Source organism: Balaenoptera borealis (assembly GCF_965194805.1).
Source record: "Balaenoptera borealis genome assembly, chromosome: 4".
Taxonomy (NCBI): domain Eukaryota; kingdom Metazoa; phylum Chordata; class Mammalia; order Artiodactyla; family Balaenopteridae; genus Balaenoptera; species Balaenoptera borealis.
Genome location: NC_138861.1, coordinates 31,057,769 through 31,201,947, shown reverse-complemented (window position 1 = coordinate 31,201,947; position 144,179 = coordinate 31,057,769). Strand labels below are relative to the sequence as shown.

The 144,179-nt window shown below is 41.9% G+C and overlaps 5 protein-coding genes and 1 long non-coding RNA gene across 16 annotated transcripts in view; 3 read left to right on the top strand and 3 right to left on the bottom strand.

Moving 5' to 3' along the window:
• The window catches only part of PPP2R2C (protein phosphatase 2 regulatory subunit Bgamma), a 164,978-nt gene extending 160,983 nt beyond the window's left edge, over nucleotides 1-3,995 (top strand). Inside the window, exons 10-11 of one of the 3 annotated variants that reach the window (XR_014243926.1) lie at nucleotides 3,330-3,399; nucleotides 3,882-3,948. The gene's annotated coding sequence lies outside the window, so the exon portion shown is untranslated. Of the gene's footprint in view, nucleotides 1-1,586; nucleotides 1,911-3,329; nucleotides 3,400-3,881 lie in introns of those variants that run through there. The other 2 variants (XM_082389870.1, XM_082389871.1) reach the window with 2 other exon arrangements.
• WFS1 (wolframin ER transmembrane glycoprotein) overlaps nucleotides 1-20,654 on the bottom strand; it is a 28,522-nt gene extending 7,868 nt beyond the window's left edge. For 2 of the 3 annotated variants that reach the window (XM_082389860.1, XM_082389861.1), the window contains exons 1-6: nucleotides 20,496-20,654; nucleotides 13,780-14,012; nucleotides 4,485-4,567; nucleotides 3,866-4,010; nucleotides 1,917-2,087; nucleotides 401-481 (exon numbers count right to left, since the gene is read on the bottom strand). In XM_082389860.1, the coding sequence (XP_082245986.1) occupies nucleotides 401-481; nucleotides 1,917-2,087; nucleotides 3,866-4,010; nucleotides 4,485-4,567; nucleotides 13,780-14,011 (712 nt within the window). In that variant the 5' untranslated portion in view covers nucleotide 14,012; nucleotides 20,496-20,654. Of the gene's footprint in view, nucleotides 1-400; nucleotides 482-1,916; nucleotides 2,088-2,645; nucleotides 3,376-3,865; nucleotides 4,011-4,484; nucleotides 4,568-13,779; nucleotides 14,013-20,495 lie in introns of those variants that run through there. The other variant, XM_082389862.1, reaches the window with a different exon arrangement.
• A 38,908-nt stretch (nucleotides 20,655-59,562) lies between these two features.
• CISD2 (CDGSH iron sulfur domain 2) lies at nucleotides 59,563-70,294 on the bottom strand. The gene is made up of 3 exons (XM_082391481.1): nucleotides 70,062-70,294; nucleotides 61,682-61,896; nucleotides 59,563-60,051 (listed from the first exon to the last, which is right to left on the bottom strand). Exons 1-3 carry the CDS (start codon nucleotides 70,162-70,164, stop codon nucleotides 59,962-59,964), a joined length of 408 nt encoding a protein of 135 aa, XP_082247607.1. The 5' UTR covers nucleotides 70,165-70,294; the 3' UTR covers nucleotides 59,563-59,961.
• An 84-nt stretch (nucleotides 70,295-70,378) lies between these two features.
• On the top strand, nucleotides 70,379-90,906 carry LOC309628428. Its single transcript, XR_014244517.1, has 2 exons — nucleotides 70,379-70,548; nucleotides 89,423-90,906. It is a non-coding gene; the product is annotated as an uncharacterized lncRNA (long non-coding RNA).
• A 16,603-nt stretch (nucleotides 90,907-107,509) lies between these two features.
• LOC309628516 (uncharacterized protein) lies at nucleotides 107,510-113,038 on the bottom strand (the record flags this gene model as incomplete). Its single annotated transcript, XM_082391608.1, has 6 exons — nucleotides 107,510-109,852; nucleotides 110,996-111,118; nucleotides 111,623-111,760; nucleotides 111,931-112,075; nucleotides 112,571-112,644; nucleotides 112,940-113,038. 6 exons carry the CDS (start codon nucleotides 113,036-113,038, stop codon nucleotides 109,769-109,771), a joined length of 663 nt encoding a protein of 220 aa, XP_082247734.1. The 3' UTR covers nucleotides 107,510-109,768.
• UBE2D3 (ubiquitin conjugating enzyme E2 D3) lies at nucleotides 111,754-141,266 on the top strand. 7 transcript variants are annotated; one of them, XM_082391475.1, is made up of 9 exons: nucleotides 112,225-112,382; nucleotides 113,162-113,316; nucleotides 126,632-126,695; nucleotides 126,784-126,815; nucleotides 134,063-134,140; nucleotides 135,315-135,420; nucleotides 137,681-137,774; nucleotides 138,195-138,244; nucleotides 139,763-141,266. In XM_082391475.1, exons 2-8 carry the CDS (start codon nucleotides 113,293-113,295, stop codon nucleotides 138,241-138,243), a joined length of 447 nt encoding a protein of 148 aa, XP_082247601.1. In that variant the 5' UTR covers nucleotides 112,225-112,382; nucleotides 113,162-113,292; the 3' UTR covers nucleotide 138,244; nucleotides 139,763-141,266. The 7 variants fall into 7 exon arrangements, with proteins under 7 accessions (XP_082247604.1, XP_082247605.1, XP_082247603.1 ...); XM_082391478.1 differs by lacking the exons at nucleotides 112,225-112,382; nucleotides 138,195-138,244 and adding an exon at nucleotides 111,754-111,862; XM_082391479.1 differs by lacking the exons at nucleotides 112,225-112,382; nucleotides 138,195-138,244 and adding an exon at nucleotides 111,943-112,072.
• The last annotated feature ends 2,913 nt before the right edge of the window (nucleotides 141,267-144,179 follow it).

Here is a 144,179-nt window from a genome sequence, read left to right as displayed (position 1 = left end):
CCACAGCCCATGCTGGGTGCCCCCAGGCCTCTGCCTGTGGCGTCTGCTTGGCCTGGAGCACCCCCCCGGTGCCCTCCGAGGGCTAGCTGCTTCCTCACCCTCGCTGGCTCGGGCGTCCGGCGTGCTCACAGCCCCCGGCAGCTCTCTGTCCTGCAGGGACTGTCATGCTGCCCTCCCTGTCCCTCCAGAGTGCATGCTCCCAGTGGCAGGGTCCAGATCCCAGAGCCCACAACACTGACACCCAATCAACAGCCCCAAAGGGACTGAAAATCCATCACGCCTCCAAGACCCTGGAGGCCAGGCCTGGACTGGCAGGAGGGAGCAGACACGGCGCGCGGGGCGGTGGGAGAAACAGCACGGCGAGAGGCATCGCAAGCGCAGTACCAGCGGCCATACTCACATTCGCTGCTGACCAAGCGCTCTAGCACCCGCCTCTGCTTCTGCAGCGACTTGGGGACGGGGCCAGGCTGCACCCCTCCGTCTGCAGGGGACAGAGCGGACTGAGAATCGGGGCAGGCTGACCGCCCCATTCCCTGCAGCCCCCCGGAAACCTGCCAGTGTGTCCCGGGGACTGCAGGGCCTGGTGCCTCCACGCAGCCCTGGAGGGCAGTGCAAGGGCCACCCCTCAGGACCGTCACCTCTCAGCTTCCGCCCCCAAGAGTGACTCAGGCCCTACAGGGCACAGCCCATCCCCTGTACGGGCGCGGCCTTGGCACTGGACACACCACACCCTCCGGTCAGCCGAGCCTGTCCCCATACACCTGTGCTGCTAGCGTCGTCACTTGGCGTGATGCTCCCTGGAGGAGGAAGTGCCCGCCCCTACCGCCACACCCCCAACCTGGCAGGCATTCACCCAGCTCCCCCGTGCCGGGCTCCGAGGTGCACCTCTGCAGGGGCGGGGCGGGCAGGAGTGGGACCAGAGCGCAGACAGTGACAACGGGAGAGGAGGGGCACTGGGACTGAGAGAGGCCACGGGAGCCCCGAGCGGAAGTGGCCAGTGGGGGTGGGGCAGCACGTGCGGGTGGCCCTGAGGCCTCATGGGATCTCGGGCTCCACACGGGGCAGCCGAGCCTGTCCAGTCAAGCACGCCTCTCGGGGGTGCTGCCACCCGGCCACCTCTGCTCATCAGAGGGGCAGGTCAGACAGGAGTCCTGCCCTGAGCTCCCCGGAGAAGGGGCGGCGGTGCCCACCCAGCAGTCCTCTCTGATGGGTCGGCAGGTAGCTCTAGCCCCCAGCATCTACCCCTCGGGGCCGGAGAAGGTTGGGCGAAGCCCTGGGCAGAGAGTCATTTTCTGAACAGCGGGAGGCAGGGGCTCCCCGAGGTAACGAAGTCACAAGAGTCAGATGCCCCCGGCGCCACCAACCCAGGGAAATGGAGAGGCCACACCCAGCCAGGGACGCCCGTTCTCCTGCCCCATCTGTCCTTCCGGCTGCTGCCCGTGCCCTTTGTGGAAAGCCGAGTTAGAAGGAGGTGGGGAGGACTGCAGAGGCTGGCGATGAGGTCTGCCCTGGAGAGCCTCTTGGGGGTTCGGGGACCTAGGTCCCTGCCCGCACCTCTCACCCTCCCCGCACTCCCTGTCCCCCAGGAAGAGCAGGACACCGTTGGAACGACAAGGCCTGTGGCTCTGCCTGTGGGCAGGAGGGGAGGAAACCCCAAGGCGCAGAGCAAATCACGGGAGCACCAGGGGAAGGGCCTGCTGGGCGCCCAGACCTAGGACTGAGCCAGAGCTCAGGGCACAGCTCAGGGCGGGGACCCCGGGAACAGGAGGATGCCCAGGAAGGACGCTCCCCGGCTCTACAGGACACCTGTGAGGTCCCCACAAGAAGGTGCCTGGAGCCCGCGCTTCGGCTCCCATCGGGAAGCCCCCAGGACTCCAACACAAAGGCCCAGGAGGCCGCACGGCAAGGCCGCGTACCGTGCTCGTTGACCTGGCCCACGTTCTCCAGCAGCTCCGACACGGCCACCTGCTTCTTCTTCTTGGGGTTGAGCTTCCAGTACATGACGAGGGCCGCCTTGCGCACGGCCCGCTCCAGGTCGGTCTCGGAGGAAAGTTGCCTCACCTCCTGCTCGTTCTCGGAGGTGATGCCTGAGAGAGGGGAGGCATCAGAGCCCTCGCCTCACCTGCCCAGAAGCCGTCAGCGACGCCGCGGCCCTGGCCACCCCGCCTGAGGGGGTTGGGAAGGGATTCCTGCAAGGGGCTTTGCAGGCACCTTTGTCACCAGGGCTGAAACGAACATCTGACCAAAAGGGCGTCTGGCCAAAGTCCCGGCCGGTGGGCGGCTCGGCCTGGCCTTTCAGCAGACACTCACCCAGCGGCCACGGTGGCCTGGTGCTGGGCGAGGACACCCCATCTTCCTGGCTTGCTCCCCTCCCCATGGCACCCTCACAAGGACCCTCTGGTGGGGTGCTGCTGTCCCCGCCTTACAGATGGAGAAACCAAGGCACACAGGGGCGGCCTGGATTGCCAAGGCCACCGAGTCGGAGAGGCAGAGCCGGTCTCAGACCCCAGTCAGTCTCACTGCAGTGAGCGGCCCGCGTGCAAGAGCGGGGCATTCCTGCGTCCACAGCGCCGGCCCCTCCTAGGGCAGCCAGGAGCAACTGTGTCCCTGCACAGACGGCCCTTTCCCAGGTAGGCACGACTCACCCACGGAGAGGCCGGGAGCAGGTCTCATGGGCTGTCAGGAGCTGCCTTTCGCCCTGCTCCCCAGCCACCTGGACGTCAGCATGGCCCTTCCAGAGGGCAGCGAGGCTAGGGATGGAGGATTGGGTTTTTTCTCCTTTGAAACATCTCCGCAACTTTCCACCAAGCCGTTTCCTTTATGATCGGTAAGCACTCAACTGTGAGAACGTGGAGGGTGTGGGTCGCACGAGGCCTGGCCCCCTCCCTCACACGCCCTCTGGTCCTGGGGCCTGCATTGGCTCCCTCAAGGCCTCTGGGAACCACTGGCTCCAACAGTGAGCTGTGCGGGCCGCACCTACTCGATCAGCCAGTGCGAGGCCATCCTGCCTGCCCTGGAACGGGGAAGCTGGCTTGGTGAGAAATTGTGGCTAGCAAAATATGACCATTCCAAGTTGTCAAAGGCATCAGCCTAAGGTCCAGAGAGAGTAGATTCTATATAATAAATGTTACTTTAAAACATTACAATGCAAAACCAGAAGAAAAAAATACCAAACCACAGAGCACTTCTCTCTGGGTTTCAACGTGATGGGTAATTTCTATCTTTATGTTTTCTATACAGTTCAAGTTTTCTTTGATAACAATAAACACTTCTACAATCTGAGGGAAAAAAGGCCCCTTTCTGACGCACACTTTCATCTTTCTTCTGAGGTTTGAACCTTCAGGAAACACTCTTCCCTGACACCAGGAACGAGCCATTTCCCTTGGGCAGGATAACCTAGTAAGTGTCCACACGTGGCCAGGCTACACATCACTGCCCCCCCCAACACCCAGACCGGTCCTGGCGGTGAGTGCCAGCCTGAGTGGGTCTTCACTGGCCCACGGTCCCCAGCTTCTCGGCTCAGACTGGATGCAAAGTCAGTTCAGAAAGTGCCACTCTGACCTCAGGCCCCCGTCATGTTCTCCAACTTGGCTCCAGGATCTACTCCTCAATTTGGAGTAGAACCCAGAGGGTATCTCCTTGTAGACACCACCACAAGTTAAAGAGGATGAAAATGGCTTCACTCCCTAAATATCCCATGTTATACTCCAAAAATGTCTAAATGGCAAAGCCACTGGCATAACAGAAACCACACTCATTGCTCAACGGCACTGCCAGCACCAAGTTTTCCTGTTGCTATTTTAGCTGTTAATTTAGCAAAGCAGCACGGCATACCTCATGCATCCCCCCAGGCCTCTTGACCCACCTTTTCTGTCCGCCAGGCACCGGCGGAGAAGCTTGACGGCCTCGCGCCGGCCCTGCTTGGCGGCGAGGGTCAGCCAGTCGACGGCAGTGCAGTTGTTGACCTCTTCATCCCCGTCGCCGGCAAGCTGCAGGTAGCGTTTCCCCACCTGCAAGCAGGACCCCGTCACGCCACGTGCCGCAGCGGCCTCCACGCACAGCGCCCGGGCTCCCACTCCACGTCCTGCCCTGACCTGCTCCCCGCAGCTGGGCAACCTCGGGCTCCCCGTCCCTCTCCGCCCGGTGCTCCCAGCCAGAGGGGGGTGTCGGGACCCCTCCCCCACTGATGAGATGAGAGAGGGGGTGGGGGCATGAGGACAGGCAGGAAGCAGAGATGGTATCAGAGGAGGTGATGCCCAAGATCAGGTGGGAGCTGGACAGAGGAGGTGAACACGTAGTGCTCCCCAGAGGGTGGAGGGAAGAAACAAACACACCATGAACACGGAAACACAACAAACGGGGGCCTGGCACACGGCGGGCACAGTCAGGCCGGCTCCCAGCTTCCAGCTTGCAGGCACCAGCTTCTCCCAGACCCACCATGCTGCAGGCCGCGGCCTGAGTCTCCCACGGACAGCAGGGCTCACCTCTGTCTGTGCCTTGGGGTCCCCAGCCTTGGCCTTCTCCAGGACCTCTTCAAAGGGGGTGTCCACATCTCCCTTCGCAGGTCCTTTAACACAGGAAAACAAGCAGATGGACTGTCACCAAGCTGGTCCTTGTCACTTGTCTGAGGAGGCGAGGGGACGGTAGGAACAGACTTCAGCCCCAGGTCAAGAGGGTGACAGCAGATGCAGAGAGAACGCGCCAGGAAGCTGCTTTCCTGGGAGCAAGGACCACAAAGCTGCCAGGGGGCGGTTCCAGTAGCTGCTCGGAGCTCGTGGTGGGAGACAAGGGACAGAGGAGGGCACCAGTAACCACCGTCGCCCCCTCAGCTCACTGCAGCCAGAGTGGCTGAGCTCAGGCTTGAACGGAGTTCTAGAAAGATCCGAGCACTCAAGTTCAAAAGCTCCTGACCTGAAGAACCTGCACCCCAATGCCCAGCACCCCAATAAACAAACCAAAATCATGTTTTCCAAGACTGTCGTCTATACACATGAATGATTTTTGGAGGTCATAATCACAGTACATACATTTTGGGGTATATATATATATATATATATATAAAGTAGTGAATCACAACCAATTTCCCATGTTGCTCTGCAGTGAAATGTACCATTTCAGTGGCTCAGAAATCCCATCAGGGTTCTGGGCCTCTCCTCTCCATCGGACCTTTAGGTTATTCCCATACTCCCTAATTTTATAAAACGGTGCCAACAAACCATTCCGTGGGTGTATTTTTTATTGGGGGGGGTCATTCTCCCAGCATAGGTTCTTCAGGTGAATTACTAGGTCCAAGGGTCCAAACACCATACAGCTCGTGCTATATTTTCTTTGTAAAAAGCTATCCTAAGTTACAAAAGCATCACATAACTTCATCGATTTCACTACAACCTCTCCTGCAGCAGGTAGCATAACAAAAAGTTTTTTTTAAAAGATCACTTTTTACCAGTCCCTTTCTTTGATTTAAGCAACCAATACCCAGGGCCTATGCCTGACACCACACTTTGCCTCAGCCATTGCCACACCCCACCTTAGCAGGTGCCTATTTGGGACTAACAGACTCTTTTTTTTTTTTTTTTTTTTTTTTTTAAATAAATTTATTTTATTTAGTATTTTATTTTTGGCTGCGTTGGGTCTTTGTTGCTGGGTCTTCGCTGCTGCGCGTGGGCTTTCTCTTGTTGCGGCGAGCGGGGGCTACTCTTCGTTGTGGTGCGCGGGCTTCTCATGGCGGTGGCCTCTCTTGTTGCAGAGCACGGGCTCTAGGCACGCGGGCTTCAGTAGTTGTGGCTCGCAGGCTCAGTAGTTGTGGCTTGCGGGCTCTAGAGCACAGGCTCAGTAGCTGTGGCGCATGGGCTTAGTTGCTCCGCGGCATGTGGGATCTTCCCGGACCAGGGCTCGAACCCGTGTCCCCTGCATTGGCAGGCGGATTCTCAACCACTGCGCCACCAGGGAAGCCCACTAACAGACTCTTGCTCTCTAGACATTTCTGGAAACAGAAGGCAGAATTCAGGGAAACATGAACAGTCCCCAGGAACACCCACCGGATGACCAGCTTTCCCTACCCCTTCATCCAGGCCTTTCCCAGAACCAGGTCCGCCAGGCTCAGAGCCGGCCCCTGTGTGCAGGGTGCCCAAGTCTACGGCACCCAGGAGCCCAGGGGGAGACAGCAGGGCAGGGGCCTAAAGCGACGTAGCCTAGGAGGCTCAAAGGCAGAGAGGTCACACCCAGTTTGGAGAGGACACGGGGGCCGGGCGGGGGTGTCTGGGGACGGCTCAGAAGGAGGATTCTTAACGAGACCCACGGGTCAGGCACCTGTACTGAGACCCTCTTGGTGGACAGCTTGCGAACATGATGATACCTCTCCCTGCGGAGTTCAGGCTGGGTTTCCTTGCCCAGGTCCCAGGGACCTAACCCAGCAATGGCTTCAGGGCCCAGGACGTCCACCCCATCCCGTGGCCCCAGACCTTGGTGCTTCCCGAGTCATCAAGGTCAGTTCTCCCTTTGGCTGCTGTCACCCCCTTCAGCAAGGGCGGGAATGAACTTTCTGGCCAAGGGCTCAGACTAAAGAGAACAAATGGGAAGGGTGGGCTCGCAGGGAAGGAGGGTGTGTGTGTAGAGAAATCTGACCTGCGTGTGAATCTACCCTTAGCGTCAAAGTGCCGCATGACCAAGCGAGAGTCATTTTCAATCCCATCGTCAATATCCATCCAGTAGGACGGTTTATGAAGAATGAGACACTTCGTATTAACTGCCTGGTCCAGAGTTGGCGTTCCCAGTGTGCGTTCCTTTCCCCTCCCCACGTCCCACCTCTTGGCTGACCCCAGGGCCTTCCTGGCTCACTGAGGCCACACTTCCCAGCCCAACACCAGGCACCTCTCAGAGTTCACAGCTCTTTTCTTGACTAACTAAATTCACAAGTCCAAGGTCCTTTTTATTATATCAGAATATGGAAGCTTCAAGCACAGATCTGTTGACTAAAAAGATTATTCTGTTCGTGATTAATTTTTCGCAGACATTGTCCATAGCCTGACATCTCAAGAAGTCTCCTCAATATACAGAATCTCTTTGAAACATGCACCCCCCCTCCCTCATTACTCTGCTTTCCATTTGGCACTGGCAGAAATAGGTCTACAACCACTCAAATGTTGGGCTCATGCTGCAGACCAATCGGGGGGTTCTGGCTTTTTCCATCTAAGGAGGAACACGCACATAAAGAACACCGCCAGAAGCTGGCTGCGTCAGCGGGGACACCGAGGGCCACTGAACACACGAGCTCTCTGCAGGCTTGACTCTCATTCCTGGCCCCTTCCTAACCCTAACCTGATGTCCCCTTTGGGGACCCACCCTCCTCCACTCTCACAGGGTGGGTGCAGCAAGCCTACCCGGCCCATCCATCTCCCTGAGCACAGCGGCAGGTTCAGGGAGGGACACAGGCCCAAGCCAGGACGGTGGGGTCTGGGCTGCCTGCTGGGCGGTGTCTCTTCCTTCTGCTGGATCTCAGCTGACAGACACCAGCTTGGAGCCCGAGGGCTGCCCCGGGGGAAGCCCACCTGAGAGTGAGGGCACGCAGGAAAGCAGAGCTGGGGGCAGATTCCCAATCACGTCATCTGAGTCCCTGGCTACGCTACACTGTGCAGACATATGGAACTAACAAATCCCCTGCACCCTGTTTTGTTTTGTTTTTTTTAATAAATTTATTTTATTGATTGATTGATTGATTGATTTTGGCTGCTTTTGTTCTTTGTTGCTGTGCGTGGCTTTCTCTAGTTGTGGCGAGCGGGGGCTACTCTTCGTTGCGGTGCACGGGCTTCTCACTGAACTGGCTTCTCTTGTTGCGGAGCACGGGCTCTAGGCACGCGGGCTTCAGTAGTTGCAGCACGCGGACTCAGTAGTTGTGGCTCGCGGGCTCTAGAGCGCAGGCTCAGTAGTTGTGGCACACAGGCCTAGTTGCTCCGCGGCACGTGGGATCCTCCCGGACCAGGGCTCGAACCCGTGTCCCCTGCATTGGCAGGCGGATTCTTAACCACTGCGCCACCAGGGAAGCCCCACACCATGTTTTTGTTTTTTTGTTTTTGTTTTTTTGCTTATGTTAATTTACATCGGGTTTCAACATCACCGGCAACCGAGAGTGTCCCAACTCTAGCTCATTTTTGAAAGTCTTTCTATCAGTCACAAAACAATAGCAGAGCTGCATGGCCCTGAGTAGTCTCCTCACATCTGCGAGGATCCACAGAGGACCAGCACACCCCCTCCTTTATACTATTTATCTCCTGCAGATCCCACGCATTTGAGAGACTTGTATCCACCACACCGCATTAGTAAATGATGCTCATTTTGTCATGAAATGGGAGGAGAGTCCCCAGGATGCTGTCCCCTCCCCCCAGCACAGCCCATCTCCATTTTCCTGCGTCTCTCACGGTCCCACTAGCCTTTACGGAGATGATCTGTGTCCCGCAGGTCTGACCCATCTCCGTCCCCCAGTGTCAGAAACAGCTCAGCAAATGCTGAACAGATGGAGGGATGGACAGGGGACCGACAAGTTGAGTCTCAAGCTTTCATCTCTGTCTCCCCAAATCCTTGCACAGGGCCTGGAACACAGCACACGCCTGGCCTGGAGACTGAACTGCCAAGCTCACCTCCCTGATCTGAGCAGGTTCTGAGTAGAAACAGACGAAGGTGGGGGGTGAGCAAGTCATGCTCCCACTCCTCACCCACCCCAGGGCCGTGGGCTGGGGAGCCTCAGGCGTCCCTTCCCAGAAGTCCCGAGGGCTCTGTCAGCTCCCCAGAGACGGCTGAGAGCAAGAGAGAAGCCGGCTTCCATTTTCCACAACTGCTGAGATCTAGAGTTGCTGGAGCACATTGTTTAAATCGTTGAACGCACGCCAAAGGCTCTTAAAAGAAGAGCACGATCTGAAACACACAGGAACTGTGACGCCGTACCCCTGTCTCTAGGGGCTGCTGCCCTTCCGCTGCCTCACTCGCTGGCCCTGGACAAGGCCTTAGGCTCCCTAAGGCCTTGGACCTTAGAGTCCCTGGTCCTCTCCCGACACCCACCACATGGGCTGCGGTGAAGGGAAAGGTGATAAGAACCCAAGGGCATCCCACGTGTCCTCCTCATCGCTGTGGGCGGCTGGGTCACCTTGCACCAGGGGGTGTCCCAGCAGCCTTCGTGATGCTGACTCTGGTTCTCATGAACACACAGGAAGGACAATCCCTGCGACCCCCTCTTTTCCAGGGGCTGGCTAAGCTCCAAGGCGGGGCTCCCGGGCGGGAGGTCTGAGCTTCCCACAGGCCCAAGCAGGGGTCATGGACCTCGCCCCTCATCACTCACCCAGCAGACGTTTACTGAGCATTGGCCCCAGGCCAGTCTGAGCTCCAGGAGCCAAGGGCACTGAGCTGAAGGAGGCAGGACCCCCGCCCTCCCTACCCAGCCAGGGGCCAGACGAGGACAACCACATTCCAACAGCGCAGGCTCAGGGGGGCGGTGGAGGTGCCAGGCATCATCAATCCTGATGGCAGGGACTTCCTGGAAGAGGCGACACTCAAGACTTGGAACGCAAAGGGGAGGTTAAAGGTAAGGGATGAGGGCATGCTGCCAAGTTTCCAAGGGTCCCAGGAAGCCACCAGGCCGGAGACAGCCTCACCGCCCCTGCCATCTGTCCTCACGACAGGTCATCCTAGAGTGAGGGGGTCAGAGTGATGGCCTGGCAACCAGACAGACCAGGACTCCAGTCAGGGTCAGGATAAAATAACGCAGGTACAAAACTCCCTAAATCATCAATAGCCAGCACCTTGACCGGACAAGGAGAAAGCGAGTCGTTTGTGGCTGTGGCTTGTCCCCAGGACAGCAGGGGCTTGGAGCTCCACGTCCGCTCCCGCACCACATCGTCTCCTGACCTTCCCATCCCACCGTCCCGCCCTGAACCCCGCTGGGACACTGCCCCGCCCACGCCCTGCACCCACCTGGCAGCTCCAGCCAGAGACCTGGAGTCAGCCCAGCTTCCTGGGGCCTCTCCACCTGCCACGTGCCTCCCTGCCGGCCTCGGCTCCCACGGGTCATCTCCACGTAACAGAGGTCATGCCGCTCCTCTGGTTTAAACCCTCTAACGTTCCCCAGAACACCCATTCTCCTTATCCCGACCATTTGAGACCCCGCTCAACTGGCCGACCTCTTGACCCTGCATCCAACCCCTGCCCAGAGCCATCAGCCTGGGAGCCCTTTGTGCCCTGCACGCCCCTCTTCACTTACCCTCCCTCCTGGCGGCGGGCCCTGCCTGCCTTGCCCACTGTCTCCTGCACCCGCTGAGCAAGCCCCTGGTCAACACTGGGGTGAGCGCTTCCTGCTGTGTCCAATTCAGTGACAGTGACGCCACAGAGAAAAGTGACGCAGCAGGGCCCAGATGTGGTGGGCCGGGACCCCGAGGGTGCCAACTGGCCCAGCACTTGCTCAGTACTCCCCGCCCCTCCCTTCGGGGTCAGAAGCCACACAGAGACCACATCTGTTTCCTGACTCTTCTTATCTGAAACTGGCAGTCTTGACTTGGTCCATCCTCTGAGGCTGTTTTGCTTCACCCAGATTGAAACCAAGCGCGTTCCCAGCCACGGTCTCCTGGCCCCGCAGCCGTGGGGTGTTTGTGGCTGGACTGAGATTCCGGATCAGGCCCTGGCCTGCCCAGAGGCCTTGGAGACGAAGCAGAGAACGCAGTGATCTGTGAAGGAGATGTGGAGATCAGAAGAGCCCAGTGGGGCGCGTTTCTGGGGACAATCAGGCACTAGTCCAGCGTGATGGAGCCGCAGAGCTCAGGCCCTCTGCACCCAGAGCTCGGAGGTCCCTGCAGCTCCGCTGGGCATGGGGGCAGCGTGGGACAGGAGACTGGGATCACCCCTGTACCCATCACTCAGCACTGGCCACTTTGGCAAGTTGATGGCTCAGTTTCCTCATCTCTAGATGGGGACAAGAACGGAGCCTCCCTCTCGAGCTACCGTAAGGGGTCACCTAAAGCCCTCAGGTCTGCGGTGCACATGGCAGATGCTCCCCACCACGGGTCTGGGGCCCCTGCATGGGGCGGGGGCAGTGCTGAGCTGGGGGTGCTCACCTCAGGCAGCTGGCTTCTCAAGGGGGAAAACGAAACAGCAAGGCTGGGCGAGCTGGAGAAGGGCGGGGCGGGGCCTGGGACTTCCCTAACTCATACAGGGCACCTGGAGCAGCGGGGGCCGAGAGAGTCACGGCGTCCTGCCTCGTGCAGGACACAAGGAAGCATGTGCGCACACATGCACACGCACGCACACGCACGCACGCACAGCTTGCAGCACAACAGCCTCCTGGGGGAGAGAAGAATCCAACGCACGCGTGAAGCCCCTACACCCAGACACACAGAGCCTGGAGCTGACATTGAGACCGGTCGCCGAAGAGGGACTGAGTGGGGCCGTGAAACTGGAAGGCTGCCCCGACATGCGAGGCAACACCCCAGGAGAAGCCTGAATAGGAAGTGGGACGGGCTCGGGGGGCAGGAGGCTTGATGACATCCACGAAGCACATCGAGCTCCAGGCACGGACCCTCTCCGCGCCACCAGGCAGGCACCTAAGGGACGAGGGGCCTTGACTCAGCACCTCGTCCCGTGCGCCACGCTCAGAGCACAGGGTCCCAGCACGTGGACTCCACATGGCCGGTATGACTGCGCCCACTTTACAGATACAGAGACAGGCTCAGCGAGGCCTCCCAGCTCCCTCAAGGGCACACAGCTCAAGGCCACCAGCCTAGCCAAGCGTCCCTCCTCAGCCATCTCGGCCCTTCCTGCACCACCTCACGGCCCCGACACTCAGTAAATAAACAGCTCACGTGGACAGACGTACTCCAGAGTCCCGGCTGGGGTGCACGGGAGACTAGCACTGGCACCAAACCACAGAGCGTTTTTCAAACTACAGACTTCAGCCCAGAAGGTCACGGAACCAATTTAACTGCCCACAAGCAGCATTTGTTTTTAAATAAAAGCAACAGAATGGAGACTATCAGACAGCAACACACACACTAAGGACAAGCATGGTTTTGGAAATTTCCGTTCCCACTAGACGTGTGCGTGTGTGCGTGCAGGCACACGGGTGTGTGAGTCCGGTTACGACAGCACGCGTCTTTCTTGCTGTGGGAGGAGGTCAGAAAGTCTAAGAGGCGACAGTGCCTTGAGAGCTGGGTAGGATTTCAACAGGTGGAGATGGCGATGGCATATTCTGGGCAGAGGCTCCCATGTGGCAAAGGGGAGGTGGGGAAACAGGGAAGGCGGAGGCAGATTTGGAGAACGTGGGATGGTCTCGGTAAGCAGGGAGGAGAGGGCGGTGATCCACGGAAAGAAGTCACAGGGCTTTCACCACCCACAAGGCTTTTAGACCCGATGTCCCCAGCGGGCTCCGTTCTGATCGCCGCCCCTGTAATCGGAGCCAAGGTCCCTACTTCGCAGGGTTGGTCGCTGTGAGAATAAGACAGACGCACTGAGAAGCACCGGGTGGATTATTAGAAAAAGTGACACCGACACCAACTACGTTTTCCCCAAATATCACCGCCAGAGGCCCAGGGATCCTCCCTTTCTTGGAACTCACAGTAGACTTGGGGGTTTTTCCCTACAACAGCCCCGAAAGCACAGAGGAGCCTCTCACACAAGGCTCCTGTTACAGCCCGTTGCCTGGTCCTGCCCCCCGCTCACTCCTGGTGTAGCTCAAATCGCAGGCCAGACGCGAGGGCATCACCAATCTGAGCCTTCCTTCCTTGCTGCCACCCCGTCACCTGGGAGGTCCGGGGCTCTCTCTACCCCAAGCCCAGCCCAGGCGAGGCCTTTTCTTCCCTCTGGCCCTTGCCCGTGCTGTGCCCGCTCTCCCCAGGCTCACTCTTGCTCGGGCGTCATCTCTTCCCACAGAGCAGGTCCCCACCTCCCCAGCGCCAGGGCCAGGGCCACCTCTATGCTCCCCACGAGACCGTGGACTCCTCGGAGGCAGGGGGCAGGCCTGACTCACCTGTGCTGCCGATGGCCACTCAGGGCCAGCAAAGGGCCGTGCTCAGCGAGCAGCAGGTGGACAGAGGACGGACCAAACCCTGGTGTCCCTCTCCCAGTGGCAGCTAGGCTGCCAGCACCACAACCAGCTGTCCCGTCGCAGCCGGGTCCCCACGCTGTCTCATCTCTTCCCCTGGGACAGAGTGGAAGCCTGAGGAGGCCCAGGAGTGGACTGGGGGGGAGGGGCAGCCCTTGGCAGCCTGGCCTGGGGATGGAGGATGGTGGTCCAGAGGGCAGCGGGGACCTGGGCCTGGGCCCAGGCATATTCCAGGCTGGCAGCCGTCCCCAAGGGGAGTGGCCACATGGGGCCCGCAGCCCAGGCAGAGCTGCCTGAGTGCATGGCCCCTGAGCAGTGGCCACGGTGGAGAGGGAACAACGCGGGCTGCTGCGAGCGCTGGGCGGGACCAGCTGGGTGGGGAAGACTTCCTCCTCCCACCTCCCCCCGTACCGTGCCTGGTGGGGGCCCTGAGCAGGTGGGAGCTGGTGCATTTGATTATAAATAAACTAAGGGAATGTGAAGTCTGCTGCAGCCCAAGTGTGTGAACTTAGGAGCAAAGCCCGCTGCGAGGTGAGAGTCGAGGGGCCCTGGGCAGAGCAGGCGGGCCCCCGGCCACAGGAGATGCCCCGCAGGAGGCACCTCGCAGGGGGGTCTGGACCACATGCCAGGACCCGGGTGCTCGCCCTGCTTCCAGAACAGCCCCAGGGGAGGACAGTCCCGCTTCCCAGGCCCCACCCCCTTACCTGTTCCATCCACCCTTTCTTGGCTCCTGGCATGCGAGGCCTGGGGCCCAGCCGGGGTAGCAGTGTCTCTCACATCTGGTCCAGGTCCAACCTGGGGTCCGGGAGCTCGGGGCGCCCCGCTCTTCTCCTGCTCCACCGAGGTGGTGGCATTGAGCCGTGAGCGGGCCTGGGGCTGTGGCAGCGGTGGAGACTGTGGGCCAGAGGGGCTCGGAGGACGGGCACCGGAGGCCATTCTGCAGCGAGAAAAGCGGAGGGTCAGACACATGAGGCCAGCCAAGCCCAGTCTGCTCTGGCCTCTAGTTTCTGGTAAAGAGAGGGCGCGGAAAAGGGAAACAGGTTGGGGGCTTCCCAGCATTCTGGGTGACCTCATTCAACCTCACAACAGCCCCCGTAAGACACTCCCGTCTTACAGGGCAGGAAATCGAGGGAGAAACACTCAAGGCCGGCTGGCTTGGCAAGTCCCACAGCAGGCATGAGCCGGGCCCTAAGTCTCAAGGCCTTGAGTCCCTGCCTCACCAGGCATGAGCCACGGGACCTCGGGTGTGCCCATCTGAGAAGTGGGGATGTAGAATGTCGTGAGGGTTCAGTGAGATGGTCCACACGGAGCCCCAGGCACAGTGCCTGGCTGTGCTGGGATGAAAGCTGGCCTCCAAGTACGTCCACCCAAAATCTGTGAAGGAGACCTTGTTTGGAAGAAGGAGTCCTTGCAGATGCAATCACGGACCTTGACGTGAGATCATCCTGACTTAGGGTGGGCCCTAATCCAGTGACTGGTATCCTTATAAGAAGAGGGAAACACACAGACACAGAGAGGAGGGCACCACGTGAAGGAGGAGGCGGAGATCAGACAGATGCAGCTGCACGCCCAGGGACGCCAAGGATCGCCAGCAACACCCGAAGCCAGGAGAGGCGAGGAGGACTCTCCCTCAGAGCCCCCAGGAGCAACCAACCCTGCCGACATCCTGATCGCGGACTTCTGCCTCCAGAACTATGAGACAATAAATTTCTATTGTTTAAAGCCACCAAGTTTCTGTAAATTTCTTACATGAGCCCTAGGAAATGAATACACTGGCACAGAGTGAAAGTTAAATAAATGTGAGGAGAGGGGAAGGGGAAGAGGAGGGATAGGGAGGGCGAGGGGAGGAGGGAAGGGAGGCGAGGGGGGGAGCGAAATGGGGAGGGGAAGGGAAGGGGGGAACACAGCCCCTGGAGCCAGGATGTAGTCAGACCTGCCCGACTCCCAAGCCCTCCACGCTAGGCCTGAACCACAGAACAAATATCAGGGAACTTGAATGCACCAGATATGAACACAGACTAGATGTGGAGTGACGGAAACCATGAAGCTGGTGTGTCAGAACACATGACTGGAACAGACTGGCGAGCACAGAGAGTCTACAACAGGGGAAAGGGCTCCATTAGTCAATAATGCCATTTAGCAAAACAGCAAAAACCACCACTGACACAATTAAGGGCAACCATGAGCCCCAGACGGTGGGGCTGAGAGCTCTAGGAGTTCCCCAGCCAGGGAACCAGGATCAGACACAGACCCTGAAGAGGTTGGGACCACGTGCACTGTGCGGGGGATCCCCAAGGATCCCATGACCCTCACCACAGCCTCAAGGCCACATCCATCCTCTTCACTGAGATGAGGAACTGAGCACAGAGCAGGGAAAGCCCGGCAATGAGGAATCTGGCCCCCAAACTAACCCGTCGTAGCTGTCGCGCCCTCGGCTGTGTCCACCAGCTCTGTGGTCCTGAGCAGGCCACGTCCCTCTCTGCACCTCAGCTTCCTCAACTGTAAATGGGGACAATCGTCTTACACTTGGGGACACTGTGAGGACTACATGAGACCAGAGACCACAAGGGGCCAGGTTCCCAGGCATCCCCAGTGCCCAGCTCCAAGCTCTGAGGCTGCCCCGAGCCTGCCAGAGTGGGTGCCTGGCACGTGTCTGCAGACTGCTGACACAGCAAGAGTCGGAGGGGGCCCCAGGCGCCACACGCCACTTCCCCGGGGCTACACAACCATGTCTGCTCCATTCCTACTAGAGATGGGTCCCAGAGATCAGATCTCTGTCTGCCAAAGAACCCTGGAGATTTCAATCTGGACATTCCTCCCTCAGAGGGACTGAGCCCTTATTTTAAAACATCCCCCTGGCTGCAAACCAAAAGCATGTCAAGCCACATGGATCTGCTTGGAAACCAACACAGTGCTTGGTGCTATTTCCAAACACCAGGCTTCCCGGAACCAAACAAAGAGGCAACTTTTGTGAAATTCATCATCTGGCTGCACAAGCAGACCCATTGGGCACGTGGCCAGCTATGGGCGGGGAAAGTCAGCCGGTGATTTAGCAGACAGAACCCAGTTGCACAGGTCACTGGCTGACCCGAGACAAACCACATGGGGCCACATCCGACCTGGAATTTCAGGAAAACACAGGTTCTGGCTGGCCTGTTGGGCTAAGTAGTATGCATGTCACATTACAATCAAAATAATACTGTTTAAAGTAAAATCTCTGGTTAGTGAGAATGGATGAATAAAGGAGGATTAATTTTCAGGTTCCCTGAGAGTTGGCCAAACCCTTTTTGAATCAAAGACCTCGTTATTTTAAAACAAACGAAATGATCCATCGCCATGAATGGGTCACAGGGAGGATCACAGGTGATCTCCCGGTGGAGGGACCCGCGTGGTGTCTGGTGCTTTCTTTTCTGTCTTCTTTGCTGTGACACTGGGGGCCCTGAAGGCAGGGGCTACATCTCATTCACTCAGAATACCCGCCTGCTTGCCTTGCAAGGTACACCCGAGGCAGCCTGGCCTGGGGGAAGGAGCCCGGCTGGGGAAGAGCCTGCCCCATCTCACTGTGTGATCGCAAGCAGGTCCCTCCCTCCAGCCTGGCCCCAGAATCCTGAATCCAGACTCCTGAATCCAGACTCCTGACTGCGGACTGAGAGCACCAGCGTGCCGCTCCACCCCAGCTCCACGACTCCTCCGATGCCTACGAGTGGGGCGGTCAACCCACACTGCCGCCCCATGACCGGAGCAATGGCTTGGAACCTGTCACTGTGTAAGATCCAGAAAACTAGAGTGGCCGGCATTCTTTCCACATGAGCACCCAGGCGTATTTTTATCCCATCAAAACACAAAATGCCAGCAACACGGAGCTCGGCTGAGGGGCTGCCACCCCCTGCGAGGGCTGCTAGGATCGTGCATCTACTGACACGTGGAGAATGATCTCACGTGGACTTCAGCCCAAGCTCTCTAACCCTTGCTCAGGCCGGCCCCACTCTGCTCTCCCCCCAGGGGGGCCACCCCGACCTCTGAAACAAGCCCCCATGGGAAGCCTTAAAGATGTTCACACACCCTCTGAGCAGAGCCTCCACCATCAGGATCCCAGACCAGGGGAAAAACCAGGGATGCCCACGGTTTCACATTCACCCCACTTGCTGCTCCTCCACATCCACGTGCCACTGTGGACCTCCACGCCTTTGCTCTTACAGGGCACCTCTCTGGTGTCCATCACAGCTGTACTTTCCAGCACTGTCCAGAGAGGGCAGGTGTGAAACTCACAGCCCCTCCAGATGGTGCTACACTATATAGCTGTTAACCACAACCTGTATAAAAATGTTTAAAGATAAGGAAATGTTTGTATGATGCTGTTAAGCAGGATTTAAAGCAGCATGAGCTACTGCCCTGAGTCTATTTAGGATGAAAACAAACTTCATCTGCACAAAAAGATGCAAGAAAATGCCCCCAAAATGGTTATACTATGTCTGGGTGAAGAGACTACAGGTAGTTTTATTTTATTCTTTTTCTAAATTTACTTCCCTAATTTTCTATAATGAACGTGCAAGGTTTTTGGAATTACCACAAAATGTTATTCTAAAACCCGTCTGTGACTGAGCCTGAAGGGAGAGGGCCCAGGGGTTCCCAGGGTCTGGGATGTCTGCTCTGGCCTGGATAGCCCAGCAGCCTGGCACAGGGCTGCTCCTCAAGACAAGGGCACATAGCCCTTGGAGGTACCTATTTTTGCCCCAGAGTATTAAGGGCCAAACCAAGGAACATTCCGGCTCTACCCAATGTGCCAATTCCCAGGACTAAGGGGGAATCAAGCTGGAAATGCTCCTCGCCTGGCCGGGGTGGGTCAGCGGGCAGGGACTGTGGGCCGATCCTGTGCCAGGCCCCAACTTGGGCCTCCCGGGCCCCAGAGAGGATCCTATAGGGCCTGCCTTGGAGAACCCAGTCCAGATGGGAAGGATGACACCCAAACTGACAACCACAAGGAGGGAGCTCTTGGGGGCTGCAAGCACAGAAGGGGGCCACACCCAGCGGTGGAAAAGGGGCAGGATGAGTGGCCTTGACTAAAGCTTTAGGACAAGCAGACATGAGCCAGGCAAGGGTGAAGGGAGGGAGGAATGGAGGTGTGTGGGCGTTCCAGAGGGGGACTGCCCAGGAGAAAAGGCAGCGGACATGGCTTAAAGGCAACATGGCTGGGAAGGTGCGGAAGTGACTCTGGGGAGGGCGCACAGGAAGGAGAAAAGAGGCTGAGCGGGCAGCCAGGAACCTGGGGCAGGTCCCGAGGGCCTGAACAGTGCCAGGCTTAGTGTGGGTTGAGCCTAGGGCAGAAGGAAATGCAGGCTGGTGCTGCAGGGCAGTGGCAGTTAAAGAACCATCAGGGCTGTATGGGGACTGGCCAGGGAGACCAGGGAGGGAGCTGGGTGGTCTTCCAGGGAAAGTGAGCAGGCCTGGCCTAGGGCAGGCATCTGAGTGCGCTCCTGGGCCAGGAGAAACAGAAGCACCACCAACTGAACGTGGGCAGGGGGGAGCAGAATGGGGCCTGATTTGTGCCCTGGGGCCATGGTGTTGGTGCCACTTGCTGAGGAGGGGACCTGGGAGAGGGGAGGGAGCCATACGAAGCATAGAGCAAGCTCGCTATCATAATTCTTACCACCACAATCGTGGACCAGGATTTGGTCTCTGTCCCACAGCACAGGCATTTTGGGGGTCAGGGACTGAACTAGGTTCCCCTCTGTGACCAGCCCCAAAGGCCTGTCCAGCCCTGGCCTGGGAAGGGCAGGGGAGGCCTGAGTGGGGAGTCCTCCACATACCCTTCCATCCTGGGAAAGAAGATGAGATGTGGTCTCCCAGCAACCTTTCCTGTGTCCAGTCAAAGGTCCATTTGCTGGGGGAGCAAGTATATAAAGGAACGTTCTTCTGAAACCCTGGTCAGATGCCAAGGGGCTCCAGTGAGAATCACAGCCCCCTGGAGACAGAGCGGACAGGACGGGCAGTGGAGAGTACGGCCTCTGGGTTTCTGTTGGCGTGGCTTCCTCGCTGAGGCTGCAGTGAGGGCGGGCAGCCAGCGCACTGGGTACCCAGGGCATCGTTCCCTCAGTGATGCATCCCAGCGGAAGGGAAAGCCCTTTACAAATGGGCCAAGTGCCAGGGGCCACTGCCCAAGGTGAGGAGAGGCAGGCACGGTTCTCAGCGCCTGCCCAGGGGCAGAGGTCTCCCACCAGGCTCTGCGTGAGCAGCTGTGGGGTCTTAACTTCCTCATGGGTCAAATAGGGATATATAATTCCTACCCCTAAGACTACTGGGAGGGCCAAATACTGTACAAAGGTTAGTTCCTCAGAATTTCTTAACATCAACTACAACAAATGGTGTGAGAGGGCCCAGCTCCACCACACCCAAAAGTCAGATTCCCCAGAAAGTTTCCATCTATCAAAACAGAAATTGATGTTCCTGAGGGCCAGGTTCACACCAGCCAGGGCCCAGGGGCTGCCACTGCCCCTCACCATGCCTTACTGAGGAGGAGCCCGAGGGGGAGAGTAACTGCCACACAGATTCTAAGTGGGCAGTGGGGGCTTCAGCCTCAGAATCTGCCCCCACAGGAGGGCACGTGGCCACTTGGGGAGTGAACCCCCAGAGCGCGCACGCGCACACACACACACACACACACACACACACACACACTCAGCAGCCCCTAAGGTGCCCGCTTGGGGAATGAACCGCCAGCGTGGGCACACACACACACACACACACACACACACACTCAGCAGCCCCTAAGGTGCCCGCTTGGGGAATGAACCCCCAGCGCGGGCGCGCGCACACACACACACACACACACACACACACACACACACACACACCCAGCAGCCCCTATGAGGAGGCCCAGTATGAGGAGGCCCAGGCGCCTTCCAGCGGCCCCGGGGGCACTGAGGGCGGCCCGGGGTCCCAGAAAGCCCGCCGACGGTCGCGGAGGAAGGGCCATGACTGGGCAACTCGGCACAGGTGCTGTGGGACGCAGGGCAGGCGCGCCCCCTTCCACTCACCGGGTCCCCAGCGCCACGAGCCGCCTGCCTCTGAGGCTGGTTTTCCCGCCGGCAGTGGGGTTTCTAAGCCAGGCTCGCGGGCGTGACGGTGCTCGGAGCGCGCGGTGCCCCGCGATGCCCGGGGTGCCCGGACCCCGGACCGGGGACGAGGGGGCGTGCACCCCGGAAGGAAGACGCGATCGAGGCCCGGGCAGGGGTTGCCGTGAGCGTCGCGGAGAAGGCGGGACCCCGGCCCTCCAACTTCTGGGGAGCTTGCAGGGGACACTAGTACCAGCCGCCCGTCCGCTCAGATGGGGAAACTGAGGCCGAGGCGGGCTGCAACTCCGGGTGCTCCCGGTTCTCTTACCAGCCCCCCCTGCGACCGCCCCTAGCCGTGAAGTACTTACCGGCCCGCGAGTAGGCCTCACGCGGCGCCGCGACGCCCTTGGGCTTCAGAGCTCGCTGTAAAGTTGCTCGAGAGGAGCTGGACGGACCGGGTCCAAAGGGAAGCAACCGCGACCGAGCGGGCGGCGCCGGTTACAGTGGCAGCGGGAGAGCTCTGCCCACAGCGAGGGGAGGGGCGGGGCCGGGGGCGGGGCCGCAGGCTGTCCTCCACTCTCGACGCGGCCAGGAGGACGCGGCGCCGACTCGGCCCGCTGAGCGGCCGCCGTGCCTGCCAATCACTGCTCGCCTACGCCAATCACAGAGCGCCTCGCCTGACAGCTGCCCACTGGCCCACAGGGCCTCCAGAGACGAGGTCGCCGGGTGGGCGGGTCGGACCCGCCCACAGCGAAAGTTTCCGAGTGGACTCGGGCCCTGGCCCAGCCCCGGCCCCGCCACTCCACGCCCACAGACCGTCAGGTCACTGGGAAGGAAGGGCACTCGGTGCGTAACAGGTGGTTGGACCCTCGGACGAGACTCGGACCACCTTTCACTCACTACCCTGGCCCCAGCGTCCCCAACTTCAGATTCATTATCATTGTTATTGCAATATTAACTAACACGTTGAGCGCCTACTATGCACCAGACGCCTTAATTTCGGCCTCACCAAAGATGGAGAGGGCTCCCCTAACAGAGGAACAGGGATAGGAAGATGTGGCCCATTTAAATGTGTACATGTAACCAAGGGCTGCTTTAAATGCATGAAATGCAACGTGGCTTGCTTTCACAAGGTAAATGTGTGGCGCGAGGCTGAGGCAGTTTGGAAACCCTCCTTTCGGTCCTGCCCTGGGGTCTGAGAGGTGTGGTCTGCAGATAGGGGCAAAGGTCTATACTTGAGACAGGCCTTGGGGCTGTGAAACACCGGTTGGCGGCGCGGGGCGCCTCCTGGGCTGTGTCTGCTCTGTCTGGTCCTCACAGCCAACCTGAGATGCCTGTCCTGGGTTATCACTGCAGAAACTGCGGCTCAGAATGGCTGCTGCGAATATGTGACCAACATTTCGGGAGCAAAGTTTCCAGGTGGTTTGGGAGATGAGTTCTAGCCACTGAACACACTACCTCGGGGACTTTTGTTAAAGCCACGAGACTCACATCAGGCACCTCACTTTATCCTCCAGCTGCCCACTCCATCCGATCCCCATCTTCGTGTCTGACCTGGTGAGGCTCACAGAGGAAGGAAGGAAACAGGCGTGGAGCAGCACCCACTCTGCCCCAGGCTCAGTTTGGGGGTTTTCACACCTCAAGGTTTTTCATTTCATCCCCAATATCACTGTGAGGCAGGTGACATTGGGCTCATTTCTATCGATGAGAAGATTGGGGCTCAGACATGGATGGGTATTTGTCCAAAATCACACAGAACTCTTTCCCCCTTACAGTATACTAGTTACAGAAAATTTGGAGAATTAACACAAAGTAGAAAGAAGAAAAAATATCACTCAAAGGCAATTACTGTTCACATTTTGGGGGTTATGCATATTTAAGAAAGGGTTTCCAGAAGTCACTGTGATCACACTGCGTGTGTTGGTACATGTGTGTGTGCATTAGAGCAAAGTCCTAGAAGCAGAATCACTGGATCCTGATAGGCTTCTTCAGACCTATAGATACATTTTACCAAAACAAGTTTCTCAAAGTTGCCTCCAGTTTAGTTCCGAGGGGTACACACTGGCTTGGAGAATTACTTTATTTTTTAGCCTTGCCTACTATGGTAAATGAAAAATGGTCCCTTTGCAATTGCAATTTGCATTTCCATGGTAATTAAGAGGCTGGACATTTCATATTTCTTAATTTTGAGAAGCATTCTCTTTCGCATTTGTCTATTGGGAGCTTAGAGGCTCTTTGAAAACTAATCAGATGAGTTTCTTTTCTTTCTAACCCACCCATCTTTACTGCCCATCCTCTCCTTCAGCATGGAGGGCTGGAGGCTGACCTGAATGACTCCTGCAGCCCACCCTTGGGATCAACAGCCCTCCTCGCACCTGCAAGGCTGGGAGCAGAGACACATCCTCCAGCGTCTTGGCAGGACTTTTCCAACTCATTTGTCACTGTCTACAAGAACATAAGCAGCTTGTCATCCACCCCCACTGGCTGGTCACTGCCCAGGAGACCACCATCAAGTAGAGGACATAACCTTTGAAGGGACCCAATAAACAGAGGGAAGGGGACAGATTGAACAATTCCTCCTGGGGAGGCAAGAGAGAAAATGAACCTCAGGCAGAGCACAGAAACATTTAACATATGCCATGGAATAAAAAAACTTTAAAAGCTGTAGGTAAATTCAGAAAGAGAATAGTCGCGGTGAGAAAAATTAGCACTGGAAGATAATGTGGAGTAAATGCCTTAAAATGTAGAGGAACAATACATGAAAATCGTCAGGGAGAAAATGAGAGGCTTGCTGGTAGTTCCAGGCGGTACAGAATGTAAAGAACAGGCACTCCAAAAGGAGCTGGAGGGGAAACAAATGAAAGAAATGCTAGAAGAAAATGTCTCTGGGCTGAAGATATGCCATAAAGTCTCCAACTCCAAGGATAAGTTATGAGAAAGTCTTGCAGAATTCCAGAAAAAAGCAGGCACATCCAAAAGAAGGAGAATCAGAGTGGTGCCAGATTCCTAGGCAATTTTGGGACAATGTCCAGGGATTCTGATTGTCTGATCAACAAGCCTTTCCCCTGCTATGATGGAATTCATGTGTCAGGGCAGAAGAAAGAAAATATCTAACATGGCAAGACACAGAGAAGGCCCCTTTTACCCACGGAAGTTTCCCTCTCACCGACATAGTTCAATCACAGCAGAAATCTCGAGATAAAACACAGAAAATAGTGGTGAGCAATGACCCTTGCAAAATATGTGGTTTAATCTAAATATGCCTGGGATTCTGTACAATAATTGCTAAATAGGGATTCTTGAAACATAAGCCACATACTGTAAGGGAAACCTGTATTAGCCTGAAAGTAAAAAATAGAATCGATCTCCAGGAGTTGAGCAAGGAGTGAAGTGGAGAAGTACAAGGGTCTGATTTGGTGCCAGGGAAGATGGGGAGGAAAATCTCATTGGGGAAGGGGACATTGTTACCATTTACTTTTTATACATCAAGAGGGAAGTATCAGTTTAATTATGACTATCAGGAATTGTAAAGCACCAACCGGTGAAAAAGAAGCTGAGTAGAACTTCTGAATTAACGGGCGGAGGTAGGGAGGGTGGAGAGAATGAGTAAAGAGACAAAATTAAGAAAGGGGGGAGACAGGGGAAATAACAGCAATAACAACAAAATCTAATAAAAGAGGAAAAATTTAAAACAATGGATATCAACTTTCATAAGAAATGTGAATGGGCTGAATTTCCTATCAAAAGCCCGTAAGACTGGGATAAAATCCAAATCTAGTTTAAGTGCTGTTTACAAAGGTATGCACCAAAAATGCTGACGAATAGAGGTCCAAAATAGTCTACATTTGAAAACTGAAATTTAAAAGATAACAAGAATGACAAATTAATGTTGTTTAAATAATTCAAGGCAGAAAGCATTCACAGGAACAAAGAGGGATATTATGTAATTGTGCAAGGTACAATCCACAGAGATTCAACAGTCATAAATCTTAATGCATCAGAAAACACAGCAGCTGTGATGGTTACTTTTATGTGTCAATTTGTCAAGGCCAAGATTTGGTCAAACACCAGTCTAGATGTTGCTGTGAAGATATTTTTTTAGACAAGAGTAACATTTATACCAGTAGACTTTGAGTAAAGCAGATGACCCTCTATAACGTGGGTGGGTCTCACCCAATCAGATGAAGGCCTTAAGAGGTGATGACTGAGGTCCTCTGAGGAAGAGGGAACTCTGCCAGCAGACGAACTTCAGATTTAAGTTGCAACATCAACCTTTCCCTGGGTTTCAAGCCCGCCCTGCAGATTTTGGACTTGCCAACCCCCATGATCACATGAGCCAGTTCCTTAAAATAAATCTCTCTCTAGATATAGGTATAGCTATATAGACAGAGATAGAGATAGAGATAGAGTTATCCCCTATTGGTTCTGTTTCTCTAGAGAACCCTGACTGATATGGCACCCAAACTCATAGGGCAATAACTTGGAAATACTAAGAGAACTTATTAAAACACAGTTCTTGGGCTTCCCTGGTGGCGCAGTGGTTGAGAATCTGCCTGCCAATGCAGGGGACGCGGGTTCAAGCCCTGGTCTGGGAAGATCCCACATGCCGCAGAGCAACTAGGCCCGTGAGCCACAACTACTGAGCCTGCGCGTCTGGAGCCTGTGCTCTGCAACAAGAGAGGCCGCGATAGTGAGAGGCCCGCGCACCGCGATGAAGAGTGGCCCGCCACTTGCCACAACTAGAGAAAGCCCTCGCACAGAAACGAAGACCCAACACAGCCAAAAATAAATAAATTAATTAATTAATTAATTAAAAATGCAACTGCGGAAAAAAAAAAAACACAGCTCTTGTCCTAATTCAATGCCATCTCTCTAGGAGGCCTGTCTTCACTCCCCCACGAAGTCGAACCCTGTGCTTTGCTGTTGAGTACTGAATGAATGAATGGATGAAGGAATGAATGGCTTCAGAAGGACAGTGTCCAGACCCTTTAATAAGATATCTAAAAATGCCTCCCACACTTCAGTCCTATTGTGCCATCTGCAGTCCTCTGATGCCTCCCTGTTCTCAGATTCTGCATTCATGTACTTGCCCACTTCTTTCCTATTTAAAGTCCATTTCAATTTACTCAGCAAACATCCTTCCTCACTTTTCTCTGCACGCTTGGCCTGTAGACCAATGCCTACCAGTTTCAGGCATTGGGCTACATGCCAAGCATACAGAGAAAAGTGAGGAAGGACGTTCGTGAGTTTTCATCTGAAGGACAGCAGAGTTGGGGCCTTTTTCAGACCATCAGTGTATTAGGCCAAAAATGGTTCCCTGGATATCAGGTCCTACCTCCCGGACCCTGTGAATGTTACCTTATTTGGAAAAAAATGTCTTTGCAGTTGTGACTAAATGACATGTGATGTAATTACATGAAATGGGGCGATTACCCTGGATTTTCCAGGTGGACCCTAAAGACTGTCACAAGTATCCTTAAAGGAGGGAGGCAGATGGAGGTTCGACACACACATAGAGAAGGTTATGTGAAGGTGGAGCAAAGAGAGACCGGAAGATGCTGGCCTTGAAGATCGGAGTGATGCAGCCACAAGCCAAGGAATGCCAGCAGCCACTGATGCTGGAAGAGGGCAGGAAATGGATTCTTCTTGATTTCAGCCCAGTGATACTGATTTCAGACTTCTGGCTCCAGAACTGTTGTTTTAAGCCACTGAGTTTGTAGCAATTTTTTACAGCAGCCACAGGAGATTAATATAATCCTAATGTTGTGTTGGGACTGCAGTCTTGCGGTCATCTGGTGTCCACTGGGGTCCTGCAGATGAGCTTAGGTGAGGCATGGAAATACCAACCCTTGCAAGGGCAGCCTTGGGATAAACATAACCAGAGGACTGAACCAACCCCTTGGCATTCAAACATATACTCATCAAAATCAAGGAGTCAAGGGGCCAAATCACCCTCTTGTGGGTCCCAGGATGATAAACAAGCAGTATTGAGAGTTGGGAAATTGCCCTTGAAAGACCAGGCCGAGTGTTCCGCAGACTCAGCGACCTAGGTCCTGAGTGTGTAACCCACTGAGCTAGTGAGATCAGAACAGCACGTGGGGTATGTCAGCCACACATCGGACATCTAGGACTCTGAGACCCCAGGACCACCCATGTATCCACATTTTAACAGGTTCCCCGGGGATTCTGATGCACAGGGAAATTTAAGACCCATGACTGTAAAAGCGAGTGATTGCAAGTGTGATCTTCATCCTTCACCTGGGTGACTGTTAGAGAGGCAGAAACCCATCCCACCTCAGACCTCCTGAGTTAAGAGTCTTCATTTCAAAGAGATACTCCTGTGATTCATGTAGATAGTAAAGTCAGAGGAGCCCTGCTCTGGGCTGCAGGTTCCCAACCCAGGCTGCACGAGTATTAGAACCACCTGGAGAACCTGTCCTGCCCAGGCCAACAGAGCCAGAAGTTTGGATTTATGGAGAGTCCTGGATAGCTGGGAGCAGAAGAGCTGCATTCAGCATTTAGCAAGGTCTGGAGCACGTTCCGGCCGTGCTCCCACGGACCCCTTCCCAGCCTCCCTGCTGGAGGCTATCCCACCTGCCCTTGACCATGTCTAAGACAGGAAACTCTCTTTGGTGTTACATCTCAATGGGTCTTCCTGACACCATGACAAACCAGGTGGCCTCCCTCCGTCTCCAAGGAGTTGGTGGCTCCCCAAGATCACACATCACAGAGCTGGTCGGTGGCAGAGCCTCTGGGCTCCCAAACCCTGCTCTCTCTATCCCCCATTTCTCTGACCATCCCCCCCTCCCCCTCCCTCCTTTCCTATGTTCCTTTATACACCTGAGCTCACAGCCCACTCTACAGAATGCTTAAAATTGCAGCAGAAGCGGCCAGAGCTGCGACAGAGGGCTTGGCACTGGTCACATGGCTCTGTGTCACCAGGGCTGGGTGCTACATCAGGGCCCCCGCAGCCCCAGCTACCCACGCCGGCCTGAACCTCCACCCACCCCGCATGCACACCCCACACACACTGCATTGTTGCCGGGTAGTTCTGAGCCCCCAGGAGTCTGAGTCGTGAGTTACTCATCTCTGAAAGCAGAGTGACTGCCACTTAGGGGCCTTCTGATGAGTCACCAAGTACATGGAGAAAGTTTCATACTGGATAAAAGAGCTTGAGGATGCCAAGGCAACTTTAAAGCAGAAGAAGGACAAATGCCCTCACAGAGGAGAAGCACATCCCAGAACCCCCAACTCCGTGTCCCCATCACCCCACTATGTCAATAGGCGGGTTCTCCAGAAGAACAGAACCAAGAGGACATATATGGATATATAGAAAGGAACGTATTACAAGGTATTCTCACGCAATTACAGAGGCTGAGAAGTCCCACAATCTGCCGTCTGTAAAGCTGGAGGCCCAGGAAGGCTGGTGGTACTTCCAGTCCAAGTCAGAAGGCCTGAGTCGATGCCGAGGGCAGGAGAAGAGGGACGGCCCAGATGAAGCTGCGTGGATTCACCCTTCTTCCGCCTTTTTGTTCTATTCAGGCCCCGAACAGATTGAGGATGCCCGCCCACACTGGGGAGGGTGACCTGCCTTACTCAGTCCTAACTCAAGCGCTCTCACACACACACTCAGAAATGAGGCTTTACCAGCTATCTGCACACCCCTTGATCCAGTCAAGTCGGCACATAAACTTAACCATCACAGTCACTGCAGCACCAGGTGAGGTGCACCTCCTCCCCCAGCCTCGGGTCCCTCACCTAAGAAATGGGCTCAGCCTGCTGCCCTGGGATGGGTGGAGAGGAGTGACCATGAAAGCCACCAAAATGGGGGCCTGGCCATGGCGTCGCTGAGGGCAGCTCAGAGGCTGCTGATGGTTTGGTCAACAAACCACAGGGCTCTGTGTCACCAGGTCTGGACCCCGCAGCAGCTGCCACATTTGCCGGGAACCTACTACACGTTTCCTCCCTGGGTTCTTTGGCAAGAGATGGAAGGTTCTAAGGCACATCCCCCGTCCCTGCCCTGGAGGGCCTTATGGGCTGGTTTGGTTCAGATGTTGGAAACACCAGCCACCTGTTAGAGAACAGGAATGAGATAACTGGGGAGAAGCTGTGCTGGCCTGCAGATTCCCAGCATGGGAAGAAATCGCCACCAGCTACAGTAGTCAGGGAAGTCTCCCTGGAGGAGGTGCCGACTTTACTTTTTTTTTTTTTTTTAGTTCTTCTTCTTTCTAAAAAGTAGACTTTATCTCTTAAAGCAGTTTTAGGTTCATAGTAAAATTGAGCAGAAAGTACAGATATTTCTAATATATACCCCCTACTCCCCAACACCCAGAGCCTCTTCCACTACCAACGTCCCCCACCAGAGTGGTACACTTGTTATAATCAATGAACCTGCATTATCACATCATTATCACTTAAAGTCCATAGTTTACATGAGGGTTCACTCTCGGTGTTGTACATTTTATGGGGGTTGACAAATGCATGATGACATGTATCTACCATTATAGTATCGTACAGAAGAGTTTCACTCCCTTAAAAATCCTATTCATCCCTCCCCCCCACCAGCCCCAGAAACTACTGATCTTTTTACTGTCTCCAAAGTTTTGCCTTTTCCAGAATGCCATATAATTGGAATCACGTGGTATGGAGCCTTTATCAGATTGGCTTTGTTCACTTAGTAGTATGCATTTAAGTTCCTTCCATGTCTTTTCATGCCTTGATAGCTCACCTCTTTTCAGCACTGAATAGTATTCCATGGTGAGGATGTACCAGCTTATCCGTCCATCACCTACTGAAGGACGTCGTGGCTGCTCCCAAGAGGTACTGACCTTACATCAGAGAACCGAGCATGGAGGGTCATTAGGTAAGTCTGGCACAGGAGACTCACAGACCTCTCTGAGCATCAACTCAGGATACCCCTGTACCCCACGGGTTGTTGGGAAGGTCTGTGAACTAACCTGTGGGGAAGTGGCAGCACACAGCCAGTGCACAGTGGGACCAGTGGATCCTGGTTCCCTCACATCACCCCCAAAATCATCATCCCTCCTTACAAATGGTCACTACACCTGGTGGTTCATTAAATCCACACAAGGACCCTGGGAGGTAGCTCTTGTCACCAGGTTATGGACAGGGAGTCAGAGGCTCTGGGAAGTTGAGGGACCTGCCCAAGGTCATGCTGTGACACCTCTTTGGTCCGATTGTCCCCAATCCCTGCTACAATGCCACACGACCCACAGCCCCCATGTCTGAAACCCAACAAGCTCACCTGGGCAGGGGTTCAGGTGGCTCTAAGGAAGATAAAACTTGTGTCACTAAAGGCCCCTTTTAAACAAACACCCCCAGGCTGTGGGCTCCCAACTTCCTCCTGTGCCTTCACGTGGGGCTGCGGCTTTTCCTCCCTCCCTTCTGAAGTGACAAGCTTTCAGTCCCAAGTCCCCGCTGTCATCTTGACAAAAGCCAGAGCTGGTGGGAGACAACTTCTCGCTCATTTTAGCAGGAAACAATAGAAGAAAACTTAGGCATACAGCACGTAGGTAATGTCAAGAGGAGCGGAACATTACCCAGTTCAAAATCGTCCCCAAAACTTTCCAGACACCCACTTAGCAGCCGCGATCAGAATACCATAGATAGGTGTCGACGTGGAGACTGGCAGGGAAAGCTGGGGGCAAAAAGTACTTTTGATATTTGTGGGAGCAATTTGGACAGTTTAGCAAAAGAGATATTGTTTTTGATAATCATTAGAAGTATAAATTACCCAGAAGGCTTACTGTGATCACAGATAATTGTTTTCCCTAAGTTTTTGATACAATGGAAACTGTCAGACTGTGGTTGCAACTTGCTCTGTGACTTGCGAAAGAACTTCTGGAACAAGAAAAGAGAAGGAGCCTGGGTACAAGGGATTCTCTTGGCTCTTGCCTTGAGACTGTTACTTCGTGGTACATGAAATGCTGCACGAATTCACTGAATTGAAATTTTTTTCCTGGAGAAAATATGGTATCAGTTGTTATCCACAGTTCAGGTTGCCTCTGTGCTGCCCCAATGCAGGGACCACAAGCTGCCATCCTCGAGTACATACACCTTGGTCCCTGAGCCGAGGGGAGGATGGTCTGGCCGGATGTCAGCATGTGCATTCTGCCTGGAGAGACGCTGGGGCCAGGATGTGCTCTACCAAGGGCAGCAGAGTTATTTTCAGAATAAGGCTCAGACATCTTCGTGAGGGCCTGTAGAGTCCAGAGGTAGCCTGGGGGCAGCTGGAGAAAGGGTAACGTTTGAGCTAGATCCCAAAGAAGGAACAGAGGTTTGCTGTAGGAAGAGGAGGGAAAGGGCCTTCCGGGAAGAAGGCAGGCTGAATGCAAAGGCCTGGAGAAGTGACACAGCAGGTGGGTCCAGGCAGAAGTTTGGGCTGATGAGAGCAAAGGTGGTGGGGAACAGCTACCAGGGAGGCTGGAGAGGGCTGGATCGTGAAGGACCTGGGAAGAGTTTGGAGATTACCCAATTGACAAAGGAAGAGCAACCCCTCCCTCACACCTGTTGTCCCTAAGTGGTCCCCTGGGGAGGAAGAAGGCATAGTCCATGAGAATCAGTTATCTATTGCTAGGTAAGAAACTATGCCCAAACCCAGTGGCTTAAAACAACCACTTTACTTGCCCTTGATTCTGGACCAGGAATTTGGGCAGGAGTCAGCTGGGTGGTTCTTTTGCTGCAGGTGGCATCAGCTGGGGTCCTTCATTTGGTGGCATTCTGCTGGTGGCTGAGCAGGGCTGGAAGGTCCAAGAAGGCTTCACTCACATCAAGTGGACGTTGGGCTCCTCCACACGGCCTGTGTCTCTCCATGTGGCTGCTTGGGCTTCCTCCTGGCATGGTGGTTGAGGGCAGTCAGACTCATACATGGCAGCTGGCTTACACGAGGGAGGCTCCAAGGTGGGGGCAAAAGCAGAAGCTGCACATCCCTGAAGACCCAGCCCCAGAAATTCACATCCATTTCCACCAGAAGTTCACAAGCTGTCGTTCAAAATAAGTCACAGGGAAGCCAGCCCACATTCAACATGATGGGTGATGAAGAATTTGCAGCCATTTTTAATCTACCGCAGCATGGGAACCCCCCAGGAAGTTAAGTGACCAGCCCAATGTCACAGGCTGAGGTAGTGGCAGAATCAGAACTCAGTTTCAAGTCCTTGGCTCCCAGCCAGGGCTCTTTCCTCATCACACAGTCCTCAAAGGCACTTGTCAAAATGGGAAAATATTTCCTCTAAGGAGACAAGTAGTTAGGATCGAGGCTCTGATCTTCTCCTTCACCAACTGTCCGGGGACCTTTTAAAAGAATCTGTTGAACTGAATGAAAAGGGCAAGTGGGAAGACTTTGTCTTTAGAGGAAAAAAAAAACAGGAAGAAGAGGGAGTCAGTGTTACTAAGCAACAAATAGAAGGCAGAATGATATGAACAGCAACAAATTAAATAGGGCTTCTCAGCCTTTGTCAAGTCACAGCTCACAGAGAAAATGGCACTTGTGCAGATTAGAGCAAGGCTGCTCCTGTGGGGGCTCACTGGCCCCCAGAGGCTCCAGGCATCGCCGGCAACAATAGATCCTAGCGCCGAGGAAATAACTATTCCAGCACACACTAACCCATTTGCTGTCACCACCACCACTACCATCACCACCATCATCATCCCACCACCACCACCACCACCATCATCACCACCACCACCACCATCATCATCCCACCACCACCACCATCTCCACCATCACCACCACCACCACCATCTCCACCATCACCACCACCACCACCATCATCATCCCACCACCACCACCATCATCATCCCACCACCACCACCATCATCATCCCACCACCACCACCATCATCATCCCACCACCACCACCATCTCCACCATCACCACCACCACCACCATCTCCACCATCACCACCACCACCACCATCTCCACCATCACCACCACCACCACCATCATCATCCCACCACCACCACGATCTCCATCATCACCACCACCACCACCACCACCATCATCATCCCACCACCACCATCTCCATCATCACCACCACCACCACCATCTCCACCATCACCACCACCACCACCACCACCACCATCTCCATCATCATCACCACCACCACCATCATCATGATTACCACCACCACTTTCATCACCATCATCATCAACAAGGAAATACAGCAGGAAAACACCTGAGTAACGTTTGGGGACTTTACCCCTCTTCCTCATCTCTAAGCCAGGATGGTGCTAGTTAGCCTTCACTGAGCACTACTATGTATTATCTCATTTGATCCTCTCAACAACCATGTGAGGCGGATGCTATCTTTCCCCCCATTTTATGGTTAGGGAAACAGAGTCCTTAAGTAACATGTCCAGGGTCATGCAGGTCCTGGTGGCAGAGGCAGGACTTACACCCAGCAGCCTGACTCACTCTCAAGCACTCAGAGCTTTCCTCTTGGGCCTCTTGTGAGACTCAAACGACATCCTTCTTTTGTAGCTGAGGCTCAGAAAGCTTAAGAGACTTGCTCAAGGCCACCGAGCTGGGGGACCAAATCTTGTCTTTCCCTCCTGGCTGGGGCCTCTGTACCCAAGTCCACATTGCCAGAGCCAGCTCTTTACCAGCCTGCCAGATTTTATGGTCTTCAAAAGACCACCGCCTCCCTGGTATATCTGGCTGTTATCACTCAGTGACGATTGAACCGTCACATTATTGCCCCTGGGTGTGTGTCTTTATCTACGCCTGTCTCTGGAGCTTGCAGGCGATTATCCTGCATGACCGGATGGAATTAGACCTCTCTGGAGGTGAAATAAGATCTATCTGAACATCTGCCTTCTCCCCACACCTTGGGCCATGGCAGGGTGTGTTGAACAGAACTGCAGAAGGGCTCTGCGAATTATAAAGTGTTTATAAAACCTTGTGATGATAAACATGATTGGTGAGGCCTGCAGAACAACAGAGCTCTTGGATAGCAAGCTGAGAGCATCATTATCAGGGACTTATTACAACATTTAAAGGGTATTATGAGAAAAATTGCAGGAACATCACATCCAGCCTGGTGAAGATACAGCTTGTGGAAGCAAGAGGGTGTTGTGGAGCTTTGCGCTGCTGTGTCCGCTGCTGGGGGCACCATCCCCTACCCCTCTCCTGGCTCAGCGGGTCTCTGCTTGAAGCTCGTCTTACCAGTGTGGGATCCTCCGACCACCTTGACCACCCCAGGGCACTCTCTTGGCCATTGCATTCCATCTGCAAGCCTGGCCATGGCTCTGGGTTGTTTACTTGTATTATTAGTCATTGAATGAATGAATGAGTGAGTGAGTGAATGTTTTCAAATCCTCCACACAGCAGTCAAAATGACATCAATCTGATCATATCATTCTCCTGCTTAAAAACCCTCCAAAGATGTCCCGATGCACTCAGAAGAAAAAACTCGCTCCTTTCCCTGGCCTCCCTAAGTGGTGCTGCCCTACTGAGTTCACAGCTGTCTCCCCTGTTCCCACCTATTCAGCCACACTGGCCTCCCTTCTGTTCTTAGAGGGTACCAAGCTCTCCCCACCTCAGGGCCTTTGCCCATGCTATTCCTTCCACCCACAATCGCTCCCTGACCCACTCTTCATGCAGCTGCCCCGTGCCCTCCTTCCTCCCAGACCACGCTACCCACAGCATGCTTGTCCCGCCAACCCCACGCATTACTGACCCTGCTGCAGGCCCTTCTAAGTGTCCCCTATTTGTTTGTGAACTGTATTTTTTAATCTCTCTTCTTCACTAGCCTGTAAGTAGATTGACAGTAGGAGCCATGCTTGTTTCAGTCACTCGACTGTATCTGCCCTAACAAAGTGCCTCAAAGTGGGTGGGGGGCACTTAAAACACAGAAGTTTCTTCTCTCGCAGTTCTGGAGGCCAGAAGTCCAAAATCAAGGTGTCAGCTGGGGTGGTTACTTCATGGGGGCTCAGTGGGAGGATCCGTTCCAGGCCGCCACCTCAGCTTCTGGTGCCCGTGACTTGTGGTGGCATCACCCAGTCCCTGCCTCTGTCGCCACGTGGCCTTCTCCCTGGGTGTCTGTGTCTTCACATGGTGTTTTTCTCTCTGTGTCTGTGCCCAAATGTCTCCTTTCTTCTAAGAGATTATAAATCATTGGATTAGGGCCCATCGTCTTCCAGGATGACCTCAACTTAATTTGATTACATCTGCAAAGACCCTATTTCCAAATAAGGTCTCATTCTGAGGTTCCAAGTGGGCATAAATTCGGGGATGATGCTATTCAACCCAGTACACCCATCATCCCTGGCAACCAGTTCATGGTATTTGTTGAATGAATGAACCAGTCAATCAATTAATTAACCAGATGACCACTGTCTCCTGAGGGAGAGTGAGCATATATGTTCTGGAATATTCCAGAGGGCAGGACATGGGGGAAGAGACAGGGAGGAAGATTTCAGCTCAAAAGGAGGAAGGACTAGGCGTGACTGAGACGGGCCAGCACGCCCCTATATTTCCTTACTTCACTGACCCACTGGGCTTGACAGTCAGGCCTCAGGTCAGCCTGAGGGGAGAGGTCAGCACCATCCCAGGAACGTTGGTTACGGGCAGCTGTCTCATCAGCAGGTGAGCTCCGGCTCACTGGGTATTTGTGCCATGCCCAGCAAAGGCTGCATCACTGTCTTGCCATGGACTTTGTTAAGGGGCTTCAGAGAGACGAGCAGAATCTAAGAGCCTTGGCAATTCCCTGGTGGTCCAGTGGTTAGGACGCCGCACTCTCACTGCCGAGGGCCTGGGTTCAATCCCTGCTCGGGGAACTAAAATCCCACAAGATGCACAGCAGAGCCAAAAAAAAAAAAAAAGACTCTAGGAGCCTTTCTAATCCCAATGCTGCAGGATTTATTATCACAACCAAGACCGCAGTGCTGGTCACACCCAGAGGGTGGTGCCTACCCATGCTCCTTCACTCCAATGCATGGATGCATGGTGCCCTGGGTGAGGGGGCATGGCCTCTGGTGTCACACTGTGGCAGAGACAATGAACTGTCTTCCAAAACTGTGTACCCCTCTTTCCATAGTGCAGCTACTCAGCTGGGGACTACATTTCCCAGCACCCCTTGCTCTGTATGTGGCCATGTGACTACTTCTCACCAATGGAATGCATGAGAAATGATGTCCCTTCTGGGCTGTGGATGTAAAGAAGCATGTGCCTTCTCTACACACTCATCCTCCAACTGCCAGCCCGGAGGGAGGTCTGTGAGGCCCTGGAAAGACTGCAGCCACAGGCTGGGTCCCTAAGTCACCATGTGGAGGAAGGCAGCCCACCAACCAGGATCACCAGATTGCACTGTTGGAGAACAAAAACTACCTTCTACTGGTTAAGCTACCGAGATCTGGGGATTATTTGTTACAGCAACTAACATCTTAACCAACACACTGATGAACCTCAGTTCAAACCTTGGCTAGCCGTCTGGCCTTGGGCAAGTATCTTTCCTTCTCCTAGCCTCAGTTTCCCCATCTGTAACATGGGCGTAATACCTGCCTTCAAAGGTTTTTGTGAGTAGTGCACAAGGTCACTAACCCCATGTAAAGTGATTTGCACAAAACTTGGCACCCAGTAAGTAGCCTTAACTGTAGTTAACTCCCTTTCCTGCCAAACCCAATGCCTTTCTTAGGTCACCTAAAAAATCTTTGTCACCTTCCTGCTGTGGGCCAGACAGGACTACACACACCCTCGTAGGGGTTTTCCTGGGTGGACTAGGACATATTTGAGTAACTAAACATCTGAAAATAAACCAAAAGAAGTACTTACAGTTATGGAGAGGAGACCAGAAAGACAGAAGCGCTTGCTGGCCTCTCTCTAGGCCGTGCTGAGCCACGAAAAGAAGCATCCTCCACTGTCCTCTCCACCAGCAATTCCTGAATTCCAGTCCCATCTCCGTCACTGACTCAGGGCCCTAGGGACCTGGGATAGAGTCACATACTTCGCTGGACCTCAGTTTCCCCATCTGTGAAATGGTTGGATTGGGGCCTCCAGCTCTGTCCCTCCATCATCTTACACGTCTCTCCCCACGCTCAGAACCCACTCTACCACACAGAGACAAATGTACCTTTGCCTCTGGGTGCCTTAAAACTCCAGGCCTGTCAGACACCCTGAATTCCAGTCCCAGTGCCTGGTCTCCCACGGCCTTGACAGCCAGGAAGACAACTTATGGGTGGAGACAGGAGCTTGGAGATTGGTTCTATTTCCTTGGCAAATTTTGGGGCACAAGACAGAAAGCTGCAACAGGAAGAGACCCACAGCATCCAAGCTCAGGGGACCCTGGGAATCTCATGGTCCGACTGCCTACCCTTTATGGGTGGAGACGTGGGCTGAGAGGAGAAGCCACTTGCCTGAGGTCACCCCGTAGCAGTGGTGGCAGCACAAGCACTCAGCACCCCACCCTTGGCTCCCCCATGATGTGAGGCTGGCCCCTACTGCACGGATTTCGCCTGAAGATCAGTGCTCTGACCTCTGATGGCGCACCTTTTGCAAATGCAGATTTCTGATTAAACTTGCCTTTGAGGAGGTGGGCAGAAAGTTCCTGTTTTGGGGGAGATGGGGGTGCAGGAGGATTTGACTCCTTGAGGTAACTCCCAGCCCTGGTCCTGACATTTTTTTCTGTTTCCAAGCAAATGGGTGGCAAATCAATTAATCACTTGAGTCTGGTGACCTCTAGTGGACATGTTTTTAATAGCAATATTTAGGACTAAATTGAAGGGACAAAGAACTCAGACAACTTCCCCCAAGCAGTTTATCTAGGGTTGTGACTCTAAGACTCTCGCATGCCTACACATCATCTTGGAATGTTATGAAAATGCACAGTCTGCCTTAGTGAGTCTGGGGGGAGTTGAGATTCTGTATATGTGATGAGCTCCCGGGTGACGTGGATGTTGCTGGTACCTAAGGCAAAAGTTTGAGGAGGGAGGAGATGGGGAACTTAGATTCACCCACCTCTGAGCACAGAGGTGCTTCCATGTGCTACCTCACCACCCTGATGTCAGGGAAAAGGCGGAGATATGACTCCCCTGAAGACACACAGCTGGCGAGGGTGGGACTTTCACTGAGGACCTTGGAAAGCCAGCAGCCCAACAAACAGAGTAACATGTTGGAAAGTACTCTGGACAGCACACTACAGTGACTATCTGAATTAATAATACATTAAGTAAAAGAACCAAATTTAGACTTATATTTCTTCTGCAATACCCTTAACATGACAGTCTGCTTTAATAGTTTTTAAATGAAACATTGGTTGTACTATTTATTTACAGACATAAAACTAAATCATAAATGGAAATAAACTATGATTTTTCGATTAGTATAAAACAATGTAGAAACTGAAGTCGGCCTGCAGAAATGAAAGATTAGTAGACTATTGTCCACATGAGATTTTCTTTTCCTTAGTAAATCAGAATCACCTTTCAATTCTGGCTGATGAAATCTGCTATATATAGAGCCCATCACAAACAAAATGCAGTTTCAGTTGACTTTCAAGTTTCTTTATTTTAAAGTTAGAAGGGTCATGTAAAATCTTCTTAAATAGCCTCAGTGAATGGCCTCTTAGAAATTGTTCAGATTTCTTTGGCAAAAGCCAAATACAGGGACTAAACATTACTTTGGTCTCTCTCCTCCCTCACCTATATAAGCAAGGTACTAAAACAGGACAGAATATGAAATTTATGCATAAATTTACAAAGTGAAGCAACTGTAATTTAAGGCAACCAAAACTATGTATCTATTCCTACTGAGACTGAGACCTTGCACAAAATATATCACTAAAACTGCCAAAAGTTGAAACACACCCAGATAATTTTGGGAGAAGATAAAATAGCTACTGTTCTAGTAGCATCTTCTATACTTTTACAACTTAGCACACTTATGACCCCTATGCCTCATTTTCAACTATTTTAATTCTAGTACTAAAATTTTAAAAGTTTAAACTGCACCAGTGTTTTGACTAATGTTTAAATCATGAGGACATATCATTTTTACAAATAAGGAAGTAAAAATATATTTATATTCATAAGACAGTAATTTATATTTACAAGAAAATTAGATTTTAAAATAGAAATTTGGTCGTAATAAAAGATAAAGACACAATAAATCATTTTCAGAATGAGGACATGTTTTTAATTAAGGGGAAAACTGTCATTTTTTTATTAACTGTGTTTTATATGTTCATTAGACCAAAACATTTTACTTTTTAAGATAGTCTTGCAGGTGTCCATACATAATTTGAATTTAAAATTTTCTATTTAGAAAAACTTTTTATGAAAATTAGCTTTATTAAAGTCATTTAAAAATTGCATCCAATTAACCATGTGTACAATATTCAAGTGTTCATAGTATTTAAGCAAATAAATACAAGAATATTGTTCCTTATAAATTTATAAAGTGTATCTTTGTTTATTCATTAATTTTTTTGCTGTTTAAGGAATTTTTATTAAAGCAAGAATTTTTTAATCCAAATTGCATTTCCTTGCTCCATTATCGATTCTGTTATTTAAAACAGAAGTGACATTCTGAGCTATTTCACAGTAAAGAATTATAAAATTAAAGGAATGTTTAAAATTTTTGTACTTTGCTGAAAATTATTTTCCCCAGGGTCTATAAAACATTCATTTGTTTTTATATTTTGCTAATTTCTTTCCCTTTTTTTGCGTGTGTTCGTAAACCAGTAAGTAATCTAGGACTACCACTATGTTTGTTAGACCTGGCATTGGCTCAGTACATAAGGTTCAAAGTTCTCTTTCCTTTTAAAATTTGTTTTATATTTTGCAATTTTTTCTATATTATTTAAGTTTTTGATGTTTAGACATTTTTCTGCGGTGAAGCACAGTATCTTTTCACGGTCCCTGATCAATTTCAAACAGTTGGAACCCCGGTGGCACGGTTAACTGCTTCCTGGGCAGCCTCTTTAACGCGGTGGTTTGTAGTACAGCGACAGCTTCATCAACCTTAGCGCAGAGGGAGACTCTGGAGATGCAAGCATATGAGGAAGTTCTGAATTATCAGCTTCCAACAACATCCCAGTGATTTTTACCAGCAAGACTAGGGTGCATGTCTTAAATAAGGAAAGACGGGTTCGCCCAAATTTGATTTTGCACTTGGGGAGGGGCAAAGGCCAACGTGGAAGCAGTCAAAGGCTCCTGACCTTGTACGTGAACAGCAGGCTGCTGCATAGTAACTTGCGGCTGTGCATAAAGATGTTGAGGACTGCAAACTCTCACAGCATATTTGTACTTTGGAAGAATACGGACAGCAGGAATAGCTACAGCAGCAGCTGCTGCAGTTGTGGACCCCACTGTGTGTCGATGTGTTGGCAACACTCTGTTGACATGGCCTGTGGGACCATAATACTAAATGGGAGCAACCAGACAGATAACACCGGACGTATTTTGGAATGGATGAGGTCTGGCACCCCGAGCAGTCTAGCAACGACTTGGTCTTAGTTGAGCAATCTGGCTAAGGGGATGTATGGTTCTAAGTCTGTGGGATAGCTGCCAGCAAGTAACCTGAAGGATGTATGCCCAGGCTTTAGGATTGTTTGTGGCTGATGATTGTTTGATACTAGCTGCTATATCATCATCACCAGAGCCAGAAGTCTCCTGTATTCTTTTCATGTCAATTCATGACTTTTTAATATGCAGTGTGTTTCAGCCCATCATTATTTATTTTTTGATTTTCAAATTGTCCCACATTTGGCCCTTGGGTCCCTTCACACTTGTTTCTGCACTCTTTGGACATGGTGCCATAATGTTTGAATGCTTTCTTCCTCTCAGGCATAACAAGCTGTCCAGATTCATATTGCATTTTCCCTACTCCAGACTTGGAATCAAGTATTCTCCAAAAGACACTGGTACCTTTCCATGAGGATGGGTATGTTTGAAACCAAAATCTGGAGGCCAAAGATGTTCACTATTACTGGAGTATCATTACATCTAGACCTCTGCAGTAAACATTGCTAAGGAATGCATGTTTTAGAAATCATTATACTTTCAATAGGTGGTGTAGAATAAAAACAGTGCTGTTTTTAGTATTATCAATGATTTTAGAATATAGTTCATGCACTGATTATATTTAGTCAAAATCCCTTCAGTGACAATTAATAAGGAGAAAAAGTGAATGTTATATAAAAGAATGCAATTATAGGACATAGGTTCCATAAGATAACTAGACATGTTAAATAAATAAAGTTTTTAAGTCATCATAGTTTTTCATCATAAAAAAATAAAGCTATAAAAGATATGAGGTCAAATTGATAATTCTAATTCAAATGTTTCTTTATAGGGCTTTTGCCTAACTTATCTTTTTTCTCTTACACTGAATATCTTGATTCCTAATAATATTAACATCATATTAATTAACTTTATCTTATGTTAAAATTTTTCAAAATAACAATAGCAGTATTATTACTTACAATAAACTACTGAATTAAGTTTAAGATATTTTGCAGTTCTTTTTGATCTTGGACTATATCTCGCCAAAGATATTCACTAAGAGTACTAAATTTTAAAATCACTTGATGTAATTCTTGATGTAATTACTAAAATATATATGTACTGATATACAGTTAGATTCATTTATTTCCATTTGCTTCCCATTCTAAGATTTCCTTTTAAACAAAATTTAAGTATAATTTTGGAATATGTGAAACATTTATATGATTTAAAAGTCAAGACTGTATGAAAGGCATTTCTGGAGAACTCTTGCTTCTTTTCCTGTCCCTTAAGAATTCCACCCCACTTCATTTCTTTAGTTTTTGGTTTCTTCTTCCAGTATTTCTTTTAGCAAATATAAACAAATAGGTATTTATCTTTGAAATATATCCCCCTCTAATTACACAAATGGCAGCATACTATATACACTTTTCTGTCCCATGTCAGTACGTCGAAATTATCCTCATTTCTATTTACCACTGAATAGTGCTTCATTGTGGCTCTGTCATAATTAGTTTAAGCAGTCCTCTACTGATGCAAATTCTTTCCAGTCTTTTGCTGTTATAAATAATCCCACAATGAATGAAAACAAGCGCTTGTTGGGGGGAGGGGGTCGATGTGCACGTGCGCACTTGGGCATTCTTTTCTAGGGTCACACCAAGAGCATTTATTGTCAAACTTTGGGATTTTTGCCAATCCGATAAATGACAGATGGTATTTCAGTGTAACTTGAAGTTTCTCTGATTATGAGTGGGCATCTTTCCATAGGTTTAAAGGCTGTTTGCCTTTCTTTTTCAGTAAACTATCTGTTCATGTCCTATGTCCATTCATCAGATTTTGGGTATTTCTCTTTTCTATTTTATTCTACTTTTTAAAGTTTTTTTGATGTGGACCCCATTTTTGGAGTCTTTATTGAATTTGTTACAATATTGCTTCTGGGTTTTTTGTGTTTTTTTTTAATGTTTTGGTTTTTTGGCCGAGAGGCATGTGGGATCTTAGCTCCCCGATCAGGGATCGAACCTGCACCCCCTGCATTGGAAGGCAAAGTCCTAACCACTGGACCGCCAGGGAAGTCCCTCTCTTTTCTATTTTAAAAAGATCTTTATATAGGAGAGAATAGCCAATTGTCTGTGATATAAATTACAAATATTTTCTCCAGTTTTTCTTTGGTTTGCTAGCAGTGCTTTTTCTGTTAAGCAAAAGAGTTTTCTTTTCATACCGTTGAATATATGAATCTTTTCCTTCATGCATATCGATTCATAGTTAGAAAGGACTTCACTCATTTTCTCCCCAGCACTTGTATAGTTTTACTTTTGCCTTTTACTTCTCTGATGCATTTCTCTTTTTTTATATATATAAATTTATTTTATTTTTGGCTGCATTGAATCTTCGTTGCTGCACGCGGGCTTTCTCTAGTGGCAGCGAGCAGGGGCTACTCTTCTTCGTTGCAGTGCGCGGGCTTCTCATTGCGGTGTCTTCTCTTGTTGCGGAGCATGGGCTCTAGGTGTGCGGGCTTCAGTAGTTGTGGCACGCGGGTTCAGTAGTTGTGGCGCACGGGCTTAGTTGCTCCGTGGCATGTGGGATCTTCTCGGACCAGGGCTTGAACCCGTGTCCCCTGCATTGGCAGACAAATTCTTAACAACTGCGCCACGAGGGAAGCCCATCTGATGCATTTCTAATTTATCCTGATATACGAGGTGAGGTATGAATTCAATGTTAAATTTTTGCAAATGGTTATCTAGTTATCTGATACTGTACTAGTTTGGTAGAGCTGCCAAAACAAAGTACCACAAACTGGGTGGCTTGCAACAACAGAAACTTATTCTCTCACAGTTCTGGAGACTAGAAGTCCAAAATCAAGGTGTCAACAGAGTCCTGTTGCCTCCAAAGCCTCCAGGGGAGAATCCTTCCTTGCCTCTTCCAGCTCTCTGTAGTCCCAGATGTTCCTTGGCTTATAGGTACATCATTCCAATCTCTGCCTCTGTCTTCATATGGCATTCTCCCCGTATGTCTTTGTATCATCCTCCCTGTGTGTGTGTCTCTGTGTCCAAATTTCCCCCTCTTATCAGGACGCTAGTCATATTGGATGAGGGGCGCAGCCTACTCCAGTATGGCCTCACCTTAACTAATTACATCTGCCATAACCCTATTTCCAAATAAGGTCACATTCTGAGGTATTGAGGGTTAGGATTTAACATATCTTTTTGGGGGGACACAATTCACCCATAATAAGTACCATTTATTAAAATAGCCTTTTCTCCCTGTGACTTGAGGTATCTTTTGTTTATCATATGTTAAATTTCCATATATACTTGAGTCTATTTCTGGAGTTTTATTCTATTCCACTGATTTATTTGTTTATCTGCTAATACCAGAATATTTTAATTTTAGCAGCTTTATAGTATTTTTTTTTGCAAAAATGTCCTCTTTATGATTGTGCTATGAAAGTCAAAAGTGAAATCAAGGATGTTATATCACACTATTAGACAATCTATTCAGAAAATTATGCCTGCTAAATCAACATTTGATTTATTCTTTGTTCAAAGAATTTAAAAAGAGTTGCCTTCACAGCCTATTCTAAACATAAGCTAAAACAAACTATTTCATAATTTGTCATTTCTTTTTAAATATAAAGTCACGAACATTCATTTCTTTCCATCTTTTTAAATGGCTTCACTTCATAAATTTTTTTTTTAATCTCAATTTTGCTTGAGTAATGAAGACCTTCGATATCGCAATTTGGTTTCTTTTGTAACAAAGATGTCTGCTTCCCTCTGTCCCCAGTTCAAGGCACTGTAGAATGCCGCAGTCCAGTCCCAAAGCTCCAGTGCAGGGGTCTTCTCTCAGTCAATCCCTCTGGTGCCTGGTGGTCTCCTTAGGGCACATATGGGACCCAGGACATGAAAGCATTTTTCCTAGAGGCCAGACAGTTTGACATGTGAGGGCTCAGAGCACTGGCCGTGCAGGCTCCCATAAGTACGATGCTTGGATACCTGGTGGGCAAGGCTCTGAGACAAAAGACAGGGCTGTTCCTACTTGCGCGCAGGCCTGTGGGGGAAACGGTTCTTTGTCAAACAGCTCCTGGAGGGGTGAGCAGTGTCCTTGCTGTAGTTCTGAGCTGGGACTGCATAGCACATTGAATGAATTATACTAACCTTGCATGAAGCATTCTTTCCTCCTTTCTCTCCTTGGGGGCTCTGCTCTATGCCTTCTTGACCCTAGAAGCTGCTTTTTCTTCTCCTGACATCCCGATGGCTGTCTGAAATATTCTCCCACCATTCTGCCAAGGGTAGCTACCCTAAATTCCTACACACAGCCCTTGGATAGGGTGTTAGCTTTAGTGTCTTAAAGAAATGGAACAAAAATTGAATTGAGTTTTTAGCAGACATTACATTTTCTTTTCTTTGGAGTATAGTTTTTCCAGAAATTCTTATTTTTTTTTTACTTGATGCATAGTTGAATTACAATATTATATTAGTTTCAGGTATACAACATAGCGATTTAAAATTTTATAGATCATACTTCATTTATACTTATTATAAAATATTGGCTATATTCCCTGTGCTGTACAATATATCCTTGTAGCTCATTTATTTTATATATAGTAGTTTATACCTCTTAATCCTACACCCCTATCTTGTTCCTCCCTTCTTCCCTCTCCCCACTGGTAACCACTAGTTTGTGCTCTATGTGTGTGAGTCTGTTACTTTTTTGTTATACTCACTACTTTGTTTTACTTTTTAAATTTCACATATGAGTGATACTATACAGTATTTGTCTTTCTCTGTCTGGTTTATTTCACTAAGCATAATACCATCCAGGTCCATCCATGTTGTTGCAAATGGCAAATTTTCATTCTTTTTCATGGTTGAGTAATATTCCAGTGTGTATATGTACCACATCTTCTTGACCCATTCATCTGTTGATGGGCACTTAGGTTGTTTCCATGTCCTGGCTATTGTAAATAATGTGCTATGAACATTGGCATGCATGTATCTTTTCAAATTAGTGTTTTCATTTTCTTCAGGTATATACCCAGGAGTAGAATTGCTGGGTCATATGGTAGTTCTAGTTTTAGGTTTTTGAGGAGCCTTCACAGTGTCTGCACTAATTTACATCCCCACCAACAGTGTACATGTATTCTCTTTTCTCCACATCCTAGTCAACGTTTGTTCTTTGTGGTCTTTTTGATGATAGCCATTCTGACAGGTGTGAGGTAATATCTCATTGCGGTTTTGATTTGCTTTTCTCTGATGATTAGTGATGTTGAGCATCTTTTCATGTGCCTGTTGGCCATCTGCATTTCCTCTTTGGAAAAATGTCTATTTAGGTCTCCTGCCCATTTTTTAATTGGGTTGTTTGGGTTTTTGGCATTGAGTTGCATGACTTGTTTATATATTTTTAATATTAAACCCTTATCAGTCATATCATTTGCAAACATTTTCTCCCATTCAGTAGGCTGTATTTTCATTTTGTCAGTGGTTTCCTTTGCTGTTCAAAAGCTTTTAAGTTTAATTAGGTCCCATTTATTTATTTTTGCTTTTGTTTCCTTTGCCTTCGGAGACAGATCCAAAAAAATATTGCTACAGTTTATGTCACAGAGTGTTCTGCCTATGTTTTCCTCTAGGGGTTTTACAGTTTCTGGTCTTACATTTAGGTCTTTAATCAATTTTGAGTTTATTTTGTATATGGTGTGAGAAAATGTTCTAATTTCATTCTTTTACATGTAACTGTCCAGTTTTCCTAGCACCACTTTTTTTTTAATCCAAGTATAGTTGATTTACAATATTGCGTTAGCTTCAAGTGTACAGCAAAGTGATTCTGATATATATATTCTTTTCCATTATACGTTATTATAAAATATTGAATATAGTTCCCTGTGCTATACATTAAGTCCTTGTTGTTTATCTATTTTTATATATAGTAGTGTGTATATGCTAATCCCAAACTCTTAATTTATCCCTCCCTCCCCCCTTCCTTTGGTAACCATAAGTTTGTTTTCTACATCTGTGAGTCTATTTCTGTTTGGTAAATAAGTTCATTTGTATTATTGTTTTAGATTTTACAGATAAGTGATATCATATGATATTTCTCTTTCTCTGTCTGACTTACTTCACTTCATATGATAATCTCTAGGTCCATCCATGTTGCAGCAGATGACATTATTTTGTTCTTTTTTATGGCTGAGTAGTATTCCGTTGCATATATGTACCACATCTTCTTTATCTGTTCATCTGTCTATGGACATTTAGGTTGCTTCCATGTCTTGGCTATTGTAAATAGTACTGTAATGAACATTGGGGTGCATGTATCTTTCTGAATTATAGTTTTTTTCTTGATATATGCCCAGGAGTGGGATTGCTGGATCATATGGTAACTCTATTTTTTAGCTTTTTAAGGAACCTGCATACTGTTCTCCATAGCCAGCACCACTTATTGAAGAGACTGTCTTTCCTCCATTGAATATTCTTGCCTCCTTTGTCATAGATTAATTGACCATAAGTGTGTGGGTTTATTTCTGCACCCTCTATTCTGTTTCATTGATCTATATATCTGTTTCTGTGCCAGTATGGAGCATGAAGTCAGGGAGCATGATACCTCCAGCTCTGTTTGTCTTTCTGAAGATTGTTTTGGCTATTTGGAATCTTTTGTGTTTCCATACAAATTTTCAAGTTATTTGTTCTAGTTCTGTGAAAAATGCCATTAGTATTTTGATAGGGATTGCACTGAATCTGTAGATTGCCTTTAGTATGGTCATTTTAACAATATTAATTCTTCCAATCCATGAACACGGTATATCTCTTCATCTATTTGTGTCATCTTCAGTTTCTTTCATCAGTGTCTTATAGTTTTCTAAGTATAGGTCTTTTACCTCCTTAGGTAGGTTTATCCCTAGGTATTGTATTCTTTTTGATGTGATTGTAAATGAGATTGTTTCTTTAATTTCTATTTCTGATATTTTGTTGTTAGTGTATAGAAATGCAGCAGATTTCTGTATATTAATTTTGTATCCTGCAACTTTACCGATTTTATTGATGAGCTCTAGTAGTTTTTTGGTGGCATATTTAGGATTTTCTATGTGTAGTATCATGTCATCTGCAAACAGTGACAGTTTTACTTTTTCTTTCTATATTGCTTCCTTTTAATTTTTTTCCTTTTCTGATTGCTGTGGCTAGGACTTCCAACACTATGTTGAATAAAAGTGGCAAGAGTGGGCATTCTGATCTTCGAAGAAATGCTTTCAGCTTTTTACTGTTAAGAATGATGTTAGCTGTGGACTTATCATATATGGCCTTTATTATGTTGAGGTATGTTCCCTCTATACCCACTTTCTGGAAAGTTTTTATCTTAAATGGATATTGAATTTTGTCAAAAACTTCTTCTGCATACATTGAGATGACCATATAATTTTTATTCTTTAGTTTGTTAATGTTGTGTATCACACTGATTGATTTTCAAATATTGAACCATCTTTGCATCCCTGGAATAAATTCCACTTGATCATGGTGTATGTCCTTTTAATGTATTGTTGGATTCTGTGTGTATAGTTTTTTTTTATAGTATATTTTAATATCTGGTAGAGCTAGCTACCCTCAGTGCTTTTTTTCCCCTAGGACTTTACTTGATTATTTATTTTCCTTATGAACTTTGAGATGAACTGTTTAGATCCAGAACATAACTTTGACATGCTACTCTGCTTGCATCTTGAGAATAGTATAGCAACGTGCAATACCATATTCAATCCAACATCCACTGCACAAGGAGAGTCATATGGAAGGAGTGTGTAGATCAGGGAACATAAATGCTTTTGATGAAAGAATGAATAAACTAGGTGATTTTAACTTGTCTCAGGGAAGGAATGACTGTTGCATTTAACACTCTTGCTACTGCATTAATTTACACATTATACTTCACTGGCAAGAGCATTGTTGTTAAGGCCATATTATTTTTAATAAAAACTGAGTATTTTGCTGTGCTTCTTTTTATTTATTTATTTATTTATTTATTTATTTATTTATTTATTTATGGCTGTGTTGGGTCTTCGTTTCTGTGTGAGGGCTTTCTCTAGTTGCGGCAAGCGGGGGCCACTCTTCATCGCGGTGCGCGGCCCTCTCACTATCGCGGCCCCTCTTGTTGCGGAGCACAGGCTCCAGACGCGCAGGCTCAGTAGTTGTGGCTCACGGGCCCAGTTGCTCCGCGGCATGTGGGATCTTCCCAGACCAGGGCTCGAACCCGTGTCCTCTGCATTGGCAGGCAGATGCTCAACCACTGCGCCACCAGGGAAGCCCTGCTGTGCTTCTTCATATGAGTTATTGCCAATTGAAATTTACAGATAGGAATTATTCATCAAGTAGGAATCTCTAGGTTATGGATAACCATCTGTATTATTGTGTTAAAGAATAATTTTCCATTAGTAAGCCAGTCACAGATTTAAAGTATTGTCCCTCAGTGCTGTTTGTATGTTCTGTAGAGGACTTTAGAATTACAGAATACGGGAGCTGGAAGACACTTGATGACAATGTAGTCTAACTAACTCCTTCCTCTTCTAGATGAGAAAACTGAAGCCCATATACTTTGTTACTGCCCAGTGCCCCAGTCTGGACCTCATATCAATCTCTCTCAGTTGCCTTCTGCCCAAATAACACTCTGAATTTCAATGGCCCTCACGGACCACATCATCATGATGTCCTCTCACCAACAGCCTCCATTCTCAAGCTCACATCAGCTCATCTCAAGTTTTATTTTTCTTTCACTAACAGCATATCACTTAAAATTCTGTTGGCAACAATTAATATGAATCCCAATCAAGTAGTCATTGGATATGTACTGCCCTCAGGGAGGGAGTGTAATTTGGACTACATAGTTTCTTTTATCTGAGGGCACTCTCTACAGAGGGCTTTGGTTGTAAACCGCCAACAGACAACACTCAGAGCTCTCAGGGGAATGACTGCCTCAGTCCTGAAAGAGGAATACTGGCTACACACCACAGAACATACTACTGTCCACCCCCTGTATCATTTGAATCTGTTGCTTTACATAATTTCACTCTATCTAGGAAAAGCTCCTCCAGAAATCTGTTCGGTTCTTCTGCTGGGGAAATTTGTAAAAGAGATGTTCACTGAATGAACTATATAACCCCTAGTTCTGCAGCTGGTCCTGCACCCTCAATTGATCATCTCTCTTCTCTGCTATCCAGGTAACTTACTCTCTCTTCTACATTCCTCTCACCCTTAGCTAGCACCTCGGCTGGTCCCGGGCACTACCTGGTAGAGCAACCCAGATCATCACCCCTGAGTTGTCTGAGCCCAGGTCTCCATTCCTTTTCAACTGAATGTAGAATGCCATGCTCAGCCATGGCTACTACACTTGTCTACTTAAATCGAACCATTAAAATGGAACACGATTTTACCTAGAGATCTCCCAGTGGATCACTTGGGTGTCAAGCATATTCCTCTCTGCTTCCATTTTATAACAGCATTGACGTGCAGAGATAAGAAGCAAAAATTTCCAAGAAGATCACTGGAACTGATGGTAAATATGTCACTGATTCTTCCTCCATTGATCCTTTTTCTACTGGAGATATGGGACTATATGCTGGTAACCCACCCTTGTATCTTCGAAGGGCTTCTAAAGGCTTTTTCACTCTGTTTGGCAGCTTCTAGTTGTTATGATGTTTGTGATTTATGATGAGATCACTGAATCACATTGTCACATGTCCACTGCTGCAACTGCTGTGCTGTAAAGAGCCTTTCTTGATCCAATGCAGTGATGTACAGGATTCCATGTTGGTGGATCAAACATTCTGTAAGCCCTTGAGTAGTGGTGCAGGTTGAGGCCATGTGAGAAGGAAAGACAAATCCATATTCAGAATGAGTGTCAGTTCCAGTCAAGATTAATTGTTCTCCTTCCTGTATGGAAGGGATCTGATGTATTCAACTTGTCACTGTATGACTATATGATCTCCTTGAAGGATGGTGCCATATTGAGGTACCAGTGTTGTTTTCTGTTGCTGGCAGTTTGGGCATTCAGCAGCAGCATGGCTAGATCAGCCTTGTGCAGGGGGAACTTCTGCTGTTTGGACCTCTGTATAGCCTCCATCCCTGTCATATTTATGCACCAATTGTACCAGTACTAAGGTTGGAAGAAGCTGGCTCACATCAACTGGCTGAATCATTTCCTCTACTTGATTGTTGGTAGATACCCTCTGTGGGAGTTAACATGTGATATAAAATCTTCATATTTTTTTGTCTACTGTATTCCCATAGGTCCTTCCCTATGCCTCTTTCCCAGCTGTCTTTGTCTCCAATCTTCCGAACTTTTTCCTTCCAACCTCTAACCTACCAGCCAAGTCATTTGACCATGAATCTGGATACATTCTTACCTTGGGCCACTTCTCTTTCCATGCAAAATGAATGACAAGGTGGACAGTCCAAAGTTCTGCATCCTAGGAGAATTTCGTCTTATTGCTAGATTTCCAGCGCTAAAGTAGGCGGTGATCCATTTTTGGCTTGCATCCGCATCCTGAGATGACCTCTCAATGGACCAAATTTAGCCTTTTTCGTCCTTAAGCAACTTGGGAATGCCTATACAACCACAGTTGCAAGCTGATGGAGAGAAAATATTGCAACAGTTTTGGATGAAACGGGGTCCTGGGCCACATACTCATACTGCTTGCTTGTGCCCTGTAGTGCTTTTCACACCCGATTCTTGATGTGCTGCTTTTAGCTTATGGATTGCTACTAGGTCAGCTTGTCCTTGTGCCTTGATAGGTCTAACAAAGCCAAGCTCATGATGGGACGCTCTAGCCACATGGTTACTTAATGCCCATTGTCAGGTGGATCCAGTAGCATGCCTGGAACTATTAGAGTATATCATTATCAGCAGATAGCATGGCCTTGCCAGAGAACCCCATAGATCTATGTTGTAATTTTCCCAATGAGGTTTGCCGTAAACTCCACATGGTCTCTTTTCTCACTGCAAACACTTCCAATATCAGAGAGTCTGCTGGACTGTATAGCCCAAATGGTAGGGCTGCTTGTATTGCAGCCTGAACCCATTGCAGAGTACTTTCCTGCTCTAAGCTCCTGTCAAAGCTGGCAGCCTCTGTGTCACTCAGCGTACGTGTCAGAGCAGTATTCCTAACTATGGAATATGCTGCCTCCAAAGCCCAAAGAGGCCTGTGAAGTATTGTACTTCCTTCTTCATGGTGGGAATGTGAGATGCAATAATTTGTCCTTTATTTTAAACCTACCCCAGACTACTGGACCCCTCTAAAACCTTCACTGATGTGGTAGGTCCCTTAATCTTCAAAGAGTTTTCTCTTATTCTCGGGGATGCCTGTGTCCCAGATGTCCAACACACTTACTACTTCTTAGTCTGTTTTTACTGATCAATATAACAAACATATGTGATGTTCTACAGAATGTCCAGACGGTCCAGGTTTCTTTGGACTATATTATGACATAGAGTAGAAGAGCCAATATAGACTTTGGATAGACTGTAAGTGTAGACTGTTGTCCTTCCCATGAATGTGAATTGCTTCTGGTAAGTTTCCCTCTAGGTACTGCTTCAGCTATTACATATCTATTGGTCTGTAACCTTTTCATCTTCATCCAATTTTAAATATGTTCTAATTTTTATTATAATTACTTCTTGGTTTCATGAATTATTTGGAAGTATGTTTTTAATTTCTAAAATTTAAAAATCTCTTTTGGATAACCTTTTGTTATTGATTTGTAATAGTAGTACTTTGTAGTCTCTATATCAGTTTAAAAGTTTGATACTTTTAGGCCTAAAATTTGGTCGATTTTTGTAAATATTTCAAGTATGCTTGAAAAGAATAGAAATTCTTTAATTGTTGATTATAGTTCTATACAATTTATATAGCCTTACTAATTTTATGTCCATTTAGTCAGTTACTGAAAATGATGTGTTAACATCTCTCACTGTGTTTGTGCATTTGTCAATTACTCTTCGTAATCCTATTCATTTTGGCTTTATTTATTTTGAGGATATATTAGGTATCTACAACTTTACCACTGGTGTATCTTCCTGGTGAATTTTTACTTTATTTTTTTTTTTCAACTTTTTGGGTTTATTTATTTATTTATGGCTGTGTTGGGTCTTCGTTTCTGTGCGAGGGCTTTCTCTAGTTGTGGCAAGTGGGGGCCACTCTTGATCGCGGTGCGCGGGCCTCTCATTATCGCGGCCTCTCTTGCTGCGGAGCACAGGCTCCAGATGCGCAGGCTCAATAATTGTGGCTCACGGGCCTAGTTGCTCTGCGGCATGTGGGATCTTCCCGGACCAGGGCTCGAACCTGTGTTCCCTGCATTGGCAGGCAGATTCTCAACCACTGCGCCACCAGGGAAGCCCAGGGAAGCCAAGGGAAGCCCTGAATTTTTACTTTTATTATTATGTAGTATAAGTGGGGTGAGTTTGAGCATTTCAGGGCTGATCAAAGAAAAATTTATGGCCATGAGGTGGCAGCAGAGCACACAAGCTCTATTTTGGTTCTACTTTTAAAGGTTTGCAAGTTGGGAAAGGCCCTAGCACCACACAGAGGCTTAAGGCATGAGGCCACCATCGAGAAGGAGAGGAGGGCAAGGGTACCGGTGGAAAGAGACATCAGAGACAGAGGTTTTATGTCTAGGGGGCTTATGTATGATGTCACTCAGCAGCATGGCAGAAGTCTCTGGGTTAGAGAATTCCAAAGGGCAGCAGCATAGAGTCTTTATAGCCCAAGGCTTATTTTACCTGTGGCAAGCAGATTTTGGGCACAGTTTCACAGGCTATATAAAGCAGACAAGCTCTAAATTTCTAAAACTCTGTTTGTTTGGACTATGTTTAAAACAAGTAGATGGGTAAGTTTTGGTTTGGTGTCAGTGGGCTTTTGCACTAATGGGTCTCAGCCCGCTGTAAAGAGATAAACAACCCATAGGCCAATATACAGAGGCCACCTTTGCCTCATATACATAACATATAGTCACTTTCTTTACCCCTTTTTTTGCTCATCATTTATTATATTTTACTTTTTTATTGGTATTATTTGGTAAAGTTTCAGTTTATAGTAGTCTGCTATCTTACTATTTATTTATTATTCAAACTGTTCTAATAAGAATTTTACTTTATTCTTTGCTTCCACTTATCTAAAAATGCTCTGGGTAAGGTCATCAAATGACCGTCATGATATCAAATCCATTTAATGCTTTAAACTTTCTTCTTGTGTGTACAAATGTTTAATTTATATAATTTGAAAATGGGATGCCATACGTGGAATTTAGTATTTTTTTCTGTTTGCTTACTCTTTTCTCTTTCCTCTTCCTCTTCCCACCCAAATTCCCATCTTTACTCTACCTACTCTCTCTAGACAAATGATGTCATCCCCATTAGAATATATCATTCCCATTTTTCTTCATGCTCATAAAATCATATGCAAACATATATACATACACACACAATACTCAAAATAAGAGTATATATATCCCATCACTATGGCATAGAAATAGAGTCAACTAATACAGCTTTAATGTGTATTTTCCATTAAGATCAATGTTGCAATAAAAAAATACATGTATACGTGGACATACATACATACATGTATACGTGGACATACATACGTGGACATGATTTTATATCTATAGGATTACTATGACAAAGAATATATTTTTTCCCGAAAGACTGTAACAATCTGTATTTTTTACCACCAATGTATGGGAGTACCTTGTCCCTCCTGCAAAATTCCCACCAGTGATAAGTATTGCTCTTCTTTATATGTGACCATCTATCTAATGGGGTATAAATTGACAATCTTCAAAGCTTTATTTGTATTGCCCTGATTACTAGTGAGTTTGAGCATAATTTTCTACATCTTGGTCGTTTGGATTTACTCTTCTATGTTTATGTCTTTATATTTGCCCATTTGTAAGTGCTCTATAGTAAATGTTATCATTTCATATTATATAATACACAGTAGTATAGATATTAACTCTTTGTCTGTAACCTACATTGCAATTTCCTCCATATTTATTACGTATAATTGATATTTGACTTTAACTCTTTTGTCACAAAAAATTGTTAATACAGGTTTTCCCTGGATTTAGTCTCTTCTTTTCTTATCCCCCACCCCCCAACTCTCTCTTTCTAAAGTAAAAAAAAAATAATTTTTTTTTTGGCTGTGCCGTGCAGCTTGTGGGATCTTAGTTCCCTGACCAGGGATTTAACCCAGGGCCCCGGCAGTGAGAGCCTTGAGTCCTAACCACTAGACAGCCAGGGAATTCCTAATAATCATTTAAAAAATAATTTTATGCCACATCAAAGCCCTTAGTGAAAATTGGGAGTCCAATTTTGTTTTCTCTTTGAACTAAAACAAACACCATATTTGTCATACATTAAACTTTCATCTCAATTCTTTTCTATCAGTCTTGTTTATTCTTATTTAATGCAGTTGTTTTTCTTATCTTATTAACTGACTTGATTCCAATGACTATAGTATATGCTGATATCTGGTGAGTAAAGTTCCGTTCTTTTTTTGTGTGTTTTTGTAGAATTTTCTGACTCTAAATGAATCTTAATATAGTTTAATCCAATTTTAAAATACTCTTGTGGTTCTAATGTGACTTTTATTGAATTTATTAATTTTAAGAGATTTATATTTTTACAATAGTATTTTTTCATATGTTTAAATTTTGTTCAATTGTTTTTAGTAACATTTTTATAGGTTTTTTTTGTTCTTATAGGTCTTATACCTTTCTGTGTAAATTTATTCCACTTTTTTTTTTTTTGCTATTGTGAATGAAATATTTCTTCCATTAGCATTTCAAAGTGTTTATTGCCATTAAATTTTGTATATTCATCTTGTTTCCAAATACCTTACTAAAAATTCCTCTTTAATTCTGTTTTTCCTAATCTCCGTGGTTTCCTAGGCATATAATCATATCAACAGTCACTGCATCTTCCAAGATAATCTTTAATGACAGTAGCCATTCCTGTTAGTTCCTGATTTTAATTGAAACAGCTTATGATTTTTAAATACCTATAGGCTTTTCATAAATAATCTTCATTGTGTTTGTTTCCTTCAATTTCTGTCTTACTCAAGGATCTTCATTAGGAATAGCTACTGAATCTTAGTAATATGCCTTTTAGCATCTATTGATATGATCATGTTTTCTCTTCTTTAATTCATTTAGGTAATTGATTGTGTTAATAGATTTACTGAAATCAAAACACTCTTGAATTCCTGGAATACAATTCTTTTTGCCATAGTTATTAACCATTTAAAAAAATTTTTTATCTGTATGTATAGATGAGATTGGTCTATGGTTTTTCCTTTTTTTTTTTTTGTCTTGTGTTTCTTTATCAGGTTTTTTGGGTTTTTGTGGTTTTTTTTGACTGTGTTGGGTCTTCGTTGCTGCGTGCCGGCTTTCTCTAGTTGCGGCGAGCGGGGGCTACTCTTCGTTGTAGTGCTCGGGCTTCTCATTGCAGTGGCTTCTCCTGCTGCAGAGCACGGGCTCTAGGCGCATGGGCTTCAGTAGTTGTGGCTCTCTAGGTGCGCAGACTTCAGTAGTTGTGGCTCTCAGGCTCTACAGCTCAGGCTCAGTAGTTGTGGCGCACGGGCTTAGTTACTCCATGGCATGGGTGATCTTCCCCGGACCTGGGGTCAAACCCGTGTCCCCTGCACTGGCAGGCGGATTCTTTTATTTTTTAATAAATGCTCCATTATTTTATTTATTTATTTATTTATTTATTTATTTATTTATTTATTTATTTAGGCTGCACCACGTGGCATGTGGGATCTTAGTTCCCCAACCAGGGATCGAACCCACGCCCCCTGCAGTGGGAGTGCAGAGTCTTAACTGCTGGACCGCCAGGGAAGTCCCTGGCAGGCGGATTCTTAACCACTGCGCCACCAGGGAAGTCCCCTTTATCAGGTCTTTATATTAATGTTATACTAGCTATATGAAACGAGTTGGGGAGTTTTTCCCTTTTAAAAAAATTTGGGATACTTTAAATTACATTAGAATCATCTCTCTCACAACCCTAGTACTTTTAAAAATATGGATTAAAAAAATCACTTTTTCCATTCTTATCTGATAATTGGTCTATTAACATTTAAAATTTTGTCTTGGATTACTTTTGATCTTTCATGCTTTTCTAGGAAATTATCCATTACCTCTAGATTTTCCAGTGTGCTGCTACACGGTTGCATGCAGAATTTTAAAGTGAACATCTTTCTAGTTCATCTTACTTCATTCATTTTCATGAATGCTGCTTCTTGGCAGCATTCAACATAGTTGAAGACTCTGTACTTCTATCTTAAATTTATTGAATGGATGTTATTGACTCATGTCTTTAGTATGATAATGCAGAGGAATTTATGATGGATACTAACGGGAAATTACAGGAAATTTGAAAATTTAGTGAATTGTTTGCTGACATTTTTATTTTCTATTACAGGGTTCATCTCTGTAATTATGCAATTTACTACCTTTTTCCCCTTTCTATATTACTTTGGAAAATTACAGCCTTATAACAGACATCAGTAATTTGTACATATTGTGGCTGATTTTTCTGAGAACAGTGTCCTAAGAGAATGGAGTCACAGATATACTTTTTGTAAGCAAAGAATCGAGCATTAAAACCAAAGGAAACTTAGAAAGTGATGTCATCTCTGACCGAATGACACAGATTTGCCTCTCTGAACAGATTTGCAGTGTCCTTCAAGACCATATATGGAATTCCCTGGCAGGCAAGTGGTTAGGACTCCACGCTTCCACTGCAGGGGCATGGGTTCAATCCCTGGTTGAACCAAGATCCTGCATGCCATGTGGCCAAAAAAACCCAAAAAACAAACAAAAAAACCCCACCATAACTAATAGAAAATTGCACAATGCAATTGCTAATAATTAATATGAAGTCTACTTTTTATATAAAAATAATGCTTGCTACATGACTTTACTAAACTGGATTCCTGCAAAAGATAATAGATGACTCTCTGAACGTGAGCTTCCAGTAAAAGATTACTATGACAAACTAAAGGATATCAGGTGATGCAGCACAGCTAAAACAAAACAACAGCTCTGAGAGTCTTTTACAATCCCACCTCTGGTGCAAAGGGACTGCACGGCCAGCAAGACAGTGGGGCAGTCACGGAACTGGGGCTGAATGATTTTTACACACGATTTGTAATCCTCCCTAAGGTGGAGGAGGTCATCTATCTTGATTTACGTGGTTTAAATCACTGTTCCTTTAGTTTTCCTCATACTTTAACAAATTAAACTAGGTAGTGAGTTACAGTCATTAAACTTGAAAAATGTTTCAACTGAATGAAAAACTTCCTATGATAAAGCCTCCAAATAATCAAGGAACGATTCAAGGTATTTTCTGCGTAAACTTTCCACCTGGATAAACCACTTTAAGCACTCAGCTTTTAACTATTTGAAGAGGAAATTGGTATCACCAAATGCAACACATAGTTCTGCCTTCTTACATACCATAAACTACTTGATTCAAATTCATCATTAAACGTCACTTGTATAATTTGCTGACAGCGATGCTCTCAGGGACTGTGGTGTGCAGGACCCTATGTAAAGTTGTCTCAAGCTGCTATCCTTTTAATGTTCACATTAAATTTATTTTTTGTTTCCCTCCCCTGCTGTCAGCTGTCACATTTTATTGTTTACCTGCTTCCAGCAGGACCCTGTCAACACTTATGATCTGTTCAGGAGCAGAAGTCAGATAACCAAACTTATTAGAATCAGGTGTGAAGTAAGAACAAGCAGACACTGAAGATGGGGACCTGAGTGCCCTCACTTCTCAGTAAAGTACGTGTTAGTAACAGGTCTCCTGGTCTTCTCCAGATTGGTGATGCTCCACAACGGAATTCTAAACATGTAAATTGCAACTAGATGTTTCTGGTAAGTGGCAAATGAAATATCCATCATAATTTAAGAACCCTGTTAAAAATTTTAAAACTCTCTTTGCAGAGGAGGAGTCTAATAGCACGTTTCTAATGGAAGACTGTGGGATCACAGTAAGGAAGACAGAACTATATAGACCAGCAGCTGGCTTACTTAGCTTCCCATAAACTTATTAACAAATTAGATTACAAAATACAAATGTAATTTAATGAATCATCATATGAGGCACCGAACTCAAAGCTGAATTGTAACATGCTTACCATAATACGACTTGCTTAATTACCGATATGAATGAATCACTAATACCTCAAGCCTGCTCAACAGTTCTGAAAACCTACTTATGTAATGGTGGTGCTCACCTCTGAGTAAAGCAATGAGTAGTTCCCTGAGTCAGGTGTAGCAGTCCTCAAAATGATCATGTGACAATGTAACAATACAGCTGTTTCTTAAAGGTTCTGGAGACCCAAGATATGTATTTCTAGAGCTAAGTTATCTTCTGTTGTATCAATTCAGATGCAGTTAGATTTCAATTAGATGTCAATTTTTTAAGGCACATGTGATGGAATTCTGTGAATTCACAAGAGAAAGTGAGGGCAACTGGTAATAATGGTTACGTAAAGGGGTAGTTAAAATAACAGCTTGCTACCAGCCCCACGCTTCTGAAGAAGTTGCACATGTGGGAAAATATTTGGGTACAACTCTTTAACAAATTTTAACAATTGAAAATGTGGGGAGAAAAAAACCTTATTCGAGAGTATAACCTTCTTACCTTTGGGATGTTAAAATTACCTTTTATCAGATAGTTTTCAACTTTTTAAATGTTCTTACTTAATTATTTTAACATTGATAATGTCACTTTAGTCTCCACATTTGGGGAAAATTTTACCTTCTGTAAAATCTAAGAATGGGAACCACTAGAACATGTACAATGCCATGTTGCTCTGATTTGCAGTGAATACTTTTTAAGAAAAGCATTTCATGACCACAGACCAGGATATCCAAACTTCTGGTGAGGAGGATTTTTTCCAAGTCTTGTGATCAACTGTGGAAAAATAATTGGTTAATCTGACAGTGAAGGCCCTTAAGGGTGTTGAAGAAAAGGTCCTAGGGAAAAAATACCCAGAGCCAAAGTGGGAGAAATGTTATATTTCTCCCTACTCGCAGGTGAGGAGGAAAGAGCAACAATTTTGTACATGCACCTTGCAAAACTTCTCAAAACCACACCTACATTTCTAACCCTACCTTTAAAATTCCTGCTGTTGTTCTCAAGAAAATCAGGATCACACAATAGAAGCTTTGATACATGTAATAAACCAAACATCCACGTACCATGCTTAGAGCAGTGTCTGTTCCATGTAAGTGCTCAGCAACTATTAGCTTTGATATCATTGGAAGAATTAAATACGGCTGCCTTCCAAACCTTCTTCATATATAAAGAAAGCACAGTGAACTGACCGGACTGTAGCTTTAATAGACAGACTTAAGGATAGATATTAATATAAGAATTGCAATATGAAATTAAATAGACTCTTAGGCTAAAAAATTACAAGTTTTAAAAATTCTCCAGTAAGTTTATTTTGCAAGCCTTTTCTATTTTATGTTTGATTGGTATACACTGGAATAAAGAGAAAAATGTTCATATAGACTGTTTGAACACTGAACTGTTATCATCTTAAGATAAATTCAGGTTTACTTTATTTTTAATTGACCTTCAAATTGCAGCAGCTTACGAGGTTTAGCTGTAAGTGTTCTTGCCACCCCAACTTGTCACTGAGTCAGACATACACACAACACATGTAAACAGACACAAACAAGTCTTTTATAAAGTAAACAAGTCTTTTATAATGTAAATAATCGTTCCTTGTTGAAACTTTTTATACCCAGTTCCTGTCTTTTCTGAAATTGGGATATTCATATTTATAGAGAACAATATTTACAAAGTAAAGAGTTTCTCTTTGAAAACTCAAGCAATTCTTGACAGCAATATTTTTCTTATTGATCTAAAAAGCATGGAATATGGAAGGCCAAAAGGGGAAAAATCACTTCAAATGATCAAAACAAAAGAGCACTAAAAAATAATATATTTAATAATGTAGAGAGAAATTTTTAAAGTACAGTTTCTTTTGAAAATATTGACATTCAAACAAACAGCTTCGGACTCATTGCCAAAAGCTTTCTCAATTAAAATTAAAAAATGTTGGTTTTATTGTAGGAAGATACATTAATTCTTTGAAGTCAGAATGAAAGGGTTGCACAATTTAATTTTTATATAAATGACTGAATATACAAAGTATCAAATATAAACAGTAGTGTAACAAGAAAATAAATTGGCAGAAATAATTATTCAACGAGTAGCAATAATTAAGACCACCATTTGAAAGATCTTCTATAAACAAAGAATGGAAAAATATTGTTATAAGTTTTTACAGCACACAATTGAATTCCATTCTAATTCATTACTATTATACTTCCTTCTTCTTCAGTATTAGTGGACCCACATTATCTCCTGTCAATTCATTGTGTTTATTATGTGAACCATCACAGGCAGGAAACTAAAAAGGAAAAAAATTACAAGTGTTATTCTTTAAATGATTCAGTAAATAGAAATATTTGTGACATGCTCTTATAAAGAAAAGGCCATTACGTTGGGGGGAGAAACACATCAGATAGCTTTCCTGAGTAACAGATATATTCTCTATCTAACCTAACTACATTCCAATACTACAGCAAATCTAACAAATTTAAGTATTTAATTATTTGGTAGATTTTAAATAAAAAGCTTTAGATGATTCCAAACAAGTCAATACAATAGTTATAAAAGGGCATCAAAATAAGCTCTTATTTTCTATAAAGCTCTAAATCTGAGCTCACCTCATCACTTATTTTAAATTTTAAAAGGATGTAATTTAAATTCAAAATAAATTATTTCATAACGTTTTCTTACTATAAAATTCATGCACACTGTAACACTTAAAAAATACTTTAAAAATATTTTTAAAAACTTACTCATAGGTAACAATAATTAACATTTTGGTATATTTTTTCCTCTGTATTTACTGTGTACTCATTTTTTTTTAAGCAAAATTGAGATCATACTGTAATATGCTTTTCTAGCTTATATCATGCTCCCATGTTATTCTTTAAAAAACATGGTTTTTCATAGCTTCCTAATATCCCATCACTTGTATTATACCATACTTTAATCATTCCTCTATTATCAGATATCTAGACTGTTTCTAGGATTTTGTTATTACAAAGGATGCGATATGAACATTATTGTATTTAAAGCCTCAAATAGCCTATGATCAAACTAGATCTCATCAACTACTTATAATTTATCACTCCAAACTCCTCCTTTTTTTGGTTTATTATTTTAATTGAAATATAGTTGATTTACAATGTTGTGTTAATTACTACTGTACAGCAAAGTGATTCAGTTATACACATACCTACATTCTTTTCTTAAAAAATATCCTTTTCCATTATGGTTTACCATAGGATACTGAATAGTTCTCTGTGCTGTACAGTAGGACCTTGTTGTTTAGCCATCCTATATATACTAGTTTGTATCTGCTGACCCCAACCTCCCACTCCACCCCTCCCCCAATCCCTTCCCCACTGGCAACCCCCAGCCTGTTCTCTATGTCTGTGATTCTGTTTCTGCTTCACTGATAGGTTCATTTGTGTCATACTTTAGATTCCACATATAAGTAATATCATACGGTACCAATATCTGTATTTCTCTTTCTGACTTACTTCACTTAGTAAGATAATCTCTAGTTGCATCCATCAAACTCATTTTTAATTTCCACATTAAAAATCATCCATAATTATACTTACCATTTACTAACTCATACTACATACAAGGCACTGTACATACATCATCTCACTAAATCCTCAAAAATTTCTGTGATATTGGTATATTATCAGATTTTAAAACACCTGACGATCAGAGTAATAAAGATTAAGTAATTTGCCCAACCAAGTTTCTGTGCTGGTCTAACTTTTCTAATGTAGGAAATATAGCGATCATAAGAGGCGACCTTTAATTTAGAGTAGACTTTCAGTGCTGAATACTATGGAAAAATCTCTAATCTCACAGAACCGCAAAACTGGGGATTTAAGAAGCAAAACCATTTTAACTGCACAGAATTTTAGTGGACATGTAAATGGACATCTTACCGTCTTAGAACGCCAACATCTACAATAAGCTGCTTTAGTAAGACACAGATCTTCAATGTTTATCTCATTCACCACTTTGGGATTTTCCTTTTGTATTTTAAGATTAATCAAGCTATCCTTCTGTTGCTTTTTCTTCGGGAGAAATGGACGAACTGCAAGGTAGCCAAGTAGTGCAAGTACACCAAGGAAAGGCAATAACCGAAGCCATTCTGAAACTAAACATGTACAGATCTGTTAAAGTCTGCGTGCTCCTGTAATAGAACTCAAATAGGGATGGATTGGGAAATTGGGATTGACATGTACACACTGCCATGTTTAAAATAGATGACCAACAAGGACCTACTGTAAACACAAATTAAAAAAAAAAAATTAAAAAAAAAAAAAGAACTCAAATAGCATGTCTCATCTTTGAGCTTATTCTTTATCTATTCTTCACTTCTCACTTTAATTTCTTAACTATCTAACTTATCTGTAAAACTGTGAATAAGGCACCTATACCTAGGACCCCCTTATTTTATTTGTTGGTTGACTTCAGACTTTTGAAACTGGAAAACAGAATTTTCAGAAATGGGTCCTCTACCAAATATCCTATCTCATTATCCTCACTAAGTATATTTGTGTTTAGTTTTATTTCAGGAATTATGATCACCATAATTATAAACAAAATTCAATGTGATATATTTTATAGGTTTAGAAAACATTTCCACCATGTCTAAAATCATACAACAGAATATCCCGTAATAGCTTATCACTGATTTATAATTTCAGACAGAACACGTCTTCAATGCTTTAATTTACGTTTTTTGGTAAGGCATAGTGATTCCTAAAGAAACACCTAAATGTTGTGTAAAAGCTATTTTAAGGAGCTAGTCGAAATTTTCACATCCTGAATATTCTCATTATTAGATACATCTTATTCCGTAAGTGTTCATGAAAGCCTTCTGTAGTACTCAGCACTGTCTTAGGGGGATAGGGAATGTAAGTGATATAAATGAAATTTATATCACTTATAAATGATATAAGTTTCTCCTATGCCCGTGGAGACAAACACACCAGGAAGCCAAGATAACTGTCTCAGCATGCATTTATCAATGTTGGCTAGTACCCTGCCTCTGCTGGGCTCTGCAGGGAATCCTTTGCCTTTAAAGAGTTATCACTTGTCATGCTTCACGGAGCGCTAACCTGATATCTTGCTAATAAGCACTATGTAGAAATAGCTTAGTGGAGAAAAAGAAAAATTGAAGGTCATGTGCTAAGGCATACGAATAAATGTTAATGATAAATGAACAGACTATGCTAAGAGTGCAACTGTATTACCTCATTTAACACTGTGTTAGTTTAAACAACTGTATTTGGTAGGCACCATTATTATTCCCATTTTTCATGTGGGTAAACTGTAGCTTAAGCAGGTTTAGTCCAGGACAGTAAGTGCAAAGCCTGTTCTCAATCACTATGGATGAAATTCAACAGATCTAAACTTTTATCTGTTCTTCTCTCAGTAAAACTACTCAAAGACTGGCTTAACATTAACTCTTCCAAAATGAAATTATTTTTGATACAACACCACGCCAAAGGTTTGTTATGAGTTGTGGACGAATCAACCTATTTATGTATGAATAGCACCTATAGGAGTGCCTGGCACAGAGAGGATACACAATAAATGGTAGTTTTTATTAAGATTATGGAGATTGGAGCAACTCCTCTGAAAAAATATTTTGCTAACTAAACCTGACAATGTTATATAGTAGAAATCTTTGGGGATATAATCTTTTAGTCACCAGAATGAAATTCTGTAACGAGAAGGTTTTTGCCAGTCAAGCTGGCTGTTCTATTCTCACAACAAAAGTGGAAAGACTCCACATAAATCTTTTGAATGAATTAAAGTTCTGGAAATGACAAAGAACTGTTTCTTGGGGGGGAGGGGTCTATCTACAGATCTGTGCTGTCCAATACAGTAACCACTAGCCAAGCTGTTTTGATCTGTACCCAGGATTTTGTTTTAATCAGGTATGGTAAGATGACAGACATGGAGACAACTGCCTTGAAAGAAAAGTTTACTTACAATTCCCAAGAGGAGGGGGCACACCGTGCCACCCAGGACCACATGGGGAAGTACCAGGCTTGGTCAGGCAGAAGGTGAAAGGGCACAAGCTTTTATTGTGGTTTGTACAGAAAAGGCAACGTAGGGCAGAGTAAACATTTAGGATTGGCTGGCTTGAATAATTTCAGTGGGCTCTGGGCTATAGGGGTGGTCCCTAGTTGTCTCATGTCTGGCCCTGGGTGATTTAGGGCAGGGGAAATACTGGCTTGGTAAGTGAGAGTTAGATAAAGGAAGTGGTTGGAGTGTAGGCTTTGGATTGGTTGGTTTGCATATGAAAAGTATGCTCACAGGCAAGTAGTTTACTATCTCCTGGCATTAGCTAGTCCTTGGAGGGGGCAAGTTCTCCCTAGCCAGCAAGGCCCCCAAGATGTCCGAGTATCATAAAATATAGAAAATAAAAAACACAATTAATACACATGTGGCTATTTAAATAAAGTAAAATTCAGAAGTCAGTTTCTAAGACACACCAGTCACATTTCAGCAGCTCAAGAACTACATGTGGCTAGAGGTTACCATATTTGACAGCACAGAGAACATTTCTATCATCACAGAAAGGCTTTTGGATAGTGCTGCTACAGACCACTGTTTCTATAAAGTACCATCTCTATAACATGGCAAGGCTACTTTGACAGTTTCAACTCCCACAAATATCCCATCCCTCATGTACTTGAAGCCAGCCAAAGCTACTTATTACCTAACGACAGGCTTCCTGTGTCCTTTGCATAAGGAATTCCTTCTGTCTGCCATGCCTTTCTATCTGTGGCCTATCTGACTCATTACGTGGACCATTTAAAACTAGGGTCAAATATGCCTCCTCCAGAAATCTTTCTTCATTTCCCAAAGCAAAATTAATCACTCCCTCCTTTGCTTCCAAGCCCCTTTACCGCAGTTTCTTTTATCATACTACTGTTATCTGTTTATAAAGTTGATTCTTCCATGAGCCTGTAGGAAAAGGAGCTGTGTACTACTCTTCGTGGCGCGAAGTAGATACCTCATAAATGTTAAATGAGTGACTTAATGAATGAATGAATGTAGAGCATAAATGTCAGTCCCCTTCTCACTCACCATACTGTACTGTAATTATTTATTTATACTTATTTTCTAGATCAGGCAATAAATATCTTAGATTGTTATTGGCCCCAACATCCAGTATAGTATCTTGAAACAGTAATTATTCAATACATGTTTTTTGAATGTAGAATAACATTAAGTATTATTATGTATACTACAAAATTAAAAAGTCACGAGAGGTTAAGTGACTCAAAGTAAAAAAGTAAATGAATGAGAATGTAAAGATGAAAACATTAACTTAGATTCTTAAGTTTAGCATTTCCTAGCTTAATCCACAAATCTCAGGGAATAAATGGTATTAATACTGTTTTAAAATCTACTTCAGAAAACGTCCTTCGACACTTAATTCCTTGGTAAAACACTACTCTATAGTAATACAGTGATTAAAGGTACTATTATTTCCTACAACAAAGTAACAATTTATACAACAGTCTTGTTTAGTAAAATCTACTTTTTAAAGATGACAAACTTCAATTTAACTACAGAAAAGATAATAAAGGAAAATAATACAGCCTGTAAAGCTCAATTAAATCATTTTAAGTATATTTATTAAGGCTGATTTTTGGTGAATAAATATTAAATACAGAAAAATCAAACAAGAAATTAAAAAAACAACCTTTAAGATTGGCTATTTCTATGAACCTGTTTGATATATATTCAGCTACTGCAGATATATTAGGTACTGTGAAGGGAAATCTATTACCTACTAACCGTTAGGTATAATGTATATTTTGTATAGTACACTTTTAAATTGTTTTAGGATTATCAGAAATAGCATTTATTTTACAAAATTTGAAAATTTAGAAAAGTTATAAAAAATAAAATAACTTTTAATCCCACCAGTCAAGAGTTGGTAACATTTTGTTGTATTTCTATTTTGCTGTATTTTTTTTCCTTTTTCAAAAGGTTGCATATAATGATACCATAAAAATAATACTGGCAAATTGACTGCTGATAATTTCATAACATATTTTATTATGTATCATTATGGGTAAAACATAGAAATGACTTCATTTCTGAACTACAGAAAGATGAAAGTAAAATATTTTTAATGGATGGCATTACTATTACCACTTAAAACCTAATATAGACTATTCAGGACCAAAGAGCCAATAAAATGAAATTAATACTCAATTTTAAAATCTTTTTTCCACTCACAACTATAAATACAACAGTGTCCCAGTATTTAGAGCATTGCCTGGCCCATAGTAAGTGCTCAATAAATACTTGATGACTTGAGGAATTCTGAATTGCAGAGTGGTTACACGGAAGAAAATGTTTTAATGACATCAAAATTGTTCTCCACAAAGGCTAGTATAATCTTTAATTACACTGACTTTTAAATACAGTCGGTCTACCTAGGAAAAGGGGAAAAAACTTTTACAACTTATAGTAACTATGTAAATATTTTCCCAAATTCTCAAAAATAAAAGTTTTCTAAAATAAAATTCTTCAATCTTTCAGAAATAACCTTTATTATTTACATGTTAATAAATGCAACTCTTTAGTTTGAACTAAATGATTTATTACCCTTTCTTATTAAGAAAACGCACCTTTTGTTTATTTCTTTAAAAATACAATTGAGGTAAATTTACATACAATAAACAGATCTTAGGTGTTTAGCTCTGAGCTGTGACAATTAAATACACCCTTGTAGCCTCCACTGAAAATGTGTAAAAATATGTAAAATATTTCCATCACCCCAGAAAGTATTCTCCTGCCCCCTTCTAGTCTATCTCCCCACCACTGATTCCTATACCCGAAGGTTTTTTCACTCAATATAAAATTTTTGAGATTCATCCAGTGGATCATTAATTTGTTCCTTTTTATTACGAATCAGTATTCCACTCTATGAATATACCATAATTCGTTTATCCACTCTCCTGTTGCTAGGTACTTAGGTTGCTTACAGTTTGGGATTATCATAAATAAGGCTGCTATGAACATGCTTTCAACTCTGTTCCATTTCTTAAATTCCTTGCTCAAAATTGGCCCTTTCTAGAGCTAATGCCCCTGAAGGGTCAGCTCTGACATGTTTGTGTTACTCTGGGAAAAATATTATTATAGTCTTAGGATTCATTGCTTTGTCTTTAGGAGGAAAACCATCACGTTTCAAAGCAGCTAACTAGTTTAAGTGGGGTAGAACTACTATATTCAAAGTTTCATAGCTAGCTTTTAAATCTAGATATAAACTTTTCTGACTTTTGAATGGGAAGTTTTGTTATTCTATTTTAAAAGTTTATATGACAGGGAAAGCTTTTTTAAAAGTCAATGTATTTGAATACATTATACTTTCAAAGGGCAGAATTATACTGATTTACCTTAAAAGCCTCACTCTTAACAATGTAACCTAAACAAAGATAGATAAGGCATTTCTGATAGATAAAGGCTATCTACAAATACTGTATAGTAATTAAGGATCTTCAAGTGTTTACTAAGAATGCAGAGTCATCATGAGAGAGTCCATTGCTTTTAAAAAAAACCACTAGGTCTAAATAGGGAAGGAAAAACAGGCAACAATAATGTGAACTGAAACTTTTTTTTGCTCTAATTGTCATAGATAGAAAATGAAAATATTTTTGGTCTGGTAAACATTTTAAACAATTATGTTGAAAAGTTATCTTCCAGGTTTTAATTTCAGCAAAGAAAAAGTCTAAGATGGATTCTACAAGAAGTTCATTCAAGAGAGCCAAATGTCATTAGCTATTTCCATCTAATCAGGAGGCGAGACCCAGAGAGGAAACTGGTCATTGAAGTTTTTCTTTCATAGTGCTCCAAAACAGATTCTGCAACTGTTATATTCTCATTGTCCAGTGCCAAACAGACTATCTCATTTTTTTCATAAAGTAGTTATTACAAATATGTTAACGTTTCCTAAATAAATGGACATTACAATGAAAACTAAATTGTCCCATTGTAATGGGACTTAAGTTACATATGCACTATAAAGATATTTATCAGAGTTGTCATTTCTGAGAATTGGTCTTCACATTAACTATTTAATAGCTTTAAAGAAGAAACTACTATAAATTATTGATTCAAGAGGGAAAAGGTTTAGGTTGAGTTTCCTTAATACCTTTAATAGGAATTAAATATTTGTTGACAGTACGAATCCCTGAGAAGAAAAAAAAAAGGTTTGAAAATCTTCTAGTCACTAAATCAAATATCATACTTTCCAATCTGCTTCAACTATACTCTATTTACAGAAAATTGAAACTAATATAAAACCAGCTACAATCAGAATCAACACACATAATTCAGGTTAAACTGGACTGAGGTGGGAACAAGGGGACTTTTTTCTTTCTTGACTATTAAAAACTCAGCTGTTAATTTATGCAAATTTTTAAGGTAAGTTGGCAACTGGGAACAAATGTCACAAAATGATCATATCCTTTTGACCTGGTATTACCATTTAGTGAATATATTCAAGGGTATAATTCAAAGAATGAAAAAATAACAATTGGTACAGAGCTACTTACCACTGAACATTATGAATAAAATATACATATAAAAACATTCCAGATTTCCAGTTGCAGGGGAATGGTTAGGCCTACTGTGATGCTAATCTATAATAAGATTATATACATACGTAGCTGTTAGAACAAGATAAGGAATACATTAAAATATGTAAAGTACTTCAGTAAAAGAAATAAGGGGAGAAAAAGGCAAAATTTAAATAATTGCTGCAAGCTATCAGAATAAACCAGTAAAATCAACAGAAGACTTTGATGTTTACAAACACGTGATTTGAAAGTTTTTTCATTTTGTTACTTTTATGTTGTTCCTATGTTTAGATATTTCTTTTTAATGTTTATTACTCAGTTACCACTCTTTCTATTCAATTACATGCTTTCTATCAAACCCCTTAACATCTAAAAATGTTAAAATCTCACAATCCATTTGTCAACAGAGCAAATGTCTATGACCATTACGCAAAGAATCAATAGATTTAGAACAGTCATCTAGTTTACCGCATTTTAATCTATCCACCTCCAGACACTGCTTTTTTTTTTTTAAATCTCTGAGAGGGGATAGCTCTCAAAGCACCATATTTGTTTGGTAAAGTATTCTCTAATTAAAGAAAAAAAATTCCTTGAACATGGAGCTAAAATCCATGCTCGAGTAACTATCACTAATTTGGCCCTAGTTCTGTCTTTTGGTCTACACAGAATAAATCTTATTTTTCTTCCACTGGTCAGCCTTCCAAATACTGTATTTTAAGTCAGCTACCATAGATCTCCAGACTGCTCCAAGCTAAGCAGCCCTATTTACCTCAAAATTATCTTAATTCATGCTTACATTCCCTGGTAGTCAGGACATATGAATTCAATGTTTGCTTTATTAATATGGTTTCTCCCCCCCTCATCATCCTAATCAGTCCCTGTGTCTGGTTTACCAATATCCCAACTTACATTGTAAAGCTCAGAACCCAACAAAATCTTCCAAGTGTTGACTGCGTTCTGGAAATTTTCATCCTTTAGATGTGAAATCCCGAGTTCTGGGTTCTATTTTGTAAAGGAGGGAACTTAAGTACAGAATGTTACATATATTCATTGAATTTCATTTTCTAATTTTTGGTCCATCATACTAGCAAAGGTATCTTTCCTTCAACTCCAGGAAACTAAATTGCCTCCAGGCCCGTAGTAATGGAGGTGACCTCAAATGACCCCATGATAGGTCAACTCTCTCCTATAGGATTGGAGTTTATTTTCTAATTTTGTTGCTAAATAAAACCGCAGTACATATTATGTGCATGTCTGTGTTTCTCTCCCACACAGTCACACCCACACGATGTGGGTAAAAGCCAGCCAAAGGCTGGGACGGCCTGATACACAGCGCCTTAGGTAACGATGACTTACCCTGCTTTAAACAAGCACGCCGCAGGGAGCGATGGAGATGAAAGAGATGGGCCCGTTCCCAACTCAGCACCTTCTCAGCAAAATCCTGGTCTCTCGCCACGTAAAGACACTGGCGACAGCCACGAGGATAAGCACCCCGGGCCGCCAAGTTCCGAGAGGTGGCCTCACACACGCTCCCAGGCAGCAGCGGCGGCGCGCGCCCACCTCCCTCGGAGCGCAGGCTCGCCGGATCACGAGCCATCCGCCAAGCTCCGCCCCGCCCCTCGGGCCGAGGGTGTTTAGATGCCCGCCCCCACCCTCCGCCTTGGGAAGCTTGCAAGGATGGGGACCGGCTGAAGGCAAAAATTACCTGTGAGCCGGGCGAACCCGGTAATGCTCTCGGGGACTGGGAGCCGCTTAAGATACGCGGGGAGCTGCACCTTCACGATGCGGGCCACGCTCTCCAGCACCATCCTGGCCAGCCGCGTCCGCTCCTCGCCGACCCCCGCCGCTCTCCGGCCGAGCTGCCGCGCCTGCGTCGAGAGCGGAAACGGCCGGCGGGCACTTGCAGCCTGGACCGGGCGGGGCGGGATTGCGGGCACGCGAGGAGAGGTGACCTGCCCGGCGCCGATTGGCAGCGGGCGGGTGACGTGCGCGCGCCAGGCGGATGCCGAGGGGTCGCGGGCGGCCGCGGGGGCTGACGGGTAGCGAGGCCCGCCTCGGAATCTCGATGCTGAAGAGGGACTTTGCGGTGGGCCTTTTACATCTGTAGACGTTGGAGGCCCGCAGAAAGGATACTGTGTCGGAGGAGGTAAAGCACAAGAGAGTGCTTTGTAACCGGAAAGTACCTTTCAAAAGTGAGTTTCTCCTGGCGTCTCTTTTTACCTCGGCCCGTCTCGTCTCGGCCTCTTCCCAGCCGCGACCCCAGAACTGCAGATTCTCTTAAGAGCACCCTTCTCCTCTACCCGCCGCGGCGCCTAATTTCGCTCTCTTCCCTCTACAAGCCTGTTTTTTTGTTTTTGTTTTTTAAAAGAAGTTAAAATACTTTCGCTAAACTAGGAACTGCTTACAGCTCTGCCCCTTGGCCATTTGGTACAATCCTGCTCCGAGACCTTGAGGTATTTGCCATTCAGACGAGACCCGTTAGAGTCCTTCCTTCGATAATCTTCAGTTCCTTCTGCAGATCTGTTCTTTTTTCGGTTACCTAAAACTGGGAAAGTGGTAAAAGAACATAAAGGCTTAGGGTTTCCTTTATTTTATGTTGCAGGGCTTCTGCTACAAACTAAGGTATCTGTGAAGAACTTTGTTTAGAAAAAAAAAGTAAAGAGCAAAAGGAGATAGCTCAAAAAAAAAAAAAAAAAAAGGCGATAGCTTTAGTCCCTGGAAGCATCTTACTTGACATGACTTTGTTTCATGCTTTTGCTGAAGTAAAATATCCGAAGTAATGCACTTGCTGATTGCACGTTGCGTATTTGTATCTCAATACCCTGTCTCATTACCGTTCTGAACCCCGCTTGACCAGCAACGTAAAACAACGAACTGCGCAAGGTCCAATATTGCATTTTGTATGACTCAGTGTAACAACCAGCTGTAATATGTAGGTTTTATTTTTTATTTTTTCCTTGGTGTTTCATGCTAAAGTGAGAAAGGGAAGGTTTGTTTTTTTTTTTTAAAGCATTCTCTGGACTGTTTAAATTTAATATTTGTTATTGTCCTTCACTAAAAAAATAACCATCAGCAAGAGGGTTAATTGAAATCTAGATAAGCCTATTTTCTATCATTTTACCCTGGTCAAAACTGCCAAAGTAAAATTACAATGGAAATTTCTACAAAGATGTTTAGATACAGGTTCATGTTCATGAGCTAGGATAGTGCAGAAGATGATTCACAAAGTGATGATTAAAAGGTTGGTGTTTACATTCGAGTTTCCTTTCAATTTCCTCTTAGGAGCTTACTTTTGGTTTGGTGGAAGAAGGACCCTGGAGCTTGTTGATCCTGAAAATGTTCATCTCAGACGTCCTTGTCCTTGAGACTGTTCTGTTGGGGAGATGGTTGAGGTAGGGGTGGGTTGAGGGGAAGAAAAGTTGAGAGAAGGCCACTAAATATTTGTTTCTTAATTAGAGGCTTTGTTGTCTTGACAAGAGCGAAACAAGCTGTGTTCAGTGAGATTCTTAAGGTCTCTAAGAAGTTTTTCTTTATAGGAATAAAAAATATATACCTCAGTTAAAAGACAGATCATAGTAAAAATGCTCAAGTGCCAAATATATAAATTGATGTGACAAACACCCAGATTCACATATACAGAATACCAGACACCCCAGAGAGCTTCTTTATGTCCCTGCTAACCACATCTTCTTACCGCCAACAGCACCACCACTATTCTGTCTTGCTTTGCATGTTCTTGAACATCATATAAAAGGAATTATACTGCATGTAGTTTTTTTTTCTGTGACCGGCTTCCCTTGAGCAGTGGATACCTGGTTTGCTATTTCTAAGTAGAAGAAATGGGATGAGCAGAAGTCTATATGGATGAAACATTTTTCTTCTTGTTTTTCGTCTTGCCTTAAAATTTAAAGATGTGTAGGCATACATTAGCTATTTCTGATGCATTAAATGAGCTATGCTAATGTACTAAAAGAAGATCGTTCCTAACCCCACCAATTAAAAAAATCCTCATTGTGCACTTTGGGAATATTTTCTTACATTCCCTTTACTTTAAATTTTAAATCCTGTTTTGTTTTATTTTTTAATTTGCATTTCATTTCCACAGTCCTGCCTTCTTGGCAATACATGAAACAGAGGAGCTGAAGGTAGTATTGTTCTAAATAGAAGTGGCAGGCTTATCTGACCACCTTCTGATGTAGTGTCCAACAAAATCTGGTTTTATTATAAGGGTTTATTTCTTGTGTTTAGACCCCATCTTTAAAAGACGAAGTTATGATCAGAAAAGGCAAGACAAAATAATATGTGGATAAGTTTAAAGAAGTTATTTCGTGTTAAGAACTTGAGTGAGGATTGGTAATCCTCTGCCTGCTTTTTGTCCTAGCTAGGCCCAGATCTCTAATTTCTTTACATGCTTTCCTTCTATAAACTCATCTAGTCCTGTGAATTCAAATGTGATCAATAAGTTGATGTATCCCAAATCTATTTCCAGCCCAGACGTCTCTAGTACTAATCCCAAACACCTCCTGTACATCTCTGGGCATCTTTGCCCATTTTTCTATTGCTATCCTCATCTTTTTCATTGATTTATGTTTTCTGGATAATAATACATTGTTGGTTATATTGTTGCCTCTCATCTTCCAGTCTGTGCCTTTTCTTTGGCCTTTGTTTGTGGTGTCTTTTCTTACACTGAAATTTAGTTTGAATGTAGTCACATTTATTCATCTTTTCCTTTATATTTTGTGCTTTGGGTGTCTGGTTTAAGAAATCCTCTCCTACCTCAGAATCACAAAGATATTCATTTATCTTTTTGCTAAAAGTTTTAAACTTTTATTCATGTTTTATTCTTTTTTTAATCACCCTATTTTTGTGCATGAGGTAGAGATCTAATTTATTTATTTTATATATGAACAACTAATTGTTCTAGCAGCATTTATTGAATAGTATAACTTTTCTTTTATGGTTTGTAATGTCACTGATTTCAAATCAGTTTTCCACACATCCATGGATTGTTTATTATTTTCCATTGGTCAATTTGTATGACCTCTATAACATAACCACACTATCATAATTGCTACAGCTTTATAATAAGTGTTAATAGCCAGTAGGGTATTAACAATAGTTAATATTCACCTATTTTCTTCAAAGTTTTCTAGGGAATGACAGGCCCTTTCCTACTATATTTGAATTTCAGCATCATCTTGCTAAGTTCTATGAAAAACTTGAGTGTTAATTGAAAATTCATTAGGGCCTCAGTTTCTCCTCTGTAATATGCTGATAGTAATGGTTGTTATGACTATATGTAATTAATTGTTTTAGTGTGCTTAATGAATGGTTATTATCAGCAGTATTGTCTTCATCGTTATCAGTGAATGAGCATTTCCTCTGGCTTTGAGATCTTAAATTCAGAAATCCTACCTCCTAACCACAACCTCATTTATTTGTTTATACATCGTCCACTCCTTTACTCCCACTAACCTTATTTTTTGACTTCTTCAAGATATTTAGTGTTGACACCATCTGTATTTTTCTAGTCTGTCAGTCCAATCCTGGCTTTATTTTTTCCCATTCCTCACAAAAGTTGCTCTAAATTTTCACCATTCTATATTACTTACTTATTAAGCCTTCTAATTGATACTATCAGGCTTGTTTTGGGCTCAGATGACCTTGATTTTTAGTTACTAGAGAATCTTTCTTCCCCATCACCTCTAAATGTGACTATAATTCCTCCTGTACTTAGTGTCTGCCCTGTCCTTTAAATTTAACTCCTCCCTATGTTCTAGAACTCATCCTCCAAAACCTTGCTCCATCAGTTACCTTCTCTCAAATTTTCATTTTCTTGCTCTCTACTGGCCCTACAAACTGGTGATTTCCAGGCTTTCACATTTCACCAACCAATACATTTTTTAATTGAGGAAATCAACATGGGTTTGCCAACTTTATTTCGTCAAGAAAAGATATTTAAAAGCAGTATAATAAACAACAAAAAATGACTACCATCTACTACTGGAAGGCAATATAGCATAATAGTTAAGACCACAAGACTCTGGAGCTAGACTGTTTAGACTAGAATTCTGGCTGTGCCAGGGTAAAATATATAACCTATAAGAATGAAGACAATACCTACTTCTTAAGGTTGTATTGTATATACTAATTCAGTAATTAATATATATGAAGCAACTAAAACAGTACCTGGCACATAGACATGCACAGTGGTGTTAGCTTTTATCTTCGTCATAATTATTATTTTTACATTGCTATCAACACATCTTTTTTTTTTCTTTTTTTGTGGGCTGCGTTGGGTCTTCGTTGCTGTGCGCGGCCTTTCTCTAGTTGCGGCGAGCAGGGGCTACTCTTCGTTGCAGTGCACAGTCTTCTCATTGCAGTGCTTCTCTTGTTGCGGAGCACGGGCTCTAGCCGCGCGGGCTTCAGTAGTTGTGGCTCGCGGGCTCTAGAACGCAGGCTCAGTAGTTGTGGCGCACGGGCTTAGTTGCTCTGCGGCATGTAGGATCTTCCCAGACCAGGGCTCGAACCCGTATCCCCTGCATTGGCAGGAGGATTCTTAACCACTGTGCCACCAGGGAAGTCCCAACACATCTCCTTTATTGTTGCTGAACCTCTTTTTGTTTCTTACAGTGGTTGCTCTAGGGCTGCACAGTCTGTATGATAGTGCAGTATGCCAGTGCTAATCACATGTGGCTCTTGGGGACCTAATTAAGATTGCTGGGCTTCCCTGGTGGCGCAGTGGTTGAGAATCTGCCTGCCAATGCAGGGCACACGGGTTCGAGCCCTGGTCTGGGAGGATCCCACATGCCGCGGAGCAACTAGGCCCGTGAGCCACAATTACTGAGCCTGCGCGTCTGGAGCCTGTGCTCCACAACAAGAGAGGCTGCGATAGTGAGAGGCCCGCGCACCGCGATGAAGAGTGGCCCCCACTTGCCGCAACTGGAGAAAGCCCTCGCACAGAAACGAAGACCCAACACAGCCATAAATAAATAAATAAATAAATAAATAAATATAAGATCGCTGTAAGTATAAAATGCTTAAGAGGACCCCGTGCTGATTTCTGGAGCTCTTTTTCTGTGTATCTCCCACCTCCCCTTTCTCTACTCTGAAGATAACGAGTAGAGAGACAAAGAGTAAATTCTACAAGTTGATAGAGAGAAAAAAACAGGTTTCATATGATGCATACAGAGGTGAATGTGTTGGACTTCTTAATAACAACTCTGGAAGCGAAAGGGTAATGGAGCAATGCTTCAGAATTCTGAAGGAAAATTACTTCTAATTTAGAATTCTGTATAAGTCACGCTGTCAATCAAATAGAAGGCTGGAATAAAGTTATTTTCAATCCTGAAGTCTCTCAAATATACAGTTCATTCATCCTTTCTCAAGAAACTAATGGGGGATGGGTACCACCTACGTGTGGATTAAACCAAGAAGAAGTAGGACATGTGATCAAGCAAATAAGAAGCCCAAAGTAAGAGAGAGGTAAAAGGAATTGGAGATTGATAGGATGAAATTAATGGAACACCTAATATGTTCGAACAAATTGAGAGGAGACCTACCCTCCTGGGCTCAAATTAATGATTTAAGTTTGGGGTTAAATTAATGATTATTATGTGAGAAACTAAGCAAATTTTTAAAAAGGATTTCTATTAAATCTGTCAGTTTATGTATTCAGACATTTTTAAAGGGATAAACAAAACTTTTAAAAAGAGGATTTTGATTTTGGTGTTTGGCCTTCTTATATTATACTTCCACTTTGTTTTTGAGGAACCACATTTTAACTGCCCACCTTACCCACAGTGTTAAGAGGAAATGCAGCAAACTGGAAATAAAAGCAAAACTAGAGAAACAAAATTGGTATCTTTAAATTAATAACAAATGGTAAAACTATTTAAAAATCTTCTTCCATAATGCTTGTGGTGCTAAAAACAAGCAGTGTATAGAATTGCCTAATAGAAAATTCCTAGAGATACTTGGTAGAATAGAGTGAACTTGGAAAAAACCTTTCTATTCTGTAATTTCTATGAGTGTGTATTGAGATGCCACTTTTGTAGTCACTGACTAGAAAAAGATTATAGTTAAAAAGTAAATAGATACAAAATTTATGTATACTTACATAATAAAGAGCTTAATTCTATGTAGATCTTTAAAGCTTCTTTTTCTTTTTTGGAAGCCACCTTTTTTGTCTTAGAAATTCCATGCTTACTGTAATCTTGATACATAATCATTAAAAAAATAGGGTAGATTCTTATTTACCTCAGGAGTTTATGGAACTAGCCTACTCCAAGTGCTGATGAACTAGGTACTAAAGAAAACAGGAATCTGATATGCTTTGTGATACCACTGTGCATTTAATAATATGTTGCTTTATATTATCTAACTTCTGAATTTATATTTGCCTTTGAGCTTGTAAACTCAAAGATAGCTGCATTTTATATGGAATAACGCTATTCAGATTGAATGCACCCAGTATATCTTGTTAATGACTGTTACGTTTAGAAAATATGTAGGTTGTAAAAATCTGGAAATAAACAGTTTAAGAACATAAGCCACACCAAGTACAGTAGATGGATAATTTCCTGGTTCCTCCATGTCATGTTAACTTAAAAAATGTATTTAACATGTCATTTATGGCTATTCGCATCTTTTCAGCCACATTTCTCTCTTGTCCACATAATTCTTAAGCATATTGTTTTTTTGCTACTCCTGGTTAACATACTATTTTTGACATATTACTTCTTTAAATCAGAAACTTTAAATTCCACTTAAGATTTTCTGAGGTGCAATTTTCTTAGGTATTAGCAAATCTAATAGTTCAAACTAATTTCATTTGCTACCTTAGCACTAATCATTTTTTTAAATTAATTTATTTTATTTACTATATTTTATTTTTGGCTGCGTTGTGTCTTTGTTGCTGCGCACGGGCTTTCTCTAGTTGCGGCGAGAGGGGACTACTCTGTTGCGGTGCGTGGGCTTCTCATTGCGGTGGCTTCTCTTGTGGAGCACGGGCTCTAGGTGCGTGGGCTTCAGTAGTTGTGGCACGCGGGCTCAGTCGTTGTGGTGCACAGGCTTAGTTGCTCCGCAGCACGTGGGATCTTCCCAGACCAGGGCTCGAACCCATGTCCCCTGCATTGGCAGGCGGGTTCTCAACCACTGCGCCACCAGGGAAGCCCAGCACTAATCATTTCATGCCTGGACCATAGCAATAACCTGCCCAATATTTGACTTTGAGCCTCCAACTCTAAAATATTCTATGCAAAGCTTTAAAAATACTTTTCCTAAATGAAGGTTTTTTGTTTCTTTTAATAGACTTTATTTTTTAGAGCAGTTCTAGGTTTGTAGAAAAATTGGGCAGAAAATACAGAGAATTTCCATATGACACTTCACACACACATACACACCCAGCTTCTATTATTTACGTCTTGCATTAGTGTGGCACATTTGTTACAGTCGATAAACCAATATTGTTTCATTACTATTAAAGTCCATAGTTTACATTTAGGGTTCACTCTTAGTGTCATATAGTTCTGTAGGTTTTGACAAATGCATAGTTTCACGTATCCAACGTTGTGTCATACAGAATAGTTTCATTGCCCTAAAAATGCCCTGCGTTCCACCTATTCATCCCTACCCCTCCCATCCCACACCCCTGGCAACCACTAATCTTTTTATTATCACTATAATTTTGCCTTTTAAATGAAATTTTTACTGTCCTTTAAAACCTGTATCTCTAAAGTAGATCCATATATGTGAAAAAAAGCAAGTTGCAGAAAATTTGTATAAAATCCTATTTATAGATTTTAAAAACTATACACATTCACACATTTGATTATGCATAGGAAATTTCTGGAAGGAGACACAGAAAAATGATTACTTCTATGGAAAGGAGAACGGGGAAGAGTTAATGAGGTCTTTTACTTTCTACTTTTTTTTTTTTTTTTAATGGAAGGGTCCTTAATCCCAACTTCTTTCCATAATTAAGTTTTTTTTTTTTAAATTAATTAATTAATTAATTTATGGCTGTGTTGGGTCTTCGTTTCTGTGCGAGGGCTTTCTCTAGTTGCAGCGAGCGGGGGCCACTCTTCATCGCGGTGCACAGGCCTCTCACTGTCGCGGCCTCTCTTGTTGCGGAGCACAAGCTCCAGACGCGCAGGCTCAGTAGTTGTGGCTCACGGGCCTAGTTGCTCCGCAGCATGTGGGATCTTCCCAGACCAGGGCTTGAACCCGTGTCCCCTGCATTGGCAGGCAGATTCTCAACCACTGCGCCACCAGGGAAGCCCCTACCTGCTTTATTTTTATAAGCAATTATTACCTTCTAAAATGGTTTATTGGTTAGTTAGTTAGATATTTAGTTGTTTGTATGTTTTTGTCTCTGTGCCCCAGGCCATTTCGCACCACTAGAAAGTACGCAAAGATTTTTATCTGTCTTGTTCACTGATGAATCCTCAGTGCCTGACAGTTCGTAGGCGCACAATAAAAATCTTTTGAATGAATAATTGGATTGTTTTTAAACTATTAAATTTGGATTGTTTTTTAAAATTAAATATCTGTTCCTATAATTCTGCTTCAGTTGGTATATGTTGTTTAATTTGTTGTGTCATATGGTGATCATACTCCTCAGGTGTGTAGATATTTTGGTTCACAAGCTTATGTTCTCTACTGCTCTGTCTGATAATGGATGTGGAGGATGAGCAAAAGGGTAGACCCTAGTTTTATCCCTTCCCACAAGTTTAAGGAATAGAGAGCGGAAGGCTCTAGGCACCACAGAAGAGTCTAGTGCTCTATCTCTGTTGGTTCCTGTTTCACTGGACAACTCCTCTAGTAAAGATTTGCCTTGAAATTCGTAATTCAGCAGCAGAAGGCTGTTGTAATCCGCCAAAACCCTGGAGGTTTGGGGAAGGAATGGTGGAGTGACTGTCCACTGCTCTAGAGTATCTGGTCAGCCCACACTCTTTTTCATCAGCAGCTCACTTTAGCAGACATTATCCTACGCTGGGAAGCCTGATCTGTTGCTGATTATTTTTGTAGTAATCAGTTGTCTGGAACTGATTGTCCCAAAGTGGGATGATCAGTGGGGGAGTGGCAGGAACAATACTTAAAAACTTCTGACCCTAACTAGGGTTTATTCACAGTTTTTGATCTTATTCCTCAAGCCCTTACTTCCTTTCTGTACCTACCCAGGGTTAATTTGGAGGGAGGAGGCCAGCATCCCTTACTAGATCTCTATTTTCTCAGGAACCGTACATAAGAAACCCACTTTAAATATAAAGACACAGATAGATTAAAAGTAAAAGAATGGAGAAAGATCTACTATGCTAATGCTCATCAAAGAAAAGTGTAGTTGCTATATGCAGACAAAACAGACTTCAGAACAAGGAAAATTATCAGTGATAGGAAAGGTCATTACAGAATGATAAAAAGGTCAATGCTCCAAAAAGATGCAGCAACCTTTAATGTGTGTATGTCTAACAACAGAGCATTAAGACAGCTACGGCAAAAACTGATACAACTGCAAGGAGAAATAGACGGATCCACTATTATAGCTGGAGACTTCATCACCCCTCTTTCAGTAATCAATAGATCTAGCAGGCAGAAAATCTGTGAGGATATAGTTGAACTCTATAGTACCATCAGTCAGCTGGATCTAATTGACATTTATAGAATACTTAACCCAACAACAGCAGAATACACGTTCTTCTCAAAAAAGATATTTTTCAGTGTAAGAAATAACTTGTATGCAAAAATATAAACAAAGTTAATAGATATATAATACATTTAGAAAGATATGTACAGTGAAGTTTAACATCTATAATATTAAAAGAGCTCTTAGAAATTCACATCAAGGGAACAAGCAGGGACTTCCCTGGTGGTGCAGAGGTTAAGAATCCGTCTGCCAATGCAGGGGACATGGGTTTGAGCCCTGGTCCGGGAAGATCCCACATGCCGCGGAGCAACTAAGCCCGTGCGCCACAACTACTGAGCCTGCGCTCTAGAGCCTGCGAGCCACAACTGCTGAGCCAGCGCTCTAGAGCCTGCGAGCCACAACTGCTGAGCCAGCATGCTCTAGGGCCCACGTGCTGCAACTACTGAGCCTGTATGCAGCAACTACTGAAGTCCGTGCTCCACAACAAGAGAAGCCACCGCATGAGAAGCCCACACAATGAAGAGTAGCCTCCTCTCGCCACAACTAGAGAAAGCCCATGTGCAGCAACGAAGACCCAATGCAGCCAAAAAAAAAAAATAGATATACACAGTATGGGACCACTTTGTAAATTCAAAAAAAAAAAAAAGGGAGCAAGAAATTCTACAGAAAAATGGGGGGCAAAGAATACGAACTCAGCAAATGGTAAATCCAAATGTGAAAAGACGCTCAAAATCAGAAGAAATCAGGAAAATGCAAACTAAAATAATGAGATACCAATTAGGCCTACGTAAGAGATTGGCAAAACTTTTTTTTTTTTGATTCAACTAACATTTATTAAGTGTCAGTTTATTAAGTGATAGAGCTCATCTAGTGCTCACCAAAGCATTGTGAAGCAGACCTTATCCCTGTTTTACAGTTGAAGAAAGAGGATCAGATAGGTAAATTGATTTGACAAAAATCACATAAAGGAAACTGGGGAATTCACTCTACTGGAACTATTTTTCTTTTCTTTTTGAGGAGTAATTCATTCAAATATAATGTGTGTTTGTGTATCTAGATAGGCGGATAGGTATTTATGTTTTGAGTTGAAGTTTCCCCCACATATCTGCCATCCACCCATTTCCCATGCCAACACCACTCGTCTCACAACCACTTTTTATTAGTTTCTCAAGTATTTCCCAGAGCTTTTTTATACAAATACAAGTTTATTTTATTCTCCTTGAAAAAAAAAAAAAGCAAAAGTTATAATAATGCACTGTGTTCCACAACTCACTGAGTTAATGTAAATAGCTCCATAATGAGAGTTCTTATCGTTTAACAGCTGCATTGTATTTCACTACAAGAATGCCAGAATTTATTTTACCAGCCCTTATGATGGATATTTGTATTGATTTCAGTCTTTTGCTTTTGAAAACAGTGTAGTAATGAATAATACTGTTTATAATTTTGTCACACATGTTCAAGATTTCACAGAAATAAGATTGCTAGATCAAAGGGTATGTAATGTGTGTGGGATTTTGATAGATATTGCCAGATTTCCCTGTGTTATATAAACAACATGGAAGAGTGACCCCACAGCATTGTCATTAGAGTATGTTATCAAACTTTTGGATTTGGGACTGATAAGTGAAAATGTTTAATCTTAGTGTAGTTTTATTATGCATTTCTCCTGTTATGAGTGAAGTGAGACATCTTTTCAGACTGGGTGAAATGTTCAATGACCAATAGCACCTGTTGCCAGTAGGGATCCAACTAAAAGGGTATTATACATTGCTGGTACAAATGTGAACTTTTTCAGCCTATTTGCAAAACAGTCTGGCAACCTGTGTTAAAATGTTTTAAACTACAAATATCTTTTGTCCTAGCTACATCATTCTTGCAAATCTGTCCTATAGGTATAAAATACTACGTAAGGATCTATCTGTGAGAATATTCACTGTAGTATCATCCATAGTATCAAAAAACAAGTAACAAAATGAAAGCTCATTAATAGGAAAATGGTTGAATGAATTACAGTTTTTGTATCTTATGGAAAGGAATAAATTAAAGCAGTATGAGGGCTTCCCTGGTGGCGCAGTGGTTGAGAGTCTGCCTGCCAGTGCAGAGGACAGGGGTTCGAGCCCTGGTCTGGGAAGATCCCACATGTCACGGAGCAGCTGGGCCCGTGAGCCGCAATTACTGAGCCTGCGCGTCTGGAGCCTGTGCTCCGCAACAAGAGAGGCCGCGGTAGTGAGAGGCCCGCGCACCGTGATGAAGAGTGGCCCCCACTTGCCACAACTAGAGAAAGCCCTCGCACAGAAACGAAGACCCAACACAGCCATAAATAAATAAATAAATAAATTAAAAAAAAAAAAAGCAGTATGAGTTGAATTGTGATTTCCACAAGATATTGGGTTAGCCAAAAAGTTCATTCAGTTTTTTCTGTAAGACGGCTCTAGTAGCACTTAGTTGTTTTTAACTTCATTCAAAACAATTTTGTTAGATTATATGTGACAGCTGTCATATCAGTGTGCATTTAAAAAAACTTATCAAAATGTGTGAATTTTTAAAAAATATTTATTTGGTTGCACTGGGTCTTAGTTGTGGTGGGCTCCTTAGTTGCAGCACGTGGGCTCCTTACTTGCAGCAGGCAGGCTTCTTAGTTGCAGCTTGCTGGGTCCTTAGTTGCGGCAGGTGGGCTCCTTAGTTGTGGCATGTGAACTCTTAGTTGCGGCATGCATGTGGGATCTAGTTCCCTGACCAGGGATCGAACCCTGACCCCCTGCATTGGGAGTGCAGAGTCTTAACCACTGTGCCACCAGGCAAGTCCCAAAATTGATGAATTTTTGTGTAGCCATTTTAATATTGAAGATGGAAGAAAACAACATTTTCAGCATATTATGCTTTATTATTTCAAGAAAGGTAAAAACGCAACTGAAACGCAATAAAAGATTTGTGCAGTGTATGGAGAAGGTGCTGGGACTGATCGAACATGTCAGAAGTGGTTTGCGAACTTTTGTGCTGGAGATTTCTCACTGGATGATGCTCCACGGTTGGGTAGACCAGTTGAAGTTGACAGCAATCAAATCGAGACATTAATTGAGAACAGTCAATGATATTGCTAGAGGGAGATAGCCGACATACTCAAAATATCCAGATCAAGCGTTGAGAATCATTTGCACCAGCTTGGTTATGTTAATCACTTTGATGTTTGGGTTCCACATAAGTTAAGTGAAAAAACCTTCTTGACCGTATTTCCGCATGCGATTCTCCACTGAAACGTTACAAAAATGTTCCGTTTTTAAAACAAATTGTGATGGGTGATGAAAAGTGGATACTGTACAATAATGTGGAATGGAGGAGATCATGGAGCAAGTGAAATGAACCACACCAAAGGCGGGTCTTCATCCAGAGAAGGTGAAGTTGTGTCTATGGTGGGATTGGAAGGTAGTCTTCTATTACGAGCTCCTTCTGGAAAACCAAACGATTAATTCCAACAAGTACTGCTTCCAGTTAGACCAACTGAAAGCAGCACTTGACGAAAAACGTCCAGAATTAGTCAACAGAAAACGCATAACCTTCCATCAGGATAACACAAGACCGCATGTTTCTTTGATGACCAGGCAAAAATTGTTACAGCTTGGCTGGGAAGTTCTGATTCATCCGCCATATTCACCAGACATTGCACGTTCGGATTTCCATTTATTTCGGTCTTTACAAAATTCTCTTAATGGAAAAAATTTCAGTTCCCTGGAAGACTGTAAAAGGCATGTGGAACAGTTCTTTGCTCAAAAACGTAAAAAGTTTTGGGACGATGGAATTATGAAGGTGCCTGAAAAATGGCAGAAGTTAGTGGAACAAAACGGTGAATACGTTGTTCAATAAAGTTCTTGGTAAAAATGAAAAATGTGTCTTTTATTTTTACTTAAAAACTGAAGGAACTTTTTGGCCAGTCCAACACTACTGCTTAAATGAGAAAAGAACAAGATGAAGAAAAGTGTGTATGATATGATCCCAGTCTATAAAACATCACTGTCAACACACATAAATGGTTTGCATATTTGTGTGTGTGCCTGTTTACACTCAAAATATTTATGTTTGTAGATGTATATATACACACATGAGTATTTGTATATAACTATATGGGGGAAATAATGGAAAATACGTATTACTTGGGATATAGGTTTGGTTGCTTTAAGGCCAAAATAATAATGGCTTAAATAAGATGGAAGTTTTTTTTTTCTGTTCCATAACAGTCCAGAGATAATCAGTTCAGGATTGATACAGCAGCCTCAGGTGTTAGGGATCCAGGCTTGTTAATCTGCTATACTCAATATGCGGCTTCTGTTTCATGGCCTAAGATGGTTCCAGCTCCTGCCAAGATGTATCTGGGAATGGGAAATGGAAAAACAGTATACCTGTTCTTTTTAAGGTCATGTCACAGAATTTGCAGCCATCATTTCCACTTATAGCCCATGGGCCAAAATGTAGTCACATGGCCAGACCTCCAAGGGAAGCTAGGAAATATAGTCCTTGCCTGTGTAGCAATGTACCAAGCCAAAACTTGGAGGTTCTAATACTAAAGGATGAAGGAGAAGAAGGGACCCTGAGAGACACTAGCAGTCTCTGCCATAATAGACTAGATTATCTATTCCTGCATTACAAATCAACCACAATATTTAATGGCTTAAGACAATAATGATTTATTATTTCTCACCATGCTGTGTTTTGGCTAGAAAGTTTTTCTGTTGGTTTTCTCTGGGCTCATTCATGTGGCTCCCTTCACATGGTCTTTCATCCCAGACTTATTCACAGCACAGTGGCCCAGGGCAGTGTTCCAAAAGGTGAAAAAGGAACTGTAAAGCCTTTCTAAACCTCATCCAGAGAAGTTGCACAAAGTCACAGCTACTGCATTCTGTGGTCAAAACAAGTCCCAAGGCTAGCCTAGATTCAAGAAGTGGGTAAATAAACTACCTTTTGTTAGTTAAGGTGGCAAAGGCACATTGCAAAAAGGCATAAACAAAGGAGGCATGATTCATTGGGAGCAAATATTGTAACAGTCTAACATGACATTTTTACACTTATGTGTATGTAAATTTTTGTTTGTCTACATATTCAAAGAAATATAAATAAGTACTGTTATAATGAGTTAAATTCATGGTGAGCAGATACAAATATGACCACATCACTCTCTTGGTTATTATTGCCTTACAGATTAAAGCCCAAGCCCCTTAGCCTGTACCATTTCTACTGTATTATACTGTCTCCCAGGAAGTGTAATAAAAACCAAGCAGAAAGATAAGTCCTTTCTAGCTGAAGTTGTTGGGCTTCAGGTAAGTTGTGGAATCTGAACTGGGCCTTGAAGGAAGAAGTGTTTGAATTGATGGAGAAGGGCAAGTAGGCATAACCAGTAGTTCCTAATCTTATTAGGCCCACCCTTTTAAAAAACTGAAATATACAGCATACTGCAGAAACAAATGAAGTACCTATCATAAAGTAAAAATATCCCTCTATCCATCACCCAGGAAATAGAATATTACCAGTTACATGGAAACCTCTTATGTGACCTCCCAATAACAATCCTGCCCGTCCTCCCCAAATGTAACCACTCATACTAATTTCTAACCATAGATTAGTTTTGCCTGGTTTTGAATAATACATGAAAGAGATTAAATAGGCATTTCACCATTATATTTGTAAGATTCATCTGTTTGTAGAAGTAGTTTGTTCATATTCATTGCTATATCCCATTATGTGGATAAACTAAATATATTTATCCATTCTGTTGTAGCTATTTGGGTTGTTTCTACTTTAGGGCTACTAACCAATAATGGTACCACAAGCATTCTTTCATATGTCACTTGGTGTGCGTGGGCAGACATTCCTATTGAGAGAGTACATAGGGTTAAAGTTCCTTTGGTCATTGAGGTAGGTTCAAACTATAAAGAATGACAGTTTTCCAAAGTTTATGTTTTTTATATCCTCACCAGCAGTATATGAAAGTTTCACGTTCGCCACACCCTAGGCAACACTTAGTATTGTCAGTTTTTTGTTTTTTTTTTGAAGCCATTCTGATAGGTGTGTAGTGGTATCTCATTTGGCATTAATTTGCGTTTACCTGATGTCTATTGAGGTTGAGGCTGAACACCATCTTACATTATTTGCCATTTGGGGATCCTCTTTTTTTTTTAAGTGCTTGTTCAAGTCACTTATCCATATTTCTGTTGGGTTGTCATTCTTTTCGTTATTGAACTTTAGGACTTCTTTATATACTCTGGATATGAGTTCTTGGTCAAATATATGTGCACCGAATATCCTTTCCCATAACATGGTTTTTGTCTTTTCATTTTCTTAATAGCATCTTTTGGAAAAAAGTTCTTAAGTTTAATATATTTTACCAATCTTTTCCTTTCTTATTTTGAGTGTGCTTTCTATTTCTTTTTATAACCGTAACTGATAGATTAATTGGTACCAGGAGTTATCACAGGAAATGGATCCTCACAATGGGCTTCTGGGATTGGCTTATATGCACACATACACACACATATGTAAAATCAATCACAAGGATAACCTCATTGCTATAGGTAAAGGGACCACAGGTAGTAATCCATGGCTTACAGTACTGTTATGATGACGCATGGGATGGAGTGAAGATGGAGGGGAGGGGAGAGAAAGTATCACCATGGTAATCATAGTAATTATAAAGATTCTGAATCCACCAGGCTTCCCTTATGGTCCTAAACACATTGTACATAGGAAAAAGAAAAACATAAAAACTATGAATATACAGTTAAGAATGCTTGTAGGGGATCAGAACTCCTCCACTGTAGCTTTGAAGGAGTCCTTCATCTTCTGTAATCAGTGGGCAGATAAGGTAGATTCGTAGTACTAATTAAATGCTCACTTCTTCCAGTTTTCTTACACTAAGGTTAGCATTGATGGGAAAGGAGTGGGCCCTGAGACACAGAATGGGGATAGTTGGGCAGACGAGAATGAAGCTGAGAACTCTGAACCTCCATATTCCCCTGAACTTCCTTTGCTCTCAGAGGAAACCAGCCTCCTCTGCACAGAGGCTTTCAGTGACTACATTTGGGGCAGCTCTCTCGTAAGTTGATTCCTGTTGTCCTCAGAATTTACCCTCACCACCTCCCAGTTCCATCCCAACATAGCCTCCCCATCAGGGAAGTATGCAGCCTGCTCTGGCAAGAGACAACCTACAGAGGAGTTTAAGACCTTGCCGTTTTGACCAGCAGGAACCTGGGGAGTATATATAGAAGTGGGTTCTAAGGGTGTTACACCGAGGGAAAGTAGATACAAGGTTTGATCAAGGCAAACTTACCTGAGAATTAAGATTTAATATGTTGGCATTAATAGTTTGCTAGGATGAGCCTTGGACTCAGTAACTGCCTACAAATAATAAATGGCTCCCAAAATAAAAATAAACGGTCTACAAATAAAATTTGAAATAATAATTTCAGAATATCAGAAGTCCCCTGGCATACCATAGAGGAAGGAGTACAACGGCTCCTTAGCCATCCTCAACTTTCACCAAGTCATTAAAAAATGCATTGGTGATGGGAGCACCAGCATGCCCAAAGAGCTCTGAAGTGGCTCTCCTTTGTTTGCAAAAATGATGGTGATGAAAGCTGTGGTAGAACTGAGTTTCCTGATCTCAGTGGGAATAAAAGAAGCCTAAAGTGGTAGAGATCATATGATAGCATACAACCATCAGAGACAAGGTGGGCACAATTACCATAAGCCAAAAACGAAAATGTTAACGAGAGTGTTTTGACCCACAGGGAAAAGTAGTAATGGTTACCAAGTGATCTTGAGGTCCCGAGAAATAAAATAGATTAACCTATTAAGGTGCTGCTTGACATGTTTAGGTGGAAAAATTCTGAGATGCAGACTAACTTGTGTTATTACAGTTAAATTGGCCCTTCCTGATGATCGGGAGAGATCTGGCCCCCTAGAGGAGGAACCCTGCAATGCAGCCACAGTGGTGTAGCCGTGACTCTTCCCCTAACCCAGCGGGCGGTCTCCCAACTTGTCTGCACGTAAGAGCACTTCAGAGTTCTGCAGCCGAGGGTACACCCCAAGCCACTTAACTCGTAAGCTCTGAGGGTGAGACCCAGGCACTTGTAGTTTTAAAGCTCCCAGGTAATTCCAGTGAGCAAGTTAGGGAATCACTGCCCTAATCCTTCGCCGGTGGCTATTTATTGGTTAGAACAGGGGGCCTAAGAAAGTCAAGTGACGGATGGAGTCCTGGCCAGAGTCTAGCTAACAGTGAGCCCAGAGAGACCCACACTGGTTATTTCTCCAGCCCCAGATGTGTAGTAAGAATAAATATATTTTAATAATTGAAGCAATCTTCATTTTGGTTTTCTGACCAATAGATTGAGCGTTATGGTAGGAAGGACTACATATTAGTCCAGAACTGCTTGTTACCACTCCCTCCCAAGACAGTAAAAGAAAAGCAGTACAGAAGTTAGTGCCCCCGTGTGGGCATGGTGATTCGTACCAGATTCCCATTTCAATTCCCTGTGTGGTCACCAGATGGGTCACAGAGATGACAGTGTAAAAACCAGATGGGTAGTGGAAAATGACAGTGGATTGTTGCAAAGCTTAATCAGGTGGGGTGCCAACTGCAGCTGTCCAGGTGTGGTACCTGCACTGGAGGAAGTTAGTACAGACTGTGACCTGGTACACAGGTATGGATCTGGAAATGCGCCCTGCCCTACCCCCACCCGATTCCAGTCAGGAAAGAAAGCCAAAAGCAGGTTGCGCCTAACTGGCAGAGACAGCGGTACACCCTGTCTTGTCTCAGGGCTATGTCAGATTTCCTGTTGTCTCTATGGTATGGAGGGACCTTGACCATATCACTGTGCCATAGACTGTCACACTGGTCTATTACAGCAATGAAATTATGTTAACTGAACCTAGTAAGCAGGCAGTAGCAAGCATTCTGCATGATTTGAGAAGACATATGCCTGCCAGAAGATGCAAGGTAAACCCTACAAAACTTCCAGGACCTGCACCGAGTTTCGAGGGGTGCACTGGCCTAAGACATATTAGGATATCCATTCAAATAAGTGACAGGTCGTTGGGTTTTCTACCACTACAAGAAGAAGGAAAAAATGTGTAGCAGGCCTTTCGGGGTTCTGGAGGCAACAAAATAATGTACATTAGGGTGACCTGCTCTTACCTGTTTTCTGGTAACTGTAAGACTACATGTTTCGAGTGGGGCCCAGAGCAAACTGTCTTGCCAGTTGGGCCTTATGATTGGGCAGATCCAATGGTATTGGAAGTTCATGTGTTAGAGATGTTAAATGAAGCCTTGGGTAAGTTCCAATAGGGGAATTACAACATAAACCCTTTGGTTTTGGAGTAAGGATGTATCTGCCTCAGCCAACAACATTTTGTTTTGTTTCTTTGAAAAGCACCTCCTGATTTGCTCCTGCTACCTGGTAGAGACGGAACACCTGATCATGGGACATCAAGTGACCATGTGAATAATAAAACCACCCATCATGAACTGGTGTTATCTGATTCACCGCACCATACAACTGGATGAGCACAGAAGCAGTCTACTCCCTATGAGACTGGGACACGGCTACAATTAAACTAAATGAGCAGGTGACTCAGACTCCTATAGTCCCTGACTCTACTCTTCAGCACTTCTCCCCAAACCCATATAAATTGGCTTCATGAGGAGTTCTTTCTGACCAATTAACGGAAGAGAAAAAAGCATGGGTCCTGTTTGTTCATGGAAGAATCTGCAGTGAGCTGGCAATAGCTGGATGTGAGTGGCCACTACACGCCACCACCACTCATTAGCGGCCCTGACCCAGAATAGTAAAGGGAAATCCTTCCATAGGGAAGAACTTTAGGAGACATGGCCTGAGGTAAGGGTATACACTGGTCTGTTGTCAGTGGCTTATGAGTTGACAGGCTAGACAAGAACTTGGAGAGAACAAATTGGAAAGCTGGTTCCATTTATGAGGCCAGCTGGCATACAATAACCTGCAAATTGGGGATGCTGACCTAAAGAATGAAGTATATGCTTAAAAGCAGTAATCAGTATATGGTGCCACCTTCCCCAAATTGTATGCAGAGTGGAGATGAGAGTAGTCCCTCTATTTTCAGTATGACTAATATTGTAAAAAAAAAAAAATTGGTGGCATGTTTTCCAAACTTGGTGAAAAGCATAAAAGTACAAATCCACAAAGCTCAGTAAATCACAAGCAGAAAAATTGCAATGAAAGTCACACCTATGCATGTTACAGTCAAACTGATAAAACTAATTCAGAAAAACAACTTAAAAGCATCCAGAGAAATTATACATTATACACAAGATGGCAGTTATATGAATTTTTTTTAAAAGGATGCATAACATATAGAAAAATGCACAAATATAGTTGTTCAGCATGACTTGCCACAAAGTGAAGATAACTATGTAATCACCACCCACATCAATAACTATGTCCCTTCTTAGTCATTACTCTTCTTCCTTCCCAAAGGTAATCATCATCCTGAATTGTAACACCAAAGATTAGGTTTGACAGTGGTTAACCTTTATATAAATTGAATACATGACAGTGGTTAACTTTTATATAAATTGAATATATAATGTATTCTTTAGTGTCTGGCTTCTTTTATTTAACATTGTGAGATTCATCCATGTTGTTACCTGGAGCAGTTGTTCATTCATTTTCATTGCTATACAGTATTCTACTTTATAAATATACCACATTTATTTATCCCTGTTGATAAACATCAGAGATGTTTCCATTTTTTGGCTATTAGGAGGAGAGCTGCTGTGAACATTGTTGTGTATGTCTTTGGGTGTACATATGTATGCATTTGTGTTGGGTTCTCTTATTATGCCTAATAAACCACTTGAGGAATTTTTTGGTCCCTGAAACTTCAGACTTAGTGGTTTTGGAGGTTTTAGTACTCAAGGGAGGAATGCTTCCTAGGAAACATCGTTTCAGTGAATTAGAAGTGGACACTGCTTGCTGGCAGGTTTGGGCTTTTTCTATCACTAATCAACAGAGAGAGAAGGGGATCACTACTGCCAAGGGTGAAAGATTCCTTTTAACGGGGAAATTGGATTGCTGCTACACAGTGGAGTAAGTAGGACTATATATGGAATGTATGATATTCACCAAGATTGCTTCTTGGTATTCTCTTGGCTGATAGTCCAATAAGAAAACTAGAGGAACCCAAAAAGGACCTCCACTAAGATTCATCTTAAAAGAATGAATGTTTGGGTCGCCCCACGTGGTAAAGAACTCCATTCAATTTAGGTGCAAGCAAAGAGTGAGAGAAACCTAGAATGGGTGGTGAAAGAAAGCAGCTATGCTTATGAACCTAGTCCTCGTGACCAGCTAAAACACAGGTTTTATGAAACTATGATTATGTTTTGTTACTTGTTTCTTTTCTCCCCTACCAAGTATGAAAAATTCTGGGGTGGATAATGTTTTTGGCTTCAGATGAGAGTATGACTGAATTGATACCACCCCATGATCACTTTGTAGCTGATGGAAGGAGACTGTGGTGGAAAAGAGTGAGATGAGCATTTATAGTCCCCCTGGCTCCCGCCGTTAGAGGTTGCCTTGAACTGGATGTGTACCTTGACCAAAGGTCATTGCCTCTCTCACGATGAACTCTTCACAGTTCTTTCTCCTTCGAGACTTTGCTTAACTTCTTCTGTCTCTTGGAGATTAAGGGAGGTATAGTTCTCCTGCTGTTAGCCCTGGGTTACAGAACTATCCTTGTAATTCTCTTATAGCCTATACACACATTTGTAATTAGTCCCTCTGTTTAAAAAAACAAACAAAACCCTTCCTTAAACGATCTTGAGTGCATCATTTGGTTTTTATAAAATTTATTTTATTTTTATTTGGTTGTGCCAGGTCTTAGTTGTGGCAGGCAGGCTCCTTAGTTGTGGCATGCGAACTCTTAGTTGCGGCATGCATGTGGGATCTAGTTCCCTGACCAGGGATAGAACCCTGGCCCCCTGCGTTGGGAGCGTGGAGTCTTAACCACTGCACCACCAGGGAAGTCCCTTGAGTGTATCATTTGTTTCCTGTTAGGACTCTTGACACGTGAGCTTTTTATCTTTTGTATTGCTTCTTTTTTTTTTTTTTTTTTTTATAAATTTACTTATTTATTATGTTTGGCTGTGTTGGGTCTTCGTTTCTGTGCGAGGGCTTTCTCCAGTTCCGGCGAGCGGCAGCCACTCTTCATCGCGGTGCGCCGGCCTCTCCCATTGCGGAGCACAGGCTCCAGACGCGCAGGCTCAGTAGTCGTGGCTCACGGGCCTAGCCGCTCCGCGGCATGTGGGATCCTCCCAGACCAGGTCTCGAACCCGTGTCCCCTGCATTGGGAGGCAGACTGCCAACCACTGTGCCACCAGGGAAGCCCCTTTTGTATTGCTTCTTGCCTAAAATCTACTTGGATATTAGCATAGCCACAGTCTTTGTTCGTTTTTGCATATTTTTTCATTTTAAACTTTTCTGCATTCTAATATTTAAGGGTTGTCTCTTGAAAACAGGTTAAAGGTGTATCTTTATAAATCCAAGGCAACAGTCTTGTCTTTTAATTGGGATAATCAATTTACATTTAATGTAATTACTGATACATCGGGCTTTAAAGCTGCTATCCTACTGTTTGTCTCCCCTGTTCTTCACTCTTTTTTCTCTACTTCCTTTATCCCTTGGGATAGATCAGGTTTTTTTATTCCACCTTTTCCTTTTGATTGGCTTCTTAGCTATATGTTCTTTTACTATTCTTTAATTAATTACTCTAGAAATTAGAATGTGCATACTGGACATCTAAAAGTCTAGTATACACTAGTACTTTATCCACTTCCAAGACAGTGTGAACACCTTAGACCACTTTAATCCTCTCCTCTCAATTTATGTGGTGTTAATGTTTTAAATCTGTATGTTTTTAACACCATGATATATCAGCATTGTTTTGTAAAATTCATTGAGATTCACCCATATATTTTCTTTTTCATTGTTCTTCATCCCTTTCAGAATCTAAGAGCTTCCATCTGTGATCATTTCTCTCTGCTCGAAGGCTGCTGTTTCCTCCAAGGCAGAGGTGCTGGTGACAAATTCTCAGTTTCTCTTTGTTTGAAAATACCTTTATATTGTTTTAACTTTTGAAAGTTATATTATCTGAATATGAACTCTAAGTTGGCAACATTTTCTTTTAGTACTCTGAAGATAGCACCATTTGGTTGCAAAGCAGCTGTCTTATTGTCACTCATTTGATAGAATAATTTGTTTCTTACCTATGGATGCTCAACATTTCCTCTCTTTGCTTTTCAGCAGTTTTAATATGAAGTGCTTAGGTATTGTTTTCTTTGCCTTTTCCTTAAGGTTTATAGTGCTTCTTGAATCTGAGGCAGGTTGCTTTTTGTTTGAGACATCTCTTCCAGTATCACTTTGTTACAGTCTCTCATGCTTTTCCTTCTGGGTCTTAATTATACCTACATTTGGGACTTCCCTGGTGGCGCAGTGGTTAAGAATCCGCCTGCCAATGCAGGGGACACGGGTTTGAGCCCTGGTTCGGGAGGATCCCACATGCCGTGGAGCAACTAAGCCCATGCGCCACAACTACTGAGCCTGCGCTCTAGAGCCCGCAATCCACAACTACTGAGCCCGTGTGCCACAACTACTGAAGCCCGTGCACCTAGAGCCCGTGCTCTGCAACAAGAGAAGCCACCGCAATGAGAAGCCCACGAACCACAATGAAGAGTAGCCCCCGCTCGCCGCAACTAGAAAAAGCTTGCACGCAGCAATGAAGACCCAACGCAGCCAAAAATTTAAAAAAAAAAAATTATACCTACATTAGACTTTTTTTTTTTTTACTATCTCTTCCACTTTTTAAATTTTTTCCATTTTTCATCCTTTAGTCTCTTTGTTAATCTGTGTGCATATTTTCTTCTGAATTTTCTTCCAATTCTCTAATTTTGTCTTCAGCTCTGTGTAATTGGCTATTAAATCCATTCCCTGGGTTTTTAATTTGTTATATCTTTCAGTAATAGAATTCCATTTGGTTTTGTTTCCATTCTCTACAGTCATTCTTACTCTTATATTTTAAGTTCCTAAACATATTAATGATAGTATTTTTTTTTTCTTTTAGCCACACCACGTGGCTTGTGGGATCTCAGTTCCCCGACCAGGGATTGAACCCGGGCCACTGCAGTGAAAATGCCGAGTCCTAACCACTGGACTGCCAGGGAATTCCCTAATCATAGTATTTTAAAGTCTTCATTTCATAATCCCTATGGGTCCTGTTTCTGTGGTTGCTTCTCTGTCTTGTCATATCGTCTCATACACCTGATTATTGTTTTCTGTGTGCTGGATATTATATATAAAATATTGTAGAGATATTTTGACGCTCTGGATAGCGTTACTTTCTTTTAGAGAGGATTTCTTTTACTTCAGTTAGGCAGCTAGGGCCATTAGTACCCTCAGATCACTACAATCCAGTTGAGACCTGAGATGATTCAGTCCCTACCAGTTCCGATCTATTTTCAGTTCACTCTGACTCTTAGGGTACAGCGATTAGAATCTCAACAGAAAGACTGAGGTGTTTATCTCTTTCTTGGTGAGCCCAACTCTAGTTTTTCTCCCTTTCCACCCACACCTAGGCCTGTGAACTTGCAAAAATCTCTGTTCACCTTCTTAGCTGCTTTTGGAAGAGACAGATGCCTCCAGCAGAGATGCTACAAGCATCTCCAACCTGTCTTCATCTACTAGAACTTGGCCCTGAAATCCTCACCATTTTGGTAGCTTTCCAGTGCCTTTAAACAGATGTATTTTTTTGTTTTGGCTCAGCTTTTCTAGTTGTTCTCAGCAGAAGCATGATCAAAACCATCTAGTTCTTCATTACCAGAAGTGGAACTGAAGAGGACTCTTTGTTGTTGTTGTTTTTTAAACTGAGTTATAGCTGATGTACAATATTATATCAGTTTCAGGTGTACAACATAGTGATTCACAATTTTTAAAGGTTATATTCAATTTATAGTTATTATAAAATATTGGCTATATTCCCTGTGCTGTACAATACATCCTTGTAGCTTATTTATTTTATACATAGTCGTTTGTATCTCTTAATCCCCTGCTCCTATCTTGCCCCTCGCCCACTCCTCTCCCCTCTGGTAACCACTAGTTTGTTCTCTATACCTGTGAGTCTGTTTCTTTTTTGTTATATTCACTAGTTTAATTTTTTAGATTCCACATATGAGTGAAATCATACAGTATTTGTCTTTCTCCGTCTAACTTATTGCACTGAGCGTAGTACCCTCCAAGTCCAAACCATGTTGTTGCAAATGGCAAGATTTCATTCTTTTTGTGGCTGAGTAGTATTCCAGTGTATATATATGTAGCACATCTCCTTTATCCATTCATCCACTGACGGACACTTAGGTTGCGAGGACTCTTTTTATTTAATGTCAAAAATTTTACCAGGTGCTCCCTACCCCCTCTCCATCAAAACACACGGGTAGTAGTTGTACATATATTTAGTCTGTAGATAAACTACAAATAAACAATACATATAATAATATATTTATATATTATATAATACATAATAAACGTCCACGTCCCCTGCAATGACTGTTACTCAGGGATCTGTAACTCAAAGAAGGGAAACACTGCTAAAAGCAAAGGCAGTCTCAGGAAAGTTAGAAGTATGTTCAAAGGAACATGAGGAGCCCAGTATGATTAGAGATTTCATGTATAAAGCAGAGATAAAATTCTGATTTTTATTATCTACATAATAGGAAACTATTGGGAATTTATTTATTGAGGTATCTTTCAATAAAAGCTGTGTTTAATCTGATAGTGATATGCAAGACAGAGGTAAGAGTGAAGGCAGAGAAACCCACAAGGAATCTACAGTAATGGACCAAATATGAGTTGATGAGAGGCACCATAGTGTAATGAAAAGAATGTTGACATTAGAATCACAGGACTTGTAATTACTGGTCCTGTCAACTTGGGCAAGTCATTTAACCTCTTACTCTGCTTCCTGTTCACATGCCAGTCACCTTGTAGGCTCCCCAACAGAATGATGAAATGTTAATAACTTCTGCTTAACTCACAGAGTGGTTATGCAAATACAATGATGAAAATATTTTAAACTATGTTATAAAATATAAGGTCTAAATACGTATTTGAAGGCCCACAGTAGAGACTGGTAAGGGTGAAAGAAAAAATATTACTCTGATACTGAATCTTGGACACTAGAAAATATATTCGTCTAAATAGGTCAGTCAGAAGAGGAGCTGATTTTGGAAATCAGGAAAAGGTTAGTAAGAAAATAATGATTCACTTAATTTTAATTGTGGAAATAAATGTTCATCAGGTGGTTCTCTGTTACATTTGTTAGTTTCGTATATTATTAGGTATTTTTCATATGAGATCATTTCATTCAGTCTCCTTCATAAAAAATTTAAGTTCCTAGAGAGAGAAAGAAGTTACCTCCTTGGGAATTTATATTACCTCCTCATTAAAAACAAAACAAAACAAAACGCTTGTACCTACTGATTAATTTGATAAAAATTGACCTATTTTGTCCAATTTATTGATAAAATGATTCTACAGGACATTGAGTGGTTTAAGGATTATTTCTTTGGTCCCTCCAATACCAAACTGTTACTCTTTATGTACATTACTCTAAACAAGTTGTCACTACCAGTACCTTAAGGTCACAGTACCTTACCATAATCCAGGCAAACATTTTCTTTAACTTCTATTTGAATTCCATGTGAGACATAAAAAATTGTCTTATTGAATGTCATATGCATATGTTTGTTTTATATTTTAAATGTATATGCCTTTCATTTAGATCCTGAAATTTAAGATGGTTTCTATTCCTTCTGAAATTCTTCGTTTCTCCTTGTACTTTTTTTTTATTGGAGTATAGTTGATTTAGTGTTGTGTTAGTTTCAGGTGTACAGCAAACTGAATCAGTTATACATTTACATATATCCACTCTTTTCTAGATTCTTTCCCCATATAGGCCGTTACAGAGTACTGAGTAGAGTTCCCTGTGCTATACAGTAGGTCCTTATTAGTTACCTGTTTTATATATAGTAGTGTGTATATGTCAACCCCAATCTCCCAAGTTATCCCTCCCCCCTTCTCCTAGTACTTTAAAAAAATTAATTGTAATGGACACTCAACCATATCAGTCACTTTATCTTTTGGACTAAGAGTTTGTCCCCCCCCCAGTTTGATTATCTCCAGACTGCTGTACTGTGTTACCAAACATGTAACTTTAAATTCCCAATAACATCCAGCATCTTTTTTAAGTTTGTACTTCCTCTTGTATCATGGTTTGCTCCTTCTCATTTTAGTCTAGTTTCCCCTATTCCTACATGAATAGAAATTTGGTTATATAGAGCTGTTTGCCTTTCCTATTTTTTTGCCAATTACAATTTTCTGTATTTAACATCCTTTCTAGTTCTACTCCAAAAAAGTACTTTATGTATTTTTAAATTTGGGATCACAAAAATAATGTATTAGCACCCTCCCTTATCCAGTACTTAGACTTTGGCATTCTCAACCTTAGGGAAATTGGAAGTAAGAAAAAAACTGAGCAGCAAGGAAAACAGGTGTTGTAACCTTCATTCTGTAGCAGAAATATTGATCTGTTCTTGAGGAATTAAGTGTTTCACAAAGGTGAATTCTCTGTGTAACTGAAGCTTCAATTATTCATCATGGACAGTAAGTTAGTGTAGTTCAAAGGGCTGTCTTCACTGGTATGCCGGTAAGTTTAACAACTCTCTCCAGGGGGGGAAAAAAAAAGTTCTGGTTGTGATGTTTGCAAATTTCTTTGGGGTAAATACTCCCACTGTGACCCACTTCAAGCTACCACAGGACATCACTGAACACAGAGTTGGAAAGAGGCATATACTATCAAATTATAATACTTCCACCATGTGGACACAATAGACATACTTATAAAAACATGGATAATAATAAAACAGTAAAATAACTAGGAAATGAGTTTCAAGTATTTATTATTCAGTCATATATTGGATTTTACTGTAACTTCCAGTTTATACAATTAATTTCTAATAATGGCTATGTTTAACAGTCAGCTTGCAAAATTCCTAAAAATTTTAAAATTGGCACTCATAAGGCAGCATAAGCCAGCTCTAGCATACTATGGCCTACACTCTTAGTTGTGGAAGTAACAAGGAATAAGCAATATGAGTTGAGGTGGTTCTGCTAGCTAATGATAAAAAACAAATACTCAGATTTATATAGTCAACCCTTAAATTCCACCATCTCACAAAGTAAAGTCCTTCATGCCTTTTTCATATTCCTCCATGTATATATTACCTTGTTATGACTTTACTTTTAAAATCATTTAAGGCCGCAGTACATGTTTAATCTGTGTTGCCTGTAAATAAATAGTGACAAAGGGAACCCAACAAGGAATGGGCAAAAAAATATAGACAGCATAGCACAGGGAGATCAGCTCGGTGCTTTGCAATGACCTAGAGGGGTGGGATAGGGAGGATGGGAAGGAGGCTAAAGAGGGAGGGGATATGGGGACATATGTATGCATATGGCTGATTCACTTTGGTGTACAACAGAAACTAACACAGTATTGTGAAGCAATTATACTCCAATAAAGATCTATTAAAAAAAAAAGCAAAGGGAAAAAGGCATAAAAATTAGAAATAAATAAAACTGTCATTATTCACCGATAAAAAATATACAGACAGACATTTCTTCAAAGAAGATACACGGATGGCAAAGAAGCACGTGAAAGGATGCTGAATATCATTAGTCACTAGGGAAATGTAAACTAAAAGGACAATGAGATACTACTACATTCCTATTAGAATGGCTACGCCTGAAGACTAATCATAAGAAGTCAGGAGGAATTGGAACTCATACACAGCTGGTAGGAATGTAAAAAGGTACGACCACCTGGGAAAAGAGTTTGGCAGTTTCTTAAAAAGTTAAACATATGCCTACTATATGATCCAGCCATTCCACTTCTAGCTATTTACTCGAGAAATGAAAGCACTCTGACCATACAAACAATCATACAAGAATGTTCACAGCAGCTGTATTCGTAATAGAAACTGCAAACAATCCCAATGTACACTGACATGTGAATGGATGAAGAAATCGTGGCATATCCATAAAACAAAATACTACTGAGCAATTTTTTTAAAATGAACTATTAAGAGAGACAACATAGGTAAATCTCAAAACAATTACGCTGAGTGAAGAAAGCCAGACAAGAAAATAGGGCATACTGTATGATTCTTTTTAAATAAAATTCTAGAAAATACTAATCAATGGTGGCAGAAAACACATCAGTGGTTTCCTGTGGATGAGGGGAGAGAGGGACAGGAACAAGAGAAAGTTTACAAAGGAGCACAAGGACACTTGTGGTGATGGATACATTCATTATCTTGATTTTGGTGATAGTTTCATGGGTATATACATATGTCAACTAATCAACTTGTATACTTTATGTGCAATTTACTGTATGTCAGTTGTATTTCAATAAAGCTATTTTAAAAACATAATTACTGTGGTATGACCAGGAGAGATGAGTAAAAGGCAACTGCTTTGTTCTGGATAACTCAGTTCCATCTTTGAGGGTAAAACTGTATAGGTTCTTTGGGCAACCCTAAGCACACTGCTGTTGTCTTTAGCACATGCCTGCTGTTAGGCCAGATTCTCTTCATCTGAGTGCCTGTCTTTACATTTATCCCGAATAAATTTCATATTATTTGTTTACATGTGACTATTATTCTTATAACAAGGCTTCAGTATTAATATTCATTAGACCTTTGGTTTTTCAGACTGTGTTTAATGAACACTAGGGGTACCCACAGAACCATCTGAGGTATCCTGAGTGGAAGTGGGGATTGGAGATGGAAGGAAAGCGATAAAGAATCTGAGTGGGCAAGGCTTCAGCTTCCAACCCAGGCAACTTCTTAGGTTTACAGACTTAAGGACTCCTGGGGAAAAAACAAAGTATGAAAACTATGTAAATTTTATCCACAAGCCAAGCTCAGAGCTTGATGCACAGTAGGCGCTCAATAAATATCTGCTAGATGAATCTTAATTAAATGTAAAATGCCTCTCACTTCTTTCTGCACTCCCTCTCTTTCTCATTTGGCATAAAAACTTTTACTCTGTCATTTGAATTTCTTGAGATGGGAACATTAAGTTTTGAGAAGAGCTGTTGATCTTACACTTAAAAAAAAGTACCAATATAAGGTACTAAAGTATACCATTTTTTAAAAGCACTGATTTTTATATATATATACATACACACACATAAATATATTCATACATTGATTAGCAATGCAAGCCTGTAAGCATGTAGTAACAAATCCTATGGGCATTAAACACACACGTGAAAAGTTCTTAAGGCTAAGGGAAAACAATTATACAACCACGTGGAAAATTGCCCCCAAATATTCATGATCTTCTACCTTAGGCCCTTAACAAGGACTTTCTTTCCTTTCTTTAGTTAGTTCTTCAGCTTCCCTCTTCAGTGATTCCACATTTACCTCCTTTTCTCATGCCCAGCTCATTGTCATCCATAGCACTCCTTCCTATTTTACTAAGAAAGTTGAGAACACTGAGTATTAATGGTCAACCTCCTGCCTCCTCCCACCTAAAATTTATCTTCATTTTTACCCATTCTAATCTTCTTCCCTCTAGTCCCTGGTAAGTTTACCCCTTGCACAAAATCAAATACTTTTTGACCTACAGTCACATCTTGTGAAGAAACTGGCTCCATTTAATATCTCTGTTCTCTATCTCATCTCTCTCATGACTCCTGCTAGACTATAAACATACTCAAATCTCTCCCATTCTAAAGAAAAGTATCCTCCGTTGAGTTCCTTTAAGCTAATACCCTACCTTCTAATTTCTTACCATGGCCAAGCTCTCCATTTTTTTCTCTTTCCATTCACTCCCGGACCTACTTAAATTTAAACTGTCAAAACCACTTCACTTAGTGACAGATGTCTCAATGACAAATCTTAGTTGACAGATTTCTAATCCCTAGTATATTTGAACCTTCTATACCATTTGACACTTGATATTTTGAGTAGTTGGTCAAATATTTTTTGGATGCGTAAAGTCGGAATCAATGGAGGAGTCACAAGGTCAGACTCAACAAACTCAACTTTAGGTATGTGACAAAAGGATTTTTATAACCTCTACATCAGTGTTTCTCAAACTAGAATCTTTGAATTCTTTACCAGATATTTTTCGTCACGTTGTTATTTATTTCATTAATCTATAGTAATTAATATAAGTATAGTCCAGATCACCTTGATTCCCACTTACAACTAAGTACTGCCATGTGATTCCAGAGCCTGTGTTGTGTTTAGGTTTATGACCTTGTTGGCACCATGTAACAGTACTTTGTCTTAGGCAAATGAGAACAGAAATAGATAACAATTGCTTATTTCTGGCCATGTGAAAGCTAAATGACATCAGTGAAAGAATGAACAAAGGTCTCCTAAAGGTTCTAGTAGAGAAAGCTGGTCATTATATATGGAACACAGCAGTTAGTATAGACGTGCCATATTTAAAAGTACCTAAATTGCAGTAGTCAGGTCTGTATTTGTTTCAAGAGGCAATTTGTAAAAAATAAAAATCAAGTAGCACATAGGTATTAATTTTATTAGTTTACATTTTTCCACATTTAATATATAAACTTTAGTTTCATAGTTCTTTAAGAGTTAAGAGCTTAAGGAGTTTATACCAAGTTTATAAGTATATTTTGCTTTAAGTTATTTTTATTGCAGTTATTATAGTTTATCGTCATGTTTTGTGTGTGTGTGTGTGTGTGTGTGTATATATATATAATTTTATTATAACATTCTGATAAATAACTGGAGGGGTAGCCTCAAAAAATTATTTTTTTTAAGGTCAGCTCTACCCATTAAATACACTAAATATACCTCCTGTATTATGGGTCTTTAGTGCAATTACTGCAACTATTTCAGGTCTTTCTCATAATCACAACTCATCCAGATTATTTCAATAGCATCTCAAGTGGTCTCTTTACCTCTACATACACTTTTGTTACATCTTCCACATTGCTATCACAGTTATCTTTTCATGATTAAAATCTGATCATGACTTTATGCTAAAAATTCAATTCGCTCATCCCATACCCTTCAGAATAAAATCTGAGCTCATTAACATGGCTTGTTAATAAGACCCTCAAGATATCCAGCCTTGTCTTTCAATGTTTTGTCTCTTTTCTCATTCATCCCCCCAACCCCTATACACACGCACACCACCACCACCACCGCTACTACTACTACTACTGCTACAGCCAAAGTACCTTCTAAAGTTCCAAAGTACCTTGGAAACTTACTTTCCAAAGTAAGTTTTGGAAACTTGTTATTTCTAAAACTTACCTGGTCACGTTCTCTGAAACTGTGCATGTTGTTCTGCCTAGGAGCATTTCTCCCTTTTCTTTTTCCTGGTATGCCCTTTTTTCCATTTGTTTAAATACAACTCCCTTTTGCAGATAACCCCCCCACCGGTGAATTGGGCACATTAATATTACTCTATGCATGCATTTATGTCATTGAACACACTCTATGGTGACTGTCTGATACTTAATGGTCTCCCCAGTTAAAAATTTTTCCTCAAGGTGACATGTGGCTTTCATCTATGTATCTTCAGCATCTAGCTCAGTGCCTAGCACATAATAAGCATTCAATATTTCTTAAAAACTGAACACTTAAAAAGATGGGAGTGATTATATCAGCAGATCTCTACTACATTAACATCCTTCGGCCTAAACCTGAAGACACCGCTTAGCCTAGTCAGACCTAAATATCGTTGGTTGACACACTGTATAACTTTCCTTAACTTACATCAAAAGCAGTCCTATAATGTAAATCCATGTTTTTAAAAACTGTAAATAAGGAAGTTTTTTGGAAGGCAAAATGAACTATTATATATATGAACATGTTACAGTGACTAGACTTTAAGCCAGCAAGTACAAAAAAGGCAAGTAAGTTATGTAAAACTGAACCACCATAATGGTGGTACCCTGAATTCTGTTCTCTAAAGTAGGAGACCTTGTAGTAGTTGAGTAAAGAGGAAGAAAAAAAGGTTTCCTCTTCACTTCCAGTTCCCCCAAGGACAGTCTACCTTTGACATTTTCCTTCCCACTTCTTTCTGCACACCTCTCCATCTAGTCTCCAATGTTCTTACCTTGCCTTTTGTCCCTACTTACAGCCCTGTTCGAACCAGGGGTACGCATTTAGCCCTACCCCTAAAATGCTCCAGGGTAATCTTCCCTTTCCATTAGTGCAGAATAGAAAGAAGGAAAACAAGGCAAAGCTAAATTCACACAAATCTGCAAATATCTACTTATATCAACTCTTGGCCTTTTTGTCTAAATTACTGTTGGAGAATTGAATTTCAAGTATTGTAGCACACAGGGTTCTATTTTGAATAGGTCTTTTTGTAAGATGGGGAATCCGTATCATACTGTTCTTACTGGGTATATATAATAAAGCCCATTCACTTAATCATTAACTTTGAGATTTAATATGTTTTGATTATGGGATATCGCTGAAATTGTCACACTTCTTCAACCCCAAATGAGCCAAATTCTTAAAAATTTTTTTAGATGTAGTGGAATGTTTCTTAGTAAGTTTCATTCTTTCTTATGTGCCATGTGTTAAAATCACTACTTCCTTGCAATGAAAAAAATCAACAGGTACTAGATAGTAAGTATTAAAAACTAAAAGCCTCGCATAAGTTGCTCCATTAAGCCACTTAGATACTATATAGATCTGATTCTTCAGAACAACTGTGTACAACATTCCTATAATCAACCTAACTTAAAATTCTCTAATAGAAGAATTTTAAATTTATCATCACTATCTTACTAAAGAATTCTCACCTATATTTAAATAATCAAATTCAATATGGGTAAAATCATGATCATTTCTGGTCTAAATCACACCACACCTCTGTTTACTTTAGACTTTTTAGATTGTTATTGAAACAAGAAAGATTATAATTATTGTTGGCAAGTAATTTTAATTTGAATTCCTTACTTTTAGTTAAGTACTTTTAAAGTTAGTTCGTATTTCGGGACCCAAAAAATAGAGGCCACCTCAGTGGCTCAGCCCACACCACAAATCTAAACCTACGTCAGCCTGCAATTACATGACACACCTGTCAAGGAAATCTAACATATACCAGTCACAATCCTCCAACTCAGCTTAACTATTTACTAGCTCACCTGACCCTAGAAAACAGGACCTGCTGGCCTTACAAGGAAATCCCCGACCTCCTAGGTAGTCATGCCCTGTTTTGGCATTGAAGCTTCTAAGGCTTTATAAAACTCACGCTTGCCCAAAATCCCTGGGGAAGGGAAGGGGTGTTCCACTGATTAGGAGACACTGTACAACCTCAATCCACAGATTCTTTTCCCTTGGATAAAGGACATCAAACTCATTACTAAATTGTTTTAGTTTTGTCATTTGACAGCACCTAACCCTCAAATTCCTTATCTAGATGATCTACCCCCAATTTTCAAACTACTTGATTTTTATTTGAAATTTTAAAGAAATTTTTCTATACTTAGAGTATGCCAAAATCAGATGTATTCTATTTCTGATCATAATCATGAACTTTAATTTTCAATAAAATATAATGCCTTATTTTTGGCCCAGCCACGCGGCATGCTGGCGGATCTTAGTTCCCCAACCAGGAATGGAACCCTCGTCCCCTGCTTTGGGAGTGTGGAGTCTTAACCACTGGACTGCCAGGGAAGTCCCAATATAATGCTGTTTAAAATTAATTTTAATCACTATGTTTTATAAAGCAAATAACATTGATGAAAATATCTCCAAATTTAAGACTACTTGACAGCAAATGCTTATTATTATGTTAAAACCAAATCTAAATTACACTGTTGTTTGTACTGAAGAAGAACCTCTTGCTGGCTGTAAATTTTTTACATTTTAAAAGGATGAAAAAAAAAATAGGATGCCATCTTATCATCAGTAACCGGAAAAGTATGAGATATTGAAAATATTTAGTAGTAAGTTTCCAGACTGGTATCACATTTTAATTCTAATTCATTAGTTTTTTAAAATCTAGGGCTTCCCGGGTGGCGCAGTGGTTGAGGGTCCGCCTGCCGATGCAGGGGACGGGGGTTCGAGCCCTGGTCCGGGAGGATCCCACATGCCGCGGAGCGCCTGGGCCCATGCGCCACAGCTGTTGAGCCCGTGCGCCGGAGTGGGCGGGGGCCGCCGCGATGAGAGGTCCGCGCACCGCGGCGGGGAGTGGCCCCCGCTCGCCGCAACTGGAGGGAGCCCGCGCGCAGCAACGAAGACCCAACGCAGCCAAAAATGAAATAAAATAAATTTATATATAAAAAATATCTATATTGAGATAATTCACATACCATAAAATTCACTCTTTTAAAGTGTACAGTTCAGTGGATTTTAGAATATTCACAGAGTTGTGTAATCAACACCATTATCTAACTTCAGAACATTTCATCACCTTCCGCTAAAAAAGACCACATACTCATTAGCAGTCACTCCCCATTTTCCCTGCCCCTAGTCCCAGGTAACCAGTAATCTGCTAGTCATTTCAAATGAATGGAATCATACAGTACATGGCCTTTTGTGTCTGGCTTTTTTCCCTTAGCAGAATATTTTCAAGCTTCAAGATACATGTTGCAGCAGTATCAGTGTTTTGTTCTTTCTTATTAACTAATACTATTCCATCATATGGATATGCCACATTTTATTTATCCATTTATTAGCTGATGGACATTTGGGTTGTTTCTACTTTTTGGCTATTATGAATAATACTCTGAACATTCATGTATACAAGTTTTTACATGGAAAATGCTCAAATTTATTTTTAGCTTTAATATTTGGGCTTGGTTCATTATGTGCCAAAAACCATCTTAAGGTCAAAATGATGTTCTCAGTATGAAATAAAGTAGTTTCCTAAACCACACTCACTTGTCTTGATCATTAAAATGAAATTCTGAAGTGGTAAGGTATAAAGACTAATTTGATTTTTATGCAAATAATATGAAAAACATTTGGTTGAGTTGGGTTCCATATTTCCTATTCCAAGTAGAATTTGTAAACATGCATTTTGTATATTCATAGTTTTATATTAAATCTGGACCATAGCATTTATAATTTAATAAAATGGCATAAACTGTGTTAGAGCCAGTGTCCTTAGCAAGTTATAAAATTCTGTAACAACATAAGTCAGAATGGCCATCATTAAAAAGTCTACAAATAAATGCTGGAGAGGGTGTGGAGAAAAGGGAACCCTCCTACACTGTTGGTGGGAATGTAAATTGGTGCAGCCACTGGAAAACAGTATGGAGGTTCCTTAAAAAGCTAAAAGTAGAGCTGCCATATGATCCAGCAATCCCACTACTGTGCATATACCCAGGGAAAACTATAATTCGAAAAGATACATACACCCCAGTGTTCACAGCAGCACTATTTACAATAGCCAATACATGGAAGCAACGTAAATGTCCATCGACAGATGAATGGATAAAGAAGATGTGGTATATACACACAATGGAATACTACTCAGCCATTAAAAAGAATGAAATAATGCCATTTGCAGCAACATGGATGGACCCAGAGATTATCATACTAAGTGAAGTAAGTCAGAAAGAGAAAGACAAATACCATATGATATCACTTATATGTAGAACCTAAAATATGACACAAATGAAGTTATTTACAAAACAGAAACACAGACACAGAAAACAAACTTATGGTTACCAAAGGGGAAAGGTGGTGGGGGAGGGATAACTTAGGAGTTTGGGATTAGCAGACAAACTACTATATACGAAATAGATAAAGAACAAGGTCCTACTGTATAGCACAGGGAACTATATTCAATATCCCAAAATAAACCGTAATGAAAAAGTGTGTATATAGATGTATAACTGAATCACTTTGCGGTACACCAGAAACTAACACAACACTGTAAATCAACTATACTTCAATAAGAAAAAAAATATTCTGTGACAAAGTTACAAAGATCTGAAAATATAGCTGTAATATTAATAACATAAGTATATGTACTAGTCTACGCTAACGATGTTTATTCACAAGTAGGTTTTAATTAGCCCCTGTACTCACATTACAATAATGTAGCTTCACTGATGCATTCATATAATATTAGGACTTCATAATTTGGATTAGTTATTCCATTGCCACTTTTATGCTAATTTTCTTCATTCTTTATATTCTTCTCCAGTTTTATGACACTTCATGCAAGAAAATCTGATCTACCATAATTAGAAAGACTTCAATATAATATTAAGAAGGGATTGGTTTAGCTATCTCTTCAACATTTTTGCACCTTTTTAACTTCTGAATGTAAATGTTTCTTTCAATATATAAAACCATAATCTTTTTTAGCATACTGCACACTGCTATATAAAAAAATGATTATTTTCCTTTTTTTCAGATGGGGACATTTCTATCATCGTAATTCAAATAGGTCAAATGCAACTGTAAAGTGGGTTCTCTATAATACCAGATATGTGAATAGTGTTCTAAAGTTTGAGCTGATCCTAAACTGCCTCTTAAAACATCAACATACTTCTAGGCCATGGTCGTTTTAATTTTAATCTTAGCAAAACTGAGTAGAAATGTAAGTATGCTAGTGTAAATACAAACAAATAGAAAGCATAGTCAACCAATGTATTCACTTCGGTGCCAAATAAAAATGAATTTGGGATTTCATAATCACTTGCCTCCATTAGGCAAAGATAATCTAGAACTTCATATATTAGGATTTATTTATATGCAATAATTTCTTGCATACAACCCTGACAGTGGTCAATATAAAAAATACAGTAGCACCACTATAAAACAAATGTTTAATTTCAGATGTGAAAGTATGTTTGTAGGGCAGGAAAAGGCATGAGTGGATTTCTTCATCTTCTAAGCAAAATTCCATTACAACAAAAATTTCTGTAAAACAAACTATTTTCTAGCCCCAACTGGTAGCCCACTTATTTTAAAGGTAGTGTTGGTTATAAGCAATACCACAGCAAAGGAAGAATTTAGAAAATTCCTTTTATAACACAACATTGTAAATCAACTATACTTCAAAAAAAAATTTTTTTTTAATTCCTGTTAGACACTGGGTGAAAATGTTTTGAGGCAGTGAATATGTATTTGTTACACTAGTGGGCAAATTAAAGTTGGCTAACAGTCGAAGGGTAAAAAAAATAAACACCTTAGTAGTTAAGAGTGAGAGCTTTTCAACTATATTTCAATTTAAAAAAAAGAGTGAGAGCTTTGAGGTCAGACTGCCTAGGTTTAAATCCTGGCTGTATTACTTAGTAATTGTATGACCTTGAATGTTTCATCTGTGTAATGGGGATTAAAGGGCCCAGCACACAGTACATCAAATAATAATTATTAACCCTTGTTATTAAGAATTTTAAATACACAGTATTTTAATTTCTTTCATCTTTGGTTATTATTTTCATTTTGTAATTCTTCCACCACGTCTTATTTGTAAAGGCATTTACAAATAAGTAAGAGTGATACAGTAAAACCTAAGTTATCCAGAATGCTTGGGAAATGAATCATTCTGGATAGGTAAATTTTCTATAGGGTACTTTTATAGGTATCCAAAAAAAAAAGAAATCAACAAATGGGATGAATTTATTTCCTACACTATTACACACTTCCATGCCTTCTTAACAAGAGTATACTAGTGGTAAACTTTTTCTTAATAAATCACTATTATTATGAATATCAATTATATTTCCATGTTAAAATGTCACAATCCTTTCAAAGCTTACCAACAGTAATATGCCTACTTGATTCCACCTAAGGTTTTTTAACATTAAGTCCATGAATAGAATTCAGGGGGTGTGTGAAATTGGGAAAAAAAGAATTACATCTTTATTTTTACTAATCTCTAACTGAAAATTAGCATTTCCTTCAATTATGACTGAAAGCAGCAAACAGCTGCACCTATGTCTGTATCTCCAATAGGAATCACAGATCCTTTATATCACATTACAGCTGTTGCAAACTCTGGAAATTTTATGTTCATCATTATTTCAAAAATTTGGTCTTTATTAGACCCAACACTAGATCTTACAGTGTTAATAAAGCCCATATATTCCTATATCAAAAGTTTGTTTTCCTTGAATATTTTGAGCTTGTTTCAAATTTTTTTCTTTTGTAATGCTATGAATTTTATTTTATACATTTAAATTTATTTATTTATTTATTTTTGGCTGTGTTGGGTCTTCGTTTCTGTGCGAGGGCTTTCTCCAGTTGTGGCAAGTGGGGGCCACTCCTCATCGCGGTGCGCGGGCCTCTCACTATCGTGCCCTCTCTTGTTGCAGAGCACAGGCTCCAGACGCGCAGGCTCAGCAGTTGTGGCTCACGGGCCTAGTTGCTCCGCGGCATGTGGGATCTTCCCAGACCAGGGCTCGAACCCGTGTCCCCGGCATTGGCAGGCAGACTCTCAACCACTGCACCACTAGGGAAGCCTCATTTTATACATTTAAAAGCATAATTCTGAGAAGAGTCCATGGCTTCACCAGACTGCTAATGTGGTTTGTGGCTCAAAAACAGTCAAGAAAGCTGACCTCAAATTTGTCTCTCTTCTGTGCTCTGTTAATTCAGAGCATTGATGTGGTCCATTATACTTTCATACCAAAGCTTGTTTAGATTAGGGTAGTACAAATTAGCTTCTCTAGGGCTTTTCTTCTTGGACCTCCTGGATATTGTGAGTTCCCTCTGAGTAGGTAGGAATGTTTCCTACCATTCTTGTACTTGGCTTTTGAAAGAGCAAAACAAATAGAGGGAGAAATAAGTCAAATAAAATTAGCTTCGGATAGCATTGAAAGTAGAAATCTAAAACATCCTACCCTCCCACTTTCTAAATTAAGAGACAATAAATACTCCATTCAATAAATACTCTGACATTAACTGCATGGGTTCAAATTCTACTTCTGCTATTTATCAGCTTTGTGACCTTGGGACAGTAACTTAATCTCTCTGTGCATCAATTTCTTTATTTGTGAAAAGAGGTTAATAAGCACTGTACCTGGTACATTATAAATGTTCCATAAATATTACTTATATTTATTATTATTCTTATAGATTTGTTTCACACTATGGCCAGCTAACGTTTGACCGACTAATAACTTACATTTATACAGCACTGTAGTCTACAGTGCCCTTTTACATGCATTATGACATTTGAAGCATACGATAACCCTGAGAAAGGACAGCTATTAATATACCTACTTTAGTGTTGAAGAAACTAGGTAACCACACCAATATCACACAAATGGGAAGCAGTGGAACAAGAACTCAAGCCTGCATTTCTTCTTTCACTCCAATTGTCTAATCCTGTGTTTCTACTGTATAAGACTGGTTAAAAGAGAGAACAAAAGGAAGCTTATTCAGGAAAGAAGGAGGGGGCAGAGGTGTCCAGCAGGCCATGAGGTGAGCGCTCTGCTGCTCACAGGGTGGTCCTCTGAGTAACCTGTATCTTGTTAGAATTACAGAATCTCAGGCTCCACCCCTGGCCTACTAAATCAAAATCAGCATTTCGAACAAGTCCTAGGTGATTCCAAGATACTACTTTGAGAAGTACTGTTTCACTAATTGCTCTAGTGATGCTGTTATGGTCACTTATATAATACAAATTTACCACAGACTTAATACGTTTTTATTAAGTAATACTTTCTTGTAAGAGGAAATAGCTTCCTGCTTTCCCTTTTAAAAAGTCAAGTATATTTAAAAAACAAATTTATATTTCCATTTAATTCTTAAAGATCTCCACTCCCTTAAGTGGGGTCATTAAGGAACGTTAGAAAACCATAAGCAGGTCAGTTCTTACTTTTCAATTCCCTTTAAAAATTAATCTTACTACCCTGTGCCCTAAGTATGATATACCAGAAAGCAAAATCACCTCTCCATCGTTTTCACCGGCATAATAAAACACTGTATTTCTCCCCCTGGACATTTCAGTAAGTACTGAGTTTTTCGGACCCCAAACTCTTATTTCTTGAATGAGTTTTGCAACTTTCTGGCTCTAGGGATTGAAACACAGCAACAGAACAAAAAGGTATTAAGCCGACTCCCATACCTAAACCTTAGCGATGGGGATCGTTGATTACAGAGGCAAGTAAACAGCCCGTCCCAATCTCCCTACCCTCCCTCCTAATCAATTCACAGTTGAGCTTGATTTCTAGGCTGCTCTAATTCTGGGGTCTGGTCAATGGACACTCTCTTCTCAGGGCTGACCCTCTAGGCCCTAGGGTCAGAATAGCACTAGGATTCCGCACGTGGGAGCAATGCTCAGCCGCCTGCCCAGTTCTATTTGAAATAACTGTTCCCATTTTGAGGGGCGACTCCTCCCACAGGTTAACCAGCCCAGGCCGGCAGGCGAGCCAATTTCGCTCACCTGCTGCACCGGAAACTTCAAAAGCCCGAGTCAACGTAGACTAAAGGTATCCAGTAATTAACCCATAGTACCTCCCACAGCACATTCCTGACTGGGCGCCTGACAGAAGGGTGTGTCGACTCGCGCTCTTACCAGTCCCGGGAACTCCATTTCCTCTCCCTCCCACCAACGTAAGCATTCAGGGGCGGTGCTTCCCGGCGACGGCCCGCCCCAGGTCGATCCGGTGCCCCATTGCATCTCGCGAGAATTTGTGGATTTGGAGGCGGGCCCCTATCAGGAAGAGTGCACAAAACTGCCCTTAAGTCATTGCAGCGCTACAGATCCTGGTAGCCAGCCACGAGATTCTCGCGAGATTCGCCTCCTCAATACCAAGTGAGGAAATTGGGGGACGCTGTCGGGAGGGGCGTGGGGCTCGACCGCGCAGCTGCCGCTTCCATTACCTTCCTCCCATGGTCTCCTTCCGGTTCTCGATGCTTCTCTGAGTCTAAGGGTTTCCGCCGCTCGTCTACCCTTCCCCCCAGCCCATGACCCGCCTCCGGCCCCCGCCCTCCCAGTCCAACCTCCGATCTGTTTAGTAAGAAGGTGCTGTTCCGAAAAGAAGGAGAAGGGGGTTGGCACACATACGCTCGGCCCAGGACGTGGGGAGCAAACCGTCCTCTTTCGCCCTTAGATTGGTGCCGTGCTCGCGACGGCGGCGTTGGCGGACTGATACGCGGCGGTGAAGAGGCAGGAGGAGGGGGGAGGGGCGGAGCGTGGCAGCTGGCAGTAGTTCCGTCAGAGCGGACATCTTGTGGCTGTGTCGTGCGCGTGAGCCCCGTAGGGCCGGGGAGGCACCAGCTGCCGCGCGGGGAGGAGGCCGAGGCCGCAGCTTGAGGGAGGCCCCGGCCCCTCTGTACGCGTGGGTGTGGACGGCTAGGGGAAGGGAAGGGAGGCCGGCCCACTGGCCGGTCGGGTAAGGAGGGAAATACAGGCCTTCTGTGGCTTGAGTGACCAGCCTGTTGGGTGGGGTAGGGTGGGAAAGCTGGGGACGCCGGGGCCTCTCCCGTTTAAGGGGGAGGGGGAATGGGCGCGTCCTCCCACCTAAGCCGGAGCCTCAGGGGCAGCTCGGGCGCGTGGTGGCGGTGGCTGGGCGGGCGGGCGCGCGCGGGAGCGCGCTGGAAGGCGGAGTGTATGGTGGCGTCAGGGGTGACACAGAATAGCTCTAGCTGCGGGGACAGCGGTACACATCCAGCCTCTGCTTTATTTCCTTCCCCTCCCCGGCCGCACTTTTGAGCAGAGGCCGAAAGAAGCTGGGCGTCAGTCCGGAGTCTCCTGTTCTCCCCTCCCCCCTTGCCTTTCTTTGCCCTAGTGACGCCGGCGTAGCGCCGACTAGGCCCCGGCTCCTCCTCTGCTGGGCCCCGGACCCTGCCCCGCACCCACCCCTTTCTCCTACGCCTCTTCCTTTCCCACCCGGGTCTCTTCCTTTCGAGAGGCCGGGAAGTCAAAGTTGGAGCCACCCCTCCGCTCTTCCCGGCACCCTCGCCCCCTCTTCGGGCCGAAGCACGGCATAGAGGCTGTCGGTGGCTTTGCCACCCCACCCACCCCGGATCGCGACCGTTTTTGAGGGACTTGGACTCGTCAGGGTCTCTGCGGGGCCTGTGCGAGTGCTGATCTGCTCCGTTTTTGCAAAAGGCGCCTGTGTCTGGCAGAGCCGGTGTGAGACCAAGAGACAATCCTTCCCAGCCGCCGGGATAATCAAGAGTTTTGGCCGGAACTTTGAACACACACCAAGATAGTGAAGAGCCAGACGAAAAGCACAGACTATGGCGCTGAAACGGATTAATAAGGTAACCCATGGGGCGGAAGGAATGGGGTCGTGAGAGGAAAGGAAGGCTCAGCCTGGAGGGAGAGCCTTGCCATTGGGGGGGGTATAATTTCGGAATTACTCCTCCTTGGGTCACTTCGTCCATTGGGGGATGGGGAACGCGGCTGTACTTTAAGAAGAAACGAGGGGGAAAACTCGGGAACAGAGCACTTGCGGCAAGTGAGGTGTTATCTTGAGCGTGTTTCAATGGAATCGGTGCAAATTAGCGATGAGGGAGAGTGATTGCAGGCGCCTCGATTCTTCGAGAAGAGTTTAGTCCCTCTTCGGAATTGCCGGGAGACGCTCCCGCAAATGTTATGGCGCTTCTTATTCTCGGGGCTTGGAAACTTATTTTAGTTGTAAGATCAAGGCTCTGGGCCTTCTGGAAGAAGAGACGGGGGAAGCTCAGAGGAGAGAAGACCTAAGAAATGCGGCGGGTCCCGAACGTGATTAAGGGTCGGGGTAGAAGTCTCACCAGCTGAAGAGTAGTGAATGGGCCTGGCCAGAAACTGCTCGACTCTGGACAGCTTGCACAGGAGTCAGCGGGGCTGGGAGGAGGTGGGCTGACACAGTGTTGCCGCTTTCTGTGTTTTGTAGTTGCGGCTTTTCACCCGCAACTGTTTGTCAGAGGCGCGCCGGGAACTGATGGGAAGCCCTTCTGGAAGCTCCGTTTTGCTTTGGCGGGGGAGGCGGGGGGGAGAGTGTGGTGGCAGCGAGAGGAGGATAGGTGTACCTATGTCTGCCTCGGTCCGTTTCATAGCAGCCTCCGAGGAAATTGTTAAGCTATTTAAAACGAGGTTTGATGGTACACTGTGGATACATGTTGGAAAAAATAGGGTTTGTCGAGGCTCGGGGGGTGAGCGGAACCTCCACCTCCGGTGGTTTAGTCTCATTTTCTTGCTCTAACTTCTATCCCGCATTTTAAGATGGCGGCTGCTTTAACTGGTTCAGGCCCTTTCCGGCGTCTCCTTTCGTAATAATATGAAATAATATTCTTTGTTAAATGTTAACTTTTACATCAGGTTGTACACTGCCCTAAGATCTCCTGCTCAAGACTTATCTATATTCAGACTCTCAGGCTGTATTTCCCTTTTTTGTAACTTGTGTGTGATGTGTTTGGTTCTTGCACAATCGAGGAGGGTGGGGTATTTACAGCTAACTTGAAAAAAATGCCATGGAATAAATTCAGCCTTACTAAAACTAGGAAACAGAGGAGGTTGTGGATTACAAACTTTGGTTTTGATAGGTTGCTTTTTAAAAAGAGTTTACATGGACGGAATGGCAAGGACTTGGCTTTACTAAAAATAGACCTGATGCTGCTTAATTTTACATTTATTTAACGTGTGACTTTGGAACTTATTTGGCAAAACTGGTATCTTATGAATGATGAAAGTTTAGATTCAAAGTATTGATGTTGAAATGGTAAATTTTGATTTAGGCCATCATTTCATTGTCTCTGGGTTTATGTGAAATACAAACTTAAGTCTTTGTATTTTTGAGACCATGGAAGAAGTGAGGAGTTTAGGAGTTAAGGCTTAACGTACAAAGGATTATTAAACATCTCTTTCTATGACCACTTTGAAGGCCAGCAGCACACTGGAGAAGCATAGTTATATTTTGCAGTATAGTTGAACATAGCATTCAGTACAAATCAAAACCTTTTATCTATTGGAATTAATTCGAGCCACTAAGATGTGGAATACTTTCAAATCCATAGATTTTTATGCACGTGGAACAGAACACTTTAAAGGAAGGTCTTATTGATTTTTTTTCTTTTACAGGTGATACCCAGCTGCTGTGACACCACTTTAATGATTTAAAAGCTCTAGAGAGGCAGTATAATGGTTAGGAGTGTGAACTTCGGAGCAGAAATGCTTCAGTTAGAATTCTAGGGCTGGGTAAATTTACCTGTGTGCCTCTATAAAATGAATATTTGTTGTGTATGAGCTATAAATAATTGAGTGTTTAGTGTGCACCAGGCACTATTCTAGACACTAGGGTTGCAGCAGTGAGCAAAACAAATTTTAGAGTCCAAGATTTTTTTTAAGGACTAAATAAGTTAATGTGTGGCTTTGAACAGGCCCCTAGCACAAGGCACTCAATTTATTACTGCAACTTTAATTTTCAAGAGCTTTTATTAAAGAACTTTTCAAGTGTAGTACTTTTCATCAATAACAGATTGTCTCCTTTTGTAAATACTTTGAAGATCTGTGTAATACAGAAACTTGACATAACACTTTCCAAACTGGAAAAAAACAGTTTATGTGGGACATTTTTGATTCAACCTGTAGAAAGTTTTGTTGTGCATGTGGTTTGGTTTTCACCTGTCACTGTCAGAATCACATGGTCAAACTTTAAAAAAAAAAAAAAGTCCCAGATTCAGACAGTTTTAACAAGTGGACAACTCTGATGGGAGATGCTCTTTATTTTAGGCACCTCTCTTTTATTTTTAATTCATTCTTGTCTGCAGCCCCCCAGATTCTAAATGTTAAGATATATCTGTATTCCTCACTGATCATTTTATTGGAATGCTTATTGTTGGAATATTTTTAATCAATAGCAGTTCATTTGATTAAGCTTTTAAATTTGTTTTCTTTCTAAAGCTTATGTTGTAGTCTTTTTCAATATTTCTTAGACCAAGCAGCCTTATCAAACAGCCCTATTCTTTTTTTTTTCCCCCTCCTGTATTCTTTATTTGGACAAGCTGTGGTCTTACAAGGCTGTCAACAAAAAATATGTCAACTCCCTAGTTGGTTGGTGGTGTTTGGGGGCCAGAGGCAGTTCTACTACTCTCATCAAACAGAATGACCACAGTGCATGTATTTTGGGGAAGTTTAAAGAGAACTTTACATAAAATGTAATATGAACCAAGCCTGAAAGAATAGTTTATGCTTTGAGTGTTTGCAGTATGTCAGAACTGTTTGAAGCACTTGTATTAACTCAGTCTTATGACACCCCAAGGAAGTAGGTATAATCATTATCTCCATTCTAAAATTAGAAACCTAAGGCACAGAGAGGTTTTAAAAAAAAAAAAACAAAAAAAAAAACAGGGTCCTCATACCATGGCAGAGTTGGGATTAGGACCTAGGCAATTGGGCTCTGCAGTGTGTGCTCTTAACCGCTACATTGTCATGTCATCTTTTTAGGGTTTTGGTATTTCAGAAGTTTTCTTTTGTATGTATCATTCTCCTAACAGCTAGACTTAGCATCTGCTCTGTATTGAACACTGTTTCTAAGCCCTTTATGAGTATCTACTTATTTAATTCTCAAAACAACCATATGAGATGGATGCTCTTACCATTCCATTTTATACGTGAGAAAACAGGTATAGAGTGAGTTATTGTCTATGGTCAGATGGCTGGTAAAGGACTGAGATTCAAATCAGATAGTCTACCTCAAGAGCTCAAGCTCTTAAACCCTATGCTGTCTGCTATTTTGAACAATTTCAATTCCTAAATTTAATCTTGCTTCCTGAAATAAGCTCTCTCCTCCCACTTCACATTTAAATAATTGGGATTGAACTTTATTCTTAGGTTATAGCTAATTTGTGAGTTTAGATTTTCGCTAACATAAGTTTTGAAAGTAGGAGTGAATTTCTTTTCGGTTAGTATCTTCAAGGACTAAGGGAACTACTATGTGCTGACTAATCACTAGGGACATCATAAACTTGTTTCCAGTGAGCCTGTAGGCTGTATGCATCATGTCTCAAGGTTTGTCTTTAGCTAGCTAACTTAGTTTGTAGGGCGTTTGTTGACTGAGAAATGCTGATCATGTAATGACCTCAGTTTTTTATTTGAATAAGGGTGACATTGACACTGTGCTTTGGTTTCATCGTGATCACCGCCAATGTTAATTCTAGTAGTTATCATACAAGTGGAAAGTTGAATACTCTTGCTAGCCCTGGGGAAAAACTTATCACTGGATATCTCTATCATTATATTGTATGTTAACTCCTGCGTTCAGGTGTCCTTTGTTATCTAAGATAACAGTCAATTCTTGAGGATTTTCCAAAGCATTTCACTATAATCCCTTTATTAGACACCAAATTCCTAGTATTGAGATTAAAATGTTTCAGATTGAATTCTCAAATCCTAGATTAGCTTTTGCATTCTACTAGATTTGGTGTATGTGGGTTTTGACATGGATTATATATATCAGAGTGTTAAACAGCTTTTAAAGAATGTAGGTACATGAGGTCTTGCCAGACTTACTGAATCATTTCTCTGGGAACACATAATTTTGAAATGTCCCCTAGGTGATTCTGAAGCCTCCCTCTGGTTAAGAACCTCAGACATAAGGGATAATCATTTAATCAATACTTATTGAGGTCTTACTGTTTGGCATAGTAGTCTAGTCTCAGGGGACAAAATATAGGGAAGCCTGTTACTACCCATGAGGATGTCTTCTTTGAGTGAAGGAAACGAGCATGTAAACATATAAATTGGTACTTGTCACTCTATACAACTTTTCAAAATTATAAATCTAGTAAGGGAAGCATTTATTTAAAATAAGGGGAATCGTTATTCCAATGTCAGATTCACCCATTATTAAAGATAGGTTTATTTAAATACCTTTCCTGTACGATGTTATATATATAGTTATATATATTTTACTGTTATAGTGTGTGTTTTATTTTATAACTACTTTAGTTCCCTTTCCAAGACAAATTAGTGTTAACAAAATTAAATGATTTTTATTTCACCGGAAATTTTGTGCTCTTGATCTAGTTTTGCTACCGTAACAATGATCTTATTTCAAAATTGTATAGCGTAATGAAAAATGGATATGTTTAGTGAGTATATTATTTGCCAGTCTATGTTGTTAGATGAGATTTAGTCTCAAAATGGTACCCTTGGTCCTGTTACATGGGGAGGGGAAAAGTTCAAATGAGTATTTTATACTTTGCCCAAACATCGGATTTTTATCTCCAACTATACTTTGAACATAATGTTGTATCATTCAGAGACCTCCAACCAGCTTTTCTTAGTTAAATTTGTTGTATTTAACCTTTTGGGTCTTAGTTGTAATTCACTACTTCTTGGTTACTTGTTCATTTTCAGGATGGACTACCTCACATTAATCCTAGCCTTGTTAGAGTTTCCTAGCTAATGTATAATTGAATGTCTTCAACCACTGGGCTGCTGTTAATTTTTGGTTTTCATATCTATAAAATGCCTTATTTGCTTTCATGGATCAAAGCTTAGGAACTAAATTTGGCTCTCTGTCTTTGCCCATTTAGAGGTACTGCTTACAAAAGAACAGCTTTGAGTAATCTGAAGTGACTTATTTTTAATGGTGATCTAAAGAAAGAAAATTACAGTATTATTCATTCAAGCCATTCTTTGTACCTTGTCTGAATGAACAGGCATACTTGTCTCATAATTATAACTAAACAGGAAGTTAATTTCTTGTCAGTGATGTAATGAGACATGGTAGGCAGTACTTAATTAACCTCTTAATCTTTAATGTAAAAGAAACTTTCAGGATTTCTTAGAAGAAATTACAAATTCCAAACTAAAATGATTTTTAAGAGGACTATTCCTTCCCATTCTTAAGTCCACATATGAAATTGTTCAGATCCCAAAATCTTTTTGCCAAGCTTCCTTCTTTTGAAATGACTTCCGGTAACCATGCATTTCTGAGATATTTGTTGTTTCCTTCCTTGCTATTTGTATCCACATGCGGTATGTAAAATAAATTTCACAACATCGAAGTTTAAAAACTTTTTGTTTACTTCATAGCAAACTTGATCTTTGTAAGAACTAGAGCAATTATTGTCTGCCTAATTGGGTAATTAATATTGCATTTTGATCTCTATCATTGGTCAAGATGTATACCTTTATATTGCTAGGTCGTAAAGGTTCTTTGAGGGTGATTCTTATTTCAGAATTTCTTAAAGACACTTACTCTCCTAGCTTCCTACCTCATGCCCTCATCTCATCCAGCTCCCAAGGTAGTATTTTATGTTGCTCAGTATAGGTTTAAGAGGCAAGGGCTGTCCTTTTTTGGGGGGCGGGGGCGCTGTGTTGGGTCTTCGTTGCTTTGCGTGGGCTTTCTCTAGTTGCGGTGAGCGGGGGCTACTCTTCGTTGCGGTGCGCGGGCTTCTCCTTGCGGTGGCTTCTCTTGTGGAGCACAGGCTCTAGGACATACGGGCTTCAGTAGTTGTGCCGCGTGGACTCAGTTGCTCTGCGGCACGTGGGATCTTCCCGGACCAGGGATCAAACCCATGTCCCCTGCGTTGCAGGCAGATTCTTAACCACTGTGCCACCAGGGAAGTCCCAAGGGCTGTCTTTGTAGTGTTGATTTCCATGCTCATACAAATCTTGAAGTCAAGTAAAAGTTTTGAAAGAAATGGACTCTTGAATAAAATACAAGAAATTAACTTGCAGTAATGGGATGGACTTCAAGTTTTCCCAAAAGTGATGATAGGAAATGTATCCGTACTGCTATTATTATGACTTTGTGTGATGATGCAAGATGGCAGAGATTGGGATAACATGATCGTGGAACATTGTGGTAATTATTGTACTTAATATCATAATTAACTACTGTACTTGGCCTTACCACAGTAGTCATCTGGGTGAAATTTTGGCCAGCCCTTGGGAGAATGATGGAACTGGACAAACTAGAAAAGGTTATATAGGGAGTTACACTTCAGTAGCAGAATTGATTAAACAAATTTTGTTTTCATAAATGCTGACTTTGGTTATGTTGATCTAATGTATAAGTAGTGGCTGAATGTTTAGCAGAATGTGTAAATAATAGTTACCGGAGGTCTTAAATCTTACTAGAGGCTTATCTACTCAAATGGCTGCTCTATAGTTATTCATAAATAGTTGTATTTCCAATTTATAAGCCTTTTGGAGGCAGTGACCATTTCTTATACTTCCCTAACATCTCTCAGAGCCTCTAATCTGTTCAATACCTTGGTTTCCTGTTCTTTGTAGTCTGTGGTTGGTCATTTCATATCGAGTGAGGAAGATGTAGAGAGACTAGAGAAACAAAAACCAAATATTTAGCAGTATGTTTAGACTTCTGTTCTTGGCCAGTGTCTCTCTCAGCCTTTTCATGTTTTATCTCCAACAGTCAATTGTCAAAGATACTGTGTTCCATGGTGATAGAAGCAAAGATCTTCCTCAAAACAAACTGTAGGCTTTCTGTTTTGAGTCCCACATAAGGAATGGTCAGACTCATTAATGTTTAATCATGTACCTCCAGATGAGAACACTCACTGGCTTAAGCTATACCTGTTGGTTGCCTGTAAGAGAAATTTGATTGACTCCTTTTCCTATCGGTCTATTTAGGCTTTTAAAGGGAAGGGAGAAACGTATTTCCCAGTGGGGGAAGGCCTGGATTCTCACACTAGCCAGGTGTTCAGGAGGTTTCAGGAGAAGCAATTCAGAGAAAGATGATCCCGAAAGGAGAAAATTTCCCCAAAAGAGCACACCATGGCAGAGAAGTGTCTAACTTGGGTGTTTTTTTTTTCATGGGGAGTACAGTTTTTAACATCGTACTCTATATTATATGTCCTTGATCCAGTGTCCTTTCAAGGGGAGTGGAGCGTTTAGCTAGTGTGTGCCAGACTCCCCTGCCAACTATTTTCTTATTTCAGTGGTCTTGAGGAGGAGTTGGGTTGGTGTGATTGAAATTTTTTTTCTCCAGTTTGCCAAATACCATATCAGATTCTTTAACTTAAATACATCTTTGATACAAGGACACTCTTTTGAGAAAGCAGCCATAAATGTGTCCCTGGACCTATTTTTCAGGTTATCTAGTAGATACACTACTTTGCTTTCCTACCCATCCTGAAGCGCATCATGTCATGTATTTGAACTCAGTCTTTTCTTTCCCCTCTTGGAGGGGGGGCCACTAATGTAAAATGGAGATGAGACCTATTTCCATAAGGTGGTTGTAAGGGTAAAGTGATCAGTGTTTTAAGATATTTTTCATCCCCAGTGACTTAGTTTATGTTCTTCTCTCACCTGAATTACTGCTAGTTTCCTAATGTAGTTGTCTACTCATACATCCTTTGTAGTAGGTATTCCTACAATTTGGAGGGTGAGGAGGGTCTTTGACATCCCATAAATTAAGTAAAACTTTGTGTGGGCATGTGTATTTGGGGGATAGAGGGTTAGAAGTTCATCAGGTTCTTAGAAGTCCTTGACTTTGTCACAAACAGTGCTACATACATGTGTAGTAGTGTATGAAAAGGCGGAGAAATGGCAGAAACCAAATTTAGGATAGTCTTAACCTCCTGTCAGGGAAAGGGAAGGGCATCTGGGGAGTACATGAGAGATCTTCTATTATGTCTGCAAAACTTAAAATCTGAAAGAGGTATAATAAAAATGTTAAGCTTAACTATCAAGCTAGGTACACAGATACATGGCTGCTTTTAGGATTAATAATTTAAAAAGTCAGTCACTCCTAGTGTACTACTGCTAGTACATCAAAAAATCCAAACCTCATTTGTCTTACTCCTGCTTAAAAACTATTCCTGCTTAAAAATCAGTGACTTTCCATTGGCTGTGAAATAGTCCTTGCCATAATATTCAAGACTCTCAAAAGATCCAGCCCTGATTAACCTTTCTAACCACATCTGCTACTCCCTTACCGGTACCCTGTTGTGTCTCTGGTATACCAAACTACAAGCAAGTTTTTACAGCCTGTTTTCTTTCACACCCCTGGTTTTGAATTAGTTTCTCTACCTTGAATGCTTATCCTTCCATCAAGACCCAGTTCAAATGTCACTGTTCTAAACCCAGGCAAGGTTAGTGATAACCTTTTCAGAATTCACAAAGCAGTTGAATGCCTTTACTTTAAGCACTCAGGTTGTTTGAAATATAATTTTTTTGGTTTTGTATTATGTCTGCTTTTTTTTAGCTCAGTCTATTGGGGGAGGCATTCATGTTCTGTCTTAGTATTTTCAGACCTAACATGCTTGACACCAAAAAAGGTAGTCTTCATATAAATGAATAAATGCTTTGTTGGGTGAAACTTGAGCTGATATTACACTTTTTATTTTAGAAATGGATTTAAGTTAATCTTTAGTTCCTATTATTGAAAGTTTAACTCTTTACTAGGTAAGCCACATGATTTCTCCCTGCTTCCTCTAGTTTCATTTTGAGACTTTGCTTCATTTATATTTCTTATATGTTTTACAGCAAGATTAAAGCAACACATTTCTTGGGATAAAATGTGTATAATTGGTAATGGGGCCCAGGTAGCACTCTGCTTAGAGTGGATCCCTCCTTACTCTGTTTTTGCTGCCCCTGCCCCTCGAAGAAAACTGGGGTGGTTAACAATCAAAGCAGTAACTGTAGGAATTAGAGCAAGCTACAACCTCAGGAACTGAAATTGTGTATCTGTATGCCAAGTTAGTTCTTTATCTCTGCTGCCTAATGTGGCCCCTTTTTCTTTGGACTCACCATGTAATTTCAGGGCATATGCCTGCCAGTAGCTCTGGGTCACATCCTTACAGCTCCTGATTAGAGAAGGAAAAAGTGTCCTTTCCAGCTTCAATTTGAAAATCTTGGGTAGGGATAGAGCGAACAAAATGCTATGATTACCCTTTCTGAGTAGTTGGTTAGTGGTGGCTGACAGTCACCCCAACACTACAATCATACGTGTGGAGTATGAGAAAAGCATGTCCAGGAAGGTAGGAGAAGAGGGTTTGAGTAGACAGTGGTGCATGGAAGAGCATCTGAGATGACTTATTATGCTTTTTCTCATATTTTTTCACTGCTAAGATATTCTTATATCTTATTTGCTTATGCTATGGACATAATAATGTCATGAGAATTAGTTGGCATCTTTGAGGTAAGTGCTGGTATATGATTTAAAAGATACTTTGATTCTTAAAATTACTTTAGGTCATTTTTTTATGTTGACTTTAAAGTCGATTTTGGTACATACTTGGCCGAATATTAGATCTTTGAGTATTACTTAAGAGGTGTCTTAGTCATGGAGAACTTGGAAAATAAGGCATTTAGAAATTATCTGAGGGGAATAAGAGCCTGAAGTTATGGGAGTGAAGAGCTGAAATTCAGTGCTCTCTGAAATTATACATTCACTGTAAAGGAGTGAAAATGTCAGCATATAAAGGCTGAGTGATTCAAAGATGTCCATGTGCAGGAAGACTCGTTAAAAAATGTTTTCTGAGATTTTTCATAAAATGTGCAACTTCGAAGTAGGATGTTGATATATTCTAGGTCAGCTTTATAGATTCCTGAACGTTATGAAGTTGTTTCAACATCACTTGGGTATTTTGTTAGACCACCCATCATTAAATTACTTTTTTATTTAAAAATGCTAGGTATTTTTCTTATCATTAACATATGTAAAAGTGTTTAAGTACAGAAAAGTACATAAATTTGGGGTAGGTCCGTGTAAGAAACTCATTTTAGTAATACTTGAGTTCACATGCTTACCAGACAGTTTTAGGTAGAACCACATGAAATTGCAGTTCAGAAATGGTCAAGTATTAGTAATTTCATACGACTCAATAACATGGTTTCTTTAAAACCCTATCCACAGATAGCCCACGAATTGCTGACCTTGTATTATTAATGTATATCATAGCATGAGCCATATAATTGCTAGAAGAGTATGTTATAGACAACTAAGCATAAAAATTCATCACATAGGCAAAAGATTTAAATAAACTAAGGCTATAATAAGTAGCCTATTCATAAGGCAGTTTTGCTTTTGTTTAGTAAACAAGTGATTTGAGTGCCTATCTAGGAAATCTTGCCTTCAAGGTGGGTGGTCTGCTTGCTGAGCACCTCATACATTATATGCCAGGTAGTGTGCTGAAGTACTTTATCTTACTCATTCTTTCAAAAGTTCTGTAACAACAGGCATTTCTGTTGTGTTTTAGAGACGAGGAAATAAGCCTAGGAAACAGCGGGTCTAAATTGGATTAAAAGTGAGACTCCAGACTGATCCGTATTGAGGGAGGTGCATATTCATTGTCCTTATTTCATGATGCTGTATTTGAGCATTTGAATTGTATGTGCAAGTTTGTGTTTGGTTTTAGTAGCATTTTTGACAGTTCACATCTTTATCGTTGTGTAGGAAAGCGGGGAGGGTGGTTTGGAACAGGTAAGTTTTTAATCTTAAAATAGACTTCTTTGGGCCCTTATGTTCCGGCAGAGGAAGTTAGCCTGCATAAGTTAGCTTCTGGTTTATCTTTTTTTGGTGGATCATTTAAACAACAGAACTTGTTAAATAAGTTTTGGAACATGGAAAAAAGTTCTCTTCATATCAGTTAGACTATGCTCAATCCTTATCTGCAATAAAATATATATCTTGAGATGGTATTGAAGTAGCTTGCCATTATAATAAAGTGGCTGATCATGGAATGCAAATAAATGCTTTATGAGAGTTGATCTGGCCTATGAAAAAGTCATTTGGATAGTTGATTAGTTGAAGCTGCCAGTATATTTTTTTTACTCAAAAAACTATGATTCAGTTCTAAGCTAAAGCTGTACATAGTTTCAGTTTCTTGTAACTAGTTGCTTAACTCTGGGATAAGAGCTTCTGTAATTAGTACTGATCAGAATCTAAGTGTTTGGAATGAATTTTCCCCCTTTCTTTAAATATGTTGAACAAATGAGGTATATTTACATGGGCAAGCATAAAAGTCTGATCTGATCTTCCTATCATCTTAAGATTGTGACTCCTGGGATTCGCTGGCTGCCTTGATAACCTTATAAGCAGTCATAGTTTGAGATTCAGAAGCAAATTGGCAAAGTATATCAAGGCACTCCTTTGTCCCAGTTTTATTTTTGAGATATAACGTAATAGATGCGCAACATAATAATTTGATACATGTATATTGCAAAATGATTACCCCCCCCAAGGACAGTTCTTCTGCATTGATCTTTGTTTTTAATGGAGTGAATCTAGACTGATATTCCTGAACAATTGGCTGTTTTCTGAAGTGCATTATTTTGACCATAATAAAGGCAAATATTTGCTCTATCTTCCTGCAGTGTATTCCCCACCTTTTTCTTAGAAGTCCATTATTATCTCAAAGGTCTATAAATCCCTGTACTGTAGGAATTTATACATAGGTATATAGAGATAAAGCTGTATCATAAATTTTTTTAAACTTGTAAAGAAGCAACTCTGTTTTCTTACTAGATTATCCATATGGATTATGCATAAGTCATGGAAGGGCTAAATTACACTTACGTTGGAAATATAAGGTCAAATGGAATTGTGGATACTGCTTGTTTTGCTAAGAGCAAAATGCTTTTCCACCTGGAGAGGTAGGTTTTTCCAGACATGTACTCAATGTTGAGTAAAAGACAAGGTTGAATTGAGGGATAAGGAGATAAAACCAAAAGGGGTACTTACCTAGCCCCATGAGAGATTTTTTAAGGAGAAAATGTGGTCACTGGGTAGTGTGGTTCAGAAAAAGCAGAGTATTTAAGACAGCAGACAGTATTTAAGACAGAGCCTCTGAGATGGTCTGAAAGCTCAGCAAATAACATGAATGTTGATAACTGCCCTAAGTTCTTAACCTAGGAAGGTGTCTGATTACAACTTTTTCATTTTGTAAGAGGACAGCTTTTGTTCGTGTACAGGCACACCTCAAAGATATTGAGGGTTTGGTTCCAGACCACCCAAATAAAGCGAATATCACAATAAAGCAAGTCACTTTTTTTTTGGTTTCCCAGTGCGTATAAAAGTTAATGTTTACACTACTGTAGTCTATTAAGTGTGCAATAACATTATGTCTTAAAAAATGTACCTTAATTTAAAAATACTTTATTACTAAAAAACACTAATTATCTGGATCTTCAGCAAGTTGTAATCTTTCTTTACTGGTAGAGGGTTTGAAATACTGCAAGAATTATCAAAATATGATACAAAGACACGAAGTGAGCAGGTGCTGTTAGGAAGATGGCACAGGTAGCCGCAGACCTTCCGTTTGTTTTAACAAAACAAACCCCCCTCCACCCCCACCCCCACCCTGTATCCCTGAAGCACGGGAAAACGAGGTGTATGCCTGCGGTAGAACTTCATAGCGATGTGTGTGTGTGCTTTTATGAACCCCTAGCCGAGATGATTGTCTTGGTATGTGTCCATAAAATAACTGTGCCTAGTGTGTCCCAGAAACTGGACTAGGGTTACTTACGTTTTTTTTCCTAATAGAATGTATTGTTGATGTAAGTTGTGATTATATGTCTCTTAAAGAATGGTGTAAAAATAACTGGAAGCAGACGACTGTCTTTACTTGCTTGTGTTTTCTATTATGGTTACATGATCCAGCATTTTCTGTCTTGGTGTAGGAACTTAGTGATTTGGCCCGTGACCCTCCAGCACAATGTTCTGCAGGTCCAGTTGGGGATGATAGTAAGTAATTTTCAAGTTGATTTTTATGGTTAGTTTCGAAAAAGCTTGTGTATTTTTAGATAATAACAAGAGTGTTTTCTTTTTCTAGTGTTTCATTGGCAAGCCACAATTATGGGACCTGTAAGTACTGAGAATTAAGTTTTTGCTTTTAATTAAAATCCAGCATTGATGTGGTTAGTAATTTTTAACTAAGCCTTTAGCTTTATTTTATTACATTGTAATTTTATTTGAGATGTGCTATGGTTGTTGCACTGCTTTTGAAAGAAACAATTGGTCATTAGTTAAGTATACTGTCAAGTGTCTGTCCCTGTGTTCAGGTTGTAGAGTATGTATAGCTTTTCTATGATCTATCAAATATCTCTTCCAATCTTATTTTCTTTCATAGCAATGTAAAGTATTGTCACAGAGCTTCCTGACTTATAGCCCATTAGTTTTCTGGCTGTACCATGATATTACTCAAAGATCTTACTCTCTTCGTGTAGCTGCCTAAAATCTAGCTTAATTGTGTTATTTTGATATTTGAGTTTTTATAGAACTTTAGTTTCATGTAAAATTTGAATATTTTTAGGTAGATAGTGATATTTTGTTTTATTTTATTTTGGCCATGCCATGCGGCATGTGGGATCTTAGTTCCCTGACCAGGGATTGAACCTACGCCTCCCGCATTGGGAGCGTGGAGTCCTAACCACTGGACCGTCAGGGAAGTCCTTAGAAAGTGACATTTTGAATACAGCAAAATTCCTTTCTATCCTGGGTAGATAAGAAACTGTATGTGCTGGATAATTGAATATTCAGAATTATGGATACCATGTAAGAGTTTTCACAGAATTAGAGCACAGTAAAACATCCTGGGGTAAGACTGTATCTTGAACAATACTTAACATTTTTTTTGGCTTGGAAGGTACCTAAGGATTTCTATTCTGAGGGGTGTGTGTGTGTGTTACTGAATTTTCTGCTTTCTTCCCCCTTTTGGTATTTTAATCTCAACATAACTGGCAGTAATGTACTAGGTGAGATAATGGTCAGTAAGTAGATATTTCTAATTCTAAAAGAAGAAATGCCCTTGGGAAAAAAAGCTAGCCAGTGGGTGGGTTGGTTTAGCAAGTGTTCATTCAGCAGTTCTGATTGTAAATCACATGGAGGGGGGATATTTAGTTTAACAATTTGCGATGTGTCTGTGATTGAGATCCTAATGAAAAAACTACAGAGTCAGGGTTGTTTCCAGTTACCTCAAGGTCTATTTTTACTGTTCTAAGTGCTTGCTTTTGTCTAATTGGTGACAAAACTGTGATTCCCGCCCCCCCCCCCCCCTTAAATACACTTAGTTAAGTAACTCATGGCTTACCCAGTTTGGCCCATACAAAGTTTTATTTTTTGGCCATGACCAGGGATCAAACCCGTGCCCCCTGCAGCGGAAGCGCGGATTCTTAACCACTGGACCACCAGGGAGGTCCCGGCCCACACAGTGTTTTACACATTGACAGTCTTCACATAAAAACCCTCTGACTAGACCCTCCTTCTACAAGCGTGGGGTGGAGTAGCAGCTGCCTCCTTTCTTCAGAAAATGTGTGTCTGCCACAATTCCTACCAGGTCCACTTAGGCACTTACAGTTGCAACTTCTAGAATTTTCCCATTATAGATCACCAATTTTCAAAGCAAAGAATTCAGTAAAATGCCTTGCCATATCTATACCAAATAAAGCTCATCTTTGATTCAGAGTGCTTTAAGATAGTCTCATTATAAAAATTAGTTGTCTGTACTAATAAAGCACAAAAGAGTTGGTAGTCAGGACTTAAAATTGGATGGTGTGCATAATAAACCAACTCTTTTAAATCAGTGCAATGTTTTTCTGCTAGACTTTTGAGACTTCGTTATTTTATTTATTCCTTTCCAAAAGGTAAGGAATACACCTATAGTAAATCAAAGTGACGCATAATTGAGGAGTTTGTTAGTAATTTTCCACAGAATAGAAGATTGCTTATCCTAAAGAATTTTTCAGCTGTTAATTTGCTTTTATTTTCAGGGAACATTTTTCATTTATATGTATTTCAGATTATGGCTATGCTTTGCTAATTTTTTTCAGCAACCTTTTAATATAAAGGAATAGCAGTTTTCTGCTTTTGAAAACAAATATTTGATTTTCAGAACTATTTAAGTATTCCCTGATTAACAAGAGCAAAAAATATATTTATACCATAATAGCACAGTTCTGCTTTAGTAACATTAGTCTCTGAAAGGTACTTGTTTTCTAAGGAGGTTAATTTTCACTGTTGGGTAATTTCAGGAATGAGTCAAAAGTTATAAAAACTCACCCAAAATGCAGATTTTAACTGCACGCTTTGTAAGCAAGCACCTCAGTTTAGATGCCAGCTTGTAAATGGTTAACAATTATCCTTACTATGAAGTGTATCAATGAAACAACCATGCTGTTTTGGCTTTTGACTGCATCTTTATGACAGAACATCACAGTTTGATTAGATAATATTATTTTGTTAGTATGCCTACCCTAAGTGGCATGCAGATGTGACCCAAAACAGTAGGGCTAGTGGTGGCATAACAATCCATAAATTGCAGATTTGCTGGAAGAATAAACGTTAACAAAATTACATTTGCTTTGGAGTGCTTCTTGGGTCAAAGTGATGGCAGTGTCACAGAACTAAAGATTTCTGACTTTCTAAGGTGTGGAGCATCTAATTTAGGTTTCATGACAGAGTTACTATTGGATTTTGGTGGATTATAGTAAGGAAATGTTCTTGATGATTGAACAAAAATGCTTGGTTCTTAAAAACTACGTGCTAGCTTGTTCTTTCCAAAGGCAAGATACTGCGGAAGCACAAATGCCGATAAAAATAAACCGTTGAAAGAAGGTGGCAGAGTGTTGCTCATTATGTGGTTTTTAAACTTTTGTTGGTTATTTTGTGCTATGTTAAGGGAAATTTCCATGAAGAATTGATGCAGTGAGGAGAAACTAACTTCCTTACCTATTGTTTCTGATATTTATGTGCTTGTCTTTTTTTTTTTTTTTTTTTTTTTTTTATTTATTTATTTTTGGCTGTGTTGGGTCTTCGTTTCTGCGCGAGGGCTTTCTCTAGTTGTGGCAAGTGGGGGCCACTCTTCATCGCGGTGCGCGGGCCTCTCATTATCGCGGCCTCTCTTGTTGCAGAGCACAGGCTCCAGACGCGCAGGCTCAGTAGTTGTGGCTCACGGGCCCAGCTGCTCCGCAGCATGTGGGATCTTCCCAGACCAGGGCTCGAACCCGTGTCCCCGGCATTGGCAGGCAGATTCTCAACCACTGCGCCACCAGGGAAGCCCCAATGCTTGCCTTTTTTAAATTGTAAATGGAGCTGGCAGAAAGACATTGTTGAAATTATTTTGAGAACCACATTAACTTCCATCTAATCTATGATACATAGCCATAGAAGAAAGTACCGTATCTGTGAATAATGTAACTGTTGGCAGCCTGAGCAGAATCAGATACAAAAACCATCTGAAGTAAAATATTTGGTCCATCTGAAGTAAGATCTTGAACTAAAGCAGTGGGTATTGTTTTATTGTTACATAAGGGTGAATATTTCAATTTATGTTGTTTATTATGTTTTTCCTGCAAAGGCTAATAATATGTGAAAACTCCTCTTTAGTACCTTACTCTTTAAGGAGCTTTATAGTCTAGTGTAAGAGGAAAATACAAATACGGAAGTTAAAATTATGTTGGATAATAGTGTACAGAACAAGATATTTTAAAAAGGACAGCCTGCAGTTTGTACTAAAGGGAGGGCTGTATTTATCTTTTTTAATTTATCTTTTTTAAGACATTTAAGCACAAGATGGACCCTACAGTATAGGTAGGGTCCTGTGGGTAAGGAAGAATATTCCAAGTAGGGAAAGAAACAGGAGAAAAAGGAGATGTGAAACATACTTATTTTATGTGCAATACAGAGAGTGTATTCTGGAGAAGAGGTGGAAGATGAGACTAACTAGATGGGTGGAAATCAGATCATTAAAGCACAGGAGTTTGAACTTTAATCTTGAAAGCTGTGCTAGATTTCAAGCTGGAGAGTAACTTGGACCTTGAAAAGACCACTTCAGCATTAGGGTGAGGCATAAATTGGAGGGAAGCCAGAGTGAAGGCAGGAATACTACCAATAGTAAACCACTGCCATAATGTAGACAAAAGATAGTAAGATCTCGAACTAAAGCAGTGGGTATAAAGGAGAGGAGTCTGGTTCAGGAGACTTCAACGGTCTTTGACATTTGGTAACTACTGTGAGGAGATGGGAAAGAATCAATGATGAGATCCTAGTCTGTGGCTTTACGATTGTGGTTTGAGTCTTTGACACATGAGACATCCAAGTAGAAATATTCAATAGGCATTTGAATATATGTCCTGGAATGAATAACTACACCGGAGATAGATTCCAGAGTTACCAAAATAAGTGTGGGACAGGAGATAGAAGCAGAAGATGGATCCGTAGGAATACCAATACATTATAGTTGCCGTAGGGCAAGAGTACAGACACTGAGGGAGGAGCAACTTGGACAAATTTGAGCAAAACCAGGGTAGAAGCTTTCTAAAAAAGAGATACAATATGTATTCTGGATTTCTAAGATGGGGTCAATTTGCTGATCAGTGTATTCCTTTTTTTTTTCTTGGTGTATTTGTTTGCTGTCAATTTATGGTAAATTTGATATAGAGCCTCAATTTTTTAGATGACGTAGTTTGGTTACCTTTAGATCATGTATGGTTTTTACCAGTTTTTCCTCTTCTATTTGCTGGAATTTTAGTGTTAATTTGTAACATTGAAATATTTTCACTCTGTAAGTTCTTTTTTTTTGAAAAAGTGAAATGAAATTTGGCTTTGCCTAAATCTCACTGTTAGACTGCCTTTAAGAAACAGTCAGATATAGTGCTTGATTGTATGAAACTTGGAATGAAAGCTTAAACAGAACTTTTGGAATTGGCTTTAATGAAAACTTAATGTTTTGGGGTTTACCCTTAAATTGTTAACTGTACTCAGTAGAAACATATATCTTCAGTATGAGCCTATTTTATAAAAGGGTATGCTGTTTGAAGCATCTATTTCCAGTTAATGTAGCGCTATTATTTAACAATGATATATTGGTCTAATAAGTTCAGATCACATTCTGGTGCCTTGCTTTGATTTGTTTTTCTATACTTCTCAGATGCTGTTTTGCAGTCTTAGTTTTTTGAATTAAAATTTTTTGTAGGCACTATGAAAAGGAGGGACTTGGGAGTAGGAAAGACTTATTTAAAGAGTAGTACTTCCATTTAATAGTCATGTTTCTTTGAACTTGATTATCAGTAAGTTGACCTTTCTCCTTTAAAACCCAGGTACATACCCTTGTTCATTTTTCATAATAGCTATAACATTTCACTGTATGTCTCTTTACCAGACTGTAAGCTCATCAAGATAAGAAATTGTTCTGTGTCCCTTACGTATACTTAGTAAATAGAACAGCGGAGTTAAAGTAATTCAACTAATGTTTAGTTATTTTACAGAGGTCTGGGGATTAAATGAACTTAAAGCGTCAGACCTGTGAAGGTTATTTGCCTCACATACAGAGTGGGCATAGAAAAAGGCTCATATTAGTGCTGTATATATCCTCACTCAAATGGAGAGGAATAGGTGTTGGTAATAACTCAATTACTGCAAATTTTCAAACACGTCTTCAGGTTGGCTCTGCATATCCAGAGACAATTATGCAATCCCTTTTTTTAAAAAAAAAAACTTTGACCTTAAAATCCTTGACTGGGTCACCATCTTTTGTCGTCATTCTTTGATCCGATTCGAGCAGTGGTCTTCAGAAGACCTGGGTTTGAATCCTGGTTCTATCGTGTACCAATTGTACACTTCACTAAGTAATTTCAAGTCCTATTTTACTCAACTCATAAAATGGGAACAATATCTTTTTCCTTTTATTGGTTAATAAATTAAATGTAAAATACTATCAAGTTTCTCCCAAATGTTACTTCATACTAACATTGTACAGTATTTATTTACTGAGGAGTTCTTCATACTCAAAGTGAGCAAGACAGCTAAGGAGAAAAAGTAGTAATATAGCTTAAAATTTTGTATTTTCTGTTGAAATACAGACAAACATTCCACAGTTTTCCAAATCAAGTAATCCTGTGTATTGATTGGCTGTAGAGAACTCAGTAGTGTGCTTTTTTTTTTTTTTTTTTTTTGGTTGTGTTGGGTCTTCGTTTCTGTGCGAGGGCTTTCTCTAGTTGTGGCAAGCGGGGGCCACTCTTCATCGCGGTGCGCGGGTCTCTCACTATCGCAGCCTCTCCTGTTGCGGAGCACAGGCTGCAGACGCGCAGGCTCAGTAATTGTGGCTCACGGGCCCGGCCGCTCCGCGGCATGTGGGATCTTCCCAGACCAGGGTTCGAACCCATGTCCCCTGCATTAGCAGGCAGATTCTCAACCACTGCGCCACCAGGGAAGCCCAGTAGTGTGCTTTTGAAGAAAAGACTACATGGTTTTTATTTTTTAATTTATTATTTTTATTTTTGGCTGCATTGGGTCTTCGTTGCTGCGCGCGGGCTTTCTCTAGTTGTGGCGAGCGGGGGCTAGTCTTCATCGCAGTGCGTGGGCTTCTCATTGTGGTGGCTCCTCTTGTTGCGGAGCACGGGCTCTAAGCACGTGGGCTTCAGTAGTTGTGGCGCAGGGGCTTAGTTACTCCGCGGCATGTGGGATCTTCTTGGACCGGGGCTTGAACCCGTGTTCCCTGCATTGGCAGGCAGATTCTTAAACACTGCGCCACCAGGCAAGTCCCAAGACTTCATGGTTTTTAAGTGAGAATTTTGAGGAGCCAATTGGGAACTAAACTTTCTTTAAAAACATATTCTGTTTCTGTTCCACTTCTCCTATTGAAGGGAGTTGTTACGTTACCTATAAGACCTAACTTTTTGGTTTGCCAGTAACCAGAATAGCCTGTTGAGGTACAAAGCCATTTGTGTATATATGACTATCATTAGAAGAAATATTCTGCAAATAAATGTAAGCTTATATTTTCAAATTATAATTTGGTACTATTATGTAGACTTTTATTGCTAAGTATACTTTGTGAGAGTTCGGGTCTAGAACCTTGTGTTTCTGGGTAATATTTTCTAAATTTCTTTACTTAAATAAAGTAGGATCTAAGTAAATTAGGGTTCATTGTTCTATAGTAAATATTGTGATTTTTCATTAATATGAACTTCATTGTGGAATAATTTGGACTCTTGCAGTGTAAATAGATAATTTTGCTTCATATTAGAGAAATGCTTAGAAAATAGAAATGTTACATGAATTATCTAGCAATAACATTTAAAATAGCAGAGTTAAGCATATTTTTCTTTTCACAGAATGACAGCCCATATCAAGGCGGTGTATTCTTTTTGACAATTCATTTTCCTACAGACTACCCCTTCAAACCACCTAAGGCAAGTATTTCCCCCCCCAAATCTGTGAGTATAGATTTGTGTTCTATTCCAGAAATAAGAATTTCTAATTCTTAGAAATTAGGGTTCTGTGTAAGTCAAGGCTGAATTGATATGAATGTATAGTGAATAAGAATAATTGAGGCTGAATGTATATATTGAGTTGAATCACTGATGTTGAATGCTGACTCTTAACCTTTAGTTAAAAGAGCAGCTAAATCTGGATTTGAACTTTGTAAATGGAGGTGAGAATTGCCTTATCCTTAATGTTGCAAGGCTCAAATATACCATGTGAAAGCTTTTTTTATTTTCTCCTTTACTGTGCTTATACAGATTTGGATTATTACCCCTCATGTACAATACTTGCAAATATCCAACTTCAGTATGCATTTTCACATATTGCTACAAATTATACCCTATTTGTATTGGGGTTTCGACAGACTGTAATACATTTTGGGCTTTGAGCTTGCATGCGTAACAGTAAATTTATCAAAACTCAAGAGTTGCTTAATGCACTGGGGTGACTGGTTTATAGGTATTAAAAGCATGTGGTCCTTAACTTTTCAGAGGGATAGAGATAAAACTCAAGCTGTATGAATAACTATGGAAGACAGTATATATAGAACATTGGCACGTCACTAAAACTATCTTCACAGTTATAGGTGCAATATGACAGTTATTTTAGATGAAATGCCTTTGTGATATTCAAATTTGTGTTTTTTATGTACAGTGGAAATGGAGGCTCAAATACATACCTTTGTAACTCGATGCCTTAAATGAGCTGGCCTGTGTGTTTTGGTTTACATTTGGAAGTTTCTTATTTTTAAGTGAATGTTAAATACCCTTCAAATGGCTCTTTGATACTCATGATATGGTAGGGCCAAAAGTTAACCTTCAGAACAACCCACTATATCATTGACAATAAAATTTTTGTCCCAAAGTTGTATATTCCATTTAATTAAAAATAGGGGAGCCCCTGAGGGATCTTGGTCAGAATATAGAAACCAGTTTCTGTAATATTTGGTCCTTTTAAGTGTATTAATTAGGTTTTAGCTATTTGATTTTTTAGAATTTTAACAGTATTTTGAGTCTTGCTAAAGTCTTCTGCCAGAGTTTAGGGTGCTTGTTTTTATTTGGGAAAAATACCTAAAGTTTTTGTTTTTGTTTTTGTTTTTAGGTTGCATTTACAACAAGAATTTATCATCCAAATATTAACAGTAATGGCAGCATTTGTCTCGATATTCTAAGATCACAGTGGTCTCCTGCTTTAACTATTTCTAAAGGTAAAATAGTTTTAGAGAAAGTCTTGAGAGGCTGATTTTCTAATAGTTAAAGGAGTTTCACTTTTGAGCCTACTTTTCTGAGTATTTTTATAATGACAAGTTTTTGATAAAGGTGGGGAAAGGAACAAGAAGTTACATCATTTTTGCTCTTTTAGCAGTATTGATTTAAAAACATTTTGTGGGAAGAAGTTAACATTCAAATGGGGGGGCATTATTTGCAAATAACAGTAGCAACGTTTATTTTAATTGATTCTGCAGTATTTTTCAATCCCAAGCCACCTGCACATCTCATTCACTTGTTGCCTTTTAGCTAAAATGATATACCGAAAGTTAATAGAGCTTTTGAAACTTGTGCTTTCTTATAGAAAAACTGTGATTTTGCTTTCCTGTGTTTATTATTTTTTAGATAAAAAACCTTTTTAAAAAACCTTTAGTTAGGTGTTTTGTGGTCATGGTAGGTTGTTCCTACCTAATAATAGTCTAAAATGTATAGTCTTGGGAAGGTCTGTAGATAAATTCTGCTCTTCTACTTTAATAGGGATCCATTATGTGACATCTTTAATAGGTTGTCCAGTCTCCATGTCAATATCCCAGATGGAGATGGAGTGTCTCTGCATCTCTTACTCTTTGAATGACTCTGGTGGCTTTTATGTCGCTTTTACCCCACAAATAAAATCATCTAACACAAAACTACTTAATGGGAAGGAAGTCTGCCTTTTAGTGATTTTCAGTTTTTGGTGTTGGCTTAGCATTCCTTAGTACACAAAATTAGTTTTTAATGTTGCTAATTATGACAGTATTTCAGATATTTGAGGATAGCAGCTAACTCGAAGCATTCTCAATTTCTGGCTGAGTACTTACTGCAGCATTCCCCAGATTGTTTCTTGAAATAGTTAATAGTGTTTTACCAAAAGTTTTATTTTTATGAGTATGGTAAATGCAACGTGAAACTGGTTTTGTTCATTTGGTTTTTAAGGCAGGACATCATAAAGTCTCATATGTTTGTACAGTGCTTTTGAATCTCCTTAAAGGGACTGTGTAGTGTTCCTAAAATTTTATTTGATTGGAAATACTTTTTGTGGGGAAAAAGAAAAACAATTTGGGTGAATGCTGCTGTAATTCTTTTCAAGTGTGGCATAATTTTAGGCCTATTTTTCACCCTCTTGGATACATTCAAGTTTCTTTTCAGATCAGGCTCTCTTAACACCAGATACCTGGTATTAAGAAAGCGTTAATACTAGGTTCCAGGTTATTTTTTTAACCATCGTTGGGAATGCACTGTAATACTGAACACTTCTTCTATAAATGGGTTTAGTTTTATATCTGCCCCCGCACTTGGGTTTAAAATTATATGTGCGATAATAATGTTGTCTTTTGACCATTTTAAGCTTTTATATCTTAAACTTTTATAAAAACCTTGCACAGTGTCTGGCACATAACAGACATTCAGAATGAATTAGGTACATGTTCCATGATGCTTGGCATCTTTTAAGTTGATATTTTGAACAGGGCAGGGTAAGAGCTAGAGTTGAAGGCCCACTTAGTAATAGATCTTGACGTTGTTAAATTTAACCAATACTCTTGGGATATGGTCTCTGCCTTATAAATTCAGGGAGACAAAGCATACAGTCATTGGGGGCAGTTGTGAATTTTTGTGAAATTCCCCCGAGAGCAGGACAGAAAGTGGATTTTTTTATCATGACAAACAGCTAAGAATAATACTGCACAGATGTTCCCCAGATATTTTTATTCAAGGTCCCCCCACCCCGCAGAGTACCAAGAAACTCCAGTTACTTAAATTCTTATACCACTTAACTATTTTAAAAGGTAATACAGGGAATTCCCTGGTGGTCCAGTGGTTAGAACTCTGCGCTTCTGCTACAGGGGGCACGGGTTCGATCCCTGGTTGGGGAACTAAGATCCCACATGGCTTGCAGCACAGCAAAAAAAAAAAAAAAAAAAAAAAAATAGTAATATAAACTAATATGGCATCATTTTACTACCTTAGAACCCCTGATTTTGGCAGATTTTTATATCTAATCAGTAAACTTGATGCCAGCAAAGATCTGTTTTTAGTATTTCTTACCTACCAGGAACTTGTCTCCTATAAAGCAGAATCTCTGTAAAGCTTTGTCTTATGGAGACTAAGATATAAACTAATAAAAATCTTTTGAAGATTGAGGTTTATAATACATGTTTTTAAATACTTGTATTTATCCAAATTCCTGATGATGGGTAACAAGCATTTGTTTTCTTCCAGTTCTTTTATCCATTTGTTCACTGCTATGTGATCCAAACCCAGATGACCCCCTAGTGCCAGAGATTGCACGGATCTATAAAACAGACAGAGATAAGTAAGTATGTACTAGTTTAAGAAAACAGTATAAAAAGTGGCTTTTCTTAATAAGTTAGGCTTACACTTTGCTGTAAGTCGTGGCAACGCCAAGAAGACTTGATGCTTATTTCTGGTAAGATGATAGTTGAAATGTGTAGAAAGCCAGTTATTGAAATGTGATTTTTTTTTTTAATTTGGTTTATGTGGCAGTAAATAGCCCATCTAAAATGTTTTATTTTTCTAACATGTTCAACGTTTTGTCACTTTGTTTTGAGGAAGAAAGGTATTTTTTCTTCACCCCAATTGTGTTTTTGAAAAAAAATATCGGTACTGTTGTAAAAATTTGGTTTAAATTTTTTATATATTGAATTCTTTATGTACAACTTTACCATTATAACTTGTATGTTATAATTAATGCTAAGTATACTTGTTCAATTAGGTACAATAGGTTAGCAAGAGAGTGGACAGAGAAATACGCTATGTTGTAGGGTAAGAGGATCTGCACTCTATGGTGCGCTTATTCATGGTACTGCCAGCACTTGAGTGCTGCATGCATTAAGGCACTGTATTAACTAACAAAAGGTAACAGATGTGGCAGTTTTCTGAAAACTGTACATTTAACTGCTTGATCTCTGTTTAGCGTGAAAGTATACCCAATAGTCATTATTGCTTGAGAGTATTTTTGCATGGCAAACCAGTTATCTAGCACCAGTAAGAAAAGAAAAATTTAGTTTCCTTTTCAAACTACTACAGTATTTAAATTTTAACTTTAAAATTGGTATATTTTAAACTTCAGTACTATATGGAATGTGGTAACTTGGTTAAAATTTTGCCAAGAGATAACAATGTAAGGGAGAAACACTTTCAAGCCTCACCATCTATACTAAATGTTCATTACTGACAAGCATGCATTAGTGTCAGCTATACTTTGTGGCTCCCCGTATGCTAAATAAAAACCTTTGTTTTAAAGTGCTGGCTCTACAAGAGGTATCCTTAAATGAGGTAACCATGAATTGGGGGAAAGAATTTTTATATGTTAAAGTTAGAAAAATGGTTGAACTATGTTTAGTTCTTGGTTTGAAATGAAGTTAGTTAATATTTTATAGAGGTCAAACTGTAACTATAAATCAAAAGTTCTCCTATGCCCTTTGATATATTTGTTTCTTAAAGTTATCACTTCATTATTTGTTCGGGTAAGTAGCCTGTGGCATGGTTGTAATACAAGGAGAAATTGATAGCATTTTATCAGTATTAGTGATCTTCCTGAGTAATAAATAACCTTGCTCATGTATGAATTACCTGTTGATCTTTTAAAACAAAGATGCCCCCAGTTGTACTCCCAGAGTCTCATTCATCAGGTCTCAAGTGGGGCTTGTTAGCGCCAATCACCACACTTTAAAAGTAACACATGGTTTTGATTAACACATGACACACCCACCTCGTCTTGAAAATTACTGCTCTTTTATCACCTTACCCAGTGTCTTACTTTTCTGCCTGTGCCGAAGTCTCAAAGGCATTGTCTCTTTTGGTACTATCCAGGGTGAAGTAACTTTTCAAAGTCTAGGATTCAGATCAAAATGTTTTAGTTCATTGTTTGGTCTGGCTTTAATGGAAATTGCTATAGATGTACAGAATCTGCTGTTCTTATGAATTGTAAAAAAAATTTTAAATGTTAAAATTTATTGGAATGGATACTAATTGTAGAGTTTCTAATAGAACATTAGCTCAGTGGTAGGAGACAGAAAAGGTCTTTGATTTTTGTTAGTCATTCTATGTGTTTATTAAAATACTACTTTCAGTGTATTAGGACATTGTATTGAAGCATAAAGTTCTCGTTTCCTACATTGCTTTGAGTACCAGTGCTTTTTCTTCCTTGTTGGCTTTATTCTAATCATAGCCATTAAAGGTGACTCCCTGATGAGTCTAGAGGTAAAATAGATTCTTTCCTTCCCTTTTAAGTATTAAAAATTATTTTAACTTTTTAAATAACATCTTTTTTATTTACAGGTACAACAGAATATCTCGGGAATGGACTCAGAAGTATGCCATGTGATGCTACCTTAAAGTCAGAATAACCTGCATTATAGCTGGAATAAACTTTAAATTACTGTTCCTTTTTTGATTTTCTTATCCGGCTGCTCCCCTATCAGACCTCATCTTTTTTAATTTTATTTTTTGTTTACCTCCCTCCATTCATTCACATGCTCATCTGAGAAGACTTAAGCTCTTCCAGCTTTGGACAATAACTGCTTTTAGAAACTGTAAAGTAGTTACAAGAGAACAGTTGCCCAAGATTCAGAATTTTTTAAAAAATGGAGCATGTGTATTATGTGGCCAATGTCTTCACTCTAACTTGGTTATGAGACTAAAACCATTCCTCACTGCTCTAACATGCTGAAGAATCATCAGAGGGGGAGGGAGATGGATGCTGAGTTGTCACATCCGAGGAAGCAGCATTATTCTAGCAGCATCCATTCTTGTGTAAGCCTTCCACTGTTAGGGGTTTGAGGTTACATGATATACTTTATGCTCGTAACTGACGTGGCTGGAGAATTGGTATTGAATTTATAGCATCAGCAGGACAGAAAATGTGATGTATTTTATGCATGTCAATAAAGGAATGACCTGTTCTTGTTCCACAGAGAATGGAAATTGGAAGTCAAACACCCTTTGTATTCCAAAATAGGGTCTCACACATTTTGTAATTTTCATTTAAATTGTTAGGAGGCTTGGAGCTATTAGTTAATCTATCTTCCAATACACTGTTTAATATAGCACTGAATAAATGATGCAAGTTGTCAATGGATGAGTGATCAACTAATAGCTCTGCTAGTAATTGATTTATTTTTCTTCAATAAAGTTGCATAAACCAATGAGTTAGCTGCCTGGATTAATCAGTATGGGAAACAATCTTTTGTAAATGCAAAGCTGTTTTTTGTATATACTGTTGGGATTTGCTTCATTGTTTGACATCAAATGATGATGTAAAGTTCTAGAGAGTGAATATTTTGCCATGTTCAGTTAAAAGTGTGCAGTCTGTTACAGGTTGACACATTGATTGACCTGATTTATGCAGAATTAATAAGCTATTCAGATAGTGTAGCTTTGTAGGCTGCACATGATACTGGCAGCCCGGGGGTTCATAGAGGGACTTGGGACCCAGCAGTTCTGAAACGTGTATATGGAGTTTAAGAAATTTACTTTCCAGGTGCAGCCCCCACCTAACTAAATGTTTTCTTCACCTTGTACACTTGACAGCTGGAAAAACCATAACATGGGAGTAATAATGGGTCAAAATTTACAAAATAAAGTACTGTTTTGGTGTGGGAGTTGTCATGAGGCTATGTTGAAGTGACTTAACTATGTGGGATATTGAGTTTTTTTTTTTAATGGAGTGAGTATCCATTAAAATGAATTTGTTCAGCCATTTACATTAATGAGCATTTAAATGCAACAGATATCATTTCAGGTGACTTAACATGAATGAATAAAAGTCAATGCTATTGGATTATTTTTTGTTTGACAAGTGCTATCTGTGCCACTTATTTAACTTCTGTAGTAACAAGGGCATTATCATTCTTCACCCTTCCTAATTCTGACCCTATAGTTTTATTACTTTTTCCTAGTTATTTTGATTTGTCCATTGCTTTCTTACCGTCCTGTATTCAATTTCTAGCACATCTGTGACTTTTCCACTTCCACATTTTTGCACTGCTTACACTTATGTGCAATCTTATTCCTTGTCTGCGCACAGATGTGGAAAGTTAGATATAAAATAAATGTTAAAGCTTGATTTTTATAAACATTTTAATATGTAGTTTGGACATGATTTATTGACTTAAGGTTCTTCTCTAAACTGAAAGTGAAATGCATGCCTTCCGAAGATGTTTTGGCTTTGTTAATTCTGTAATAAGCATTTCATTGAGAAATATCAATCCAGTTATACAATTTTCCAATGAGTGAATTTTTCATTTTATCTTTTGCTTTAAAAATAACTCAAGGGTAGATGTCATACTGTTAAAACTGTTGGATTCAAAGTACAAATGAGAAATTAGTAACATACCTCTCCACAAGGTAAGAAACTTTTTTTGGCTCTATTTTTAGAATAATTCTGAGATTCCCTCAAAATAACAGCTTTTATAGTAGGCATATCATTTCTTAAAAGCCAACCATGAATAAAACATACTTGTCAGAGTTTCTGGATTCCTAATTGGCTTTCAAATTGACCTTTTTAGCCATAGACAGCCCGCCCTTACGTGTTTATAGAGATGACTTCCTTAAATTATTGTCATAATGATTAGTAGATGTGTCCAGTTCTCTGTATCTTTGACTTGATGCTTTCTATATTTCGTATGTCACTTCTAAGGGAATAAGCCATAAAGGCTTCTCCAGGTTTAAGAGAACAGTAAAGTACCTGGAAAACCAACATTTTTGAATGTATGAACACTGGACTTGAGATCATCTGCAATGAAACCTTCAAAAGAATCCAAGAATTTGTCCTTTTCCCCCCCATATATATTACTAGTGCCATGTATAGGACTGAAGTGATCGTTAGATTAAAAATTGATTTTGGTTCTTCCTGTTTCCTATGTCTTTTAATGCATAACTCAGATTTTAAATACTTAAGTTTCTCTTAACCTATGGGGATTATAGTCCAGTTGACCTGTTAATGATAAATTATATTTTAAGTGACTCATTTTTATTCCTGGGCAGGTTTGCAATGTGATAATCAGATTTAAAAGAAAAAAAAATAACTTACTACTCTGCTTTCTTGTGTGGGTGTACTCACAATTTTTTAAAGTATGAACCACAGTTAACTGGTGGTCTCAGGGGTAGTGAAACACTCACTTTTTTTTTTTTTTAATGGCTTAGTTGACATACTTCAGATACTGATCATGCTGTGTTACTGATTTTGGAAGTGACTCAAATTAGCCATGTTTTGTGTTGGCATAACAAAACTGTTAAATGATTGTTGATTACAGTTTTAAGTGAATTTGTCTCTATTTTATGAGGAACCCAGTGCAAGTCACTAAATATTGTCTAATAGTGACATCTGCATAACACTTGTAATAGCTAAGGTTAATAGAGCTTAAAGGATTGTTACCATTAAAGTCTGTGTTTAAAGACACTCTGGTCTTAACTCGGTAATTCCAGCTAACATGAAATCCACACTTTAACTTAATACTGTGTGTGAGTTCTATTTTTGAGTTTCTTACAGTTGTAACAAAAACTATGGTCTGTAAAGAATTCAGGACAGTGATTCTCAAAACGTGACCCCAAGACCAGCAATAATCAGTATCATTTGGGATGTTCTCTAAAATGGAAGTTATCAGACCCCACTCCAGGCCTACTGATTGAGAAACTATGGAATGGTACCCAGTGGCCTTTTTTGAAAAACCATCCAGGTGAAGGCTGTTCCTAGTTCTCCCTTGTAATAGACTACAGCAGTGTTACTTCCGACCCTATGATGATTTTACTCATTTTACTCTTGATGTTTCATGGCTGTAAGAGAACTTGTTACATTGTATGCCCAAGTATTACATTTCTAACAATGACAAATTCATAGTACTTTTAATACTGTGGGTTGATATACATGTTTACTTAATAATATTAAGATGTATTAACATCCTACAGTGAACTAATTTGAGTAACAGTCTAACCCAGTGACATTCAAATTTATAACTAAGACCTAACTTTATTCTGGGTATGCATAATTCAGCCAATAGCCAAGTAGTTAAAATGAGTAACCAGGTGCAAGAGTTTTCCTGCGAAGTGTTGGCTAGATACCTAGCTGAACAGGGATTTGAGCCCTGTTCTCATTCTGTGGCCTAAGCAGCTTTTGGGGGGCTGTGGGAGGTGGTTTGAAAACGTAAGATGTCATGTTAAGGGTGTTAGCAGTCTTCACTGAATTTAGAAGATACTGAACGTACCCTAAGGTAGCTATTAAAACTTTCTACTCTCCCAGTATAATGGAAAAATAAACAGTAAGGGTATTTGGACCAGAATTTTAAGACGTGACACCCCCTCCCCCTCCAAAATAAAAGTAACGGAAGAACTTGTGTTGAAAGGTCAAAAAGTTCTAGGAAGACTAGGAAGATTGCAGTTAGCCGAGTGTGTTTTTTCAGGTCCCCAGTAATTAACCAATATTTTGCATTCTTTCCTGATACTGTTAAACTGCTAGTTCCTTTCTTTGCCTCATTTTGAAGAATTTTTTAATGAATAACTGGTACACAGTGCTCCTGATAGTTGCTTTTTTACATGGAATATGTTGTTTTAACATTCCGTTGTCGATTATCTCTTCCCAAGTTGTACACTTTCTGGATGAAATTATGTATTTAAAAAATTTTAAGAGCCCTCAATTTTTTTCTGTATTGTAGAAAATGGTTTTATGAAATAACTACTTTTCATTCTTACTATTGTCTGA

Bases quoted from the DNA above. Each gene is read 5' to 3' on its own strand.
- CISD2 (XM_082391481.1), bottom strand. From the start codon at position 70,164: ATGGTGCTGGAGAGCGTGGCCCGCATCGTGAAGGTGCAGCTCCCCGCG. The intron at 61,897-70,061 runs GTAATTTTTGCC...GTACATGTTTAG, and splicing joins CGGGTTCGCCCGGCTCACAG to TTTCAGAATGGCTTCGGTTA. The intron at 60,052-61,681 runs GTAAGATGTCCA...TTTCCTTTTTAG, and splicing joins GATGTTGGCGTTCTAAGACG to TTTCCTGCCTGTGATGGTTC.
- UBE2D3 (XM_082391474.1), top strand. From the start codon at position 125,505: ATGGAAGGGCTAAATTACACTTACGTTGGAAATATAAGGTCAAATGGA. The intron at 125,606-126,631 runs GTAGGTTTTTCC...GTCTTGGTGTAG, and splicing joins ATGCTTTTCCACCTGGAGAG to GAACTTAGTGATTTGGCCCG. The intron at 135,421-137,680 runs GTAAAATAGTTT...GTTTTCTTCCAG, and splicing joins TGCTTTAACTATTTCTAAAG to TTCTTTTATCCATTTGTTCA.